This window comes from Phragmites australis, chromosome 11 (genome assembly GCF_958298935.1).
Source record: "Phragmites australis chromosome 11, lpPhrAust1.1, whole genome shotgun sequence".
Taxonomy (NCBI): Eukaryota; Viridiplantae; Streptophyta; class Magnoliopsida; order Poales; family Poaceae; genus Phragmites; species Phragmites australis.
In genome coordinates this window covers 6,571,450-6,715,628 of record NC_084931.1, presented here as the reverse complement: position 1 = coordinate 6,715,628, position 144,179 = coordinate 6,571,450, and the positions used below count along the sequence as shown (strand labels likewise).

General features: G+C 41.8%; 3 protein-coding genes and 2 pseudogenes across 4 annotated transcripts; 3 read left to right on the top strand and 2 right to left on the bottom strand.

The window, feature by feature from the left end:
• The first annotated feature begins 88,140 nt into the window (after positions 1-88,140).
• LOC133883985 (L-type lectin-domain containing receptor kinase IV.1-like) lies at positions 88,141-88,886 on the top strand (annotated as a pseudogene).
• A 7,261-nt stretch (positions 88,887-96,147) lies between these two features.
• Positions 96,148-97,101, bottom strand: LOC133884284 (uncharacterized). The gene is made up of 3 exons (XM_062323639.1): positions 96,702-97,101; positions 96,393-96,586; positions 96,148-96,306 (listed from the first exon to the last, which is right to left on the bottom strand). Exons 1-3 carry the CDS (start codon positions 96,746-96,748, stop codon positions 96,233-96,235), a joined length of 315 nt encoding a protein of 104 aa, XP_062179623.1. The 5' UTR covers positions 96,749-97,101; the 3' UTR covers positions 96,148-96,232.
• Positions 97,102-108,283: 11,182 nt separating this feature from the next.
• LOC133883983 (uncharacterized) lies at positions 108,284-109,595 on the top strand (annotated as a pseudogene).
• A 742-nt stretch (positions 109,596-110,337) lies between these two features.
• LOC133885330 (aquaporin NIP1-3-like) lies at positions 110,338-123,018 on the top strand. Of its 2 annotated transcripts, none has more exons than XM_062325031.1 (5): positions 110,338-110,575; positions 110,850-111,074; positions 118,803-119,000; positions 122,350-122,411; positions 122,611-123,018. In XM_062325031.1, exons 1-5 carry the CDS (start codon positions 110,417-110,419, stop codon positions 122,729-122,731), a joined length of 765 nt encoding a protein of 254 aa, XP_062181015.1. In that variant the 5' UTR covers positions 110,338-110,416; the 3' UTR covers positions 122,732-123,018. The 2 variants fall into 2 exon arrangements, with proteins under 2 accessions (XP_062181015.1, XP_062181014.1); XM_062325030.1 differs by having other exon boundaries at positions 110,349-110,575; positions 122,600-123,018.
• An 8,253-nt stretch (positions 123,019-131,271) lies between these two features.
• Positions 131,272-132,161, bottom strand: LOC133883982 (uncharacterized). The gene is made up of 3 exons (XM_062323398.1): positions 131,986-132,161; positions 131,719-131,842; positions 131,272-131,628 (listed from the first exon to the last, which is right to left on the bottom strand). The coding sequence occupies exons 1-3, from the start codon at positions 132,159-132,161 to the stop codon at positions 131,272-131,274; spliced, it is 657 nt and encodes a 218-aa protein (XP_062179382.1).
• Positions 132,162-144,179: the final 12,018 nt, after the last annotated feature.

The window sequence follows — 144,179 nt, the reverse complement described above, 5'->3', positions numbered from 1 at the left end:
CACCATATCTTATTATTTTTTTAAACTATGTTATATAGCTCTAGGTATTGGTCTCTTAACAGCAAATTGCCAATCCAATTACTGTCCTCCCAAACACTGATTTCCGATACATCTTTAATATGAAGGAGCCATACCGGAACAGGGTATGTTTTACTTTCATTAAGCCAGACCAAAAGTGTGAATCATATGGTTTTTCCTCTACTTGAATAAGTGGTCTAGATCCCAAATATTTATTTCGCAGAGGTCTTACCACCCCTCCTCTTCAGTGTGTAGTTTGTATAACCATTTGCAGAGGAAAGCAATGTTTTGAATTAGGATCCCTAAATATCGGAGGGTAATTCACCCTTAACGCAACCAAAGATATCCATATACTAATCAGCATGATCCTTTGCCTCGCCAAAGAAGAACAATTCACTTTTTTGACAGTTCATTTTTATAATAGAAAGTTGTTCAAAGGCACATAGCAAAACCTTTAAGTTTTTCGCTTTTTCAGGGTCATGGTCCATGAATAAGATCGTGTCATCGGCATATTGAATGATTGAAAGCCCATATCTATGTGTGGGGCACAATACCTACAATTTTCTCGGCGTTTTTTTGGCTCTCACAAAGTCAAAATTAAGACTGCTAACATGTGTGTGACAATATTAAATTGAATCAGAGAGAATGGGTCTCCTTGTTGTAAACCTTTTTTTTGGAAGTACTGAACGGTTTCTTCATTGACCTTAACTGCTTCATTTCCCCTAGTAATATAAGTTTCTTCCCATAAGCACCATTTAGGTGAGAAACCTTTCATACGTAGGGTCTGTAGCAAAAATGGCCACTTCACTTTGTCGTATGCCTTCTCAAAATCCATCTTAAGAAGAACCCCGTTCATCTTTTTCCTATAGAGTTCTTGCATAGTCTCATGCAGAATGACCACTCTTTCTAGAATGATACTGCCCTCATGATCGCAATTTGTGTTGGTCGGATTATTTTGTTGGGACACTATTTACATGCTACCTTTGTGAAGATTTTGAACCTTATGTTCAACAGACATATGGGTCTATATTGATGTATTTTGCAAGCATCTTTTAATTTGGGTATAAGAGTAATTTTCCTGAAGTTTAGGCTATGTAGTGATGAGGTTCTAGAGTGAAATTCATGGAATATTTCCATCACATCATCTTTGATGATGTCCCAGAATGTCTGGTAGAATTCTATTGGGAAGCTGTCAAGCCTGGGGATTTATTATGTTCCATTCGGAAAACTGCGGTCCATACTTCATTTTCTGAGAATGGGGATGTTAGAATTCCATTTTTCTTCTCTGTTACATGAGTGATATTGTCTATCCATGACTCCCTCATGGAGAAGTGATTGTACTCAGGTAGGCCAAATAACTTTGTAGTATTTTGTTACATATTCTTTTATCTGAGGTTCGCCCTCAATTCTTCCTTCGTCTTGACCTGAGCCAAAGATTCGTTGTTTCCGATGTTTGCCATTTGCTACCATCTAGAAAAACGTGCATTGTTGTCTCCTTGGAGGACATTATTAATTTTGGCACGCATGTACCATTTTGTTTCCTCTTCTCGGAGAAGTTTTACCACTCTTTCATTTGAATTGTTCTTAAGGTCAATCTTTGTATCGGTTAAGATACATCTTTTGATATTTTATCCAATTGTCAATAATCACCAGGAATTCTTTCATTTTGTTTTTATAAGTCCCACTAATGTGCTTGCCCAACTTCTAATGTTGTGCCTTAGGGAGCCAAGTTTTTTGTCCATCTTTGTGTGGGAGTCCATCTGTTTGATGGTTGGTTCCAAATTTACCACACTCTGTCTGTGAAGCCCTCCTGATTCAGCATCCTAGTTCGATCTTGAAGTAGTTACGTCCCACTGGTGGAACCGAATCTTTGGTATCCAACAAGAAGTGTGTATGGTCAGATACTTCCGTTCACTCTAGAGCATGGACATTGGCCAAAAGGTACTTTACCTCCCACTCAATAGACATTATGACCCAGTCTAATTTCTCAAAAGTGGGGTTTAAGGAATTGTTAGACCAGGTATATTGATGACCCGAAAAGTCAATCTCCCTTAAGTCCAAAATATCTATGACTACATTGAACAAGAAATGCCACCGGTTGGAAATCCTGTTATTATTTTTCTCCTATCGATATCTTAAAATATTAAAGTCCCCACCAATCATAACGGTATGTGGGTTACAATGACAAATGTTTACCAGCTCTTCAAGGAAGCAGGATTTGAGATCCATTTGTGCTGGTCCATATAGTGCTATGAGGGACCACATAAAAGAGTCCGTTTTATTTTGGAGATGGTATTTCACTGAAAGTTTACCATCCAAAATAGCAGTAATCTCAAATGTGCTTGTATTAACCCCAATGAGTATACCACCCGATCTCCGGGGAGGGGGGGGGGGGGGGTAGGCAATGCCATGATATCTCCAAACCACTAGATAAACGATTAAGAAGGCCAATTTCAACATCCCTTTTTCCAAATTCAAGCAGGGTGTTAAAATCCAATTTTTTATCGTCAACGCATTCAGATATGTATTGGTGAATGCCAGGTCACTGAGACCTCTGCTATTCCAGAAAGCACCTTTCATGAGTCATTAGTTGATTTGTTTTGTGTTATTTCCTTTTTTTAGTGTCGTTTTTTGCTGCCTTTCTTCTTGGATGGATGTCACTTGGATTTTCGAGAGGAATTTTTAAGGTCGCAAATTGAGCTCCCCGACTCTACCTCATTTGCGTCTACCTCGGTTATATAATTCACTAAGTGAGTAAGAAGATGGTTGTCCATCTCATCATCACTGGATTCAAGATTTAGAACATTAGATTTATGTTCACTCCATCCATCACCATGTGTTTTAGGGAATTAACTGATAATTCAACTTCCTTTTCACTATTACACAACAAAATACCATGGGAGCTAACTTTAGAGTAAAAGGAAAATTACTGAATTTTGTGGCATACTTGGTGAGGGATTGAAGGTCGATGTTGGTGTACCAAAAGGAAAGCTTGTAGTTGTAGCCATCGATGTCGTAATTTGATGCTTGTAATTGAAGGCCATCGGCATACTTCACGGGGGGAAATCTAGGTTTTTGGCCATTGTACGCCTCATGGTGTGAGCCAAGGAGTGTTCATCCGATGCTGGTGTTTTGTTAGCCAAGAGTGCCCCTAAAGAGTATGGGCAACGACAAAGTTCCTGCGAGATCTATGCCACCTCCACTGCATGCTCAGTGTTCCTGATGCTCGCCCCATTTGAAGGTAGGCGCGACCTACCATCGATGGCAACTGGTTCTTGATCAGGTCGGTGGGAGTCCCTGTCCTTTTGGCTGAAGACCCTATCGGAACTGCAACATTACTCCCGATCGCTGCTTCGTCCGGCCAAACAACTCATGTCATGTCCAAGGTGTTCACCTCAATAGCCTGGTTGACGCCCAGACCATTGGTCATCCCTGCAGACCAGGTAGGTAATTAGAAATGTGGTCTACTGGCCCCTGCTGGGATGCCACCATGGGCACCTACTGTGCCACACAATCCGACGCATTAGAATGCTAAGCCAGAGCAGTAGTATTGCCCCAGCACATCGCTATCTCCATGGGGTGGGCAACAGTAGGAGGATGTGGTGCGACCATGGGGTGGGTAGCACTACAACCATCCGCAGCTCCGTCCAGCACGATCACGACCCCTGACATCTGCTCATCCACGGAGCCACCAATGGTAGCTGCCACCTTGGCTGTGAGGATGCCACCTAGCGTTCCCTGTCTAATAATAGTAGATGGATGTGGCGTGACCAAGTGGTGAGCAGTGTTGCAATCATCGCAGCATCGCCCAACGCGACTGTGACTCCTAGCCCTAGCTCAACCATGGAGCCATGTGCCAGCCACCACCTTGGCCTTAGGGATGCTAACTAGAGCACCCTGTCTACCCGGAAGATCACTTAGAGCCAAAGAGTTTTGCGTGACACTACTACAAAACACCTTATCAGTGGTAGTTCAAAATCACCATCAATAGTGGGTTTTAAACCGTCACTGATTACTCAGTACTGATAGTTAGTGACTATCAGTGCCGAGTCTGGAACTGGCACAAAAACTAACCATCACTGCCGGTTCGAGCCACAAAATGGAAGTGATGGGTTGACCAAGAGCCAAAAAAAGAAATGAGTCAGCTCGGCTACCGGTACCGCTGCCAACCGCCGCTGGCGTGATCTGCTACTGTAGGATTTCGCCTCCTTGTCACACTGCTCGCCTCCTCACACCCGCTGCTCAGCTGTCCACGCCAGGTGAGCTCTATCACCACCGCGCCCACCCGCCATCGTGCTTGCCCGAAGCCACTTGATGTCGCACTCGCATGCCATCGTGCAAGCTATGTTGCATGCCCACCGTTGTGCTTGCCTGGAGCCATCAATCACTCACTTGTCATCGCACTCGCCAGCGGCCTCTCTCCTACACTCCCATTGTCGTGCTCGCCCGGAGCAGCTCAGCAATCAAGCTTGCCGGCCGCTGCGCAAGCCCCGCTGCACGCCCGCCTGAATGGCAGAGAGAAGTAGAATGCGCGGAGGCATGGGAGAGACAAGAGGAAGAGATAAGGTATGGAGAGAGATAGATAGGTAGAGAGTAAGGTTCTGCTGAGGAATGAGGAGACCGAGCGAGACGAAAATATTAGTGCGTAGATCAGTGGATGTGAATCGGTGAGCAGACCCAAAATTTTAGTTCAATCAGCCTTTGGATCACCGGTATCAGTGTCGGTTCTTAGCGACTCCGTTATGATTCGGGCGTGGGAGTTTAAGAACCGGTAGTAATACATTTGCAATCTCAGTTCTTGCACAACTGACAGTTATGAGCCACTATTTATAGCTGGTTCTGTAGTAGTGCCAGAGTCGCCGATGCACCTCCCCTTTTCCACTAATCAGCAAGCCTATGTCGGTGCTATTGGATAGCGCCCTATCCAGCATAGCTAAAGAAAGGGCCATGGGTTGAGCAGTGACAAACCGTGGTGCCACCCTGCACAACCATGACCCCCAGCCCCTGCGCATCCATAGCTCCACCATCACAAATTGCCGCCTAAGCAGGTTGGAAGATACTCGGAGCTCCCTACCCACGAGGAAGCTCACATGTACCCAAGGAGATTGCAAGCGGAGTAGTGGTAAGTGCCGATCTTCTTGGGCGCCTGCGAAAGGGCATGACTGTGATGAGTCTCACCTAGCATTAGCGCCCCAAAGGCTATTGTTGTCCGAAGTCCCATGTGACCCTAACTACTCTGAAGAGTCCATCTGCATTGCTTCATTATTTTTTGTATTTTTCAAATTGTCCTTAGTAGTGGAGTTTTTTGTTTTCTTGTTGAATTTGTCGTCATGATGACTCTAATTATCATCCTTGTCTAGCAAGTCATCCTGTTCAAAATCATGGCCTAAGCTTGGGGGAATAGAGTGTAACAGCCCAAATTCTTAAAACCAAGAAAATTAAAAACTTTTTCAAAGAAGATAAAAGAGTTTTTCAAAACTAAATAAAAATCCTAAGTGTGTATGTGTGCTTTATATATGTACACATATATGTTATGTGTGCTTTATATATGTACACATATATGTGAGTATGTGTGCTATATGCATAAATACATAAATACCTTGAGGGCTATTTTCCTATAAAAGAGCATTTATGGAGCACTGCCTACAACACCGACTGAGGAAGTTTGCTGCCGTGCGCCGTTGCCAAGCTGGCTAGAGGGTTCCCTGAGCTTCAATAAGTACCTAGGTGAGTTCCCCATTCGTTTGTGTCTCTATTTCACCGCTCGCCGTCAAGTTTTAGTCACCGGAGCGTCATTTTGGTGGAAGTCCGGCAAAGCACCACCACAGGCACCGCCTCCACCGCCGAGCCGCCAGTGTAGATGAGGGCCAAGCACTGACGACCATCCGATCTAGAGCCAACGACCAAGATTAGAAGATCCTCATACCCCTTCACAAACCAATCAGAGAACACCACGTGGCACTCATAAACCTAGTCAGCCGGTTCGTCACCTCACTTGCCAAGTCAGATGCCACGTCAGCGATTTTGTCTGATGTGTCATGCCACCTTAGCCTGAACAGCCCATTTAGCCTGCCTAGTCAGCTTTCTTTTTCATTTATTATTCTATTGACGTCATAATTAGTAAATATTACGTAATACATAAATTTCTAATGTAATAATAATTCTAGAAATAATAATAAATAGGGAGATAATTTCTGATAATGTTAAATAATGTTTTATAGGTATATTTAATTTTGTTTAATGGTGTTATAATTCTATATAGTGTTCCCTTAGTAGAATAATTCCAATAAATATATTCTCTACAATAAAAATAATTCTAAAATTAGGATAAACATATGTAAAATAGTTTTATGATGTTTATAGTGTTTTTGTAATGTTTGTTAATTCTGTTTAATGTTTTTATATATTTTAATAATTAAAGTAAATGATAATAAATACCAGTAATATCTAGGAAATCGTAGAAAATTATCTAGGAAAAAATCTAGAAAATTTTTAGCAACAAAATTTCATCTGTAGTTAATCTTTTTATTTCTGTTTTGATCATTAGAAAATTATAATTTGATAACCGTAGCTCTGTTTTGACCTGTTCTTTCGACGTATTGTCCGAAAAAGCATGATCTTATGTGTGATGATGCTTGTTGTGTGATTTTTGGTTCTTTTTGGATCTTGGTGTTTATTGGTGTATGCCTTTTTGTTTGTTTTCGTGAGTAGACATCAACGTTCTAGAGGAGTTTGAAGGACTTCAAGACAAATACTTCGTAGAAGACCCAACAAAGTCAAGTGAATGCAAGTTGTGTTCTTAGTTTTTTTTATACCAGTTTTTAAAATATTTTGTTTTACAAATATGCATGCTAATAATATGTTGAGAATTCCTAGAGTTTGGTTTTATCCTAGTTTTTCCTTGTCATCCTTGTCACCATAGTATGGTTTTGGGTTATAGAAGGGTAGATGGTGCTTAGTCTTGCTTTGGGATGGTAATCATGATAATTGTTCCACAAACTTGATAATGCTCCTATACAAAAATGATAAAATATGATGGAATAATTTTTGTAACAATATGGTCTAGGGTTTTGAGCAGGTGGTATGATGAGATGTTTGGTTAGAAAAGTGGTAGTCTTGCTCAAATCTAAGGATTGTGTTTATAATACAACCACAAGTCTAGTATGGGACATGCCTAGCCAAGTAATTTGCTTACTCTCAGCATAGTATAGATCAGGCAGAAGAGCGGTGAATGGATGATGTCTTGGGATCCGAAAGGCGCAAGAGGGGGCTTCCGTTGTTGAGGTGGAATCACGCGGCGATAAAACCTTAGCAGGTAGACATGTGCTGAGAGGGGTATTGTAAACACTTTGTAGTGATCTCCTGGCCACACATCTTAGATGTGTGCAAGTGTCCAGCTAACACGGGCAAAATGGAGACTTAGTCACCTGCTTGCGGGTGATAAAATCATGATTTATGGGTAAAGTACAACCTCTGCAGAGTTAAAACTGAATATTCAGCCGTGCTCATGGTCACTAGCGGCATAGAAAATCTACCATGATTATAACTTGATGGATTAGTTAGTGTGGTCAACTGTGGTGTTGGAAACTATAGTTGAGGTGTGGGTCAGTCACGACGGTGGGAATCATGGTTGAGGTAGTTGGTCTATAGTTCAACTTTGGTGATGGGAGTCATGGTTGAGGTGTTTGTTGTTCAACTTTGGTGGTTAGAATCTTGGTTGAGGTAGTCAGTTGGTTAGGTCAAGATGGATGGAATCTTGAGGTGGTTTACTATTCCCTTAATTATTATCACTTTTTAAATTGTTTTACTTAAATATTATTATTCTGCAAAAGAGCTAAATGAGTCTTATCCTTGTTAAAACCTTCAAATGCATATATTTCCTTCATAACTTGCTGAGTGAGACATGTGCTCACACTTGCTATAATCAGACACTCAGATGGGAAAGAGTTGAAAGACTTTAAAAAGGTGAAATCTAGGGAGGTGTTCTATATCAATTTTTCATGTGAAGTTATCAGTGAAGATGTAGACTACACTTAGGATGCGCTGTAAAGTTTTATTTGGTTCCTCAACCTTTGGAGGTCTTTTGTAAGATAATTTGTCGATTAAGATATGGATATTGTAATTATTATCATCAATGAAGTTATTGTGTGCTGAAATTGATTTCTAGCTCAGCATATAGATAAGATTGATCAGTTTCAATAGACCAGTCTCGACATTAGGGTCTGGTCCATCGCCCACCTAAAATAGGTCTCTTCAAGCATAAATGTGATGCCATACCCCGCTATACCAAAATCAACATCAGATCTGAGAGGCAGGACTTTAGTGTCCATCATCGCAACTTGAAGACTCATATTCCCAAATAGTGACGAAGTGTCGATGGGATACTGAAATATGCACCCACACTTTATCCAAATAAAAGGTGGGGATAAGTTCATCCGAAGGTAACTCCAGTAGCTCGAGAACCGAAGCCGCCATGCTTGATTGCTCCAGCCGCATGGGGGCCAGAATCCGAGGAGAAAGTGGTGCCGGCGTGACGGCAGACACCACCTGATCTTGTACCCGGCCTGGTGCCTTGAGCATCATCCCTAGAGGTTGGATCTCCCGAGCTGCCGCCCAACATAAGTGCATCAACGTATGAGCGCCGAACAGTAGACGACATCTTGCAACGTTTGTTGCGGAGAGAGCCGATTTCACCGCCAGTATGAAGGGAAGAATCGTGCTCCTGGATGGACCAAAACCTGCCAAAAATATCCCTCCAACTCTTTCCAAACCAGTGTTTGTTTCCATTCAGAGAAGCATCGGTAGACACAGTAATCGGGAATGAAATGCTACCTTATTTGCATCCTTGATTGCAGGAGGAGCTGGAAAGGAGATCACCGGCTGATGCAAAGGCAAGTGTGCCGTTGTTTGGCAATTATAATCCTCAGCTACCAGGACCCCTGAGCAGGATACCGCCTTTGATGATATTGACGCCGGGCAGCATCTGCTTCCCGGCCAGAAGGACTACCCTCGGTCCCTGGACCATCAATCATGGACGTTTGCATTGCCCAGCGTGATCGTAGGCGAGATCCTAGGCTTTGGCAAGGGGCCCTTCCATGGATTTCGCCGGATCCTTGTGGCCCGGCAGGACCTGTCCACAGACGCAGCCGTGTCGCCGGTGGAGGTGTTGAGCTATTTAGCAACAACCTCAACAATTCATTTGGCCAACTAGCAGACAACATGAACATCCTCTTCGGCACGGAAGATCTCATGGACCGTGAACCTCGCGTCGCGGGCTACTCGGATAAACTCGCTCGTTGACGGGGAGAATCACCAGGCTCGCTGACGACTGACAACCCCACGGCCAGAGATCCATCAGACATCAGGAGCCTCCCACTGGAAAGATTTGGCAACTGGCAAGGAACAGTAGATCATCATGCAGGAAGATGATGCGAAAGATGCAGCTCCAGCGAGGCACGTCTGGATCGGGAACGCGATGAGGCCAGAGAGACGGACGGAATCGCCTAGGGAGTCACCTCTTTCTGCAACTAGAAAATGAGAATATGACGTCTACAAACTCAGGTAATTTTGGTAGGACACAGCGTGTTCAGCACCAACGGTCAAGCGATCTTACCTTTCTACCACACCCAATTCAGCCCCAAATTACTTCTCCACATCAGTTCATTTTTCATCCGATACCAAATCGATCTCCGCCACACCTCAATTCAATTCCAAATCGCTTGAGCGACGGAGACCGGGGACGGCTAGATCTGACCGGAGCGGCGAGCGACAGCAGGCTCGATGACATCGAACTCTCCGGGGCATTGTGCTCAGGGCGGTGGCAAGGGGGCATGAATTAGGCTCGGGGATGGCGCGCTCGGGGCTGCGAGGTTTGGGGCCCCGCTCTTTGGCATGGCGACAAGCTTGTGTGTTGCTGCGCACCTGGACTAGCTAGCAGCTCGCGCATAGTGGCCATGGCTTCCGTGCATGTCTTCTTCATTTTTTTAGTCTTGTAGACGGTTCTACCTCAACACACCATCTACTTTTGGATTGTTTTCATGCTGACCGATACCTGCTGAACTGTGTTTGTTCTTTTTTTTTTTAAAGAAAAGCTTTATAAACTCTCATAGTGACATTAAGAAGGCATAACGCACAAGAGTTCACCTCAGATTCTGTATAAGAATGCACACAGTCAAACAAATGGAAAAAAAAAAACAAGAACAAAGCTAAAATAGAAGAGAATGTCTTCAAATAGTCGCTTGTGGTGGTGGAGCTTCAACGCGAAGATTAGAGCACTACCCAAATCGGATAAAGATCTCCTTGCCCGCTTGCTCTAAGTATGCACATCCAGATGTAATAAGCTGAGGATGTTCTTATGGTTGCAACACCGACCACATACTGAGAAAATGAGTACAATTAAAAGAGAAGCATGTTTTCTTTTATTAGAGACATTATTGTTCTTGCATAACCATAACGACTAACAAAAGGAGGCCGCTGCCACTAGGATATTAGCTTTCAAATTTTTATTAAGACCACATAGCCAAGTTCTAAACAAATTTGGTGCATTTCGTGGCTGATAAAGATTTTTTACTACCTATACTATAAACCATGCAGAACGAGTGAAGCGACACTTTAAGAAGAGATGCTTAATTGTCTCTGGTTTGTGAAAAACACAACATTTCTAATTGCTTTGCGGTTGTCTTTTAGTTAGGTTATCCATTGTTAGAAGTACGCCTTTCAATAAGTACCAAGGAAGATCTTAATTTTGAATGGAATTCTTAGTTTCTACAGCTGTTTGTACTGCAAAGGTTGATCGATATAAACGAGGGTTCTATAGAGTGAGTTCACAGAGTATCTTCCTTGTAGGGATCGGTGACGTCCTAAGAGTGAGGTGAATTAGGACGCTTAGAATCTATCGGCTCCAAAAATTACACAAGATAAACCTATATCAATTTCTATCTAAATGTGCTCCAGGTTTATCTAGTGTGTCTACTCTACTGATCAAAAGACCTTGCAACCTATTTAGGAAGGTAAATTGCAAGTATGTAAATGCTAAAACGTAAATAAGGTAGAGAAAGAAAACTTGACATAATGATTTTTATCTCGTGGTAACAATGGCATGAATGCCACCCCTAACCTACATTGGAGCTCTACCAAGGATATGCTCTGGTCGTCAAGACTCTTCCTGTCACAATTCTTGAGCTACCAAGTCACAAAGACAAGGTCTCAACATGGATGAGCCACCAAACCACAAAGGCAAGGTCTCACCACTAGTCTTTCTTCCGGTTACTTGTCACCGTATTGTTCGGAGCTTGAGCCACCAAGTCAAGGGTCTTCGTGTCCCTGTATAAGCGTCTTGTCGTCGCTCCATACTAAGTCGAAAGGTCAACAAGCTTGAGCAACTCCAACTCAACTTACCAGCGAGTTACCTAGACTGCAAGGTGCCGATGTCCACCCAGTATAAGCTAGCATTACTCTTTGATCCACTCTTTAGGCAGCAATCACCTAGCAACACTCTCTCTAGGCCTATAAGCACTAATCACTCACTAATCATGTGTTTAATTGACTTGCATGATCACAGTGAGCACTATGGTGGCTTGGAGGTCTTCTCAAGTGTCACTAAGTCTACTTAAATGATTGAGTGGAGGGATATTTATAGCCCTAACCTTGCCAACTAGCTATTTTTCCAACAGCTCAGAAAAGCTGGTAACACCGGATGATCCGGTAACAACAGTAGTACTAACACCGGATTATCTGGTGAGTATAAACTTAGAAACTAGCTGTTGGAACTCCACTCAAAGTCACTACGAACACCGGACATTCCGGTGTACCTTCAGTTCCATCGTCGGACCACCCGACGTGTTATCTTTAGCTTGACTGAGCCACTTCATGCTTCTCTATGTAAAATACTCTGGTTCACACAACATTGATCACCGGACATTTGGTGCCTTGATATTCACTCTTCAACTCTAGAAATGCCTCTATAGGAAATACTCCGGTGTAGACCGCCGGTGCACACAACATTGATCACTGGACCATCTGGTGTATGGCTTCTTGTCTTCCTTCCTTTAAAAATGCTTCGATGTGTACTACAGATTGAGCACTAGACTATCCGATGAGGTGATCCTCGTCCACTGTCAGAAATGCTCCGGTGAGCACACTTCCTAAGCACCGGACCATTCTATGGGGTCTTGTACTTTCTCTTTGTACTGTTCATTATCCGGTGTGTTGAACTTGCTTAACATCGGACTATCCGATGCGTTCATTTTCTCTAGGTCTTCTCCAATTCAACCAAACTTTGTCCTGACTTCAATGGCTTCCTTATGTATTGCATCTATAAGACATACTAAAGCATATACTTGAGACACATGTTAGTCTCATTGACTATGTTATCATTAATCACCAAAATCACATATATGTTCTAAAGTAAAAGCTACAATCTCTCTAAGGGCATGTTTCCTACAATCTCCTTCTTTTTGGTGATTGATGACAACACAACCAAAGTAATTGGTAAATAATAAATGGTCCTAAATGTAAAGAGCACAAAGACTTAGTATATTGCTTGAATGCATGTTCTTACCACTTAGTCCCCTTTTATTGTGGCTCTCCCTTTCTCCAGCGCCACTATCTCCCTTGATCGACCTATGCAAGAGCTTCTTCCCTTTTATCAACCTTTATGTATCTTGCACTTGCTTTGGTCATCACAATTCGTTCCCTTTGTCAACAGTCTCCCAAAAAGGCTAGAAACATATGTTGAACTGAAAGGAAAACAATTAGAGCACATGGGAGAGGGCTTCATAAATTGTGATCTAATAAAATGATACCAACTGTAGGAATACCACTTGAAGGGATTCAATTTAAAAGATATGTTGATATCAGTTGAGATGAAAGTACATGGATCATAGTTCATGAAACTCATATAATATAGTATAAACTCCCCCTATATGTGTGTATACATATGATGAGAAGTAAACATATGCATAACTGGACAATATGTGACGAACCAAGTTGAGATGTGCCTTGGTCTATGCTTTGTGATGAGTGTTTGATAATATGTGGCTTTGGTTGAGTGCTTGTTTGATTGCCAATGCATAGATATGTATTGCAATGATACTCTTGACTAACCAAAGTTGCAACAAATTGGAGTTAGTTCAGTGCAGAAGGTTTTCACTCAACGGACAATCCGGCATGTGGGTTTCAAATCTCACCGGATAGTTTGGTGTATGACAGATATGAGCATCGGACTAAATTCTACAGAGAAGGTCTTCTGGCATCAGAATTTGAATTAAGCGCCGAATGGTCAGGTGTGTGCATGGGTAAGCATCGGACTAATTCTTTCAAAGAGGTTGAAATATGTGCCTAGAGTAGAATAACTCACCGGATCCTCTGGTAAGTGGTATGTGATCACCAGAGGACAACACCAAACTAATTCTTGAAGAGAAGGTTTTTGGCACCAAATTTGAAGTGAGCACTGGATTGTCTGGTGTAGGAAAAAGGTGATCACCAGACTAATATATCCATAGAGTTTGCAAAACTTGGTTCCAGTGGGGATGTACCCACTGGATGGTCCGATGTGTGCTCAAGTGATCACTGGAGTATATTTTCCAGAGAGGGGTGCAAATGCAAAGCATGGAAGAGTTGAACTCACAAAATTGTCCGGTGATGAGCAAGAAGGCACACCAGACAGAGTTTTCCAGAGAGGGAATTTTCTCGGTGCAAAATTGATATGTACTCACCGGATGCTCCGATTTTCACAGGATGAACACACCGGAACATCCAGTGTTCACATTTTGTGTCACATCTGTTCTTCTCAATTGGGATTTGATTTGGACTAACATGTGATGTTATTACTTGGCTTTGGAGATACATGTTTGCTTGTCTATTGATGTGTAGGTGCTGGATGCAACTTGACGGTCGACGGCAGGTGATCAGGGACAAGTGGGGTGCTTGGTGCTGGACGATCAAGGACCCTGGACGGAGTCAAGAGTGATCCTAGCTGCACACATAAAGATCAAGCAAGGTATGAGAAGGTTGATGAAGACGGTGTGTTGACAAAGTTAAGCGAAAGGGATGCCGATGCAAGTGACAAGGTGACCTGAGGGATCAGGAGTAGGAGAGACTTGCTGACGGTCAAAATCGCCAGATGGAGGACACGCATCAACATCGGGATGCTTGCTTGAGGGCAAGTCAAGCAGTGACAAGTCATGCTTTGAAAAGTGTGCGAGGCGGTTTCGCGGTTTGGCCTCAAAACTGTAGAAGGATGGAGTGCACGTGGTATTATTGCAAAGCTAGTGTCGAGGCAAAGCTAAGTCGTGAAGGTGTCACGGCCGTTTGCTAGACGGAGTAGAATTCAAACCAAAATGCCCCTTTGGTAGGTGGGAGATCATTGTTAGCAAGGGGTAATTTGGGGATAATGATGCTTAAGGGTTAAGCAACTCCTTTAGACCTATAAATAGAAGGGGTTGGCTGGTGGTAACCCTTGAGCCAACCATTTGAGATCCAAGAGACAGGCTTTAGGGGAGAGCAGAGGATAGGCTTAACCTTGTGATAGGTTAGAGTTTTTGGAGAGAAAAAATTTCTTGTAATTCGCCTAAAATAAGCCTGACCTCTGAGATTAATGAAGTGCAAGTTTCTCCATTCGCTCGTGCTCACCTCCTTCTAGTCTCTCTCTTTTGGCTCCGTGTTTCTTTGCGAGTTTGTCTTTTAGCTTGTGATTTTCGTTTTTCCTTTTGAGCTAAAATTTTCAGCACCATGCAAGGTTGATCTTCTTGTTGCTAGTGGCATAAAACGCACGTACAATAGTACAAATTTGGGTATTGCACTCCCTTGCCTCTAAGTCATCAACTTTGAGATCTTTCTTGCCCAGTGCCCATCTTTTAGTCTTATTTGTAAAGTTTTAAGCTTTTTGTGACAAGGATCATAGATTGACCTTATTGAACCTCGTGTTCATACTTTATCCATAGAGTCACAAGGTTGCGAGTTTCTCTTATTTTTCTCTCATTTTGCTTCCGCTTTCTTTTTCGTTGAGAATCGTTGGGTGATCAAGTAGGAGGAGGTCATCAAGTTTCGCAAGAAATTTTGTGAGGTGCCTATTCACCCCCTCTTGTTGCTGTGTTCGGTCCTACAATATGTCAAGATATGAAGTTTAAGCCATATTATGTATGGAGGTAACTTAATTGAACAAAAGATATGACAAAGATACCAATTGAAGCCTTTAAGCATTGCATGTCTCCGATGACTTATCGGTTATTCCTTGAGTCTACAAAAGATATCACTTAAAACATATGTTAGTCTCAAAATCACAACCTATAGGATATATTCCCCCTAAATGTGTGCATACAAGTGTTGAGTACTTGTGAGATATATGCACTTGTTATTGATAATAATGGGATTTATCCTATAGATTAGTCTCATAGGACATAAAATATATCAAACGAGAGATATGCCATGTAAAAAACATATGTAGGTTACTCATGAGTTAGAGAGAAACACAAGTAACCTACCATATGAAAACCTACACTAGTCATTGCAATAAATTAAAATATGCATATGCAATCCTAGACAAGACAAATGAACTAGATACAAGACAAAATTCATGAACAAGAATCTAGCTACCATTACCTCCTTTATCTTTAGATGGAAATTTAAGTATATGATGATCATGATCTTCATCAATATGCTCAATCTTATACATTTGGCTTCTTTGCTTGAAATTTCACTCCATTTTGTGAGCCAAGTCTCCAAATTTCTATAGCTGCCTCGGGCTTTAAGTCTTCTTTGGAACCTAAACCAATTGGGATCCCTTCATATTGGTAATGACTTCCTTAGGTACCCAAATAGGTTGGTTCCACCTCTGATTCTTTCTCTCAACCATGTGTGGAATCATCTTGCCATTGTCCTTCTTGTTGAGATTCTAATGGTTACTTTTGGTCTTGATCTTGTAGTTGAGATTCTTCACCATGTTAGCACGATTATCTTGAGGAGATTAGACATATTCTTTGCCCTTTAATCTTGCCAAATCTATCTTGAGCTTCTCTACTTCTTGCTTAAGCTCATTATTTTCTTGTGTAATGAGATCGTTAGGTAGTTCTACAACAACATTCTCAACACAAATATCATTGCAAAGGGGTGAGCTAGAAAAATTAATTAAATTATCACAAGAAGTGGAAGCATCTACTTTAAAATTTAAATTAAATAAAGAGGTAGATTGCTTCAAAGGAATCTTAGTTTCAGATTCAATGCACTTAAATTTAGCCTGAAGATCTTTATGCTCCTTGTTTAGCAAATTCAATTTGCTTACTAATTGTTCATAATTTGAAACAAAGGTAGTATGAATTTCATTAAGGGCATTGAATTTCTTAAGCTCTTTAGATTATTTCTTAAGAGCCCTTTGTTGCTCATTGATCAAATGAAGGAGTTCTTCTTAAGAAGGAGAATCCACATCGGATTCATCATCACTGATATCATTATCCATACCTTTAGCCATAATGCATTTGTAAGATGGCTTGTGTGGTGACTTGTGTGATGATAATCTTAAGGAAGAGCTTTTTTTGGAGAAGTGGATGGTGAGGTTTTCATCACGTGATCTTGACACTTTATTATCACTCACCCATCTTTCTATGCTTGTAAATACTTTGGCTCTTCCCCTTGTCTCCCTCTTGTTCTTGTCTTCTTCTCCTTGTTTATATGATCAATTTTTTTGACCAAGTCTTCAATTGAGATTGGATGATCAATCTTGGTATTGATCCTATTCATATTATTTTCTAACTTTGAGAAGGGCTTGGTGATCTTAGGATCAATTTCTTCATTACTTGATGTGCTTTGATCATCCTCTTCATTGCTCTCTTTATCTTGATCAGCATCATCTTCACTTGATCTTGACTCTTACTCTTGTCTCCTCATCCTTTCCTTCATGTGTTGGCAATAAAATTGCTTGCTTGTGAGAGCAAGGTTTTTGGTGTCGGATAAGAAAGAAGCTTCCACCTCCATATTCATGGTCATCTCATGGACGGTGATCTTGCTGAGCACTTGACTTGAGTCATCTTTTTGATGTCATTGTTATCGTAGATTAGGGAGACTATCAACTTGTATTTTGGAAGAAGAGCTTCAAGTATTATTCTCATCATTAGATCATCTTCAATTGGCATCAAACCTAGCCCATTGATTACATTGACAAGAATATTCAAACGTGAGTACATATCATTTACATTTTCATGGGATAGTTGTTTGATGCCATTGAGCTTAGTTACTAGCACATGCTATTTTTCATTACACACATCTGTTGTGCTTTCATTTTTTCAATTAGACTAGTCCAAATATCATGTGTATTGGTGAGAGAATAAACATGATTAAAAACATCGATGCCTAGAGATGATAAAAGGATACTCTTCGCTATAGCATCGGATTGCTCCTCCTTGTTTGTGAGGCGAGGTCTTATCCCTTCCTCGGTGACTCTCCAAACATTTGAATATCAAGCTTGCAAATAACAAGTCATTAGAACTTTCCAACATGAAAAATTTGTGCCATCGAAAAGTGGAACACTATAGGAATTCATCTTGATCCTAAACGTCACAACTTGCTAGGCTATGAAACCTAACCGATCACAATGAGACTAAGGCTCAAATGCTACTTGAATTGGTAAAATCTTGTGAAAGGTGTAAGGCTCTAACACAAATTGTAGAGCTAAATGTGAGACCTAGCTCTGATACCACTTGTAAGGATCAGTTACGTCCTAAGAGGAAGGTGAACTAGGACACTTAGAATCTATTCGTCGTCAAAAACTGCACAAGATAAATCTTTATCAATTTCTATCTAAATGTACTCTAGGTTTATCTAGTGTGTCTACTCTACCGATCAAACGAGCTTGCAACCTATTTAGGAAGGTAAATTACAAGTATTTAAATACGGAAACATAAATAAAGTAGAGAGGGCAAACTCAGCATAAGGATTTTTTGGTATTGATGGCATGAATGTCACCCTAGTCCATGTTGGAGCTCCACCAAGGATATGCTCCCGGTCATCAAGACTCTTCCGGTCATGACTCTTGAGCCACCAAGTCATAAAGATGAGGCCTCAACCTGGATGTGCCACTAAGCCACAAAGGCAAATTCTCACCACAAGTCTCTCTTCTGGTCACTTGTCGCCGTCATCACTTTTGAGCTTAAGCTAGCAAGGCAAGGGTCTCCGTGTCCTCGTACAAGCATCTTGCTGCTGCTCCCCAACAAGTTGAAGGGTCGACAAACTTGAGCAACTTTGACTTAAGTTGCTAGCGAGTCACCAAGACTGCAAGGCACCGGTGTATCACCCAGTATAAGCTAGGATCACTCCTTGATCCACTTGCTAGGTAGCAATCACCTAGCAACATTCTCTCTAGGCCTATAAGCTCTAATCACTCACTAATCGTGTGCTTAATTGTCTTAGATGATCACGTTAAGCACTATGGTGGCTTGGATATCTTCTCAAATGTCTCTAAATTTCTCTGGACTCGGGCCTACTCAAATGATCAAGTGGAGGGCTATTTATAGCCTTAAACTTGCCCACAAGCCATTTTCCCAATGACTCAGAAAAGATGTTAACACTGGATGATCCGGTGATAATAATAGTACTAACATCGGATCATTCGGTAAGTACAACCTTATAAACTAGCCATTCGAACTCCACTCGAAGTCTCTGTGAACACCAGACATTTCGATGTACCTTTAATTCCATCGTCGGACCATCCGACGTGTTGTCTTGAGCCTGACCGAGCCACCTCATGCTTCTCCGTGTAAAATACTCCGGTGCACACAACATTAGTGCACACAACACTGGACCATCCGGTGTCTTGATATTCACTCTTCAGCTTTAGAAACGCCTCTGTAGGAAATACTCCGGTGTAGGCCTCCGGTGCACACACCATTGATCATCGAACCATCCCGCGTATGGCTTATTCTCTTCCTTCCTTTGGAAATGCTCCGGTGTGTACTACACATTGAGCACCGGACCATTTGGTGAGGTGATCCTCATCCACTGTCAGAAATGCTCTGGTGAGCACACTTCCTAAGCACCGAACCATCCGGTGGGGTCTTGTGCTTTCTCTTTGCACTATTCATTGTCTAGTGTGTTGAACTTGCTTAATACCAGACTATCTGGTGAGGTCATTTTCTCTGGGTCTTCTCCAATTCAACCAAACTTTATCTTGGCTTCGGTGGCTTCTTCATGTATTTCATCCATTAGACCTATTAAAGCATATACTTGACAAACATATTAGTTTCATTGACTATGTTGTCATTAATCACCAAAATCACATACATACCCTAAAGTAAATGCTACAATCACTCTAAGGGTATGTTTCCTACATTCCTGATTGGTTTAAGTTCCATCGAAACTCATCTCATTGATCGGTCAAGTTAATGTTTGTAAGGCAAGAATGGAGACCATTCCACAAAATTTATTTTGTGCTAATTAGGCCCCTTCTGAAGGCAACTCTTGGTGGGAAAGGCTATAAAATGGTAGCCACCATGTTTTTTTTTGTTTCGAACTACATTATATAGCTCTAGGTATTGGTCTCTTAACGTCAAATTGCCCAACCAACCATCTTCCCAAAATCTCATTTCCAACCCATCTTTAATATGAAAGGAGCCATACCGGAGTGGGGTATGTTTTACTCTCTTTAAGCCGGACCAAAAGTGTGAATCACCTGGTTTCGCCTCCACTAGAATAAATCTTTAGGTCCCAGATATTTGTTTCTAAGGAGGTATTGCCACACCCTCTCTTCAATTAGAAGTTTGCACGACCATTTGTTGAGGCGAGCAGTGTTTTGAATGTCTAGGTCCAGAATCCCTAAGCCCCCTTGTTTTTTGAGTTGGCACATGACTTTCCATTTAGCCAAGCGGTATTTCTTTTTTATGACTATTACTTTACCAGCAAAACCTAGATCGGAAGTAGTCAAGTTATTTTAGAACTACTCTTGGAATTAAGAAAAATGACAATATGTATGTGGGAAGACTACTCAGAATTGAGTTAAGAAGGATGAGTCTAACCCCCATTGTTAAGTATTTCCCCTTCCAACTGCTTAGTCTTTTTCCAAAACATTCTTCTGCTGCTTTCCAGTCTATATTTATTAACCTATGATAATGTATCAGGGATCCCTAGATAGCACAGAGGTAGCTCACCCTTAACGTATGCAAAGATATCCATATACTAATCAACATGATCTTTTGCCTCACCAAAGAAGAACAATTCACTTTTATGAATATTTATTTTTAGGCCAGAAAGTTGTTCAAAGGCACATAGCAAAGCTTTAACTTTTTCGCTTTTTAGGGGTCATGGACCATGAAAAGGATTGTGTTATCAGCGTATTGAAGGATTGAAAGCCCATTATCTACGAGGTAGGCACAATACCTACAATTTGCTCGATGCTTTTAGATCTCTCAATTAGGACTACTAACATGTCTATGACAATATTAAAAAGAATCAGACAGAGTGTGTCTCATTATCTTAAACATTTTTTGTTTGGAAGTACCTACTAGTTTCTTCATTGATCTTAACGGCTACACTTCCCTCGTTAATATAAGTTTCTACCCATGAACACCATTTAGATAAAAAAACCTTTTATACGTAGGGTCTGTAGCAAAAATGACCATTTCACTTTACCGTATGCCTTCTCAAAATCTATCTGAAGAAGAACCCCGTTCATCTTTTTCTATGGAGTTCGTGCATAGTCTCATGCAGAATGACCACTCCTTCTAGGATGTTACATCCCTACATGAACACAATTTGTGTTGGTCGGATTATTTTATCGGGAACACTGAATGGATCGGTGATGTTCTAAGAGGGGGTGAATTAGGACACTTAAAACTATTCGGCTCTAAAAACTTCACAAGATAAACCTATATCAATTTATATCTAAGTTTTCTCTATGTTTATTTAGTGTGTCTGCTCTACCATTTAAAAGGTTTGCGACCTATAACCAATCCTAGCAAACTACTCTATGAAGTTAAACATGCAAGGATAGATCGCAAGTATGTAAATGCAAAAAATGTAAAGATGGTAGAGAGCAAACTCAGCACAATGGATTTTTGTCCTGTAGTATCGATGGCATAAACACCACCCCTCGTCCATGTTGGAGCAGCCACCTAGGCTATAGCTCCCGGATGGCACCTGGTCACGGCGCTTGAGCCACCTAGGTCTCAAGTAGGTCGAGCCCCTAAGCCACCAAGGTAAGGTCGCAGCACAAGTCTCTCTTGTGGTCACTGGCCATTGTCTTCACTTCAGTGCTTAAGCCACCAAAACAAGGGTCTCTGCGTCCAAGTACAAGAGTCTTACCGCCGCTCCACACCAAGTCGGAGGGTTAACAAGCTTGAGCCACCAAAGTCCAAGGTCCCGGTGAGTCACCAAGACTCTAAGGTGCTGACGTACCACTTGATACAACCTATGATCACACCTTGATCCTCTCTCTTGGCACAACACCTAGCGAAAACTCTCTCTAAGCCTATTCACACTAATCACTTTCTAATCAAGTACTTGATTACCTTAGATAATCACTTTAAGCACTTTGGTGGCTTGGATGTCTTCTCAAGTGTCTATGAGCTTTCCTGTACTCTAGCACACTCAAATGGTCAAGTGAGGGGTATTTATAGCCTTAAACCCGCCCACTAGGCGTTGCTCCAATGGTCACAAAAGACTGTAAACATCGGATGATCCGGTGTCAAGAGCAGTACAAACACTAGACCATCCGATGTGTATGACAGTACAAACTAGCCATTGGAACCCAACTCAAACTCATCTATGAACACTGGATATTTTGGTGTAACCTTCAACTTCATCATTGAACCATCCAGTGTGTAGAATTGAGCATGGCCGAGCCACTTCTCATTGTGCATTAGTCCAGTGTTTATAACTCCTCTGATCATCGGACCACCCGGTGTGTACAACTTGTCACACCTCTGAAAACCTTCTATAAAATCTTGTGGTGAAGCCTCCGATTTATTCTTCTTTTCATCGTCGGACCATCCGGTGAGTTCAAAGCTCTTCTGCACTGAAAAACTCGTTCCTAGAAAAATGCTCCGGTGTGCACTTCTCCCTAACACCAAATCATCTGGTGTGTTGAACTGTAGAACCTTTTCTGAGATAAAATGCTCCGGTGTGTGCACCAATCAGAGCACTGGACCATCCGGTGAGGTCACTTTTCCTGAGTTTTCTCCATTCAATCAATCTTTATCCCGACTATGGTGGCTTCTTTTTGTATTGCATCTATGAGACCTACTAAGGTATACACTTGACAAATATGTTAGTCCATTTGACTATGTTATCATTAATCACCAAAATCACATACATGCCCTAAAAGACCATGTTTGCTACAAACACTGTTTACGTGGTTCGTGGCCACCTTTGTGAAGAGTTTGTAGCTTACGTTCAGTAGACATGTGGGTCTATATTGTTGTATTCTGTAAGCATCTTTTAATTTTGGTATGAGAGTAACTTCCCCCCAAGTTTAGGCCATGTAGTGATAAGTTTCCAGAGTGAAATTCATAGAGAATTGCCATCGGTTCATATTTGATGACGTCTAGGAATGTCTGGTATAATTTTACTAGGAAGCTGTCAAGGCCTGGGAATTTATTATGTTTCATTTGGAAAACTACATTCCATACCTCATTTTCTCATAATGAGGATGTTAGAATTTCATTTTCGTTCTCTGTTACCCGAGTGATGTTGTCTGTCAATGACTCCCTCATGGAGAAGTGATCGTAATCAGGTGGGCCAAATAACTTATTGTAGTAATTTGTCACATATTCTTTTATCTGAGGTTCTCCCTCAATTATTTCTGTCTTGATCCAAGCCAAAGATTCGTTGTTTCCTATGTTTGTGATTTGCATCAGTATGGAAAACCATGTGTGTTGTTGTCTCCTTGGAGGGTGGCATTAATTTTGGTACATTGGTACCATTTTATTTGCTCTTCTCCGAGAAGTTGTACCAGTCTTTCATTTGATTTATTCTTAAGATCAATCTCAGTATCGGATAAGACTCGTGTTTCCGATATCTTATCCAAATTATCGATAATCGTGATGAGTTCATTTTTTCTTTTTTATAAGTCCCGCTAGTGTGCTTGGCCCAACCTCTAAGGTAGTACCTTAGGGAGCTAAGTTTCTTTTGTCCGTCTTTGAATCGTTTATTTCCGCAGGCCTTTGATCAGAGACGAGTGACTAAACACCCGTAAAAATGGGTTACTACCCACCTCTAAAAACTGTTTTTTAGTAGTGACTGTTACTTTGATAATTTCGTATCTATTACCTTCTGAGATCGTTGTTCATGTTTCGATGGTACTCCCAGGTTTTCCTTGTATGTAGTTATTTAGCTTTCAAATGGTCACAAAGATGATGCTTGTTTCTGATCACAATATTTTATATAACATGCAACCAATTAAAGCTCACGGGTGTATGAGATACAAGCTTATAGACAATCTAGCGTTGCACTAGTCTCTTAGTTTGTCTTTACGTGACGTGGAACAGGCTTATAGACAAGCTTTTTGAACATGCTCTAAGGTCAACCCTGATGGCTCAATTATGCGGTTTCTTTGGGTGCACTGGCTGTCCTTCCCTACAACTTGTTGCTAGAGATGCCCCACTACTAGGGAAGGGTACCCAAGGACGGCTTATAAATTTGATGACCGACTTGCTGAATTGCAAAGTCAACATTTGTTAGGACATGGTCGGTTATCTATGATTACGCCAATATGAATCTGGTTCCAGACTTAGTTTATCTCATATTCGAATTAGGCGACCTAGAACTCAAGGACGATGACAGTATTAATGCCCTAATCAGCTCATATATGAAAAAATAGTCTACATTTTTTCATTAAAATTATGCTAACTTTGCATGATATACATCCATAAAAATACAAAATTTCAAAATTCTTAAATTACATTGCCGTTATATGAAAAAGATATTGTAGGTTGATTTTTCTTGTTCTTAAATTGTATTTGTGTTACATATAAATTCAAAAGGTTTAAATAACATTATATAAGTAGTAAAGTTACATTTGCATTTATATGAAAAAGGATAAAGTTGTAGACTGATCATCAATTACTTACATATATGCATGTATACATAAGTGATGGTTCTTGTGCTAGCTAGGCTTAGGCAAACTCCAATTAAAATTTTCTGGAACTTTTCTGTTGATTTGATTACCTTATTTGAAAGGCAACAGAAAGGTCCCTTTTCATAACCGACCTAGCAACACAGCAAATCAGAAGAAAATGTCAAGTGCATTCATACTGATACAATAATTGAATTATTACTACCTTTTGATCCAGCATTATTCAGTGGACTTTAATCTGAAAACAAAACAATTATTAGTGAAGCTGGTTTATTTGCTTGTTGTTTAAAAATGACACTACACGTGTCAGCCTTGTTGCGGTTCATGAACACATAAATGTAACCAGAAAGTTTGACACAGTACACGCGTGTCGACATTGTCAAATGGAATATTATTGTAATAATTCTCTGAGAAGACACCTTTTAATCATCAGCTACAAAAGCACGCCGACTAGAGACCACAAAGGCCCACCTCCGACGGTTAGCAGCGTACCACAAAATCACAGATATATATATAAATAAAACTGAGTAGCGAATGCTTAATGCTTAAATTAGTTAAAGGGAGATGATCTAATGTGAAATGGGCGATCAGTATCTGATGTCGGCTAAAGCTTGGATGTGAGGCATGCACTTCATGGAATAGTGAGGAACATGTATGCATGGGAGGCCGAAACATGGCAATGGGTTGCCAATTTGGACGGCCTGAGGTTGGCTACTATGATTGGGAGACAGCGATATCGATCGAACTGGTGCGTTGGCAAGTGCTTGCATCGAATCAGTTAACTCTTGTAGCACTTTGTGGTACCACTTTTGACCATGCATAATTTGCCACTTGTTTCAGAACCAGAATTTGCCACTGTGGACACACAATAATTGGCTTTATTCTAACAGAGATAACTATTAAATTCGGCAATACAATGCTAATATCGAAATAAAAATAATTATCTATAAAATTTATGTACATCCATACATGCGATAACTCAGCGCATGTTAAATTGATTTTCTCGCCAATATATTTGCATTAATTATTAATATGCTATGAGCATTTTTTGCGAGAGATACTGTGAGCATCTCTATAGCCTAGCTAGTACTACCTCTGTTCTCAAATAAATGTTGTTTTAGAATATGTGAGGTCGAATTTTAAAAACTTTGATCATTAATATACACAAAATTATTAGGATTAAACACATGCAAATGATACAAGCAGATTTCATAATGAAAAATACTTTTATATGATTATATGTTTAACAAATTTCACTAAGAAATAATTATAAAATGTAATGTTAAAATATGTGTATTAGAGATCGTATCAATATACTAAACGACAAGTAAAAAAGAATGGGGTAGTAGTTGAAGTCTAAACAAGAATTTGATTGAAAAGAGAAAAGTAGAACTACTAGGATGGATCAATAGATCTTTAAATGGGAAAAGAAAAACCACCGACAAAGTTACTACATGCATTTTAATGTTTACTTGAATCAAATGTTTAATTTTAAAAGAAAACAATGTTGTTTCTAGTCCAAGATGGTTGTAAGTTTAAATTGATCGGTGTTGCATAAATTAAATTACATGCATGTAGTGTTTGCATAATATATGTTGGATAAAATTAGAATTCATCACTACACTTCAGAACAGTGGCCACCATATAAAGCACTAATTTTTTCATACTTTTGAGATTCATTATAATACTGAGTAATTTGGAATTAAATTACATAATACCACTCTCTGACAATGGCAAGTGGGACCAGAGCCCACATGCAAGTGACACACCAATTGATATATATTTCTTATTTATTGAAGTCTCCGCAGAGGTACAGTATAGATGGGAAATGTGACATGATCAAACGATATGCCACGCACACAATCTTTGTAGTTAGTAGAAGTCAAACATATATATATATCGATCATATTCCCAACATGTAGCACGCGTGCAGTTGATTACGCTAGAAATTTATAACCAGTATATTGTCGCCCAAAGTAGCGGCCGGCCACCCAATGAATAGTTATTTGGTCTCAAAGAAGAAACGAGGCTTGTCTTTTAGTCAGGCTCGGCATAGACGTCATCACGTTGTTACCGCCAGCTCACGCACTCGATCACACCAAGGATCTGAACACAACAAACTAACTAAGATCTATGGGCGCAAACTATTACAGAATAGACCATAAATAGCGGCACATCAGTGCCGATTGTGCAAGAATTATCACTGAAAATGTATCACTGCCGATTTTTAACCCCGTACACCCGAAAAATAATTGAGCCGTTAAGAACTGGCACTGAAACTGACTATAAATGCCGGTTCATGTTATAGGGTTTGATAGTCGGTTTCAGTGCCCACGACACTGATAGTCGATTTCAGTGCAGGTTCGTACCACGAACTGCCACTAATGTGGATAGGGTCTGAAATTTCCCTTCGATGGCGTTTTGGCTCACCTCGCGTCCGTTCAGCTCTAACTGTCTACTCCTTATCTCTTATTCTCCTCTCTCTCTCTCTCTCCACCTTCTCTCTTCCTCTCTCTCCCTCGCTCACTCCTGCCTCCAAGCTATTGCCCCTCCTCTGATCATTCCTCCGACATGCCGCGAGGGTGCCCCATGTGCTACACCTCCCCTTCACCGCCGCCAAGGCTGAGCACGGCTGCTTCCACTTGCAAGGGGAGTGGCGACAGTCCCAGGAGAGGACAACTAGGAGAGTGGTGGCAACGGCGGCGAGGGGAGCGACGGCTTTGGCAGCGGACGGTGAGGGAAGCGGGTCCAAGGGCGGCAACAGCGATGGCCCCAGGAGTTGATGGAGAGGGGAGCGGCGATAGCGGTGGCCCTAGGAGTAGACGGTTAGTGGAGCGGGTCCAAGTGCGGCAACGATGGTGGCCCCGAGAGCGAACGACAAGGGGAGCGGCGGCTGCAGGAGTGGACGACGAGGGGAGCGACGGCCCTAAGAGCGGACAACCCTTCTGTTGTGTGCTGTGGTGGTGGCCTTCGTGCCACCACGTGTTTTCTTATGCAGGGCTGAGCTATGGCACGACAGCTATGACGTAGCACTCTAACGGTGGTGGCAGGTGAGGCTCGATTTCGAGCTGGCTCATTTCTTTTTTTTGCTCCCCACAACACCTATCACTGCCGATAGTGATAGGTACCGATTAACAGTGCTGAGAAAAGATTGTCGGTTCTCAAACCGGTAGTGATAGGATTTTAGAATCAACAATGATCACCCTTTTGTGGTAAATAAGCCATGGCGAGCAAATTGATGCAAGTTAAATTAAGTAACTTGCTAAATCTAAATTAGGGAATGTTTTTCTTGGCGCCACAAGCCAATCAGGTGTTTACTCACACTCATTCTCACAAAGGACCCCAAAGGGGGAAAAAAAAAACAAATGGTGAAACATTCCAACCACATCAAAATCAGACCCATCAGAAGCTTGTTTGTATATATGAGTGAGATTAGGTTCAATTAATCCCTTTGAATTGAAGGACAACACAAAGCAATTTCCCTGCCAATTCCAAGTGATTGGTGTCATCCCTTTACTCTGACTATACAAGCATCAGATGATATACTGAATATAGATTCATTTATTCGTTCGTCATGTATGTATGCATACATACACACATACATACATAATTGTGTAAAAACTTTTATCAGATACACATCAAGTACGTACAACAGAGGAAATAATCGCATCGATTTCCTATGTATACATGCATCATATTACATGTGTGTAGCTAGCTAGAAAGCTACCTTGCATGTCATTTATGTATGAGACGTGTACATATCATACTGTATATAAATAATCTATATGCGTCGAAGAAGAGGCTCGCTAATGGTGGCCGACGCCGGGGCTCGGCACAGACCCCTGGACCTCTATGATCCGCCTACGCTCGGCAGCGGCCATCTCCGGCTTGCCGGTCAGTGCCGGCGGTGTCGGAGGTGCCGTGAACACTTGATGCGGCAAATTTTGAGAGGCTGGCAATCGAGTAGCTCCGGTTTCCCGGCCGATTTGCACTTGTAGATGATCACTTGGCATCACCCTCGCATGCACGATAGATTGTGATGATGCCAACAGAAGCAAGGAGACGATCACAATTGCAGCGTGTGAGGCAGCCATGGGCAAGGTTGCAAGCTAAAGTGAGTTAAGATGGCTGAAGCTACAAGAGAGTTTTGGCTGCTTGTGAGAGATGAACTGATGAAGGAACTAAGAGCTGAGACTTCTGGCTGCTTGAATGCAATGAGAATGTGAGCAACCCGGGCATGTATTTATAGGTGAGGAGAGGGGGGTGGCCAGCAAGTGTATGTGTGTTGCGTGACGGTGACAACAAATTTCGCGTGGCGTGGTCAAAGTTAGTGGAGCACACATCACATCACATTTTCCACATAAAGTTGTCCTAGATAAGGGTACTATTTTGAGCACTACCTTATTACTCCTACTTCATGTCTTTAATTTTGAGCCAAAGATTTTTGTGAAAACGTTGCTGGCTCGGGCTATCAGAACGTGCCGCATGGATGCTTCGTGCGCCGTTGCAAACCCTGCCATTGCCGCGTGTACATCCAACTCGTGGTACCTCTACTTTTGGTGCATAATCATAGGCCTCGTGTTGGAAAATTCTAACATAGTTTATTGATGAACAAGACAAATATAGATAAATAGTATCTGCTAGAAATTTGCTTCAGCAAATATCTGGTAGAACTTTGCCTCCAAAAGAAATTTGATAGATAATTATTTTAATTTTGACATTAGCATTGTATTGCCGAATTTAATAGTTATCTCTGTTAGAATAAAGCCAATTATTGTATGTCCACTGAATTAGTTATCTCTGTTAGAATAAAGCCAATTATTGTATGTCCACTAGTGACATACAATAATTGGCTTTATTCTAACAGAGATAACTATTAAATTCGGCAATACAATGCTAATGTCGAAATTAAAATAATTATCTATCAAATTTCTGTACATCCGTACATATGATTATTCAGTGCATGTTAAATTGATTTTCTCGCCAATATATCTGCATTAAATATTAATATGCAATGAGCATTTTTTGCGAGGGATACTGTGAGCATCTCTATAGCCTAGCTAGTACTACCTCCATTCTCAAATAAATATTATTTTAGAATGTGTAAAGTTAAACTTTAAAAACTTTGATCATTAATATACATAAAATTGTTAGGATTGAACACATGCAAATGATACGATCAGATTTCACAATGAAAAATACATTTATATGATTATATGTTTAACAAATTTCACTAAGAAATAATTACAAAATGTAATGTTAAAATATGTGTACTAGAGACTGTGTCAATATACTAAACGACAAGTAAAAAAGAATGGAGGTAGTAGTTGAAGTCTAAACAAGAATTTTAAAAGAAATCAATGTTGTTTCTAGTCCAAGATAGTTGTAAGTTTGAATTGGTCGGTCTCGCAGAAATTAAATTACATGCATGTAGTGTTTGAATAATATATGTTGGATAAAATTAAAATTAATCACTACACTTCAGAACAGTGGCCACCATATAAAGCACTATTTTTTCATACTTTTGAGATTCATTATAATGCTGAGTAATTTGGAATTAAATTACATAATACCACTCTGATAATGGCAAGTGGGGCCAGAGCCCACATGCAAGTGACACACCAGTTGATATATATTTCTTATTTATTGAAGTCTTCGCAGAGGTACAGTATAGATTGGAAATGTGACATGATCAGACGATATGCCACGCACACAATCTTTGTTGCAGTTTGTAGACGTCCAACATATATATATATCGATCATATTCCCAACATGTAGCACGCGTGCAGTTGATTACGCTAGAAATTTATAACCAGTATATTGTCGCCCAAAGTAGCGGCCGGCCACCCAATGAATAGTTATTTGGTCTCAAAGAAGAAACGAGGCTTGTCTTTTAGTCAGGCTCGGCATAGACGTCATCACGTTGTTACCGCCAGCTCACGCACTCGATCACACCAACGATCTGAACACAACAAACTAACTAAGATCTATGGACGCAAACTATTACAGAATAGGTCATAAATAGCGGCACATCAGTGACAGTTGTGTAAGAATCATCATTGAAAATGTATCACTCCGGTTTTTAACCCCGCACACCCGAAAAATAATTGAGCCGTTAAGAACTGGCACTGAAACCGACTATCAGTGCCGGTTTATGTTATAGGGTTTGATAGTTGGTTTCAGTGCCCACGACACTGATAGTCGATTTCAGTACCGGTTTGTGCCACGAACTGCCACTAATGCGAACCGGGTCTCAAATTTCCCTTCGATGACGTTTTGGCTCACCTCGCGTCCGTTCAGCTCTAATTGTCTACTCCTTATCTCTTATTCTCCTCCCTCTCTCTCTCTCTCTCCACCTTCTCTCTTCCTCTCTCTCCCTCGCTCACTCCTGCCTCCAAGCTGTTGCTCCTGCTCTGATCACTCCTCCGACATGCCGCGAGGGTGCCCCATGTGCTACACCTCCCCTTCACCGCCGCCGAGGCTGAGCACGGCCGCTTCCACTTGCGAGGGGAGTGGCGGCAGTGGCGACAGCCCCAAGAGCGGACAACGAGGAGAGTGGTGGCAACGGCGACGAGGGGAGCGGCGGCTCTGGCAGCGGACGGTGAGGGAAGCGGGTCCAAGGGCGGCAACAGCGATGGCCCCAGGAGTTGATGGAGAGGGGAGCGATGATAGCGGCGGCCCTTGGAGTAGACGGTGAGTGGAGTGGGTCCAAGGGCGGTAACGATGGTGGCCCCGGGAGCGAACGACAAGGGGAGCGACGGCCCTAGGAGCGGACAACCCTTCTGTTGTGTGCTGTGGTAGTGGCCTTCGTGCCACCACATGTTTTCTTATGCAGGGCCAAGCTATGGCACGGCAGCTACGACGTAGCACTCCAACGGTGGTGGCAGGCGAGGCTCGATTTCGAGTTGGCTCATTTCTTTTTTTTTCTCCCCACAACACCTATCACTGCTGGCAGTGATAGGTACCGATCAATAGTGCTGAGTAAAGATTGTCGGTTTCCAAACCGGTAGTGATAGGGTTTTAGAATCAGCAATGATCACCCTTTTGTGGTAAATAAGCCATGGCAAGCAAGTTGATGCAAGTTAAATTAAGTAACTTGCTAAATCTAAATTAGGGAATGTTTTTCTTGGCGCCACAAGCCAATGAGGTGTTTACTCACACTCATTCTCACAAAGGACCCCAAAGGAAAAAAAAACAAACGGTGAAACATTCCAACCACATCAAAATCAGACCCATCAGAAGCTTGTTTGTATATATGAGTGAGATTAGGTTCAATTAATCCCTTTGAATTGAAGGACAACACAAAGCAATTTCCCTGCCAATTCCAAGTGATTGGTGTCATCCCTTTACTCTGACTATACAAGCATCAGATGATATACTGAATATAGATTCATTTATTCGTTCGTCATGTATGTATGCATACATACACATATACATACATAATTGTGTAAAAACTTTTATCAGATACACATCAAGTACGTACAACAGAGGAAATAATCGCATCGATTTCCTATGTATACATGCATCAGATTACATGTGTGTAGCTAGCTAGAAAGCTACCTTGCATGTCATTTATGTATGAGACGTGTACATATCATATACTGTATATAAATAATCTATATGCGTAGAAGAAGAGGCTCGCTAATGGTGGCCGACGCCGGGGCTCGGCACAGACCCCTGGACCTCTATGATCCGCCTACGCTCGGCCAGGGGCGGAGCTAGGTTAGGAGGTGTGGGTGCATATGCACCCCCTCTCATATTCAAAAATACTATTAAAACTAGTTTTGATAAACAGCAAATTACTGTAGCTCCGATGAACAGTAAAGAGCAACGCACCCCCCTCTCTCCGACGCTAGCTTCGCCGCTGCGCTCGGCAGCGGCCATCTCCGGCTTGCCGGTCAGTGCCGGCGGTGTCGGAGGTGTCGTGAACACTTGATGCGGCAAATTTTGAGAGGCTGGCAATCGAGTAGCTCCGGTTTCCCGGCCGATTTGCACTTGTAGATGATCACTTGGCATCACCCTCGCATGCACGATAGATTGTGATGATGCCAACAGAAGCAAGGAGACGATCACAATTGCAGCGTGTGAGGCAGCCATGGGCAAGGTTGCAAGCTAAAGTGAGTTAAGATGGCTGAGGCTACAAGAGAGTTTTGGCTGCTTGTGAGAGATGAACTGTTGAAGGAACTAAGAGCTGAGACTTCTGGCTGCTTGAATGCAATGAGAATGTGAGCAACCCGGGCATGTATTTATAGGTGAGGAGAGGGGGGTGGCCAGCAAGTGTACGTGTGTTGCGTGGCGGTGACAACAAGTTTCGCGTGGCGTAGTCAAAGTTAGTGGACCACACATCACATCACATTTTCCACATAAAGTTGTCCTAGATAAGGGTACTATTTTGAGCGCTACCTTATTACTCCTACTTCATGTCTTTAATTTTGAGCCAAAGATTTTTGTGAGAACGTTGCTGGCTCGGGCTATCAGAACGTGCCGCATGGATGCTTCGTGCGCCGTTGCAAACCCTGCCATTGCCGCGTGTGCATCCAACTCGTGGTACCTCTACTTTTGGTGCATAATCATAGGCCTCGTGTAGGAAAACTCTAACGTAGTTTATTGATGAACAAGACAAATATAGATAAATAGTATCTGCTAGAAATTTGCTTCAGCATATATCTGGTAGAACTTGCCTCCAAAAGATATTTCTAAGAAATTAACGCAAGAGAGGAAGTCTTAGATCTCAATGTAATGGGCCTAATCTTCAATGATCCTTTTTTTTTCATGCTCTAGAACTGAAGGGAATTTGAAAAAAATAGAAAAAGTCTATTTTACCACCTTTAATTATTACCTGAGTCCAAATCTTCTCTCTCTGAAGTTGAAAACCAGACATAGATGCTCCCTTAACTATAGAAACCAAACATATACCTTCACAACCCGATTCAACCTGGTGTTATCCAAGGTGGACAAACGTCAGCGTGTCCTCACGAGCAGCCATGCGATGACTAAAGAAGCCGATCCAAACCAGCGAGGACGTGCTGAGGTTTGTCCACCTCTGATTGGTTCAGCTTCTTTAGTCATTGCGCGCGTCTACCAGTGAGGATGCGCTGACATTTGTCCACTTCGGATAAAACCTAGATGGAATCGGGTCGGGAGGTATATTGTCTTGATTCTAAAGTTGGGGGACACTTATGTGTGGATTTTGAGTACAGGGAGGAAACTTGGACTCAAGCAATAGTTTAAGAGCTAAAATGAACTTTTTCCTAAAAACAACTAAACTTAGTATTGCGCCTCAGACATAGGCCCGTTATGCTGGCCCCCTCAAACCAATTGTCTGGCTGAGCCATGTTTGGGCCTACCCATTTCTCTACCTAGGAGAGACTTAATACATTTTCATGCACCACCCACTGGCCCTTAGTTTTCTTTTATCCTTCCACCCCACTATTTCAATATGGTGCAAACTCCTAGTCGATTTTGACAGGGAAATGTAGCTAGGTAGATGCGTTAAGTGGTTCAATTAGACCATGTCAGCACCAGCGAGTTCAAGGAAGTTGTATGAGGAGTTTGCACCCAACTTGAAACTAGATGTTGACGACAAAAAAAAAGAAGCAATGAGAAAGTCAAACTCTAGTTCATTTCTAGGATTTTCTTTTATTTGCAATTTTGTCACAAGAAAAAAAGAAAGTTGTATGTTTTATTTTTTTAGAAAAGGAAATAGTTTTTATTCCAGCCTCTGCACAGCAGGGTACATATGGCCAAACAGCACCATAACATGTGTCCGGAAGGAACACAAAACAATCAGCGTCTGAGAACCTGACAAAGCAGGTATGAAAGGGAATGAAAAAAAAGGACCAAGCCATGTCTAAAAAATTAAACACAAATCATATTACTGAACTGCCACCAATGGTTGGCATAAACCTCCATAACAGTAGTTTCTAGACATCAGCACATGTCTTGAATTATAGGACGATCCTCCTCGCTCTGCAGCAGCAATCAGAATCAAAACCAATGTGTACCTTTGAAGATGACTTGCATAGCAGAAGAAATTCATGCATTGTCAAACAACACTTCATTACGACTCAACCATATGGCCCAACAAAGAGTGCTTGCCCCAACCAATAAAAGATCCATGAGTCTACGGTTAATCCTCAAGCCAATTTCCAAACATATGAGAAATACTTGAAGGAGGATTAATACCACTAGAAATATGTACCACACGCCAAATAAACTTAGTGAAATGACAATCAAAGAATAAATGTTGTATTGTTTCATCCATACTACAAAAATAACATTTGGTACTACCATTCCATTGTCTCTTTGCTAGATTATCCTTGGTTAAGGTTACTCCGGTGTATAGAAACTATATGAAAATCTTAACTTTTAGAGGAATCTTAAGTTTCCATAAGTAGCAATTAGTTGGAATTATCATGCCATTAATCAATGCTCTATACATTGAATGGACAGAAAATTTACCATGCTAATGTAAACACCATCCAAAGGTATATTGGCCATCAATTATTGAATGGAAGCTAACCTTAGTACCAAGTCATTCCACGCAACTAACTTAACACCAACTAAATCTCTACGGAAGGAAATTTGAAGAGGTGTAGAAACTAAAACCTCCTCTACAGTTGAATGCTTTCTATAGATGATATTATATAAAGAAGGATATTGTTGACTCAACTTAGTTTGTCCCGACCAAGTTTCTTCCCAAAATCTTATTTGAGAACCATTATGCAAAGTGAAAGAGCCAAATCTCATAAATTCAGGCTTAACCTTCATAAGTCCGGCCCAAAACTGAGAGTCACCTAGTTTATATTCCACTTGTGTAATTGTTTTATTTCTCAAATATTTATTTCGAAGCAGTTGTTGCCAAACTCCATCCTCATTAATTAGTCTGTATAGTCACTTGCTAAGTAAGCACTTATTCTACAATTCTAGATTCAGTATACCCATGCCACCTGATCTTTAGGAGTGCAGAGAATGCTCCACGTAGTAAGTCTATACTTTTTCTTATATCCATCACCTTGCCAAAAAAAACAAGAGTGATAGTATCCAATTTTCTAAGAATTCCTTTGGCACTTCGAAAAAAGAGAGCATGAACATGGCTAAACTACTAAGGATAGAATTAATACAAACAAGTCTACCCCCAAAAGATAAAAGTTTTCCCTTCCAATAACTTAGTTCCTTTTGAAATCTCTCTTCAACTACATGCCAATCCTTACTTAATTACTTCTTGTGATGCATTGGAATACCTAGGTAACTAAAAGGCTGAGTACCTCTTCCACAACTAAAAATATGTCAATATGAGTTTGCCAAATCCTTAACTTTACCATAACAAAATAATTCACTCTTATGAAAATTTATTTTTAACCCAGAAAGTTGCTCAAACGCAAAGCAAGAGCTTTATATTCTTAGCTTGTTCTAAATTATGATCGATAAAAAAAATTGTATCATCAGCATATTGTAAGATTGACAAACCATCATCAACTAAAAGAGGGACAACTCCTTTAAATTTCCCATCATCTTTGGCCTATTGCATAAGGATGGCCAGCATATCTACAATAATATTAAATAAAATAAGGGATAGAGGGTCTCCTCGTCTAAAACCTTTCTTAGTTTGCAAAAAATGGCTGATGTCATCATTTACTTTAATACCTACACTACCTCTTGTTACTACCTGATCTATCTAATCACACCACAATGGAGAAAAACCTTTCATCTTAAGGGTCTACTGCAAAAAGGACCAATTCACCTTATCATACGCCTTCTCAAAATCCAACTTTAAATGACCCCATCTACCTTTTTTCTATGCATCTCATGAATCGATTCATGTAAAACTACAACCCCCTCCATAATATAATGTCCTGACAAAAATGCAGATTGAGACAGTCTAATCACATTTTGAGCTACTACATATATTCTGTTAGTAAGAACATTAGTGAAGACCTCAAAACTCATGTTTAACAAACAAATAGGCCTACACTATTGAATTTGAATAGCTTCAATTTTTTAGTATTAAAGTAATGATCCCAAAATTTAGAATGTAAAGAGGCAATGTCTTATTATGGAAGTCATTAAACAAACTCATTAAGTTATTTCTAATGATCTCTTAGAAAGTTTGATAGAACTCAGCTGGGAAACCATCAGGGTCAGATGACTTGTTTAATTCCATTTGAAAGATCGCCTCTTTCATCTCCTTTTATGAGAAACATGTCATTAACAACTCATTTTTAGCATTGAAAACTTGAGGAATATCATTCTGACGAGATTCGTCCATTGAAAAATGAATCTCCTTAGGTGGCCTAAAAAGGCCTTTATAATATTTAGTGATATATCATTTAAGGTTGTCGCTACCCTCTATCACGCCATCCTCTTGTTCCAATTTAAAAATACATGTCTTACAATGTCTCCCATTACCAACCAAATGAAAAAATATAGTATTATCAGCACCCTTGAGCAGATTAGTTGTTTTGGAACGTTGGAGCCATTTAATCTCCTCTTCCCTTAGCAACTTGGTCAGCCGATCTTTAAGATGATGCTTTAAATCTAATTCATGAGGTTGTAAAAAATGAAAATCCGCTTTTTTTCTAAGTCATCTAACAAGGATAACCACTCTTTCTTCTCTTTCGTAAAAGCACCTAAATAATCCTTTGCCCAACCTCTCAGTTGTTGCCTTAGCCTGCTAATCTTAGCCTACCAATTTTCTAAAGGAGAATCTCCACTAGTTTCATTTCTCCATACACTAGCCACCATGTTGTAAAAACCCTCAATTGTAAGCCAACTTAATTTAAATCTGAACAATGGTTGGTTTGTACTAGGAGAGCTCGCATCCGCACTAAGTAACAAAGGTGTATGATCTAAAATATCTCTAGATAAAGCTTGCACTATAGATAAAGGAATATGTTGTTCCCACTTAGTACTCATCAAATACGATCAAGCTTTTCGAAGGTAGGAATAACATTAGAATTTGCCCAAGTGAATTGGCAACCTGTTAAATCTAACTCTCTCAAATTCGAACTGTTAATAATGTCATTGAATAAGAAAGGGTATCGATTATCAAACTTATAGTTATTCTTTTCTTTGGGACTCCTAATGATATTAAAATCACCACCAACTAGAAGAGGTAAATGTTCCATACTACAAGAATAAACCGATTCAGACAAAAAGCTCTCCTTGTATTCTGGGTGCGCAGCACCATAGACCGCAATCAAAACCCATCGAAAGCCATCATCTTTATTCCTTAGTGTAAACTTGATATAAAAATCCCCTTCTACAACACTCCATATAGTCTGATGAATAGGATATGAACACATCGGAGTATTTCCTACAGAGAAAAATGCAAGTACAGAAGACTGAAGATCAACCCATCGAATGGTACGGTGCCTGGTTTGTGCACACCGAAGTATAGCACCAGAGCATTTTTTGCAGGGGCGACTGCAAGTGTTGAAGAATGAAGATCAACTCGCTGGATGGTCTGGTGATCACAAAGATAGTTGCACCGGAGCATTTTAAGGGAAAAGAAGAGAAGGTTTAACTCACCGGATAGTCCGATATGAATGGAATGAACACCAGATGAATGCATCAGAGAATTTTACATATAGAGACTGCAAAGGCTCGGATGACTCACTCAACGGAAGGTTTGGTGATGGATTTGAAGGCACACCAGAGTGTACGGTGTTCACAGAGGCATTAAGTGGAGTTTCAACAGCTAGTTTCTGAGTTTGTACTCACCGGATGATCCGGTGTTAATATTACTGTTCTCACCAGATCATCCGGTGTTAACAACTTTTTTGAGCTGCTGGAAAAATAGCTAGTTGATGGATTTGAGGCTATAAATACCCCTCCACTCAGTCAATTGAAGGTATGGCATGCTGTTGGAGTCTAGAGGAAGCTCATATACACTTGAGAAGACATCTAAGCCACCAAAGTGCTTAAAGTGATTATCCAAGGTAATTAAACACAAGATTAGAGAGTGTTTAGTGTTTATAGGCCTAGAGTGAGTTGTAGCTAGGTGCTATAGCTTGAAGAATGGATCAAGGAGTGATCCTAACTTGTACCGAGTGGTACGTCGGTGCCTTGGAGTCTTGGTGCCTCGCTAGCATCTTGAGCCTTGGTGGCTCAAGATTGTTAACCCTCTGACTTGGTGTGGAGCGGTGATAAGATACGTGTACGGGGACGTGAAGACCCTTGTCTTGGTGGCTCAAGCTCGAAAGTAATCACGATAACAAGTAAACAAAAGAGAGGCTAGTGGTGAGACCTTGCCTTGGTGGCTCATCGTACTTGAGACATTGTCTTGGTGTCTTGGTAGCTCAAGAGTCATGATCGAAAGAGACTTGGCGACTGAGAGCATATCCTTTATGGAGATCCAACATGGACTAGGGTGGCATTCATGCCATTGATACCACGGGATAAAAATCCCTTGTGCTGATTTTGTGTCTCTACCTTATTTATGTTTTCGCATTTACATACTTATAATTTACCTTGCTAGAGTAGGTTCCAATCCTCTTGAGTGGTAGAGTAGACACACTAGATAAATCTAGAGTAAATTTAGATAGAAATTGAGATAGGTTTATCTTGTGAAGTTTTTGGAGCCAATTTGGTTTAGGTTTTTAAGTGTCCTAATTAACCTCCCTCTTAGAACATCACCGAGTCTCACAACATCCCCTAGGGTTAAAGATTGCGGACCACGCTGAGGTGGTAGAGGTCCGTTCCATGGTGCTTGCTACCTTTGATTGATGATGCTTGGCCGCTACCAAAACAATTTTCTTTGCAAGAGCGACGTTCAAATTGAGTATCTTCGGTGATGCCATGGCACATGCAAATGCACACACGTCAGAGCTATCTAGAGAAGCTTCTACCTGCAAAACCTCCTCTACTGTAAAGCTTGCCCCCAGAGCAGATCGTAGAAAACTCTCAAGAGAAAGAGACCGGATGTCTACTCTCAGAAACTCCTTGTTTGAATCAGAGTCCTTAGATAAAGCCCAGAACTACGATCCGGATCCGCTAGCTCTCCGATCATGTAGGCGATCGGGATTACAGTTGCATGCATAGTCAGTAGATATTGGAGCCAACGACTAGCCTCTCATCTAATTTCAGGACAAAGTAGCAGCTCCGGAGACCAACCATCGTCCTTGACGTCCACCTTCGATCCTTGAGGCTGGAGAAGTAGCTTTTGCGGATCTGACAAAAGCAAGGGTTTCAAGTTGGCCTGCATAAACTCTGAAAATTGTCACAAATTTTCTCTACCTTTCCGTCTCCGCTCCTCATCTCTCTCTTGATGATCTTTCACCTCTTCCTTTGACACCACTTGCTTTCTCTGGCGAACTACAAGCGCCAGAGTTAACCGCCACCCTTGCCCTCTCATTGCCTTCGCCTTCATATCCCGTCGACGTTAGACAGAGCTGCACCCAGGCTGCCAGGGAGGGGCGCGATTACGCTTGGGAGGGGCGCGACCAGGCCGGGGAGTAGCCCTTTGGCTTAATCTTTCTGAGCACCGAGCGGCGTTGCCACCATATAGATCTAGGTGAATGTAATGCAGACCTTCACTTCGTCAATGAAGTTAAATTCATATTTTGCCTATGTTTCTTTCTTCACATTGCAAATGTTCTCCCTTTTAGCTGCTCGTCAGAAACTTGCATATACACGAACAACTGCTTCATACTTTCTTGGTATCCTATCAGTACGTGTTTGGCAGATTAAGCTAATTTTAACCCACCCCTTAACCCCGAATCAAACGCATCTCCTTTCCTCTAGGAGTCCAACGCAAAGAGGGCATGTAGTTCACGGCTGTTCGCCAGGTCCTTATCTTGCGGTCACAATCAATCCTCTTCTGTTCCCTATACCATTCTCCACTTCATTCTTTCCTTCCTCCTCCTCCCTTCACCCCCTCTTCATTTAAAAAAAAAAACTGAAAGAAAAATAGTTTCAACTCAGATAAAATGGATTCAACTATGAGGTTAGAAGTTAATTTCCACTCGGAAAATCCAAAAAACGTTTCAAGTTACAAATTTCAAGTCAAACTCTCAAACTCAGAAATTTCAAGTTGAAAAAATTCAAAAAAGAGAGAAAAAAACCTATAAAGCCATGCCATCTATGCCCTGGTTATCAGCTACCTTCTACCTTCTCACGTTGGCACAAAACCAGCACGCCACACAGGCAGCTACACATTGACTAGTGTTTGGATCTCTCATGAACCACGTAACAAGTTTAGGGAATTGAAACTGCGTTGTACCGTAGTCCATGGAACTAGATGATGCAAGTTTAGAACAACCTGTTTATTTTACTCTTTATTCTTCAAGATTTTCTCTGTTGTTACGATTCATTTTTCTTTCCACTAAAATATTATTGCGCAAATGAATGGATCATATTTGGATTTCTTTATCTTTTGTGATAATGAAAAGGCTCCTGAGACCTTCGGATGCAGGAGCGTGAGATCTTGGGTTTATGCCTACCCACGCAGGAGCCAAAAGCATCCTGTGAGAAAAGGGAAATGAAAAAGACCAAAAAGCTCAAGTGTTCTTTCTTTAAAGCAATTAAGTGACAAAAGTCTCTTATATGTTGACTAGTAGGATAAAAGAAGAGTTTTTGTTTCTGAAAGAATTACGGACAAAGATTACGAATGTAAATCCTCCAGCAGTACAAACATCTACGGAATTCAACACATGCAACATTGTCACACACTGACACACATCACATATTCTCGTGAGCTATGCTATGAGAACCTATGTCAGGACCAGCTAATCCATGCCATGCATGCTTTTTTCTTGACTACACATGTATATACCGCCCACATATAGCTAGCTATATCTAGCGTTGCTGTATACATATGCGTCTGGGCGTAGCTTTGTATCAACTCTTAATTAATGGCCTACGCCTGGGCTCGGTACCGACCCATCGGCGACCTGGGCCACCCCCCAACGCTTGGCGACGGCGATCTCCGGCGGCGGGGGCGGTGCCACGAGTGCCACTCCCCGTGGCAGTTCTTGAGAGGGCGGAGCAGTAGCAATTCTACAGCTTGGGCTCTCCTCGGCCTGTGCATGTGCTCGTGCATGATCACTTGGCGCCATTCTAGCCTGTACCATGGTCGACGGCGATGATGCCAACAAGAGAAGCAATATGAACAAGCCGATCATGACTGTGTGTGACGAAGCCATGAGATCGAACTCTACAAGAGAGTAGTGTAGCGTTAGCAAGTAAGCTATCGAGAGATTTGTTACTCTTGTTAGTACTACTTGAGAACAATATACTTCTGTGTTTTTCGCTATGAGAATGTGTGCAGCTTGGCCATGTATTTATAGGTGATGCGAGAGGCAAAAGAGTTGGCGAGCAAGCGCGTGCATTCTTGTGTGAGACAGCTAGCTCGGAGCTTGGGAGTGATCTGTTTGTGACCAGGTCAAATTTGTGAGGCACATCACCATCACATTTTCCGTAAGCTTCAAATCTTCATGATTAAAAGTGCTCTCCATGTAAGTGTGCTGATGTGGTGCACTTTCCGTCGGTTCCTGCAGTTCCTCATGTTTTCTGCTCTGGTTCAAAGAACCAGCGTGATTTGCTGAGACAACAGACAGAAGAATATATTGAGTTGGCTTAGGCCGCTGAGGCCACAAGAAATAGACACGTGGAAGCATGCACAGATCGACCAGGAGGGTTGCATGACCCACCGCGGCGTAAGCGTGCAACTCATGGGGCTCTCTGGCCACCTTCTACTTTTGGGCAAACGTAGGACCCCTTCGCACGATGCCACGATCCCGGCCCCTCGATCGATCGTTTTGGTGAACAAGTTGTGGATTTCCTTCTTTTCAAAACGATCGATGAACACTGGACGGTGCTGATTGCTAGCTAGCTGGTGCATGGTTGACAGTGCTAGCTGGAGCTAGAATTTGATCACTGGGTGTGTTCGTTGAAATTTTTGAATCCCATATACAAGTATAAAATTTACTAAAAGTACAATATAAATAAATTAAAAGTTGTCAACATCATAAAGTTAACAAATAAGTTTGAAATTTACGAAACTACAACATAAATAGTCTAAACATGAAATAAAGTAGAAGATTGCAATACATACTTATAACCAAACTTTACACTTTCTAATATCCATGAAAGTTTCGATTATGTCATATTTACTCAATTAGTTAACTTTTTACGACAGAATCCCACCACTTCAAATTTCTCTCTTTCTCTCTGATTTTTCTAATTAAGGATCATTGAGATCTCCTGAATTCCACCAGATGTTTTATGTTTATATACAAATAAATAAGTCCTTATACCCATAGTTCATAGACATCATTTTAGCTACCTCTTAATAAGCAGCTTTAGTTATTGGCTTAATGTTGTTTAGCTAAACCACATACAACATCAGCTCATCACAAATGAACAAAGTGGAAAGAAACAAAGATGATTACCAGAATTGCTGATTGCAACAGTAAACACCCCATAGACAGGACACAAGTGAGTAAAGTGACCACCAGCCGGCAGCCGCCACACATAGCCACGCCCGACTGTCATTCCACGCCACCCATGTGCGCACGTGCTTGCCACCATCTGCCATGCGTGTGTGTGCGCTCCCCGGTCGCCCGCTGCCTCACTGCCACCTCACTATGTGAAAAACAGACAAATGAGACACAAAATTAGTGACGGATCGTAACATGACCCGTCACTTATGTCAAGTCATAAGTGACGGGTCATAACTTGACCCGTCACTTATGAGTGCAAGGTGACCCGTCACTGATGACAAGTAATAAGTGACGGGTCACAATTTGACTCGTCACTTATGACTGGCCTAAGGTGACCCGTCACTTATGATTTGATATCAATAACAGGTCATGTTGTGACCTGTCACTAATGATAATAGTCATAGATACTTAGTTCACTAATATTTTTTATTTTTTTTCTTATTTTTTATCACTTAGCAGCATTAGAATAGGAAATATATATAATTTGTGCTCAAATTTGATGTAAGGGGTGGCGACTATGGACACAAACGCGTGCTCCGAAAACGGTGCAGAAACTTACTGAGCGAGAACTCAATCTTCCAAGCCTTTTTTGGCCTCGAAGAATTCGCCGAACCCGACAAAACGGGGAAGAAAATGATGTAACCTTTTATGTAGATGTTCATAGAGTAAAAAAATTCAAAATCAGAGTTCGTATGCAAAAGTTATGCCCGTTTTACCCGAGGCACTCCGAGACACCTATCAAATTACGATCGTTTGCATGAGATATTCAGAAATTCATAAAATATTAATACAATTTTAGAAGTAAATTATAACCAGTCACTTATTAAATTTTATATGTAAATATTAATATATATTTTATATGTAAATATTAATACAAATTTTATATGTAAAATAAAAAATCAGTCATTAGTGACAGGTCAAGATTACGACCCGTCACCTATAACCTTCATAAGTGATGGTTCACGGTTATGACCCGTCACTTATGAACTTCGGTAAAGAAGGTAAAATGATAAAATATCCGATATCCATCACAAACACGCGATAGCTGAGGTGGTAACGTGCGTGCGCGAGAGGAGGTGGCGGGTTCGATTCCCGCTTAATGTAATGGTTGAAAATAGTGCTGAAAACACAGAAGTGAGCCATGGCAGTGGTGATAGGCATGTGTTGGGATGGCTTCGGTGAAAAAAATATATTTTTTGACTTGTTTCTATCAAAAAATGTGAAAAACGTAAATCAGTTATAAGTGACAGGTTATAACTATGATCCGTCACTTATGACTTATAATAAGTGACGAGTCATAGTTATGATCCGTCACTTATGACCTTAATAAGTGACGGATCAAGTTTTGACCCGTTACCAATAATTTTATTGGTGACGGGTTTTTACCAATCACTTATGACTAGTCATCAATGACGTGTTCGGAGTGATGGATGCGGTACTCATCATTCATAGAGATTATGAACCGGTCCGTCACTTTTAAGCTTTATTCATGTAGTGCCTATCACTAGAGGCCAGAAGGTCAAGCTGTGGAGGGTTGAGGGTTAGATGTCACTTGATTGCAATGGCTAATTGGCTAACTTGGTCCGTTGAATTTGAACTTCAAGTCTTATCGATTATAATGGGCTTAGATGGGCTATATACTTATGGTTTTGTGTTAAAATCCACGGTAGTCCTGGGTCTTCCTGACTACCGATCTGCCCATGCATGGTGGTGGAGGGTATTAAGACCAAGTATAATACTCTAACTTACAAAACAAGATCAATTTATGTTACGATGTTTGCACGGAAACCCCTTCTGATTAAGGCCTTGCAATGTTGGAAGGAGATAGTCTATTTTCACGTTACTACAGCACTAAGCGGGTTATTGTTTATAGGAAATCTTACCAACGTTCAAAACATTATCTTTAATTGTATCCAAGACATAATATGGAAACTACTCCATCAAAGTTTTGTATTGTTTCAATAAAAATGGGAAAAGCTTTGCATACAACCGTTTGTACAAGTAATTAGTTACAACGGTGTATTATGCCATTTGGCTCGTAAGTGATCTGATCCCTCTGACCTTCTGGTTGTACAAATGGGTCCGTATACCAACAGTAAATAATTTTTCAATACTATGAGAAGTATAAGCGAGACCCGTGATACAATTTTCACATGGAGATCATCATGTTGACAAAGTTTGACTTTAGGATCTTAAATCATTTAGAAAATTGAAAAAAGTTAGTAGTTTATCAATAAAATCTATATCTAAGAAAAATGTAACTTCTCGTTTAGGTGAGGTAGAGAAATTGGATTTCTTCCATTGCCTCCCCCATCAATATCTATTCGCTCTATTCTACACTGCTTTTAGGTACTGTCCATTAATTGAACCTTCTAGGTCGTGAGCTCAGCTACGCTGACTAAAGCAGTGAAAAAAAGCTCAAGGCTCACGCGCCTGAGTAATCGAACTTGGCTTGTCACAGAAATCGAGCTTGCAATCTGAGTGCAAGCCCCCTTCAAAGCTCGGGTGGTCAAACCAGCTAAGCTCGAGCTATTCGTCAAGGCTCTCTAATTCTTAAGAGGCCACCATAATACTCCCCTGGCCCAACTCGAGCATGGGAATAGCCCAATAAAACCTCATTTGGATAGGCCACGAATGTTCGGGAATGGCCGGGATCAGGCCCAAACCACATGTAGAAAACCAGCTGCGGATTGTTTCGTGGTGTAGCACAAATGAGGGAGTATTTTTATTTTTATATTTTTTCATTAAAAATTTAAATAATAGATTCCTCGTGAAAAAAATTGTAAAACTAGGCGCCTGCAGCCCCCTGAGAGGGCTGCAGCCCACTGAGAGGGCGGTTAGGCCTGCTAACTGCCCTCTGAGAGGGCGGGTGGCCTAACTGCCCCCTCAGAGGGCGGCAAGGGTGCTAACCGCCCTCTCAAGGGGCGGGTAGGGCCTGGGAGGGCGGTTAGCAGCCTAGCCGCCTTCTGAGGGGGCGGTAATGGTATTTTTTTTTCTGAAAATTGTAAATTTTTGTGTTTTTCATCAAAATTTAAAATAGGGCATTTACAAAATTTAGAATTAAAAAGATTGAAGAGGAGTGAAAACGATATACTGAGGAAGCGAGAATTTGGAGTAGGTTACGTAATTATCGGAGAATAAAAAATAAGTAATTGTGAACAAATTGTATATGTGAAGCACTCGCAGCATATTACGCGGGTATGAGGTGCGAACGGTAACAAACATAATATTAAACATAGGGTGAAAACATTATATGAGACTGTAACCACAACGACACGATGAGAAAAAGAAGGTGGCATGTATGGTTCGTACTAAGACCTACTTATTAGTGCGTCGCTTCTAATCATAACATGCCTTAGGGAGTGGAAGTATGTCGGGTTATATTAGATACTCTCTACTGAGTGCATCTAGGCTATTTTCCCTTTCGGAGGGCATCGGGACTTGCCGCCTTAGTATGGCGGGCTCTCTCTCCCGCTTCCTTGCCCTCTCAGCCTCGCGAGCCTGATCCACGGTATGGTCGTGCGCCTCCTTCCTCATGCGCTCTTCTTCCTCCTGCTTTAGGCGAAGTTCCTCTTGCTGTTGCTCGTACTTCCGACATGCGTATACAAGGGATAGCTCCCGATAACCACTTCTCTCCACGACACACTGGGTCGCCGTCGCCTTGAAGATATCCCTCTCCTCAGCCATCTCCTTGAAGAAGTCTACCCCCCCCCCCCCCCCCCAGCCATTGCCTCAAAGAAGTCCACCACTAAAGAAGTTAACATCATCAAGAAGCCAACCATTAGCTCGGAAAACACGATCAGGTTTCGCACCATCCAAGCAGACAACATAATCAAAGAAGTCGGTGCCATCTATGAGGGTTTTGGAACCCAAGCATGTCTATTCACTCATTACTGAGGAAACCAAATAGATTGTGGACACCAGTGTAACTAGACATTTCCATCCTCCACCACCTCCATCGAAGTCTGTTGTGCCTGAAGATATCATAAAAAATTTCATGAATATGGCCAAAGCTAAAAATACGGGGACCGCTTCAAGTAAGCCACTAAGTGACTATGAATGTATCAGTAAGAAGCAAGCCAATAGCAAATCAGGTCAAATTGTTCAGGATGCTTCAAGCATTGGGGACTTCCTGGCTTCTTTTAGATTAACAGCAGAACAACTAGCATGGCTTACTATAGGAGCGGATATTACACAGTTAGATGTTACATGTCTATTTGAGTTGGGAAAACCTTTGGTCAAACCAGATATAGAAAGAAATCTTACAACTCAAATGTGATGATTACATCAATGGTACTTGGAGAAGTCTAGGTAGGGTTTTCAGGCGTTCCCTATAAGATACACAGATGAATATTTCCTCAACAAGGATGGCTCCTTCTGAGTGCAATTCTTGTACCTGTATGAACTGTATAAGGAAGATGCCTTCGATATGGCTATATTTAGAGCATGGACTCTGTAAGTGACTTATGCATGTAATTCACATTATATGATCTTGTGCCTTGAAATTGCATGGGTAACTTCTCTCTTTCGTAGAATGGAGTTATGCGCATGTAGACGAGAATTAGATAATAAAGTAGGATTTATTGATCCTGGGCTTGTGAACGAGGAACTTGTAAGGGAGTGTCCAGACTTTACCGAGGACTATTTATTGAAGTGTCTGCTTCACTGTTGGGGGTCGTTGTTAAGGACCCCCAACGGCCCCTTGGCTTAACCAACCCGGCCTCCCGAAGCCTCGACCTCCCGAAGCTTCGGCCTTCAGGAGTCCTGCCTCCCGAAGGCTCAGCCTCCCAAAGGCTCGGTCTCTCGAAGCCTCGGCCTCCCGAAGCCCCGGACTTCCAGAGTCCTGCCTCCCGAAGGCTCAACATCCTAAAGGCTTGGTCTTCCGAAGCCTAGGCCTCCTGAAGCTCTGGCCTTCTGGAGTCCTACCTGTCGAAGGCTCAGCCTCCCAAAGGCTCGATCTTCCGAAGCCTCAATCTCCCGAAGCCTCGGCCTCCTGCTACTCGGGCCGGCTTCCCTGAGGCTACTAGGTGAGTCATCAGGTTTTAGGAAAGATCTACCAGAAGGGGAGCACCGGTCATACTTTGCCTGCAAGAAAGTGATCGGCATTAAATGCTTAGGCTAGTGGACGCTGCTCTGACACCCTGGCATAATGGAGGCTATCCTGACACCCTTGACAGTGCGGCGTTGAGCCGCAGTTGGCGACCAGCTCGGCCCCTTCAGGGGGCAGGCACCACAATAATTACTATGGTAGATATTTATCTCCCAGATAGGGTAGAAAACAGTTATCTGGGATAAGGCCCAGTAAATCGGTCAGATCCCAGATATTTGTACATTATGATAACTTGTACACCAAGCTACGCACGACCCTATAAATAGGAGTCATGGTCGCCTGGGCTAAAACACGGGCTAGACAGCGAAAAAGACATAGTGGTGAAAACACACCAAGTCACGTTGTGATACTCTTCCCAGATCGATCCATTTTTTCTACCATGAATACATTCGTGGTGTTCCTTCCTCTTAAACTTCATCGCCAAGCTTGAGTCTCCTCCTTAGAAGAAACTCTCGTCGTACTTACTGGGGCAAGACGAACTCTTGCTCCAACATTCACCACCAATACAAGAAATTTGTACTATTACCGTATAGCTTTGAGTACATGTTTGCTTGCTATGGCGTTATCCTTTTATGGGCAACTTGATTCTAGATCTAATTTGCTATGGTGACATAATATTGCTACAGTTTTCATTGGATCCTCCTTGTCATCCACCCGAACTTGAGCAAGATTATTGTCTTGCACTCGCAAAAGAGAGATAGATGACTTACCAAGACCCCATTGACATAATAAACATGTAAACTAGATCATTTAATCTGCTCAACGATTGCATCTAAGTTTAATTGGTATTCATATTCACGTACAGGGCATACACAAGATACCACAAAAAGGGTATTATCCACTTTCCATTTAAGAAGCAGTATGATGTAAAAACGGACTTTTCGGTACTTAGGGAATATTCATGACTTGCATTTTCTACTGAATAAAAAGGTTTAATTCATTCCACTGACGAATCTTTTCCTCTTGAAGTGTATGAGGCAGCCACACGACAACAATCTTTGTGGGTCTTATGTTCTTACTTTCATGTAGGCATTCGACACAGATGGAGATGCTATGAGATACAATGATCTTGAGGTATGCAATTACATATCGATGACTTCTTTTCAATTTCTATACATGCTAAAGGACTAATTCTTTCTATTCTACAAACATAGCGTTCCAAACTATACACAGGTGCGTTACAACCTCCAGAAATACATGTCCTCTAAGAACAGATCATCGGGTTCTTCCTGAAACATGTTATGAACCCAAACAACGAATTTCATGAACCGATTGTGCCATCGATGTAGGACAAACCTTCAGATGACACCATTCCTTCTAGTAGAGAGTATGCAACAAGGAGGAAGTCTACCAGGGGTTAGACTGCTTATATATCGCCAAATGACACCATATTAATGCATGACATTAATTACTATATATTAATGAAGGATATAAATTACTATGTATTAATAATGTATCTTATTATTGATTTACATTAAATGTGTCTTATTGTATGCATGTATTGAGAGGGAGAGAGAGTTGGAGAGATCAAGGAGAGAGAGAGGGAGGATAGAGAGGAGAAAGATAGAGATATTGAGAGGGAGAGAGACAAAGGGAGGAGAGAGACATGGATGACAGAGAGGAGAGGGAGGAGAGGCAAAACACCGCTGGTTGAAAGCTTTAGCCGGTAGTGATGCTCTGGACATCACTGCAGGCCAAAACCACCAGCTGGTAGTGATGCTTGTGGCATCGCTACTGGCTGGTGGTTTTGGCCGGCAGTAATAATCCCTTCCACTGCCAATCCGCCGAGCCAGCAATGATAGTTGGGGACTATCAGTGCCCGTTACCCACTGTCAGCTCCAAAACCGGCAGTGAATGGGGTTTTAGAGCCAGCAGTGATGTATTGTTCAATTGTAGTGTTGTTTGTTATGCGTGTGTCATGGTCATGCATATAGTTGAGGGCCCATGCTTGTCCAAGATGTGTGTGTGAATGCAGGTATGTGCGCAAGATAATGAAGTAGTATTTGTCATCCTGAATAGAGTGTGTGCAGGATGACAAAATAATGTTCATCGTCCTAAATCAGGTGAGTGCAGGGTGGAAGAGGTGTGCTTGCCATCATGAACTAAGTGCAAGTGAGTCCAGGGTGATGAAGAAGTGTATGTTATCTACATCAAGCGTGAGATCGACAAGTTGTAGATAAGCCTAGCTTGGTCGACAAGTGCGAGATAAGTTAGAAGATTAGAGAATGTTAAGAAAACAAGATTAAGGGGGGTGTTTGGTAGAGTAAATCTTATGTTTTGGTAGGATTATTTTTGGCATGCACAAGAGTCCATGCCAAAGTCAAAGTGATGTCCTAATAGGGGTTTAATATGTATAGAGAGTTTGCATAGGAATAGAATTATATCGGAATATGATTCAAAGTCTAGTATTCGACTCCTATATAAGAATGGGTGGGTGACGTCCCACAATGTGTCGTGAGAAAAGATTCATATTCATTAAATAAAATGTGTTGAAAAAAATTATCTTTTGTTTACTGTTTAGTTTAAGTGCCCAGTAGTGACACTCGCTCAATTGCCAACAAATGCCAATAATAGTGCTGCGACATGCATGGACATGACTACAATACAGCAATCAAATCCAAAATGCAATTTGTTGAGGTCGCTGTCAACTCTCGCAGCATGCATATATTGGCTCCAATTCATCACACAACAGAAAACTCAAGTGGATTGCGAATAGAATACATCAAATAATTGTCATATAAATTCATAGCTACGTATTCCTACTTTGAGTACTTCTTAATTAATTGTGTCAACTTGTATATGTATGCAAGCGCAGGCATATGCCCAAATCAACAAGAAGAAATACAGAACAACAAAGAACATAATATGCACCTCTTGATAAAAAAAAGACATACATATATATACCACCTACCTTTTAGTTAGATATAAGCTAGCCAGATTCGCATGCTATGTACCGTCATTACGTGAAAAATGAATAAATGAGACACAATTTAGTGACGGGTCATTACATGACTCGTCACTTATGTTGTCTCGGGTCGCGACAGGATATAGACCCGTCACATATCACGTAAAAAGTGAAGGGTCATAATATTACCCGTTACCTATGATATGAGTGACGGGTAATGACTACACCCGTCACTTATAACATGATCATAAGTGATGGACCTCCCTGTACCAGCCATAAGTGACGGGTTGTGTTATGACCCGTGTTGGGGGGAAAATAAACCAGCCTGAGGATAATGGTTGAAGATTACCATCCAGGCCCCTCCGGAGCCTTGATCTCCGGACCCTCTGTTAAAAGCTCGATCTCCGATGTCATCTGATCCCTTCATGGTACCCCTTTGTACCTGTGAAGCCTTCCCTTGGCTCTGCCGACTCGATCTGCCGAAGCCTACCAAAAACCCGACCTCCCGAAGCCTCAATCCTCCGAAGCTTTAGCCTCCCGAAGCCCCGGCCCTCTAGGGTCCTGCTTCCCAAAGCCTTCACCTCCTGGTTCCATGCCTCCTGAGGCCCCCGCCTCGGGCTGCTCGGGTCGCTTTCTGAAGATAGCAGGGTGAGTCAGCAGGCCTTAGGAAAGATCTACCAGAAGGGGAGCACCGGTCGTGCTTTGCCTGCAAGAAAGTGACCAGCATTAAAGGCCTAGGCTAATGGACGCCGCTCTGACGCCCTGGCGCGATGGAGGCTATCCTGACACCCCTGACAGTGCGGCGCCGGGCTGCAATTGGTGACCGGCACCACGATAATTACCATGGTGGATATTTATCTCCCTGATAGGGTAGAAGGTTAAGGCCCAGTAATTTGGTCAGATCTCGGATATTTGTACATTATAATAATTTGTACGCCAAGCTACGCACGGCCCTTTGGGTAGAGGGGACAACGAGCAAGATAGCAAAAAAAAAAGACACAAAGGTGAAAATACACCAAGTCACGCTGTGATACTCCTCCCACAGTGATCCATTTTTCTACCATCAATACATTCATGGTGTTCCTTCCTCTTAAACTTCGTCTCCAAGCTTGAGTCTCCTCCTTAGAAGAAACTCTCACCGTACTTGCTGGGACAAGACAAACTCTTGCTCCACACAGTGCTGGGGATTTTCTTCAGCTCTACTAGAGATTTTCTAATATCCTGTTGATTTGAAGGTTTGCATCTCCCCCTTTCCTCGTCCACTAATCCCTATCTAGTAGATTTGTTGCGCTTTGAGTTGTAATTGGTTATTTTGTATCTTTATGCAAAATCTTAGTACAAGTGAGCTGTATTTATGTTAGATTTGATACTAGGTTTGTCCAATCTACCGTGAGATGCCACAGATCTAGTGTATTTGTATGGAATTTTTAATCGAATGCTTAACAACAAAATTAATGTAATTGTTAATGAAGAATAAATATTTTTACATTAATTGTAGATGACGGACAAAAGGTGGATGTACCTCTAGACTCAGACTTGTCCAGAGTACCTGAGCAAGGTGAATCATTTCATGATTGCTTCCTTGGCGGATCTGAAAGATCATGGTAAAATGGCAATGTATTATCCATGTCATGACTACAAGAATGATAAGAAGTTCCCGAAACTAGACAATATCCATGGACACTTGGTCATGCGTGGATTTATAGAGAATTATACATGTTGGAACAAACATGGTGAGGAAGGCCTTAACGAGGGAGAGATGGATCAGGCCCTCCATGCCAATAGTATGGATCAAGGACTTACACCCAGTGAAATAGACCATGATCTTAGGGATGAGGACATATTAGGTTTCAATGATAATGATCTTGAGTATTTTGTGGAGAATGTGAACCATATGGTGCGGGATGTCGAGTGGCACGACGAGTATAACAATGGTGAGTTTGCTAAATTCCAGAAATTTGTGCAGGATTCCAAGACACCACTTTATCCCAACTGTAAGTACACGCAGATATTTGGGAACCTAAAGCTTCTATAGCTGAAGTTAACCCATGGTTGGACTGACAAGAGTTTCGAAGCATTGCTGGATCTGCCAAGGGACATGCTACCGGAGGGGAACTTGGTGCCTGAGGGCATCTACGACGCGAAGAAGATAATTTGTCATTTAGTACTAGAAATAAAAAAAAATACATGCATATAAGCAGGATTGTATCTGGTTTCGTGGAAAGTATGCAGAGCTGGATCAATACCCTGTTTGTGGAACCCATCGATATAAGCGTAGAAATGACGATGGTAATGGGGATGGAGGCAAGAAAATTAAAGGGCCTCCTAGGAAGGTGGTGCGGTATTTTTCTATAATTTCCCATCTAAAGTGTTTGTTTGCTAACAGAAATAAGGCCCAATTGGTGCATTGGCATAAGGAGGGTCGTAAGAACGACACAATGATATGGCACCTGGTGGATTCCGCTCAGTGGTGAATCATTAATTCCACATTTGGTTGGTTTGCTGAAGAATTGAGAAATATTAGGTTTGCTATGAGCACAGATGGCATGAATCCATTTGGTAACATGAGTACCTCATATAGAATTTAGCCTATTGTATTGTCGATCTACAACCTTCCACCCTGGCTTTGTAATAAGCGGAAATACATTATGTCGTGGATTTTGATATCAGGATCTAAACAACCTAGCAATGATATCGATGTGTACCTCAGTCCTTTAGTCGATGATCTTAAGAAACTCTAGTCGGAAAACGTTGAGGTTTGGGATCAGTACAAACAAGATTACTTTACCTTGCACGCCATGATGTTCGTCACCATCAACGATCTGCCAACACTTCATAACTCGTGAGGTTATAGCAAAAGAAAAGGTGGAGCTTGCCTCCATTGCTTAGATGACATATGCAGTTTGAGGTTGAACAACTCAAAGAAAATAGTGTACATGCGGCATTGACGTTTTCTTCGTAGGAAGCACCCGTACCGAAACATGGAAAAGTAGTTCGATAGCACAAGGGAAAAAACGTTAACTCCAAGGCATTTCAGTGGGAAGATGTCCACAATCAGGTTAAGAATATCAATGTTGTCATTGGCAAGCGAAAACAATCCTCTAATGATGATGAACAGTTATGAATGTAGAACAAGAAATCAATATTATTCGAGCTAGAGTATTGGGAAAAATTAGATGTTCGCCACTCTATCGACAACATGCTTGTAAAGAAGAATATATGCGAGAGTCTGATCGGTACAGTGCTCCAAATGAAGGGAAAAGGAAAGGATGATGAGAATGCATGAGATGACCTTGAAGAAATGGGCTTAAGGCCGGAGCTTCATGCACATGATACGGATAAAGAAAAACACCTACCCTCAGCAGCTATGACTCTCCAAGAAGGAGAAAAAAGAATTCTACGAGTTCTTGCATAGTGTGAAAGTTCCCTCTGGTTACTCATCAAACATTCCAAGACTTGTTTCGGTGAAAGAGCTTAAAATGAATTTTGCCTTGATGAAGTCTCATGTTTGCCATGTGATGATGATATTACTGTTTGCGGTAGCTATTAGGAACACCCTGCCAATTAACGTTCACGAGGTTATCCTGAGCCTGTACTTTTTCTTCAATGCAATTGAACAAAAGGTGATCAATCCAGACTACCTGGAGGAGCTAGAAAAAAGGCACTTTGAGACTCTATGTATTCTTGATGTATATTTCCCACCATCCTTTTTCGATATCATAGTACATCTCACGGCTCACCTTGTGAAGAAAATACACTACCTTAGCCTTGTGTTCCTCCATCACATGTTTCCATACGAGAGATATATGGGAGTTCTCAAGTCGTAGGTAAGGAATCGAGCCTTTCCTGAGGGATGCATCATGCAGGATTACGTGACGAAGGAGGCATTGGAGTGGTCTGTTAATTATATTGACCCAAATAACCCAATTGGCGTGCCTAAGTCTCACCAGGAGGGGAGACTCATAGGTGTAGGGGTCCACAGGAAGATGGCAATAACTCCTAATCAGAAGACATATGACCAAGCTCATTTCCTCGTGCTACAACAAATGAGCGAAGTGTTCCCATATGTCGATGAGCACAAGTAGTTGCTACTTGAAGAGAATCTGAGGCAGACCAAAGCTTGGGTTGTGAGGCAACATATGCGAAGGTTCACGGCTTGGTTCTGAGATCGAATCAGCTAATCAAGTACTCCTACAAGTGCTCTAATAAAAAAACCAGCATCGGGCCCTATATACACAATTATAACATATCAAGGGTACGATATAAATGTATACACATTTTACATGGTATCCTAACATGAGAAGAGCATATACCAGAATAGTGGTGTCCGTATAGATGCTTATGACAACGACATGCAAAGGGGCACATACTATTGTCAGCTAGAGGAGATCTGGGAGCTGAACTACTTGGGATTCAAGGTAGTTCTGTTTTGGTGCCATTGGGTAAATGGGGCAAAGGGCGTCACTAATGACAAGTATGGATTCACTAGCATTGATCTCAAACATGTTGGATACAAGTTCGAACCCTTCGTACTCACTAAAGATGTTCACCAAGTATTTTATGTGATTGACACAACAAAGAAGAAACATCATGTGGTTCTTGCTAGGAAAAGACACATTGTTGGAGTTACAAACGTCGTTGATGAGGAGGAGTTCAACCAGTTCGATGAAATCCCCCCTTTTTGCTACTACAATTGTGCCATGGCTTTCACCAAACGAGAAAACTCCATACCTACGCTCTGACCATAGCGAAGTGATCTACGTCAAGAAAGCACGAAAATGATGAATTTGAATTTGAGTGTCAAATTTGTAATATTAATATCAAATTTGAATTTAAATATATTAAATTTGTAATATTAATGTCAAATATGTTATATTAATATGTCAAATTTCAATTTTAGGTTTCAAGTTATTTGAATTTGTAATATTAATTTCAAATTTGTAATACGAAGTGTTTGCTTCCACATAACAATTTTGAACTTCAGTAAAAGGTGATGGGTGAAGAATGTCACCCGTCACCTATTATAAGTCATAGGTGACAGGTGACGATTGTGTACAATATTTTAGTTCTCTAATTTCTGATTGGCATAGGCAGTAGCTAATTATTGTGCTCTATTTCTCTCTGATAAGTTCATGTATAATGATTTTGAAAATTTGTGGTTCTCAGTTTACTGCTTGTTGCTTAGGTCCCTAGACATGTGCTGTTGTAATGTTTGGTCTAGCTCATTCTATTTTCTTGGTGTAAGAAAGAGTAGTAAGTCTGATTAGTTCAGTGCTTTAGCGCCTGTACAACAGCTCTATCTAGGAGGAGTAGCCAATTCAGAGAACTTCTTTTTTTATCCACATCTAGGTGTATCTCAATATCTTTTCTAGTTTTTGATATGATTAAAGTACAGTTAGGGAGAAGAACATTCTTTGTTCTGGGGCCAGCTGTAGAGAACCATCTGAGAGCAATTTATGATATATGTTCTTGGTGTTTAGCTCTTTACATGATGAATGATGTTTGTGCTTCACAACATAGTGTGCAATGGATTTACAACTCATGTCTTTTGCAACAAATATTTTCCAAACTCCTTTATGCAGCTATGCATACTCATAAATATATTTATATGACCTCGTTTCGTGCTTGTGTGCTAATGCCCAAGGCAAGGCGAGGCCTAGAACACATTCCCCGTCTCACAACTGATGCAATCATATCACGTCATGACCTTCTGTTTCCTCTAATTTTCTCATATAACTGAAGTGATCTGTGTACATGAGCTTTCAAGAACTAATTAGTTTTGTTCAAGCTAAGGTCCTACATGTGCCCAATGGTTGCAATCTTTCTAGTTTGCTTAGAGCAGTCCACTTTGGTTAGCTAGTTAATTATATTGTTGGTAGAGTACTCTAGCTAGATATATGGTTTAAATCCAATTACAATATGACATATGTGTATGTCTGCATGTAATCCATAGACGATCAATCAATATGTTTTTTGCTCAAATTGTGTAGTCATCATTGCAATACCTAAGTGTAACATGATCTGATCATAATATCTCTAGTTCTTGATTAGAAAAATGGGCAACTAGAATCGATAGAACCAGAACATAACTTAAACACATGTTTTCTTGTTCTTAATCTTGATTCATTTTCTTTCCACTAAGAAACCATACGGCAGAAGAGGATTGTCACCCCTGAGAAACCAAAAGCACAAAGGATGCTAGCACTAGAGGCCACCCCAGCACAAGATGGGGATGATAGGAGCCCAAGCCCGCACTAGACGTCCTCCTTCGGTAACAACGAAACCAGTATCACAGCCCGAGCCCTAACCAGTCACCGATGCGGGAGAGCTGACGTCAGGCAAGTGACAAAGAATACAATCCCACCGAAGAGTTATTGATATTAGTCAATGCATTTTGAACTTGTTGAATGGAGGAATATTTTTAGTTTATGTCAACTTCCTTTGTTTTCTCTCTAGATGGATGAAGCACAGTCTCCAAGCCAGATAGCTAGTAGTGGCGCACGAGCCCGAAAGGCAAGGTCACAAACACAGTGGCCGACAGATAAGGTTACCATCACGGGAATCGATGCTGACGGGCTGTCTACGAAATGAAAAGGTCCTGAATAGATTCCGGAGGGTCACAGGGCTCATTGCTCAGGAGAGGGTGCCGATAACAACTAAGTTCGATGACCTCAGTGACAAAGCGGAAAGGAACTTGCTTGATAATGTTGTCAATGAGTATCTGGAGTACCCTGACAACATGAGCGAGTATCAAACGATCATCATAGTCAATGCAACAATGAAAGTAATCGCAAAACTTCATCTAAGCTTTAAGAGCAAGCTTGTGAATCAATACTTGGCTAAAGGGATGGCACCCTTCGAGAGCTACAAGCACTTTAAAGAGGAAGATTGGGATGCTTTTGTGTAGATGAAGAACTGTCATGGCCCAGAGTTTCTAAACACATAATTAAGCGCTAATTAGCATCATTAGCATCATTTGTTTTTGTTTTGAGCAGTATAGACATGCAATGTGGATAAAACCGAATTTGGTTAAACCAGGTTTAACTGATGCGTTGTAAAGCATCTCCCAAAACTTCTATGGAACATAGGGCTGGTGAAAATTTTAGAAATTAGTAGATGCCAGGAGAAGAATATAAATGAATTTTCCCAAATTTTTGGGAAATATTTAGAAGGCATAAAAATTATCACAAGTTGGAAAAGATAGCATCTTTGAACAATTTTTATTCAAAATTGGCTCAAGCATTCTGGGTAAAACAAGTTCAAATGGGTTCCTTATGAATTTTAGTTTGAAACAAAATTTGTTTTACCAATTTTGGACCTTGGGAAGGCATTCAAATGGATGGCTAAAGTAGTGGGGATATTTTGCCGGCTGGTTACTATTTCTCGGGCCCGCTTGTCATCCCCCCCCCCCCCGGCTTCTTTGCTCTCTCTGTCGTCCCCTCTCACAGAGCAAGCGACGGCCGCCCTTGTTGACTGCGGTGGCCAGGCCACGTCGCCGGAAAACCGGGACACAGCACCGTGCCCTTATCCTCCCTTCCCTGCCCTTTGCTTTCCTCTCTCTCTCTCTGCTCCTCCTCTCGCACAGCCGGTGCAGGCAGAGCGCAGAGCACACACACAAGCACCGGCCGCCGGCCAAAATCACTGTGCTACCGACGGCCTCCACCGAGCCTGGGCCAGGAGAAGCGCAGAGGAGGGTCGCCGAAGCTCTTCCCCGCCGTTTTCCCTCCTTTCCCGGCGTTTCCCGCGCAGTTTGAGCTCGGTCGAGCCTTCTCCCTCGATGCCGGCAGCCTCCTCTTTGCCCCTCTCCGTCGCCCCGCTGTTCTACAGCCTCACCGGCCCAACCCCGCTGCACGGTGAGCTTCCCCGTGCTCCTGTACACCTTATGCGCGCGCCGTTCTACCTCCGTCCCGTCGCCGGCGCGGTGGTCCGCGATGGTCAAACCGCCGCCGCCTCCCCGCGCATGCTGCCGGCCGTGCCGCCGTCGAGCTCGTCGGCCAGGAAGCATGCCGTTAGGTCCACGTGCTCGCGTAGAACGTGTAGGTGTGCTCGGCCGGGCTTATTACGCCGCCGTCTAGCCGCTGGCGGTCTAAACCGAGCCGCCGCCGTGCCTGTTCCGTTGTGCGCCACCGCTCGCTGTGCTCCGGCCATCGCCGGCGTCAACGTGTGCCCCCACCAGGTCCATGTGCCTCCCCTGGTGGTGTTTCTGCCCTCCCCGCCTGCCGGCGTGGCGCCGCTCGCCGCCGGCGGGCACAACACGGGCCGCCGGCCGTTTTGGCGCCACGCGCCTTTGGCGCCTGGCTGTTTTGACCCGTGGTCAAACAGCCGGCCCCACTGGTCAGTCCCTGGGTTAGCCGGCCTGGGGTAGAAAAAGTTTTAGGGATTTTAATATCCGGTAAATGGGGTTTTGAATTGTTTTCCAATGTATAAATTCGGCTGAAATATTGTAAATTGCGTAGAAAATTGTAGATAGCTCCAAAAATTGTGAAACCAATTTTGTTGGCTTTGTTATGGCATGCTCTACCCATTAAAAATACCAGTGGGCATGAAATATGTGCTGTAATTTATTGAATAAATGAAGCATGTTTAGGATTTGATAATTCATAATTAAATCTTGGTAGCTCCAAAATTGATGAATCCAATTTTGTGAATCTTGCTAAATTGTGCCCTATTCAGTAAAAATATACACCCTCATGTTAAGCATAATTAAATTTCCAGTTTGGTTTAAGCTTTGGTTTATGCTTTAAAGTGTTTCGGGAAATGTTTAAATGGTTAACGCTAATTGCAATTAGGAAATATTTGATGTTTTAAGCGCAGGGCATAATGCATGTCACCTTCATTGTTGTATGGCTTTCATACTCATCATTTCACGCGTTTATTCTTATAGAGAACGTCGATTTGACGACAGAGGCGAGCGAGGCTATTCCCGGAGGTTCTAACGGTGGTGATCGTGGTTCGGGTAGCTGTGAGCAGCAGCTAGGGCAGCAAGGCAAGCATCATTCATATTGCACCGTGTCTACTTGAAAAATCTAATATGTTATCTATGCTTATGTATGCATTGCATGTGTCGGGTACCGAGTTGGGTAGAACCTATGCCGATGCTTTCTCCTATTTCGGTCATGTGTCAAGTGTTATTCCTTAGAGCCTAGTGGTGTTGTCGCGGTCTAATTATAGTGCGCTATGCTTAGTGGTACTTAGGCTTTCCGGTAGAAGTCGACGACGGCGTCCACCGTTGTCGCGAGCCTAGGGCTTATTACCTGTTCACACTTGTGGTTGTGTTGATGATGAGTCTGTTTGGTGAGTGGTGAGTTGAGACGAGGTGTGGGCGGTGTTAGGGGTGTCATCTGCTCACAAGGAGTCCTCAGGCAGTTCGGGGAGGAAACCCGGACACCGTAGACCGCTTGCACCGGTTAAGCACCGACCGTCGGTGTAGTCGGCTTTAGCACTTACCTTACTCACCACATGCTGATATAATGGTAGGCGAGCTGATTACCTTCGCAGACGTGGTCATGTGGGCCTCGTCATAGACGGTGTGAGTCCGGTTTGAGTCCGGGCTTTTAGCGGTATTGGTTTGCTCGTGGAGTAGTTCTAATATCGCCGCGCCGAGCTATGGTTGATCCACATGGTTGGGCCTGGTTGGGAAAGGTTGTCACGGGTACCCCCTTGTGTGCATCTTAGCGGGTGGCACAAGCCGTATGGTCCCTGTGTCGTGTGGGTCCAGGAGTATCCTCCTGTAGGGTGTATAATCAGTTCGAACTGCTGCGCTCTCGGTCATGAGCATTGCTATCGGTTATCTCCACCGAGCGACCATGTTTTGGTCGTAGAGTTTCGATGTGGGTTGTGGCATGGTTGGTTTGGGTTTGGTCGGTATGTGGTCGGTGGTTTGGTGGTAATGGTTTACTTTTATACACTTGTTGTTTATATATCTGTTCTGATTAGTTGGTTGGCAGGGTTTGAGTCGGTGGTTGGTTAAGTCAGTTGCTTATACCTAGAGTCTATGTTGCTTACAGCTTAATGAACTTAAACATGTCTTAATCCTTGCTATAGCTTTAAATGCATGATCCTTGGAGTCAAGAATATATATACTCATATTGTGTAAGACTTGCTAGTACCTTCGTACTAAGGGTACTGCCTTTAAGTTTTCAGGTTCACAGGTTGGCGAGGAAGAGGCAGTGTTCGGCTACTTTGTGCCTGCTAATCAGGGTGGCGGGCAGGAGTAGCACCTTCTACTCCAAACTCCGGCACTTTTGGTATGGAGCCTAAGGGCATACGGCTCCATACTCTTTTGTTGTATAGGTTTATCTTCTGCTGCGTAGTTGTTGTTGTTCCTCTTTTGTTGTAAAGTGTGGAAGCAGTTGCATGTTTAAGTATTGTAATACAGCTTAATTACTTGCTCTCTATTAAACTGTGTTGTGATTTTTGAGTTGGAAGGCATGTGTTCCGATCCTGGACACAAAACACGTGCCGGGACTACCGGAATGATATTCTGGTTAATCGTCGAGGTTGTGATTATGAATAATGATCCTCCTGATGATTAATTAGAATACTATTTGGACGGTTCCTCACAAGAACGCAGAGCAGTTCAAAAAAGAGAGTGAGGAGAAGAAGCAGCTTCGGGCTAGGTACAAGCACAACAATAGGACCGGCACAATCGGGCTGGCTGGGAGAAGGCCGAAATAGCAGACAGAGGATGAAAAGTTAGCTAAAAAAGGCCACAATAATCCTTGGTTGCAATTCCCAGAACGATCGTGGTCATATTTGTGTGCAAGGGTGAGCTGTCCGAAAGTGGGGAAATCACATTCAGAAACAGCGAAACTCAGGCAGTGGCAGAGAAAGTTAAAGAAAAGGTAGCCGAAGCCAGCCAAGGTTCTTTCACCGGGGTCAGGGAACATGATGTTATCTCAACGGTGCTAGAAAACCCAGAGCATCTAGGTCGAGTGCGAGATGTATCAAGTTTCCAAGGCTGAAAATACGGCTTTCCTGAAGACCTCAGGGTGTACAAGAAAAGGAAGAGGTATATAGTGGACGTGGATGTATTGACACAGGCATTGACACAGGACATCACCTGGAAAGTTTACGCAAACGTCATGGAGTAGCTTGCATCATAGGGAATACATATTTCCATGCCAGTGGAAGCTAGCCCCGAAACTACAGGGAAGAGTAGCTGCGCATCCAAGGAGGTCGAGCAACAAGTAGCTGCTGCCGTGATTGAGCCAGATACGATTGACCTACTAGAAGGGCCCACTCCCTGTAGCCTTATAATCAAGCCTGACGGGCATCACATTGAGGTTGCAAGGGGCCAGGTGCTTCTAGGCATCTGTATCTTACATACGGTCCCGATACGTGCAATCTATGCCATGGTTATGGTGGACATGGTACATAGCAATGCTACCGATCATGTGTTGGAGCTCCCCTCCCCCCCCCCCCCCCCGTAATGATGAAGTCACAACTCTGGGTGAAGTTTTTCGTCAAAAGATCCAATGGAAAAGGGGCGACATCGTGGTCTCTACTGCATCCCAGTTTGACGAGCAACAAGTGCACTGCTGCCACGCCCCCAACTTCCAGAGAAGGTGTTGCCTTCTCCTCCTCTAGAGAAGCTGGCTCCACTACCTTCTCCTCCTCATCTGGTAGCCTCACTTCTAGATCTAATTCCGTCTCCCCTAGCGAGTCCAAAGAAGAAGGAAAAGGAGACCAATAAGAAAGGCTATAAGAAGCACCTGCCAAAGATGTCGAAGGCCATTGTACCGGCAAAGAAGCCTATGAACATTGGAACAGCATGGACTAGTGCCAACAAGAAATTCCAATATGGGAAGCCTATGATGACGGTAGATGGCCTAGCAAGAGCGGGAAAAGAATGTGTCAACCTGCATAATTACCACATGCAGGCTTCTAGAGATAGCAATGCCACATCCATAGTCATACAGTACAAAAGACTACACATCTTAAGTAATGAAGACATCTACTTCCTTGTGAGTTTCAATGACTTATATGACCTCTTCAACCTTGATGACCTGGATGTTTTGTTATTATAGATCTTCACATTGTAAGTCCCTTGAAATTGAATATTCATGAACAAATACCACTAAGTATCGAATCTATCTATGTTCTTATCTGTAGACACTTGATGAAAGAAACAAAGAAAAACAAGGATTCCATCGCATGTGTTGACCCTAAGGCCATTATAGTATCGGCCATCCAACTTCACCCCGACTACGCTATGGACCATGTGGCTAGGGCAATGCAACAACATTCATAATTTAGTACCTAATGGGCGCCGATAACACTGGTGACTATTGGATCTTACTGGTTATTTGCCTCAAGTGGGACTTGATGTTCTACCTCGACTCGTCAAGACCAGTAGGACCAAAACGCAAACTTAAACAATGTGATCACAACGCTGTAAAAGGACTCCTCAATGCGGAAATTCTGTCTGACTTAGTTTACATATTTAACTTTTCTAACATTCAAATGCTCCCCAATCGATCCATCTTTATGCAGAGCTTTTGACAAGTACCTTCGAGCTCAACCTAACTACAACGAGAAAGACGGCCATAGACTAACACACAAGACCGACTTCACGATAAGTACTACCAAACAGATTACCAAATACTCTTTGCTGTTGTTTTTTCCTTTTGATCTAACACTAAATTTTCTTTCCAGCAGTGCCACCAAGAACCACCGGACAACGCTTGTGGATTCTATGTTGCGTGGAACATGCTCCTATGTAAGTTCAATACTAGACTATTCGTAACTAATTTCAGTAATTAGTTTAATTTCATGATAACATGACATTGGTTACGTGTAAAATTTTACAGGATTTTTCAGCTTCTTTTTCCAACGATGGTGCACTCCCGGAGATTCGACGATAGATCTCCGAGTTCTTGGTGTCTGAAGTCATAAACCCACATGGCGAGTTCTACTATAAAACCCCTAGGTTGTGAGGTCTTATGTAATATGAGTTGATCAGAATTTTATCACATTTGTGATTCTATAATCAATTGATTGGAACTTTGTAACCTTTGCAAATCTATGATCAATACTATTCGAGGTAGTGTTTGTCGATATGGATTTGGGCATTGCTGTTGTTTGCAGGGAGAAGACGGCTGCCAAATCCTGGCTACGCTCTAGAATGCAGCTAGGAAGCAGATCAATCCAGCATGATAACCTACACATAAGTGATGGGCAACCCGTCACTTATGTCAGGACATAAGTGACCGGTGAATAGGATACCCATCACTTATGTCTGCCACCAATACATGGAAGATGCTTATAGGTGATGGGTCATGGACATAAGTGACGGATGAATAAGTTATCCGTCACTTATGTCTGCTACCCCAACACATAGGAGATGCTTATAGGTGATGGGTTATAGTGACCCATTACTAATGACCTCAATAGTGATAAGTCTTTACCTGTCACTAATAACTAGTTATCAGTGACACGTTTGAGTTGACAGGTGTGGGACTTATCACCCATGTCCCTTATAACTCGTCGCACTTGACGTTTTTTTTATGTAATGCGTAGCTATACATGCATATGGGACATGCCATCTATGCATGGTGGCCGATTCCGGGGCTCGGCACTGATCCCTGCGGTATCCAGCCATTGCTCTCAGGATAGTTGATCTCGGTTGCTGGCGCCACCGGCGGGGATGGCGCTGCCACTTCTTGTACCAACTGCTGAGGTGAGGTGACGACCGCGGTGGTGGTAGTTGTCGAAGCGGCCGTAGAGTTTGTTCTTCTACTCCTGCCGTTCACTAATTGCGCATGGTGATGACTTGGCATCATCCTAGCTCGAGCAAGAAGGGGTGACGATGATGCCAAGAGGGCAACGAAGAAGATCACCGTTGTGGTTCGTGGAGAAGCCATTGCTGATTAGGTTGACCCGGCAGCTAGCTAGAATGCAAATGTGGGTTTGTTGGGATGTGTGTTAGTGTGTATGTATGCGGCCTTTGTTGATGGGAGAATTAGAGCAACTCGGACATATTTATAGGAGTGAACTTGTGGAGCTTTGCAAGCAGCATGCGGTGACTAGTGACAAAGTAGTAGTGACTAGTGAGCTAGTGGAGCATTTTGAGGGTTTTGAGACACTAATGTGCTGACTAGTCAAATTGGTTGAATGCGTGTGTTTATTCTTGCCAAACGTACATACTATACATCGAGAACTACTGTTCGAATATGGTACTAAAATTGGTTCAAAATATTTCCTTTTCAAACGTTGCGTGTAAAATATCTGAAAATTTGAGACTAGTAATGAAAAACTCTACGGAAAAATAACTTATAAAAGCAAACTTTTTTGATATTTTCCAGCTGGTCAATGATTAGTTCGAACGAATCTGAATTCATTCCGGTTCTGAAAGAAAAGGTTCATACATGAAATTTGCCAACTCAGTTGAAACAAATAGTGCTCGATGTAAAGAGAAACAATAAATTAAGAGGGAGATATGATATTTCTATAGCATATAGTGGACTAACCTTTTTCTAAGAATCGACTGTAAGCATAACATCACATTCTGTCGTGCTCATACAATTTCAGAATGAAGTTATGCAATCATACCTGGAGCGGGCGGTCTAGACTTCGCATCTAATAAGCCTAAATATAATAACCTCAGTTCAGAGATGTGTTTCATCTTATTAATTCTTTCTTTATTCAGTGTCTCACGTAACATTCTGATTCCTTAGATAGTTGTTGTGTGCATCTTAGTAATATAGAGATCAGGATAAACTCTTTTATAATTGTATCAGCTTGATGTAACGATACAATTAATTAATAAAGCTCTCTTGTTTAAAATAATATTTTCGAAATTACTTTTGTTAATTTTAGTTGCATTGGATTATGTGACGAAATAATTCAGATTGGTATATAAATTTGGACTCTTTCATTAGCTAGATGCCTTAATTAAGTAGTACGTCCACAACAGCGAGAGCCAGTGGCTAACTCCAGATGCCTCGTTGTTTTCCCATCCCGTCACATCTACAACTTTTGATGCCTTTTTTCCCACTAAGCCGAAAGCACTTAGTCAGTGTAGAGTTGAAATGTATCTTAGTTTATATATAATGAGTAATTGATAAAGTTGTTAATTTAATTTGTCAAGTTTTGAATTGTTTGAGTTTGATTTGAACATTTTGAATATGGAATAACTGGAGTTGAAGTTGTAGAAATATTTTTGCTTGTTTCATGGTGTATAAGTGACGGATGTAACTTGACGGTCGACGGTGGGAGATCGGGACTAAGCGGGTGTTTAGTGCTGGACGATCAATGAGGCCGGACGGAGTCAAGAGTGATTCTAGCTGTACATGTGGAGCTCAAGCAAAATATAAAATAAAGGATGAAGACGGTATGTTGACAAAGTCAAACGAAAATGGTGCCGGTGCAAATAACAAGTTGACCCGAGAGATCAGGAGCGGGAGAGACTTACCGGTGGTCAGGATCGCAAGATGTAGTATATGTGTCGATATCAGAGCGTTTTCTTAAGGTGTAAGCAAGTAACGAGTCATGCTTTGAGAAGCGTGCAGAGGGTTTCACGGTTGAGCCTTAAAACCGTAGGAAAGTTAGAGGAGTATGTGATACTATCGTGAAGCTTGCGTCGAGACAAAACTAAGTTATAAAGGCGCTACGATCGTTCAATGGATGAAGCAAGCAATTGACCAAAATACACTCAGTGGTAAATAGGAGTGTATTATAAGAGAGAGATATTTTGGTAACAAGTTAGGAAACTTAGGGGTCAAGTTTACTAGACCTATAAATAGAGAGGTATGGCTATGAAAGAGGGTGAACTAGCTACTTGAGCCCCTTGCAACCTATTTGAGAGCCTAGTGCTAGGGTTTTAGAAAAGAGCAAGGATAAGTGCTTAGCTTATGTAATAGGTGTGAGTTTTGAGAGGAAAAATTTTATAATTTTTCTAAAATATAGCTGTTCTCTTTAAGTAATGAAGTTTATATTCTTGCATATACTTGAATTCTCCTACTTCTAATTTTGCTCTACTGGTTCCAATCTTCGTTGTGATTATTGTTTTTGTGCTTGAGCTGAATTTTTCTACCTTGTTAGAGTTAATATTTTAGTTGCTAGAGGCATAAAATTTGCGTACAAAATTACACAATTAAGTGTTGAATTTCTTTCGCTCTAATCCATCAACTTTGAGGTTTTCTTCACCCGGTGATCATCTTCTTGAGTTTTTGGTGTTTTTCCTAAAGACCTAATTTTTGTGTAGGATTGAGTTATGGATTAGTTTGTTGTGAAAGCTAAGGTTCGATTCTAACCATGAGACTCACATTTGGTTGGATTTTCAATTTTAGTTTTTGAATTTGACCTTTCGGGTTGAGCTTAAATTTTTGTTGCGTTGCTTTTTAGGTGATTCATTCTTGAGATGTGTTGAGTAAAAATAGGAAATTGTCATCTGTTTCGAAACAAATTTATTGAGGCGTGTATTAAACATCTTCTAATCATCATTCTCCATCCTATGTTCGGTACTGATTTAAGTCATTGCGAGTGCACGCTTGCTTCCAAGGCAGAACTTCATTTCTTCCCATGAAGATCCTGAAACTGGCGTTGACTTGTAGTTCTATCATATCTGTATATATGCCTCTGGACTCGTACTTCTGGATCAGAGAGATTAATGGCTAGCTTATGTTGTCCGATTTAACTGTTTGTTCTGAGGTTCATTTTAATTATACATGTTTCCCAATAAACTTATTACGCATGATCCTAAAGCAGTGCGGTTAAACATTAGCTAGTAGACACTTAATCAGGAATTGGGATATTTCGACGGAATGTTTTGCAATTGACTGAGCTAGAAAGGGTTACAAATGTCTTACAGTAAATGAAATAGCGTTTCTTAATTGGATGCAACCTAGATGATTGCACTGTTAAATTATCATCTGTTAGAGAGTGTGATCATTCTCAATAGAGCATTGAACTGGTCCTGGAAAGAAACTTTCAACTGATCGAACAGCTTTGCCATGATGATTGATGCAGTGGATGCACGATCGACGAAGGAAGAAAGGAGAGTTGAAAGCTGTGCAATTTGTCTATCGCATGTCTTTAATGAGGACTTGATGCTCTCGCATGCATGCATAAGATTTGATGTGACGCTGTCATAAAAAGATGATCACGACACGTTTCAAAACCCTATCACTACCGATTTTAGAACCGACAGTTCTTACTCAACAATAAAAATCGATACCTAACACTACTGGGTCTAGAACCGACAGTAATAGATATTATTGAGAGAAAAAAATAAAATAGTCGGCTCGATATCGAGCCAGTCGAGCCAGAGCCAACACCATTGCCATGGTAGTCAACGAGTTCGTCGTCCATTGCAGGTGCGCTCTGCTACTGTTGCCGCGCCAACTGAGCTTGTTCCACCCTGCACAATAAAACGCGGTGGCAAGAAGGCTGACGCCACAGCACACACAATCTTCTCCCCACCATGCCTCTCATCTACTAGAGCCAAGGACCTGCCACCATGTCCCTTGCCAGGATCCGCCGCACGCCCCTCGTCGAGATCTCATGCACCGCCGTGTAGTACTTAGCTGTTTTGGATCCGCACACCACTGCGTGGATCTTGCTACCATCGTGTGGAGGTCGTCTGGATCCCACCATCCCCGTGCTTCGTCATGACACATGCTCGCCCCCCACCCCTATCAGTGTGCTCCAGCTGCCGCATTCGCTCGCCCTTCCCTTCCCCTGCTGTGCTACACCGAGATGATCGAGAGAGAGATAAGAGAGAGGGACTTGGGCATTGATGAGAGAGAAAAGATATACAGAGAGAAAAACCGGGCCGGATGTGAAGAGATAAGACTAGCCGAACGTGAGGCTACCGGCCAAAACTACAATGCATCAAAAATTCGGGTCCATTCACCAGTTCACTACCAGTTTGTATTAAAAATCGGTAGTGTTAGTATCTACAAATTTTTGTTAAAAATTGACAGTGATGATTACTAAAAACCGGCAGTGATACACTGATGATGCTTGTTTGGTATGAACTGGCACTGATGATGCATCAATGATCATTTTAGCTGAACCGACACTGATGAGCTACCATTTATGATGAACTCTGTAGTAGTGTCACTGGCACACATTGAGTTAGGTCACAACGATAAATCATGCAAGCGATTCACTTTACAATACAATAATTAATGGAAGACAAGCACTCGTCGTTACAACTTGCAAATTCCAATATTAAGTGGATATTATCGTATGCATGTACCTAGTGAGGAAAAGTGATACTTAAGAACATCTTTTCGTACTAGTAAGTGGCCTTAATTTTCACCAATCACAAGCAAGTTAATTACATGCTCTGCACTTTCTGAAATGCTGAACAGAACCTTGACAAATAACATAATATATGACAAGATAAGTTCCTAACAAAGAGAAAGAGCCCCTTGTGCAAATTCAGTGGATTGTTTAACAAAACGTGCCACTTTCAAAAGTCCAATCAGCAAAAGGGAACTGTGTATTGGGGCTCTAATAACTTTCTGTGATACAATCATCGAATCTTCTCGTCCTTTTTGACTCTTTGTGTACTCTCCACTTAATTTCACACTTCTCCTGTTTATCTATTTGGCATGCATATTGTTTTTGCATAATGCATGTTAACTGTTCAATTTTGTCCCCTTTCACTGGTTTATGACCTAGTGCTAATTTTTTCGAACGCACAAAAGCTCTCTGTGCCTATTTTTACAGAAGAAGTGCAAATATATGCACGAATGACTTAGTGCGAAAGTGGAAATATATGTGTTCTTTATAAGTGGAACATGCAAGCATGTACAAACAAACTAGTGCATGCATGTATTTCCCATTCACTACTATAGAATTAGTAAAAATAGATGGAGTGTTATAGACGGTATCTTATGACTCGTCACCGATAAAATACTTACATGTGGTTTCTAAGACAGACATACCTAAAACATGACCACCGTCTAGATGTGCTAGAACTCACATATGTTTTTTACAAATCCATCGGTTTCTATCATATAAACACACAGAGTTTCTTCTTAACTTTGTCTGTGCCTGTATGATACATATAGACGAATTTTCTAAAAAACCATCTATAGTTAAAGCTCCTGGTTCTATTTAAATTTTGACCCCTCGATCTTTGCTTCCCACTACCCCCTAGGTGCAAACTGCTTGTCTCCCTCATTAATGTGACAAGAAGTTCATCTCCCTCACTCTCTCATTTCCATCCAATCCCTTTCCATAACAATTTTTTAGGGTTTGTTTTCGAGAGGGAGGTTCGAGATTTGGTCTCCAAATCTTCTTCCATGCATTGAGATGAGTAGGGTTTGCATCGTAATTTTGTTAGGGTTTAGTTCGATCTATGTATACTAAGTATAATATTTCTATTGTTCGTCCTAGATCTACATAGAAAATATCTTTGTTCACTATTATCAAGCATTAGGAGGATGGGGTTGTTCAAATGGCTGCTTCCATGGTCCGGAAGCTTGGTGTCGATTTCAGTCCTGTGGAACATGTCTTCTGCTGTGAATGGCACCATTGTGGACCAAATTTATATTGGGAATCATGTTCTATTGTCTTTTATTCTTAATGAAAATTTCTCTATTGGTGTTTGTCACAATGGAGATATTTTTGTGAACTGCAAGACTGATTTTAACTATCTCTTACTTAACAAGGGCAACAGACTTTGAAGCAATATAGTTTGGTTCTAGCACATGACTGAGTTAGTTAGGATGGAGCCTGATCCGAATGAAAATGAGATGATGTATGAAGACAATACTTTTGTTGAGATTATGGTGAAATGTAGGCATGTTGTTGAAGCTCAATCCTCGAAGACCAAACGATATAATTAGGGATTGTGTATAGGTCTATGTTCTGAACAATGTATGCTACTGAGATTGTGTATAGAACAATATGTTCTTATGTGTTATATATCTATAATCTTATATATTATATATCTATGTTCTTATATAGTATATATCTGCGTGACATTCTTATGTATATGCCTATGATGTTCATACTTGTGTGATGTATATTTCTGTGTGATGTATGCCATATCATGAGGGTAGCTAGGAAACAAAATGGTTTCTTAAGGTGGAAAGGGTCACACAAACATTTTTTTCAAAAAAATCAATATGTGACACTTTATACAGATGGTTTTCAACAAAAACAGGCTTTGACCCTTAATATGTATAGACGGTTTTTCAGAAAAATCCATCTGTGTGTATTGCAAAACTAACATGTGTAGCTATATTACTGATGAAGGTTTTATTTAGGTATGTCCATGTGTCGCTTTGTTATAGATGGAGTTGTAACTATCTGTAACAAGCTCGAGATCACAGACACTCTTGCAGAGACAGAACTCATAACCGTTTGTGATAGGGTTTAAAATCCGTCTATGATAACCTGTTCTGAGGTAATGATTAAAAGATCAATGACCTTAGCATAGGGTTACTATGTTTTTGTGATTAATGTCAACATAGTCAATGGTACTTATATGGTTTGCTAGGGTGCAAAGATTTGGTCTCATGGATTCTATGTGATGTATTCATGAAGATTAAAGCACATTTAGGCAAGTTATCATGATGTTAAAAGTATCACTTGTGTAGATAAATTTGTTTTCTTTGATTGTACTATAAAGAGTTGTTTAGGTTTAGCAGCTTGATCGAGTGTCTTTATGTTAGTTACCAAGTAGTGATGCGCACTAGGCTTAGCTAGTCCTAATAGACTAGAGGAAGACCCAAGGCATCAAGGAAGAAAAGCCATTCAAAGATGGGACAAAATAGAATTGAATTGGACAAAGTCCCTATCACATACACTCAGCAGATGATCTGATGTGAGCACTGGAAGGTTCATCGAAAGTGCTGATGTGCACCACAAGGTTACATCGAAACAAGTTTCCAAAGAGGGATGAAGTGAAGAAGTCCAGGTGCCAACACTCATCAAATGATCCACTATTCTCAGTAGAATATGAACAATACACTCATTGAATATTCCAATGAGCACAACGGAGGATTCAACAAAAGGTTTATGCATAGAGGTTGCTCGGCTTGGAGTTGGCGAGATACACTCACTAAATGTTACGATGATGAAAATTGAAGACCATCAGATGATCTAATGATGTGGCAGTAGACTCTAAATGCTCGTTTCTATTGCACTCATCGGATGTTCTGGTGCTTAGAAAAATATACTCACCGGATCATTCGGTGTTAACAGGTTTCTAGGCCTAAGAGGCAACAACTAGCTTTGGGAGTTTGGGCTATAAATAGACCCCCCACTTGGCCATTTAAGGATGCTAGAGCTCATGAGCATATACATACACTTGAGAGCAGTCATTGCTACTAAAGTTGAGCACATTGAAAATCAAAGTAGTTAGTACAAGATTAGGGACTTTATTAGTGCTAATTTAGGTCTAGTGTGCATCTAGCTAAGTGATTAGACTAGGATTGGATCAAATGAGTGATCAACACTAGTTACTCTTGGTGTTTACCGCCACTTATATGGCTTGGCAGTGTTCTTCTCTTGTGAGACCCTCCGAGATGGTTGTGGAGCTGCTGCAAGCTTTGTGAGTGGGTGGAGTGGCCCGCGCTGGAGTGGCAAAGCACTACCATGTGAGCATCCGGTAGAGGCCTAGTAGGAGATCCATTTGCGAGTGGGGAGCTCTAACGGCTTTCCATGGAGTTATCCGACTTGGGAGCTTGGCTCTTGCGAGTGGCTTCAACGTGGACTAGGGTGAACGGTAGTCCACCGACACAATGGGAAAAGTCCTCGTGCCGAGTGTTTGCATTCCTTCTACCCTTTATATTATGTACTTATTTCTTGGACTTACTATTCCATATTTTCCTTTTCTAAAATTGACATATGTAGTGGGTAGAATTATTTCCTAGGGTGTAAAACATTGTTTTAGTAGAATAGAAACACTAGATAAACCTAGAACACATTTAGATAGAAATTGAGATAGATTTATTTTGTAGTTTTGAGGCTTAGTTTTAAGTGATACTAATTCATACCCTCCTTTGGGCATCAACGCCTTATAGCCATCCAAAACTTAAAATCGTTGAAGCGTGTTTTGAGATGAAACCTCAGGGAATGTTGTTTTCCAAACACTACTACAGAAATAACCTTCAATGCTGGCTCCAAAATCACCTTTACTACCGGTTTAAGAGCCAGCAATGGGTAGCTACTGATGATAGTCAGATGACTATCACTGTCGGTTCCCAAGCCAGCAATGTTTCCCCTTCCAGAAAACAAAAAATAAATAAAATGAGTCGGCTCAATTCCAAGCCAATTTGGCTGGTGCTCCCACCATTGCTCCAGTTGCCGCTTGACGCGGTGCTCCTGTTGCCACCGCCACCGGGCACCGCCACCACTGGAGAGGAAGCCGGCGTCATGCCTGTTCTCTAGCCCTGGCCGCCTCACCCTGCGGCCGCCACCACACCGAGCAGCTGCCCTCACCACCCCCACCGAAGAGCCCTCATGGAGTACCTCATCGAGCTCAAGCCACCCTCACCGCCGCCTGCCACCTCACCCTACGGCCGCCACAACACTAAGGAGAGGCACTCACCGCCCCTATCAAGGAACCATCCTCACCGTCGCCACGCGTAATCACAATGCCCTAGATAGAAAAATGCGGTTGCACGAAGGCCACCGCCACAACAAATAGCACATAGATCCACATCACACAACACCGAAGGTTGTCACACCACAGCACACAGATCGACAACACACAAATCCTTGTTGCCGACCATTGCGGTCCATCAAGCTCACCCATGGCCTGAGCTCCTTCCTCTTCCCGAGCTCTCTCCTTCTTCATCACGCATGGCCGAGTGTTGCCATCAACCCCATCTCCGCCTCATCTCCTCCCTCTTCACCTGGGGATGAGGGAGAGAGGTGAGGAGGAGGAGGACGGTGGCCAGGTACCATAGTGCCCCCACATAATGAATCTCGATCGAGATCGAGTTTCAGAGAGAGAGAGAGAGAGAGAGAGAGAGGATGGGATAAAGTGGAGAGATTGAGTGGATTTGAGGGGATCGAGCCGAATGTGTATTATCACTGCCCCGAGCGTGAGCGGATGTGAGGCTGGGTGAGCCAAAACCGGATTGAATGAGAATTTTTTATCTAGACACCTTATCACTGCTAGTTCAAATTAAAAAACAGGCTGTGATACTATCAATGCCCTTTTTAATATGAGCCGATATTGATAAGTTATTTTCACTTCCAGCTAGTTTCTAGAACCGGTAGTGATACACATTTTTTTGCGAGCCGACAATGATAGTATTATCACTGTCGGTTTAGCAATCTGACAGTGATGGGCTGGCATATAAAACCTATTTTGTAATAGTGAAATGACGATTGGGCTGCAGTGGTATACAGTGACGACCAACTTTATAAAACATGGAAGGACCATTAGTTAGTGTTGCTCAGTTAGTATACGTGCAACTGGAGTGTGACTTACTATAATTGAAGATGCAGTTTGTAGTAGCACACATGCATGCATGCATGCACTGATGACAAAGCAAAGAATCATACTTAGAGCTTTTTCAAAAAAAAGTTTGCTTTTGGCAGCAAGATGTTGCTTGCACTGCACCATAGTGTTATTCTAATGAATTGTTAACTACATTACCTAAAATGGTCTGCGAGCTTGCATGGTCTAAGTGCAACGGTAAATTTGTAACCACTGCAAAATTGGGTTCCCCCGGTTTTGGTATATATCTACAAAAGCCATCTGATCCTTACAATGGGCGATGACGTTTATCTGATTATTTTATCGTTGTCACAGGGGATAATGTTATCTAACAAAATTGTTATTGAGTAGCTGGCTATGTTCTTCCTATCGTTACAATAGGTGATAATATTTCCAAATACTAACACTGCTTTATCTAGGGAAGTTGTCTTTATGCCTCAATGAAAACTTTGCAATCCTCAATATTTGCAAAAGACATATTTTCTAAATTAATCGATCATATTTTGATTTCTTAGCCGATTAGTCTCAAGCCTTTCAGTTTTGGAATATAACTTTATTTTAGTTCTCTCACGCATACCTGCTTCATGAGTATCGCCCGTCTTTATCCTATGTTTCTTAATTTGCAACATGTTATATTTGGTTAGAAGAGTTCTCCACGATTCTAAGTTGTAATGTATAAGTTTGGCTACCACATTAATTAGTAACGATGTACAAGATATTGTGATGGTCCATTAGCTCAATTACAACTAATATATACCTAATTGAAATGAGTTTTATTAAAGGAGTCGAACCTAATATATAAATTGATGTCGGACTCAATTAGTGAAGATGTGAAAGAAATAGGAACATTCATGAATATTTATTTATCTTTCCTTCCTGATAAATAATCCTAACCAATTGTCATTCTCATTTGTATTTCCAATGGCTTGATAGCATGTCAGCTAGCCGTGTAATTAAGCCATTTTTGATAATCACAGTGGCTTTAGAAATGATTTGTTTCTGGAAGCAAAATGTCGGCTAACCATATCAATTCATAACAAAGAGGATAAACCCAATGCGGGCTGCTACTTATCTCGTCAGTCCATCTCAAAAGATAGATGGTGATGAAATTCCAATGAAATTGATTATTAGGTTGGCCATATATACTGTTTCATATTGCTACAGATTGTATCCATACACTACCCCAGAACCACTTTTTTCTGACAGGAAAAACCATCAGCAAAGGTCCACAAACCACATTGGAAGACCTTCCCGTCAGGGATGACCCGCCAGGGTTCAAACATCAGGGATAGGCAGGCATCCGTGACGGAAAACCATCACAGGTGATGTCTTACGTCGGTTTTCGCCTTACTCTCAGAGATGATTTCCTGTCGGTTCTAATACAATCACAGAAGGTCTTTCCCGTCGGTTCCAGCACCGTCATGAATGACCTTTTCCGTAGGCTCTGACACCATCACAGAAAGTGTTTCTGTTGGTTCTAATTATACCATCACGGAAAGCATTTCCTGTCGGTTCTAATACTGTCATGGAAAGCCTTTCTTGACGGTTACGTTGCAATCCGCCTACTGTTGCCCAAATGTCAGGAAATAGAAATGATTTGTCCATAACAATAATTATGAATATAATTCATGAACCCACACAGGTCAACATGTGATGAAAGCTACATTCAAAGGTCCTCATACATCATATCATTAAAATAGCAATGGTATGTTCATACATCAAGTCTGAAAGCTACATTAGAGGTTTGGCAAAACAACGTCTCCCATATAGTTGATACATAAGACAACCAATGCACAAGGGCAGTCATACAAGTGATAGAGCAATGCGCAAATGGCACTTCTAGTCATGAACTATATGCACAGTACCAAGAACAAAATATTTTCCACACCACAAAATACTTGCTGTCATCATGCCAATCTCAAGACCTGCAACAAGGTCCTAGGTTATTCAATGACCATCACTATTGTTGTCCACATTATTGGTTGAAGCGTGAGAGGATCCATGTCCACATTATATGGAACCCTGGATACAAGCCATTAAGAATAAGGGGCCGCACTCAAGCTATATGGTGTAAAACTATAAGTTGCAAAGCCGAACTTTACATTCCTTACCTCTTGTGCAAAGTATGCAAAATCTGCATCAAATTGCTTCCATGCCTCTCCATGACATGGATGCAACATTTTCCTAGAGCTTCAGAGGCAAGTTTCTTTGTGTGAATGCATTAGCTTTGCTATTTCCTCTTGTAGGGCTCGACTCAGCTTGCCCGAGCTCAAGCCAGGCCCAGCTCAACTACTTGACTGAGCTAGAAAAGTGCTCAGCTCAAGCTCATAGCTGGCTTGAGCCAGCTCGGTATGGATTGTGAGCCAATCTGCTGGAGCCTAAAGCTAGTGCTTCATCTTCTCTTTGCATCAGCTTCATGCCTTCACCATCTTCCAGATGCGCACCTCCACGGGAGCTGCGGCCTTGCTATCGACACTGCCGGAGCTGGTGTCGAGCAGAAGTGACACGACGAGCATGAGCAGTTATGAGTCCATCACGACGACTAATGTGCAGCGCTACCTTGGTAACAGTGGTGGCCTTTCCTTTAGGGAACCAGAGTGGGGGCGACAGTGGCATGGCCACAAGTGGGATGACGACTTGCGAGCAGGCACAGCCGAGGAGGGCAGTGGCACATCTATGAGTGAGGAGGAGGAGGCGTTGACCTGGCTTTTCCTCTTTGCTGATGGGGCACCGAGGCGAGGTGGGGGTGGTGGCGTGGACGCTTGGCCGCGAGCGGGCGATAGTTGAGGAGCGCGGTGGCACATGCGCATCTGTGTTAGCGAATGCAGGAAGCGTCACCGTGTGGACCTGGCCTTTCCTCTTGGCAACCGAGGCAAGAGCGAAGGTGGCATGGCCATGCCCCACGGGTGGGTGAGCAGACAGCACATGCGCGAGAGCGCAGGATGACGACCGGTGGACTACCAATAGTGGTCCAGCAGTAACCGAGGAGGATAGTGGACGGTGGCACATATGTGGCCATGTGGCAGCTGGCCTCAAGGATTTCGGAATTTCGTTACTCTGTGGTGGGCACACGTGGGCTAGCCCGTTGGAGCTTGGGGGCGGCTAAGCACTGAGCTCTTTGGGCTGGGCTGACAATAGTGCCAACGAGCTGCTCACGAGCTAACTCGGGCTCAGCTTATTTTTGTGCCGAGCTCAGGAGGCGGCTTGGGCTCAACTCGGTTGGCCTCTAAGCCGAGCATTTTCGAGCCTGAGCTAGCTCACGAGCCTGGAGCTTTATTTCAGCCATATCCTCATGTGCAACAACCTTTGTAACCTATCTGTATTGGGCAAGTAGTGCAACACTTTATGAGGGATACTATTTGAACCATCCTTGTAGTGGGAGAAACCACATATGTCACATTTATCCTTGTCACTATTTTCTTTATAGAATAGCATGCAGTTATTATAACAAGGATCAATTTTATGATATGGCATACCAAGGCCCTCCAATAGTTTTTTAGAATGGTAGAAGTCCTTGGGAAACATGGAATTAGGAGGGAGGAGTGCATGCATGAGGTCAACAAAATCATCGTAACATGCCACTGACTGATTCTATTGAGATTTAATGGCCAGTAGACGAGCAACAACAAAAAGTCTAGAGTTCAAGGTTTTCTCATGTACGAGCTCATCAGCACTATCAACCATCCTATAAAAAGCTTAGGCATAGACCACTGGATTCTCATCAATTGACGGTAGGTGATCACCAGCTAAGTCAGCTATCATATCGTCCATCTAGTCTGTCTCACTAAATCCCTCAAGTTCTACCTCAGACCAAATGTCATGGTTCTGGTTTATGGGCCTCTCACCATGCGCTGTCCAAGTTTGGTAATTTTCCCTAAACCCATTTTGACATAAATGCAACTCTATTTTTGACCTTTTGTGCTTAAAATAAATTCTGGCACATGGAACAAGGACGCTAGATTGTATTAGACTCAACTAAATGACGTATTGAGAAAGCATGATACAAGAACTCATTTGTTTTCTCAACCCATTCATTTTATGGCCTACCAAGGATGAAGCTTCAGAATGGCATAATATCACAATAATTGCAGACAGCGAGCAGCACATCCAGCCTACAAACTGAAGCGAAGATGCACTCTAACGGCCAGCATAGCCCTCAAACATAGGTGCTCATAAATGAACATACAGCAAGATGTCACATGGAAGACCAATAAGAAACCCACCAAAAGAAAATGGCACATGCCTCTCAGTCACCAAATAATGCAGGCTATAGCTACACCCCAACAGTTAAGAGCTCTAGAGAACACAAGCAGGAGCAAGCAGCCGAGGAAGAGCCTTGCAAAGGTAGAATGAACCACAATAAGATTCAAGCAACCATGCCAACTATCTACGGTACCAAGAAACCTAAACACACAGCAAGAGAGCACAATTCAACCATCGTTACTGAAACAAAATAGCCAATCCAAGCAACAACATAGGCTAGTGGGAAACACAAGTAGTAGGAACCAAATTGACAGATTAACAATTTATCTTTTTAGAGCATTTTACAAAATGTTTCTCCTATCCCAACTATGTTTCTTTATGCAAATAAATTAGCATCAGAGAAATGATTAAAAATTTTCATGAGGGAAACAACATATATTATCACAGTTTTGAGTGATGGTTACACAGGATGGCAAGAAAATTGAGAGAGGAAGAACTTACAACCAATGGTTCACGATGTTTAGGATTTGAGGGTTGTAGGGGGCAAGTTGGCAGCAGCACTGGGGCAAAGCTGATGCCAACGGTGGAAATTCAAGAAAATATATGTCAGGCAAAGGTTTCCCCTCTCCTAGCTTGTGTATAGGCAGCACAATTTGCCTCAGACCAAAAGCAAAACATTCTCCATACAAGAAAGAACACAACGCATGGATCTTACCCTCAATGTTGCAGAAGCTTGGAGTGGCGGACGGCAATGGCAAACAGCAAACCTGGCAGCCACCGCAAATGGCACAAACACCAATGCCCTACACACTCATGGCTCATGGATCTGAAAGCTTTTTGGGTTCTAGGTGGCGAAGGTGTGGTGGCGGCCGATTGGTGGGTGGAGGTGTGGCAGTGGCCCATTGGTGTGGTGGCAGTGCTGGTGGTGGCAGATTTGATGGGGCAGTGGTGAGGAGCGAACGGGAAGGAACGAACAGGAAGGAGACAGAGGAGCACGATGATTTGGGGGAAGAAGTCACGGGCAATAATGTTGGGTCAGATCACTGGATCACGTGCGTGACCACTCCGGATTCCTCGACCACTTGAGCGACCAAAGTATGGAAGCACGCCAACTCACGACCACCAGTCACGACTAGCTTGAGCAACCAGTCGTACGTGCTCGACCACGACTAGTTTGGCTATCCACCGTGTCCGTGCTGCTCTCGATCACACCGATCGACCAGCGACGTCCAGCTACTCCTGAGTCACGTACTACTCGGCGAGAATGAACTCGCGTATCTCAATGAGAACAATAAAACAAGGCAAAAACTCACTGGAGGAAATTTTAGACTCTATTCAACTAGTGACTTGCACGACTCTTTATCTTGCTTACAAATTAGAGATTACAACTCATATTTATAGAGACCTGCTAACTCCAAATCCTAACACGAATCATGCCATCCCACGAACCGATTCCAACTCGAACTCTGATACTCCCGTGCATACCACATGATCGAACTTTGCAAGTTACGACCAGGATTCTAGACTTCAATCGAGTCCCCGAGGCCCACGACAAGGATTAAGTCCAGCAGACAAGAAGTGGGCGGGATTGCTAGTGGCGACAGAGGTGCTCGGGTGGTGGCTTACTGTGGTGGTGGAGGAGCTCGTGGTGAGGACTGGTTGCAGCGGTGGTGAGGACTGCTGTGAATGGGAACAAGGGATTTTAACCTTCACGCGCCTGATGCCTCTAGGCCATGCTCTTTCATTTTTCATCTGCATGTCAGGTCTTTCTGCCACATGGGCCAGTCAGAAGGGTTGAGCGCCCATCCCGTGCCAAGCTTCTTTCGAGCACGCGCAAGGGGGTGCCCCTGACAGCAGAACAGCATCCCGGTCGTTGTTCTATGCAGGTTAGGGTATGTTTCATGCTTCATGATGTGATGCCACTAATCGTAGGGTAGCCCGTAGCGTCACGGAAAAATTGATTTGGGGTAGTGATATGTAAATGAACAATTTACAAAATGTGGAAGGACCATTAGTTAGTATACATTATATGTGGAAATGGACCATGACTACTATACAAACTAAGATGCATCATCGCATATATAATGCATGCACTGATGACAAATGAAAGAATCTTACTTAGAGCTTTTTGAAAAAGGCTTGCTTATGGCAGAAAGATGTTTCTTGCCTATAGTAATCCAATGAGTTTTTAACTACATTACCTAAAATGGTCTTCTTGTGACCAAGGTCAGAATTTTTTAATTCATATTATTTTAATGAAAAATTGCAAAAATATTATTCAAACTCAAAAAATCCTAGATTTAGACGTTTGTCAGCACACAGAGTGCCGACTAGGGATCCATTGGTACTTCGAGTGCTGACATCCCACGTGGCAAGTGGGTCGGGGACTGGTTAGCACATGTGCCCGATAGGTCCCCTGGATCATGTGGACAGGTGTGCCGGCAACATGAGGTTGGCTGACAGGCCTGTCAGTAGTCGGTGTGCCAATAGGTTTATAGGCACGCCGATTGCTGACAAGTTATTTTTAATGGAAAAATACATCATTTTCCCAAAAATAATATTTTAATGAAAAATTGCAGTGGAATCATCTGACCAAAATAGTGGAATATGACATTTTTAGTCTTGCAAACAGCCGACACAATGGCATGTACGGTACAATTTCAAACTAACCTAGCCATGTGCTAACTCTAAACCTAACATGATTTAGGGAATTTAAACATGCCGATTACTACCGATATTCTACTGAGTGCATCAGGGGTATTCCCTTCCTCGTAGCATTTGGTCTTGCTTCACACACCCTACGTATCGTCTCACGCTTCCTCTCCCTCTCCACCTCACAGGTCTCCTATGTCTAGCAGGTCTACTCCTCTCTCAACTTCCGCTGCTCTTGAACACATTTACTAGACTCTGCTCAGTATCCAATCATTGTACGAAGTCACAGAGTGGTGGTGGAGACTAACGATGGAGAACAAAATGATCAGTGCTAAATGATAGATAGTTGACGAGTTTCATCTAGGTTTAATCCATCTAAAACCTTGCTAGAATATCTAGTGTTTGATATAAGAAAATTTCAAGTGGCTTTGGTTTGATCTCGAGTAGTTTTTTGGTCAACTCGACTAGGTTTTGATCTACTTGATTCTAGTTGATACAATCTGGTTTGACTAAGAATAATTCTTGATTCACATATCCGATTGAGTCAATTCTTAATGGAATTGTTTTGTATTTGAATTTAGTTTGTGCTATCCAAATTTGAGGGCAATCGGACCAACGGATTTTTCTCTATATCATTTTTACTAGAGCGTGCACAATTAGTTTAGAGTGGAAAACTGAGTTTAAATCGATTTTTGATTTGGTGAGTTAATCTTCGAATTTGGTTTCCACAATCATTCATCCCCTCTGATTGGGTGTTTAGCGCATATTCGATCCTACAATTGGTATCAGAGCCCTAACCCTTTCCAATTGATCTTAATCAATAATTAGTAACATGACTCCAATTGATCGTTTCGATGGAGTTGATTTTCAGTTCGAGAGGTGAAGATGGAGGCCTATATCTATGCATAGGGTTCTGCAATTTGGGAAAAAGGTCTACAAGCCATATGTTGTTCTGAAGAATAATGAAGTGACGACACATAACATGTCAGCCATCGAGGCAAATAGCAAGGCAAGAAACTTGATCATCCAAGGCTTGGGAAGGAGCGACTTCGACCGAGTGATACATCTCAAATCAGCGTACGAGATATGGAAAGCACTCTGTGATTACAATAAAAGTTCATCTACCATTAAAGAGGTACGTCAAGATTTATATAAGAAGGAACACATGATATTTGAGATGAAGACCGTTGAGTCTCTCGATGATTTCTTTGCTCACTTTAATAAGATCCTTAGCAATTTGCATGATGTTAATGTTGCATATACTAATGCTGAAAATGCAAGACAACTGCTAGGAGCTTTAGACATATCAGTATGGGAGATGAAGGTGACATCTATTAAAGAATTTACTGTCATGAGTACACTTACATTAGATGTTCTTTATTCTAAATTGAAAACTTATGAGCAAGATATCTTTCTAGGAAAAATGCTAATAAATCAATTGCTTTGGTCTCTCAACCTTACATGTCTCATATTGAATCTTCTTCATCAAGCTTTTTTTTATCTTCTATATCTTTACTAACCGATGATCAGCTTGAGTTGATACCTGAAGAAAATTTAGCAGTACTCTACTCGTTTCTCTAAAGCATTGCAGAATGTGCGTATGAGAAAGAGAGGAAGTGGGGGTCCTCAAAGATGCTACGAATATGGTGATATCAATCATATTCGTTTCAATTGTTGTAAGCTTGCAGAGAAGGCATCGAAAGAGGAGAAGTAGAAAAAGAAGTGCTCGTTCAATAACAAGAAGAAGAATAGCTTTCTCAACTGTAAGGTTGTGCATTGAGTTCTTTCAGCACTTGAACAAGTCAACTTGAGTGACGTCGATTCAGAGAGCAACGAGGATGACAAAACATCCAAGAGCAAGATATTGTGTGATTTTATTGGATTTTGTCTAATGGCAAGCAACAAAGAAAGCTCAACCGAGGATGAACTTGACAGCGACGCTAATGAGGCTTCTCGAGCAAGGAAGGAGAACATTTAGCTAGTCGATTCTGAATGCTCATGCCATATGTCCGGTGGTAAGAATTGATTCTCCTCCTTTGTACGTGCATCTCGTGCTGCAAGTGTTACTTTTGGAGATGCTTTTTCTATATCAGTTGTTGCAAAAGGTACAGTGCAAGTAAATGGCAAGTTCGTGTTCAAGGATATTGCTCTAGTTGAGAACTTGAAATTTAACTTGCTTTCTGTCTCATAAATGATTGATGAAGATATTGAGGTGTGCTTTAAGAAAAATGAATGTAAAGTCTTAGATACTTCAGGTGATTTGGTTTTTGGAATCTCGCATTTTGGAAGAGTTTTTAAAGCTGATTTTGATGCATCACCTTCATCTAAGCTTAGATATCTTGTTGCTAATGTTTCTAAATATTTATTCTTTTGGTATCATAGACTTGGTCATATTGGTCTAGATCATCTCACTCGAGTTAGTGGTTTAGATCTTATTTGTGTCCTGCCTAAACTTAAGGGTGATAGCAAGTTGGTTTGCTCTTATTGTAGACATGGTAAAATGTATCTAGGTTTACATCCACCTACTACCATAGTTATGACAAATGCGCCGGGTCAACTTTTACACCTGATACTGTTGGACCTTCTAAGGTTCAATCTTTTGGAGGTAAATGGTATGTGCTTGTTATTGTCGATGACTACTCTAGATATTATTGGGTTTACTTCATGGTATCTAAGGATGAAGCTTTTGGTTATTTTAGAAGTTTATTTCTTAGATTGTCTATTGATCTCCCAAGATCTTTGAGAGAGATTAGAAGTGATAATGGAACTGAATTTATGAATCCTCTTTTGATCACTTTTGTGCTGCAAAAGGAATTAAACATCAATTTATCACCTAGAGTATCTCAACAAAATGGTGTATTTGAAAGGAAGAATAGAACTCTGGTTGAGATGGCTAGAATAATGTTAGATGAATTTTCTACTTCTAGAAAATTTTGGGTTGAAGCTATATCTACTGCTTGTTATGTTTCAAATTGTGCTTTCTTGAGATCTAAATTGGGTAAAACTTCATATGAGTTGCGGTTCAGACATAGGCCTAGTGTATCTCACTTTAGAGTTTTTTTGTTGTAAGTGCTTTCTGCTGAAATCTGGAAATTTGGATAAGTTTGAGTCCAGATCAACTGATGGTATTTTTCTTGGATCATACTCATGGCTATCGTGTGCTTGTTTTGGATACTAACAAAATTGTTGAAACCTGTGAGGTTACTTTCGATGAGGCTAGTCTCGGAACTAGATCAAATGATACAAGTATAGGAACACATATTCAGAGGGAGTCCGAGAGCATATTTATCGATGATGAGGATGAGGATGACGATGAAATTTTACTTCTGATGATACAATCATCTATAGATCCCTTGACACCTTCGATTACTTTAGCTACAATTAGACATCCTCAAGCTACTACATTATCTGTGCATGTTGAAAGAGAACAAGAGATTGCTTCTGGAGTCAATGCCCCTTTGCACCTTCAACGGAGTCATCCACCTGACCAAATGATTAGAGATTTGCATGAACAAGTCACATGGTCTAGGTTTATTAATTCTAATTATCATTCTCACTCAACTTTTGTTGCTTCGTTTGAATCTAAAGATGTTTCACATGCATTAACTGACAAATCTTGGATCAATGTCATACATAAGGAACTTGAAAATTTTGAACGCAACAAAGTCTGGAAGATAGTCGCATCTCCTCCAGCTCATACCCTGTTGATACTAGATGGGTTTCAAAAATAAACAAAGTGAGGATGGTGTTGCTTTTAGAAACAAAGCTAAACTTGTAGCTCAAGGTTTTACACGAGTAGAATGGCTAGATTTTGAGGAAACTTTTGCTCAAGTTGCTAGACTAGAAGCCATTAGAATTCTTTTAGACTTTACTGCATCTAAAAGCTTTAGATTATGTCAAATGGATGTCAAAAGCATTTTTCGGAATGGCTACATTAATGAAGATATTTATGTTAATCAACCACTTCATTTTGAAAATCCTAAATATCCAGACCATGTATATAAGCTATCTAAAACTTTGTATGGTTTAAAACAAGCACAGAGCATAGTAAGATAGGTTAAAAACTTTCTTGCATGAAAAATGTTTTGTAAAGGGAAAAGTGGACAAGACATTATTTGTACTCAAGCATTGTAATGATCAACTGTTTGTTCAGATTTACGTAGATGATATCATCTTTGGTTGTTCTTCTCATGCTTTGGTATCCAGGTTTTCAAAAATGATGAGTGGGGAATTTGAGATGGGTATGATGGGTGAACTAATGTACTTTTTAGGTCTTCAAGTCAAACAAACCAAAGAAGATACTTTTGTTCATCAAGGTAAGTATACACGAGACCTCCTACGACATTTTGAGATAGAAAATAGCAAGCCAATCGTGACACCCATTGGAGCGACAACAACACTTTATCTTGATGAAGATGGTGAGCCGGTTGATCAAAAAGAGTATAGATGTATGATTGGGTCAGTTTTGTATCTCACTGCTTCAAGTACAATTTGATGTATGTTGTGTGCACGATTTCAAGTTTCTCCATGTGCTTCACATTGATAAGCTATCATACGGATTCTCAGGTATCATCATGGCACTCAAGATTTTGGCATTTGTCTTTCTACTTCTTTATCTATTAGCTTAAGAGCTTTTTCTAATGCTGATTTTGAAGCTTGTAGAATTGATAGAAAAAGTACATCTAGTACATGTCATTTCTTGGGTAATCCTCTTGTTGCATGGTCATCTAGGAAACAGTCCTATGTTGCACAATCTACTGCTAAATTTGAATATATAGCTGCTGCTAGTTACTGTTCATAAACTCTTTGGATAGTTACTACACTTAAAGATTATGGAGTTAATTTAAAGAGTGTTCCACTTTTCTGTTATAACAGTAGTGCTACAAGTATTGCTAAAAACCTTGTGCAACATTCTCGGACTAAACAAATTGACATTAGATTTCATTTTCTTAGACACAATGTAGAAAAAGGGAGCATTGAACTTCTCTGTGTGCATATTGAACGCCAATTGGTACACATTTTCACAAACACTTTGGATTCTTCTCATTTCTCTTTTCATCCGGGAGAACTTGATATTATTCATCCTATAGGATTGTTTTAAAGGGGAGTTTTTATATCTTGAAGCTTGTCAGAGTTTAAAAATGAGAAAATAATGAAATATGATAAACATCATATCTAATACATATATAACTTTTAAAGCCAATGCTTATGTTATATGGGAGTTTTTGCAGCTTCATATCTATATATGTAGGATGTAGTTTTTGTCATGACTTTCTAAATCGAATGACAACTTGAATTAAATCTTGTCATTGTTAAACTCTCTTGATTTCTTTGATCTTTGATAAAATGTTATATGTGAAAGAATTAAATAAATGAAGAAGTGCTGAATAATAGTTGATAGGAAAAAGATCAAGGAAGTAAGTATTGACGCACTTATTCTTTACGAGACTACTTATCATTGCACATTGATATGAACTTGGAAGAAGTCGTGTATGACCATAACCATTGTCTTAAGCTTCTAATTGTCTTTATGACATAGGCTTGGCATGGTTGGATAGAATAAGGCTGATGGTGCATATATTTCCTTGCAAAAGAATATGAGACGTTCTTGACAGCACAATTGGTATCTTGTTACATGTGATTTTAATCAAAACAATGATATACTTTTAGTATCCATTTTTTATAGCATATAAATTGAGGATTCGAGTAGTTGAGATTGTGAGTGACCTTGCCTTGCAAATAAATCATTAATTATACTTGATAAGTTGCGCTCACACTATATTTTTATATTTGTAGACGTGTTGGTGTAAATATTCTTGATAGTGTGGCTTGATTGAGTATCTGTTATATATGTGGCTGATCTACGATACTCATTGTGATAAAACACAAAAATTGATTTTCTCCAAAGGCAAAGAGAGGAGTCAAAAGACTAAAGGCTGGTGTTTCATTGTCCAGACCAAAGTGAGCTGTTTATTGGAAGTACTTCAAGGTGATCAATGTTCCATCTAAGAAGGAGAGAGGGTTATGGTGACCAAGGCAAAGTGCAAGTTCTGTCATAGAAGTTATGTTTATAACTTGGGGGGGGGGGGACTTCACAGCTTAACCATCACACATCACATCAAGAAGTGGCCACAATATCTGAACAAAGTGGCAAAGGCTAAAGCTCAAGGTATGCTCAACTTTGATCCAGATGAGGAAGGATCACTTGTTGTCAATCCTACTGAATATGATCATGAGCACATATGAAATTGATTGCTAAGATGATTATTATCCATGAGTATCCATTTAGGATGATAGAGCATATATGGTTTAACATATTAATGAAGTGGATGAATTCTAACTATGAATGGATTGGTAGAAAGAGTATAGGGAAAGATCGAGGAGCAATAGGTAGATGAAGGAGAAGTCCTTAATTATGTATGTGTCTCCTATTTAGAATTTAAATCTAAAATCATATTATCGTTGTTTTTTGTCTATATCCACAAGACTTGTGTGAGTCATGAGTGTGATTGTGTGAACTACTGAACTGAACTGCTACTTTTTTCTGAATTGTTGGTGCTGCTAAACAAAACTGCTAAAGCTGAACTGAACTGTTGTTTTCTGAACTACTGAATTGAACTGTTGCTGTTATTCGACAGTTAATTTTCGTATTCACAGGCTCCTTTTTTCTGAACTGCTGCTACTGTGATGCCGCTTGCCACTTGCCAGATTGCATTCCCCCCAATGTGATGTTATATTGAGATAGATCAGTATAAATTGATGCATCTAGCTTGCGAGCCAAACAAGCTAGCTCGAGCTTTTAACGAGTCGAGCCGAGCTGGAGTTTTTACTCGTTTCGCTAATGAGTCGAGCCGAGCTAACTCGTTTCACTAACGAGCTGGACCGAGCCGAGCCGAGTCAAGCCAAGTGGCTCGTTGGCCAGCCCTACGTGCGAAGCCAGACTTTGCTTAGCTGAGAAGCTGAAACTGGGTTAGAGAAAGCTCTTATACTTAAGCAAACCTTCTTGTTGCATATAACAATCATAAAAACGATACTAGCCGCATTCACCCTTTCCGAACGGTGCTATTTAACTCAGGTATATCTCTTGAGCTACTGCGGTTGCTAGCTTGTAAATATAACACTATGTAGTCCGTAAATAAAATTTCATGGTTAAGCTGAAATTATGCCGCCGAAGGAAACATTAACTAGCCATTGACACTCCAGGATTTTGAACCGGTAATCAATCCGCACCACTCTCTAGTAACTAGTTCAAGTGTAACTAACGGAGTGGGGAGAAGCAGTCTTACGATGAAAAATAATACTCCAGTTTAAGGTATTATAGATTAAATCTAACCGTTTATTGTGCAGCTCATGTGCTACTGCCGGCAACAGGGCAAGTTGGTGCTCGTCTACGACTACATGGTCAAGGGTAGCCTCGACAAGCACATGTTCACTGCCGGCCAGCCAGCGCTGAGCTGGGAGCAGCATGCCAAGATCGTCCAGGGCACCGCTTCTAGGCTACTGTACAAGCACGAGGGGTTGGAGCAGGTGGTGGTGCATCGCTACATCAAGGCCGGTAATGTGCTCCATGACGCCGAGATGAACGGCAAGCTTAGCGACTTCGGCCTCGAGCTGCTATACGACCACGACAGCAACCCACAGATGACGCGCATTGTCTGGACGATTGGGTACCTCGTGCCGGAGATGAGCAAGACTGGCAAGGCCACCACGAGCACCGATATGTTGTCCTTCGGCACCTTCATCCTCAAGGTGGCCTGCGACAATGCAAACTCACCGTGGCTCGTCGACCTCGTCCAATCCTTGAGTCCTGGAAGGGCGGGAGGATCAAATATGCGAGGGACCCAAGGATCGAAAAGTCTGACGAGGATGATCTCGAGCTGGTGTTCAAGCTCAGGCTACTCTGCTCGCAGATGTTGGAAGGCGCTGCACTGGTGCCAAAGATGTTGCAGATAGATCTAGGCAGCAGCAGTAGGATCTTCGGGTACAACAAGTCATTTGATGAGTTTGTCACCATGTTCCCAACGACGTCCGAGACCACCACCGTCACGACACAGCCGTCTTCTTCAAACTCCGACGAGCAGTAGCAGCTGATCTCCAGCTGAGTAGTGAGTAGTGCCACCTTCTAGTGTCACCAAATTACCGAGTTTCAGTGTTGTGTATAGTTTGACTGGGTTGGAAATGAAATAGGTACAGGATTAGGTTTTGTGTAAATTTTTTAAAAAGTAAGCTTAGGATATCATCGGCCATTTTTGGGGATGATGTAGTGAAAATGGCCCTATTAGGTCATGATTGTGATTTTTGTGATTAATGATAACATAGTCAATGGAACTAACATGTTTGTCAAGAATATATGTTAGTAGGTCTCATGAATGCAATACATGAAGAAGCCACTGAAGCCGGGACAAAGTTTGGTTGAATTGGAAAAAGTCCCAGGAAAAATGACTACATCGAATGGTCTGGTGTTTACATAGTTGAACACGTTGGAGCATTGTGTCCAGAGGCATTTGACCTCACCGGAAATTCCGGTGCCAAGTGTTTGCTAAACAACGGAGTACTTCTTAGTGACACGTGGCCAAAATGGACACAAGTGTTACGCCGGATGCTCCAGTGCTATGGAAGTGCACACACTGGATAATGAACAGTGCAAAGACGAAGAAGAAATAGAAGACCCTACTGGATAGTCTGATTATTTATTTGAACACATCAGAGGAAAGCACTGGTGCATTGTTCACAAAGGGGCGAATAGAGTGACCTCACCGGAAGGTCCGGTGCTCTGAAGATGTGGACACTGGAGCATATTTTCCAGAGAGGGTTGCATTGGCTCGGCTGGCTGAGGATAACTCACCGAATGGTCCGTGGTGAAGTGATGTCCACTGGGAATACACCAGAGCAATTTACACAAAGAAGAAGTTGGCTCGGATGATTAAGGTATATTCACTGCAATGTCCGGTGATGATGTTGCAGTATACACCAGAGTATACGGTGTTCACAGAGGCTTGAGTGGGGTTCCAACGGCTAGATTGTGAGAGTGTACTGACTGGATAATCCGGTGTTAGTACTACTGTTCTCACCGCATCATCCGGTGTTAACAGCTTTTTAGAGCCGTTGGGTTAACGGCTAGTGCGCGAGTTTGAGACTATGAATACCCTTCCACTCAGTCATTTGTGTGTGCTGAAGTCCAGAGAAGTTCATATACACCTGAGAAGACATCCGAGCCACCAAATTGCTTAAAGTGATCATCCAAGGTGATTAAGCACAGGATTAGTGAGTGATTAGTGATTATAGGCCTAGAGAGTGAGTTGCCAGGTGATTGCTGCCTAGAGATTGGATTAAGGAGTGATCTAACAGTGTACCCCTTGATACGTCAGCACTTTAGAGTCTTGGTGACTCGCCGGCAAGTTTATTGACCCTTCGACTTGGTGTGGAGCGGTGGCAAGGCAATTGTGCGGGGACACGGAGACCCTTGCCTTTGTGGCTCAAACTCCGAAGTGATCACGGCGACGAGGAAGTGGAAGAGAGGCTTGTGGTGAGACCTTGCCTTGGTGGTTTGGTGGCTTATTTGGGTGGAGGACTTGTCTTTGTGACTTGGTAGCTTAAAGGTCGTAACCGGGTGCCGACCGGGAGCATATCCTTTGTGAAGCTCTGACGTGGACTAGGGGTAGCATTCATGTTATCGATACCACGGGAAAATATTCTTGTGCCAAATTTGCTCTCTCTACCTTATTTACATTTTCGCATTTACTTACTTGCAATGTACCTTCTTAGATAGGTTGCAAACACTTTGATCGGTAGAGTAGACTCACTAGATAAACCTAGAGCATATTTAGATAGAAATTGATATAGATTTATCTTGTATTGTTTTTTGAGCCAAAATAGTTTTAAGTATCCTAATTCACTCCCCTCTTAGGACATCACCAATCCCTACAATTGGTATCAGAGCCTCGTGCTCTTGATAGGCTTAAAATCCTAGAGTTGTGACATCCGGGGTTAAGATGGATTCCCATAATGCTCTACTTTTCGATGCCACAAATTTCCCGTATTGGAAAATTCTAATGTCTTGTTATTTGCAAGCTAGAGTCTTAGATGTTTGAAGAGTCACCGAGGAAGGGATGAAACCTTGCATCACCAACAAGGAGAGGCAATTAGATGCATTGGCAAAGAGTATCCTTTTATCATCTATATGTATTGATGCATTCAATCATATTTATTCTCTCACCAATGCACATGATATTTGGAATAGTCTCATTAAAAATACATGAACACACAAAGGATGTACGCAATGAGAAATATTATTTACTTGTTACCAAGCTTAATGGTATCAAGCAACTACCCCATGAAAGTGCTAATGATATGTACTCACATTGGAATATTCTTGTCAATGAGATCAATGGGTTAGGTTTGACGCAAATTGAAGATGATCAAGTGGTGAGAAGAATACTTCAAGCTCTTCTTTCAAAGTACAAGTTGATCGTCTCCATCATCTATGACAACAATAACATCAAGAAAATGACTCCAAGTCAAGTGTCGGCAAGATCACCGCCTAAGAGATGACAATGAACATGGAGGTGGAAGCTCATACCTCATCCGACACTAAGAACCTTGATCTCACAAGCAAGCAAGCTCAATGTCAACATATGAAGGCAAGGATGAGAAGACAAGAGCAAGAGTCAAGATCAAGTGAAGATGATGAAGATGAAGATGAAGAGAGCTATGAATAAGATGAGCAAAGCACCTCAAGCGATGAAGAGATAGATCCCAAAGTCACCAAGCTCATCTCACAAGTGGAGAATAATATCAAGAAGATTAATGCCAAGATTGATCACCCAATCTCCATGAAGGACTTGGTCAAAATAATTGATCATATTAACAAGGAGAAGAAAAAGACCAAAAACAAGAGGGAGACAAGGGGAAGTGCCAAAGCATTCGCAAGCATAGAAAAATGGGTGAGTGATGATGAAAATTCAAGCTCAAGTGATGAGAGCATCACAATCCACTCCTCTAAGAGAAGCTCTTCCTTAAGGTCATCATCACACAAGTCGTCTCGCAAGCCATCCCACAAGTGCCTTATGGCCAAAGGTATAAATAGTGATGTAAGTGATGATGAATCCGATGAGGATTCCTCCTTCCTATGATGAACTCCTTCATTTGATCAATGAGCAATAAAGGGCCCTTAAAAAACAATCAAAAGAGCTTAAGAAATTCAATGCACTTAATAGCATTCATGCTACTTTCGTTTCTAATTATGAACAATTATTATGCAAATTCAATTTACTAAACAAGGAGCATGAAGAGCTTAAAGCTAAATTTTAGTGCATTGAATCTCAAACTAAGGTCCCTTTGAAGCAATCTACCTCTCTTTTTAATTATAATCATAAGGTAGATATTTCTACTTCTTGTGATGATTTATATGTTTTATCTAGCTCACCCCTTTGCAATGATATTTGTGTTGAGAATATTGTTGTAGAACAATCTAATGAACACATTGCACAAAAAAAAGATGAGTTCAAGCAAGAAGTGGAGAAGCTCAAGGATGACTTGGCGAGATTGAAGGGCAAAGGACATGTCCAACCTCCTCAAGATAACCATATTTTCATGGTGAAGAAGCTTGCGGAGGGGTCAATCGCGACATGCTTCATATGCCATCAAGAAGACCACAAGTCATTCCAATGCAAGCAAGTCAAGAAGGAGACCAAGGAGAAGAAGAAAATGGCAAACCTCTCCAACAAGACCTCGAACCTCTACACCAAGCCCAACTACAAGAACAAGATCAAGAGCAACCACTACAAGCTCAAGAAGAAAGAAAATGGTAAAGTGGTTGCACACATGGTTGGGAAGAAGGATCAGATGTGGAACCAACCCATTTGGGTGCCCAGAGAAGTCATCACCAACATGAAGGGGCCTCAATCGGTTTGGGTTCTAAAGAAGACTTGAAGCCCAATGTGGCTATGGAGATTTGGAGGCTTAGCCTAAAAGATGAAGTGAAGATTCAAGCAAAGAACCAAGCATACAAGATGGACAAATTGATGAAGATGATAATCATCATATACCCAAATCCCCATCCAAAGGTAAAAAGAGGTAATAGAGCTAGATGCAAAATCCTTTCATTTGTGTAGCTCATTTGGCTTATCTAGGATTGCATAGGTTTATTTTTTATTCATTGCAATGCCTAGTGTAGATTTTCATATGGTAGGTTGCTTGTATTTATCTCTAACCCATGAGAAACCTACATGGTTCATTAGTTGTAGGTTATTTACATGTCACTTATCTTTCATTTGGTATCTTTTATGTGCCATAATTCAATGTATAGGATAAGTCCCCATTGTTATCAATAACAAATGCATATATCTCACAAGTATTCAACACTTGTATGCACACATTTAGGGGGAGTATATCCTATAGGTTGTGATTTTGAGACTAACATGTGTTGCAAGTTGTATCTCTTGTAGTGTCATTGAGCAATCAACATGTCCCTGAAGGTATGCAATGCTTAAACGTTTCAATTGGTATCATTGTCAAAACTTTTGTTCATTTAAGCTACCTCCATGCATAATATAGCTTAAACTTCCTATCGTGACATATTATCTAGTTGTGCATATGCTTGTTTCTCATCATATGTATGCACACATATAGAGGGAGTCTAGACTATATTATGTGAGTTTTATGAATTATGATCAATGTGCTTTCATAGCTTTCAATTGGTATCATTACAATTGGTATCATTTTTAATTGGATCATGATTTGTGAAGCTCTCTCCCAAGTGTTCTAATGTTTTTCCCTTTAAGTTCAACATGTGCATATAGTTCTTTTTGGAAGATTGTTGATAAAGGGGGAGAAGTTTGACAACCAAAGCAAGGAATGCAAGATGAACGATGTGAGGAGATTGTAGAAAAGTGCAAGATACATAAAGGTTAACAAAGAGGGAGAAGCTCTTGCTTAGGTCAATCAATGGAGATAGTGGCAATAGGAGAAAGGGGGAGCCACAACATAAGGGCGACAAAGTGGTAAGAACATGCATCCCAGCAAAGAGGTATAGTTTTGAAAACTTCTTGAATTCATGTAGATCTCAATTGGTATCATTTGCCTCTTGCTTTGGTTGTGTTTTCATCAATCACCAAAAAAGGGGGGATTGTAGCGAAAATAGCCCTATTAGGCCATGGTTGTGATTTTGGTGATTAATGACAACATAGTCAATGGGACTAACATGTTTGTTAAAAATATATGTTAGTAGATCTCATGGATGCAATACATGAAGAAGCCAATGAAGCCGGGACAAAGTTAGGTTGAATTGGAAAAAGTCCCAGGAAAAATGAGTACACCGAATGGTCCGGTGTTTACATAGCTGAACACACTGTAGCATTGTGTCTAGAGGTATTTTACCTCACCAGAAAGTCTGGTGCCAAGTGTTTGCTAAACACCGGAGTATTTCTTAGTGACACGTGGGCAAAATGGACACAAGTGTTACACCAGATGGTCCGGTGCTACGGAAGTGCACACACCGGATAATGAACAGTGCAAAGACGAAAAAAACAGAGGACTCCACCATATAGTCCTGTGATTTATTTGAACACATCGGAGGAAAGCATCGGAGCATTGTTGACAAAGGGGAGAATGCAGTGGCCTGACCGAAAGGTCCGGTGCTCTGAAGATGTATACACCGGAGCATATTTTGCAGAGAGGGTTGCATTGGCTCGACTGGCTGAGGATAACTCACCGGATGGTCCGGTGATGAAGTGATGTGCACCGGGCATACACCGGAGCAATTTAAACAGAGAAGAAGTTGGTTCGGATGGTTAAGGTATATTCACCGGAATGTCCGGTGATGATGTTGCAGTATACACTGGAGTATACGGTGTTCACAGAGGCTTGAGTGGGGTTCCAACGGCTAGTTTGTGAGAGCGTACTCACCGGATGATCCGGTGTTAGTACTACTGTTCTCACCGGATCATCATGTGTTAATAGATTTTTAGAGCCGTTGAGTTAACAGCAAGTGCGTGAGTTTGAGGCTATAAATACCCATCCACTCAGTCATTTGTGTGTGCTAAAGTCCAAAGAAGTTCATATACACCTGAGAAGACATCCAACCACCCAAGTGCTTAAAGTGATCATCCAAGATGATTAGGCACAAGATTTATGAGTGATTAGTGCTTATAGGCCTAGAGAGTGAGTTGCTAGGTAATTGCTGCCTAGAGAGTGGATCAAGGAGTGATCCAATAGTGTACCTCTTGGTACGCCAGCACCTTGGAGTCTTAGTGTGGAGCGGCGGCAAGCTTGTTGACCCTCCGACTTGGTGTGGAGCGGCGGCAAGGCAATTATGCGGGGACGCAGAGTTCCTTACCTTTGTGGCTCAAACTCAGAAGTGATCATGGCGGTGAGGAACCGGAAGAGAGGCTAGTGGTGAGACTTTGCATTGGTGGTTTGCTGGCTCATCTGGGTAGAGACCTTGTCTTTGTGATTTGGTGGCTCAAAGGTCGTAACCGAGTCCCGACCGGGAGCATATCCTTTATAGAGCTCCAACGTGGACTAGGGGTGGCATTCATGCCATCAATATCACGGAAAAAAATCCTTGTGCCAAGTTTGCTCTCTCTACGTTATTTACATTTTCGCATTACTTACTTATAATTTACCTTCTTAGATAGGTTGTAAGTACTTTGATCGGTAGAGTAAACTCACTAGATAAACCTATAGTATATTTAGATAGAAATTGATATAGATTTATCTTGTATTATTTTTTAAGCTGAAATAGTTTAAGTGTCTTAATTTAAATAGAAATTGATATCGATTTATCTTGTATTATTTTTAAGCTGAAATAGTTTTAAGTGTCTTAATTCACCTTTCTCTTAGAACGTCACCGATCCCTATAGATAACTAAAGATAATGTTTGATGTTCAAGTCCTAACAGCTGAGGAAGTAATACACCAATCAGCTTTAATTATTCCTCGCATATTTATCATATTAGCCTGGTGCGTTTTCAGTAGAACTGACTCTGCAAATGACAAATGCATGACAATAAAAGGTGAACACATGAATGTTAACAGATTGAAGGTGAATTTCTTCAGATTTGCAGTTGATCGGCCTCGAAAGAACTAAGAATACGGTAACATGATTTCTGTGAAAAAGCAGAAGTGAAGCATCACCTTCGCTCAAAAGGAACTGAAAGATACTGCAACCTGCTTATCATGAGAAAAAGATCACGAGAACCTAAAACTTTACGATAAAGCCTGCTTTTTGACCAGTGATGGACTTGACCAAAGATACGGAAGATATCTGAACTCTAAATATCTTAAGGACCAAAACAGACAGTAAGTATAAGTTAACAGAATTAGAAGCGTAGACTTGTTCTGCTACTTGGAAAATTATGACAGGTAACGCCAGATTTTGTCCATACAACATCAGCTTACAGGTTAGCCGACTAGTTCATCTATAGCTAGCCTCAGCCACAAGCAGGGTCATCGTCATCTTCCTGGATGCCCTGCGCTACACCTTGGATCATTTCGTCATCAACTCCTGGAAGGAAGTTTAGAGATTTTGATATTCAGCTTTTATCATTACATGGTGATAAAGTGGAAGAAAGGAAATATATATGGATGTACCTTCAATGAAGGATTCGAATTCTTCTTCATTTGGTTCCCTGGACGTGATTCTGATGACTGGTTGATTAATCTCCATCCAGTTTGGCTGCTCGGCTGGGCTGGGGAACAGTGCAGGTCTATCCACTACCCAGTCATCAACTATGTCTATGTAGTCCACTGAGGCAGCATCAAATGCTTTCGCCTTGCGTTGTTGACTATGAGCAATTATTAATCAAATCACTCAATCCAGCCATGTTTTATTACCAATCAGAAGATGTTCTCTTCTAATAATCAATGGTAAAATTATATGGAACAAGATGATTTAGTTACCGTTGCTGTAGCCGAAGGTTGTATTGAACAAAAGTGAGATGATGCATTGGTTGACGCTCGAAACTATTCAGTCGTTCGTCATGAATTTGTTCGAAAGGAATGAATGTCCGGTCACATCCTCTAGCACAGCAGGTTTGACTAAGAATACGGATTGCTAGACGTGTCAAATTTGGGCAAGCTCCTCCATATGTATACCACCGCTCAGCTGCAAGATCAATTAACAATAGTAAAGATGAAACCTATCAACAAGCATCGTCAAACAAAGTTCATCTTGTAACAACCTAGATCAGAGGATAGACAAGGTTAACAAGGTTCCTATTCTTGAAACTAGGTTAACAAGGACTGCCAGTAAAGTAATACAGATATAGAGTTCTCATTTGGCTGATTGAAAACTGACAAATTTAACTCATATTTTAAGGATGTCATAATTGGCAAATCAGGTAGACTAGTTCGTAAGAAATTTGTAATATTAACCAGGAGGTAAGGTAAGCCTAGAACGGATAGCCATTTGCCTGCGAAAATCCCCTGCTGCCTCAGTCCGGTACATGTTGAGCTCTCTCTGGATTTTGTCTTGGATTTTCACATCAGAAACCAGCCTTTCTATGCAGTTTAGCATTCCTGAGAAGATTCTATTTGATATGTCACCTCGAATTCCATCAAAAAATAGTGGGTTCAGGAAAAACCAGCTGAATGAAGTGGCCGTGGTGTGTGGTTATCCCATCTCCAGTCAATAATATTCCAGTAAGCAATGGCTTCGAGCATTGGCTGGAAGTATACATAATTCACTGCCTCCAATGGCACACCGGCGTCATACAAGAACCTGCCGATTGCCATACAAACCTGCTCTTGTCCAAGGCAGCAGAACTGAAAGGCCCAGACGTGGGCGTAACTGCGTCGACTGCCATCACAACCTGATGAAGATGATTCGTGATTTATTGCTAAAATATCGGTATTAAGCCTGAAACTCGAATGGCCAGTGAGCTAAGAAAACGAAAGAATGGGTTACATTTTTCACATGCTCTCCTCTTATAGATAGGACAAAAAAAGAAAGTTTTTCGATCACTTACTTTGCTCGCCCTTTTTTAATCAGTTTTTTTAATGCAATTTTTTTAATGCAAATAGATTCAATCTAATAATTTCTGAGGAGTAGGCTGAAGAGGCTGCTGCTGAGTTTGAGGAGCAAGTGAGGGAGTAGAGGTATGACTCACTCCCCCTTGTCCCCATCTCCATGCTCTCCGGAGGCCTCTCCCATCACCGTTTTCCTCTTTTTCTTACTAACACTCCCCCTCATCCTCGTCTCTGTGCTCTCTGGCCTCTCTTCAAAGGCAAAAACCTAAAAATAGGCAACTAACGTCACCATATTTATCAAAATAGATAACATATTAGTGTATTTGCAAATCTAACACCTGTATTCCGCATCTCAAACACTGAAAAATTGATTACATGCACCGAAAACTCTTGTATTCGGTACCGAAAATGATACTGTTCACCGTATTCGCCACTTTAGGTGCTGAAAACTCCCTGTATTCGGCATTTGAGTGCCGAAAACTCCCTGTATTCCTCTCACGCTCCTCCTCTTGACGCTTGAGCCATAGTTTCTCCTGCTGTTGCTTGTACTCGTAGTGTTCGTATGCTTTCCTCCTCCACCGTATGCTTATGTCGGCCTACCGCTTCTAGTGCATATTTTGCTCCATATTCATCCATTCCATGAAGTCACATATAGGTGGAGGAGACTGGACAAATGAAACAAGAGGGTAGATTAGTAAGGCAGTGCATGAAATCGTACGAAGTGTCACATTAGTGATATATGTCACTATACCGGTGGGTACTCATATAGTCCATATCGAGGCTTATCGTACTATTAGTTGGCACACATGAAGAAGCATATGCTATAGATGTAAGAGATATCCTAGGACTCGCAAAGCCAACAAACGTTGCTACAGAAGCATATCGGTGGTTAGACCTCGAGGGGGATGAAAATCCCCCAATATTTCTTGGGTGGGCTTAGTGTAGCTAAGGAACACATTACAGTTGAGAGAGCTGAGGAGTGAGTGGTCTATCCATGTTTGAGGATGGGGTTATTTATGATGGTTGGAGGTTGGTGCATGGACTAAGTGCATGAGCTTGGCTGGGGGCTGGAGCATAGGATTCTCTGTGAAAGCTGGTAAAGTTGCGGTATTCATGTTTGATAGAGATTCCCTGTGAAAGCTGTTGCTTGGTGTGGTTATTTCGTTCTACAAAATTTCAGCAATGAGTTATTTTTGCCTTTGCATGGAGTTATAGAATCCTATGAAAGTATTCCCCGTGAAAGCTATTGATTTTGAGTGGGTGTAAAAGTAACATCTATCCCTTTGATCTTAATCCAAAGTCAAAGCCTGCTTTAAGCATTCATCCTAAAGCAATTACAGTCCGAGGTTGAACTGTTCATCAATTACATTGTTGATTATAGAGTTGCAATTAACGTTAGTCCCTGAGGTGCTGGTGATACATTAGCGTGTCTAAAGCCTTAGTTCACAAATAACTTTCATATGCCAGAAAGAATTATGCTTGGATAGAATGTTAATATAATAAACTAACCATCACATTGATTAGATAAATAGTTCAAAAAAAGTTCGCAAACAAAATAAATAGTCCTGCCTGCAATTTGCATAGTTCGTAGTGCATAGATGTTGAATACCTAGATCATCTTAAGATGGCAGAGAAAAATGGCAACACAAATTAGAGAAAGAATGCTAGCTGTGCCAGCCAATGTTATTACAGTAAGATGGTTGTCGTCTCTGATGTAGTAATGGAAAGTTGTAAGGAAGAGTACCAGCAAATCTACCATTATTTTCAGGGTCATCAATATCCTCCGGAGATGGAGGCCTTGGAAGGAGGGGTTGTTGTGGTATGAAATTGTTGTCATCATCATCATCTTTAGATATCACGGTAGTGGTACATCTTATTTCCTCGTCGGTTGTACGCTATCTTGATATGGTGCATGAACGTCCTCTTGCAGTGATCATTGAACCTTCTCCTGTATTGATGTTGGAACGTCGAGGTATTGGGGGCATGAAATCATCATCCTCATCATCCTTGTCATTTTCTGGATGAGTAGTAGAGGGCGCCCCTGTACCCCTTAGGTTCGTTGACCGTCATCATCTTCTACCCAAACCAGGTATGACACCCCCGTCGAAGACCCTATACATCACCAAGAAGTTTGTGATGTCTTTGTTGATCGAATGTGCATCAATTTAAAAGATATGTGGATATCAATTGAGATGAAAGCATAAGGGTCGCAATTTATGAAACTCACATAATATAGTCTAAACTCCCCTATATGTGTGCACATATATGATGAGAAAGAAACATATGCACAACTAGATAATATGTAAAAATAGAAAGTTTAAGTTATATTATGTATGGAGGTAGCTTAAATGAACAAAAGACTTGACAATGATATCAATTGAATTCTTTAAGCATTGCATACCTCCGAAGACATATCGGTTACTCCACGAGACTACAAAAGATATCACTTGAAACACATGTTAGTCTTAAAATTACAACCTACAGGATATACTTCCCCTAAATATGTGTATACAAGTGTTGAATACTTATGAGATATATCCACTTGTTATTGATAATAATGGGGAGGGTACTCTATAGATTGAACTTATGGCACAGAAGGAATACCAATTGTACAACTAGTATTATATAAGGAATCTACAACTAATAAACCATATAGATTGCTCATAAGATAGAGAGAAACACAAACAACCTACCATATAAAAACCTACACTAGGTATTGCAATCAATTAAAATATGCACATCCAATTCTAGACAAGACAAAGGTACTAATTGATTAAAAAGAATTTGCATCTAGTATCATTACCTCTTTTTATATTTGGATGGGAATTTAGTTTTATGATAATCATAATTTTCATCTATACGTCCAACCTTATATATTTGACTTCTTTACTGAATGTTTCACTTCATTTTACCAGCCAAAGTCTGAAATCTCCGTAGCCCCCACCACAAAAACACAAACACTTCCCAGTTCCCAACCATCGCTCCCCCATAGCTCCCCTCCTCCAGTGCCCAGGAAACTCACGAGCAGAAACAGCCAATGCAAGCGCGTGCGTGATGGTGTCAAGGATGCCCACGAAGTCGCCGTCGCCTAGGTCCGGTGCCGGCAACGTTACACCATCGAAGCCATCTCCTTCGCTGCACTACTACAAAAGCTATTTTTTGAGACACCTAGGATTCATTTGTACAAGCGGTTCAAATGACAAACCGCCTGAGTAGTAGGCTGGGGCCCGTGCGATTTCGGACCACCTGTGAAAACTTATTTCCACATGCGGTTCTTTGTGTGAACTGCCTGTGCAAATTATTTTCCATAGGCGGTTCATTATATGAACCGCATGTGATAATATCTCCATGAATAGTTCCAGTCCGCGAGGAGCTCCATTCAGGCCGAGCCCATTGTTGTTCAAACAGTAGACTCAAAAGGCAGCCGCGAAATTTGAAAACAAAGGGGAAGGTTTTGTTTTTCAATTCCTTGGAGGAGACATCTAAGGTAAGAGTGTCTTATCCATAGCTAGCATCTTTTTGAAGTCTAAATTTAGATTTATAGCTTATTTAGGGTTTGAATAGGTTCTAGAGATGCTCATGATTTTAGCCATTTAGATCCTCGAATTAGCTTAAATTTGTGGCAATGTTGATTCAATTGTGTAGATTCACATTATTCTAGAATTATATATATAAAAATGTAGCTTCAATTTGATCATTTTTTAGCCTCTAGGAGGTTTTATCATGAATGGGGATTTTTTAGATCTAGATCTAGATGTAGAGAGATACAGTAATGAATTCACATTGTTTTGAGCTATAAATTTGTGCCAATGTAGATTCAACTGCGTAGACATATTATAATCATAACATGCCCAATTTTTCCAATTTTTTTAACTTTTTAATTATGATTTTCTTATTAATTAATTAATTTATGTACCTAATTTTCTGATTGAAGTTAAAGATGGACAGAGCATGGATGTACGATCTGCCAAGATATGAAGAAATATACATCAAAGGACTCTCTGTTTTTATTGAAGCCACCGAGACGAACGTTTTGACTAAGAAGACAAAGGAAATATATTGTCCATGTTCTGACTGCAAGAACCAGAAATTATGGGACAAATCAAGCATAATCAAATCACACTTGATCTTGAGAGGTTTTATCGAGGATTACACATGTTGGTCCAATCACGACGAACAACGTGCAAGCGAACCAAATGACGACATCGCTGCTGATCAAAGGGATGGTGATGATGAGGTAGTCGAAGGAGACACTGATGTTATGATGGATGATTATACTGATTTTGATCTGGAAGAAATATTGCACCATGCAGAACCGCATGTTTTAAGGGACATGAGAGATTTAGATAATTTCGAGGTGTTATAGAAGGCATCGAATTATCTTTTGTATGAGGAATTGAAGGGTTGTGATAAGGAGTTTACGGTGTTGCATTCGATGCTTGAACTTCTAAGGTTGTAGGCCAGTAATGGATGGTCTGACAAGAGTTTCTTGGATCTATTGAGTCTCTTGGCAAACATGCTTCTGAAACCTAACTCCTTGCCCACCGCCACTTATCAGGCAAAGAAGCTTATCTGCCTATTATCATTGGATGTGCAAAAAACACATGCGTGTTTGAACCACTGTATCTTCTACTGTAAGGAGTACGAAGCCTTGGATAGATGGCCAGTGTGCAATGCGAGCTGACATAAGAGGAATGATGATTGTGAGGACAAAGATGCTTCTACCAACGTGAAGAAGAAGAAGAGTAATGCTGGTCATGATGAAGAAGACACTTCTTCCAACACGGAGAAGAAGTCCTGCTATAGTGATGTGGTACCTGCCAGTGATCTTCCGCTTGCAGTGTTTGTACTCGAACCCTAGGGACTTTGAACTAATGCGTTGGCATTTCGATAAGCACAAGAAGGATGGAACTAGGCTTCGACATTCCATTGATGCTAACCAATGGAGAAAGTTCGATGCCATGTATCTAGATTTCGCTGAAGAACCAAGGAATGTAAGGTTTGCATTGAGTGCCGATAGAATGAATCCTTTCGGTGACATGAGCACCTCACATAGCACTTGGCCAGTGGTTCTAGCAATCTACAACCTTCCTCCATGGTTGTGCATGAAGCCAAAGTACCTTATACTGTCCATTCTTATCCAAGGACCGAAACAACCTGGCAATGATATAGATGTGTTTCTGGAACCATTGATGGAAGATATGGCGAAACTGTGGAATGATGGGGTCCGGGTGTGGGATGAGTTTTGACGGGAGTACTTCACGCTAAAATCCATGATTTTTATTACCATCAGTGATTATCCCACCCTTTTTTCCCTATTAGGACAGGTTAAAGGGAAGCAAGGATATGTCGTGTGCTTGGATGAAACCACTCTATGTACCTCCTGTACCCACAAAAGGTAGTGTACACGCAACAGCGATGGTTCTTACTCAAAACTCACAAGTACTGCAAGATGAAGAAATATTTTGACAACACGATTGAGCAAGGTACTACCCCAAAACCTCGCAGCGGGGCACTAGTGTTTGAAATGGTCAAGAGCATCAGGGTTCTTTTTGGGAAGCCGTCGAAGGATAAAAAGAGGAAGAAAAGTGAGACACCGACCAGCATGCTGTGGAAGAAGATGCCAATTTTCTTGAAGTATTTGCCCTACTAGAAGAACTTGGAGTTTCTCCACAGCATCGATGTCATGCACGTTGAGACAAATGTGTGCGATAGCATACTTGGCCTCTTACTAGACATACCAGGCAAGACAAAGGATGTAATCAAGTCATGTAAGGACTTGGTGCATTTGAAAATCAGGCTAAAGCTACACCCTGAAGATAGACCAAATGGGAAACATTATTTTCCCCTGGATAGCTACTCTCTAACACGTGAGGAAAAAAAGGCACTATGAAAGTTCTTACGTGGGGTGAGAGTCCCAACTGGTTACTCATCCAACATTAAGAAACTAGTCTCGATGAAAGATTTGAAGCTAATCGGCATGAAATCTCATGATTGTCATGTCATGATGACGTAGATGCTCCCTATTGCAATCAGAGGTATCAAGCCAGGATACATAAAGGTGGTCGTCAAACGGTTGTGTCACTTTTTTAATGTAATTGCTCAGAAGGTGATCGATGCTGAAAAACTGGGTGCTCTACATAGTTACTTGGTAGAGACTCTGTGCCAACTTGAGATGTGCTTCCCTCCATCTTTCTTCAGTGTCATGGTACACCTCTTGGTTCACATCGTGAATGAGATAATTGCATTGGACCCTATATTCTTACATCAGATATATGTGTTTGAGGTACATGGGCATTCTCAAGGGCTATGTACAGAATCATGCTCACCCAGAGGGTTCCATGATACAGGGCTACAGTACCGAGGAAGTCATTCAGTGTTTCATCGATTACATAAAAGATGCTAAACTGATTGATGTACTTGTATCTCAACATGAGGGGAGGTTGTCTGGGAGAGGGACCAAAGGAAAGAAAAGATTCATCGATCATAATTACAAATCAGTTGAAGAAGCACATTTCACCGTCTTGCAGTAGCTCCAGATAGTGGTACCGTACGTCGAGCAACACCTGAATGAGCTTCACACAGAAAACCAAGGCCACTCATATGATTGGATCTTGAAAGAGCACAAGCATCGCTTCACCACATGGTTTAAGAAACAAAACCTTCCAGATGGTGAAATCGTAGATAAAAAAAATATGAAAATGTTGGCACAAGATGGGACAGATGCAAGCAGGAGGTCGGATAGGAGGCCAAGCCGCACCAACCGTCCTCCTTCGACAGCAGCAAAAGCTCGGGCTCGTATCATAGCCCGAGCCCTGTTCCGTGTGAATGAGAGAGTCGACGTCGGGAAAGTTACAATGACTACAATCTCGTCGAAGAGGTATTTAGTTGAGTTAATGTATTTATACTTCTTAAATGGAGGAATAATTCTATGATTTATGTCAACTCTCCTTTTTTTTCTCTCTAGAGGGTGAGGGTGCAAAGATCTTCGCGTCGATCATCTGCGCCACAACCTTCCGCTCCCTCTATGCCCGAAACTTTGGGTCCCTCTGGGGGTACGCTGAAACGAAGACGGGGCGAGCGAAGAAGAAACAAGTTGTCGTCCAGCACATATGCAATAACTCAAGGCGGCGTTGAAAGGGAGCTTGTTGCACCTCATGAGTTCTGCGCCAAATTCCGTAACAGTTGCGGATTTCTAGTCAAGGAGTACGTCCCAATCACTATAATTGATTGGCGGTTGCTGCTGGATGAGACGAAGGAGTTCCTGTGGGCAACATTGCAGAGAACCATCCGATTGCCCTCGGGAACAGAGGAAGCCGAGAACATAAAGCATTGAAAACCATGGGAAAGATCTTTCGGGGCTGGAAGAGTGAGCTGAATAAGAACTTTGTGAAGGAGAACTTGATACCCTTTAATAAATACAATAAGATTATGCCAGACCAATGGGCAGAGTTTGTCCGACAGAACACCACACCCGAGGCCATCAAACTGGGTGAATCGTTCAAGCACCTTGCGAGGAAGAACAAGTACCACCATCACTTGGGCTCGTCTGGGTATGCCCCCAAAATTTATGAATGGAGGAGGCAAGAAGAAAAGGCTGCTCGGGCTGGGAAACCCAACCCTTTGGAAAACTGTGATGAGCGAAGCAGAAACTGGGTACGCTTGGTTAGAATGAACCGAGTCTGGGGACTTATCCTTCAAAAGCCCCCAGGCCGTGGAAGTGACCCAGACCATTTAAGGGATTGCTAACGAAGGGTCTCTAGACCCTGACAGGGAGAATGACCTACTTACCAAGGCCCTAGGGAACAAGGAACACCCAGGTCACACTCAAGGCATTGGATCAAAAGCTGGTTGGAAGTGGATTCCCAGACGCCGTGGGCCAGTACAAGATCCATAATAGATATAAGAAGACCCTGGCGGAAGAGATAAAAGGACAAGTTAAGGTCTAGTTTATGAAAATGTGGAATGAAAATGAGAAGGAAAGGGCGGTATTAATGCTGATAGATCAACTGACTAGCCCAGGCTTTCGGAGCAGCGTCGGATCCATGCAAGCCGATAACCAGAGATATCATGTGGATGGTATCACAGAGGCTACCCCCTTTCATGCTACATGTTCCGATCGGTAAGGGATACTTCACTGTTGAGGCTACCACGAGCTATGTCATTCCAGGCTGTACATTTCACAAACAAGACATTCCGACCAGTTACGCCAAGGTACTGAGGGTATCAAGATTCTCAAGGAGGTTGCTGCAACTTCATTCTGTGGCCTAGACGGGATAATCTTCAGTCATCATTAGTCACAATTGCCAGCGTCATGGTCACCCCCACGCCCAGCATCTATGCCTCAGGCACCTCCACTCCAGAGCCAACCCTTTTCGTCTCAAGGACCTCTGACCCAAAGCTAAGCCTCTCCACCTCAGGCACCTTCTCCCCCACGTCCAGTATCTCCGCCTTAGGCATCTTCGCATCGTACTTCACTGTTTGCGACTTCGGCACCTCTGCCTCCAGCGTCTGCACCTCTAGCATATTCACCTGAGCATCGGAGAGTCCCTATCATGGTTACCCCATACGAAAAGACTCTAACATCACCGGTGAAGGTGGTTTCTGTCCTCAAAAGCAAAGTCATCATCCGCTCTGGAATCTCCAACGAATGGCAATCTCGCAAAAGAGACTAGCAAAACACAAAGTACCCCTCAGATTGATTTCTTGCCTACACTGGATGTTCCTGAGAGATATGAGAATGGCAAGCTATTTCTGCCATTGTTTCAACTCCAAGAAGGTCCATGGGAGATGAGATTCCACGAATGGTACATGAGAGTATGTCACGCAGGGTTCTTCATAATCACTGCATATGTCCCCGCTAATGTTTATATAAGCGGAAACTCCTGTCTCATGGTGGATTTTAAGGACATGCACGTTTTGTTCCATTGCGATAAACTCGACATCAATCTCATAAGCGTGTGGTGCCTGTAAGTGCCTACAATCTATCCCTATGTTCATATATCTATCAATGTATGCTATAGAAGCTAATGACTAGTTACTTGTTTTGTAGGATACAATTTAACGATACAGAAAAGTTAAAGTTACCGATCGGATTTATTAATCCGCAACGAATTTCCAACCCAACTTGGTTGTAAAGTTGAGGACTAATGACCCTCAGATTAAGAGGAAGAGTAACAATGAGAAAGCAAGAGTCATAAGAAAAATGATCAAAACACGCAAGCTTGAAATGTCAACCTACGTAGAAAGGACTATACTAGAAATACAAGACAATGACTACATCATGGCTCTCTACAACTTTAAGTAAGTGTGATACGTCAAGAACCTAACATAAGTATTCAACTTAATTGGTCGATCAAGAACCTAATATAAAGATTCATGTAATGATCACTTTATTTGTATAATGCTGATGCCGAAGTCGAGTAGACTTACGGTCCTTGACTCAGCTGATTTCCCCCAAAAATCCTACCAAGATCTTATTGACGTTATACAGAGGTAAAGACAATCTCCATACATAAAATTCTTAAAAATTATTTATTAATTGATAATTACTTATTGGCATTCGAATAGGGCCTACTAGTGGTACGTAATGAAAGGTGGAATACACGATACGGACAAGTGGATGCGATGGCCGTCCGTACACATTTTCCGCTAATAACACATCTCTAATGCTTGTATCTCATTATTTATGACAAATTATCTTATTGAACTAACGAATACGTTGCATTTTTAAGTGCCACAAGCAAGGTTTCGATACCGTTCTTTGTGAATATTATATTTATGACTTTCTTCAGGTAAACGGGAGGTACAAAACGAACCCTAAAGATGTAAGTCATCATTGCAGTTGCACATTCTAATTTGGTTCTTTTTCCGTTATCAGTAGTCTTTTAACTCTTTTAGTTGTGTTTTTATTTCAGGCATGGACGATCGAACATACTAAAACCTGTCTCACAGACGAAGATATTCAAGACGTGCAACGTGATATGTGCCGATTCATTATGTATGAAGTCATCTACAAGAGTGGCAGATTCTTTGATCTTGAAGGCAAATTAGCTAGCCATCTGAGGCTTTGTGAGTGGGAGAGTACAGACTCTTAGAAATGTTGGCTAGTGATGTAAATTTACTTTTAATGTAAAAATAATGTACTTATGAATATTATTGTACTTATGTTAAATATTTAACTTGTGTTAGATTCAAATGGCGTTGAAATCTGTGGTGTTTGAAATGTGTCTTCAAAATATATTGAAATCTGGAGGGAATAAAAATATATGCTAATTATTTTGTAAAATAAAATCTATTTTTACATGTGGTTACTTAAAATAACCCGTCTATAAAAATATATCTATCTATAGATTGATGTTAAAATATACTACTGTAAAAACCATTTTCTTAAATGATTCACTTAAAAAACTATCTGCAAAAATCATTTTCAACAGACGACTTCTTAATAGAACTATCTGTAGAATTTTTTTTTCATAAATAATCTATTTTACGGTTGCGCTAAACCTATGTAAAAATCTGTGAAAATCGGTTATTTCAGAAATAGTTTATGTAGTATTACCGGCGGCGCGGCGGCGCCGGTCCCTACGCCGCCGGTCCGCTACGAAAGCGGCGCGGCAGCCCGCTCAAGTCCCTCGCCTCCGCGCCCGCAGCCGTCGCGGCCTCCTTCGACCGCTCCCTACGCTCCTGCCGCCGCCGCATCCTTAAGCTCTTCACCCGTCTCGCCGTCCTCGGCTCCACGTGGAAGCATCGCGCCTCCACCGCGGGGTTCCAACGCCTCCGATCCTTCTCTCCCCCTCCCTCCTCCACAGCCTCACCAGCCTCGGGTCCGCGCGCAGAGCGCCGCGCTCCCGCCGCCGCCGTTGCCGGGGAGGCGGACACAGTACCTGGACCTGGACGAGACGCCCATGCACTCCCAGACCGACCCGCCGCCCGCGGGGTAGGACTTCACCGTGCGCCCCGTCATCGGCTGCCAGGCCGTCACCTTCTACATCGCCAAGCGGCCGGGCGTCGAGGCGTTCCTCCGCGCGGCGGCGGAGAGCTTCGAGGTCGTCGTCTTCACCGCGGGGCTCCAGGAGTACGCCTCCCTCGTGCTCGACCTCCTCGACCCCGACGGCGAGGTGTTCGCGCACCGTCTGTACCGCGGCGCGTGCCACGACGGGGGACGGGAGGCTCGTCAAGGACCTCGCCGCTACAGGCAGGCCGCTGGACCGCGCCGTCATCGTCGACGACAACCCGAACGCCTACGCCCTGCAGCCGGAGAACGCCGTCCCGGTGGCGCCGTTCGTCGACGATGACAACGACCAGAAGCTGCAGAGGGTGATGGCGTTCTTGGACGTCGCTGCGGGGTTCGACGACACCCGGGAGGCTATCAGATACTACAACGATCTCGTCACAGCGTGCTGAGCCGCCGATTCGACGCTGAGGAGGTGGCCATATGCCAATCACTTGAAGCAGTTTCAGGTTAAAAATTGAATCTTTTTTGTCAGATTGGTGTACTGGTTGGTGGGGAAGTGAGATTTCAGGAGAATAAGAGATGTGGTAAGCATGATGACGAAACTCGGTTTTGAGTAAACATCCGCTGAGGGGAAGGTGCCATCACTTTCTCCTACCATTTCTTGAAGCAGTTTCAGGTTGACAGTTTCCCCATTTTTGTCATATTGATGTATTTGACTGGTTGGGGAGTCAGATTGAAGAACAATCTTTCAGGATCTTCCTGGATTAGCATGGGAGGTGGTAACATATTTATGTAGCTGAAACCAAATTGAAATTGAAATTGTAACTGTAGAATGTGGAGGAAGCCCCTGAAACAATGGAATTATAAGAACGATGTAACTCGGTTTTGAGTAACTTCCAATGGGTAATGTTTTCGTGTATTTTCGACTAACTCATATCCTTTTGTTTATTTTTCTCTCCCAAAATTTTAGAGAACTCATGGCTTGTTTATGTATTCCAATGGGTAATGTTTTCGTGTAGCAATTTAGTATATATGCAAATAAACTCGTATGGCAAATAGACAAACAAATGTGAGCTTGATACAATTGTTTGAAATTATTCTGTTACTTTGTGCATTGTCTTATTGTGCAGACTTTGTAATCGTACATCACCAATGAGCTAAGCCAAATTGTTTTTCTTTGTACCGCGTACATCCTGATAATGTGTAGAATGTCAAACATTTTATAATACCTGGTACCATGATGACAGGATATTCGGGAATCATAAAATGCTCCTAGCTTCACCATAGAGTCATGGCAATTCTTTAACAGATTGAAAATGGCAACCTTCCGATTACTTGAATATGAATAATGGTTTCTGTTGCTTTAGCTTAACTGGTTACAATTCTCCAACTGTCAACAGAAACGTTGGTGTTGAAGTTGCCGAGGGGGTCAAAAAGTCAACCCTTGCGTTAATTCATAAGAAATCAACCAACATGGACTCGTGGAAATTCTTTTCCCGATTATATCGTCAAAAAATTATATTACAATCTAAAGCCAATTTTGAAAGAAGATAGAGAAAACTGAAGTCAAATAACACAAGGTATTGCCATATAGCTGGGTACCGGACACCACAGATAGTAGACCAAGCTGCACCTCTTATAGATAGAGAATTCAGGTCAGAACAAGGAAAGGCTGCTGAGACAGATAGAAATGGCAGAGCATGAAAATGTCTTGCAAGAAAGCTCCGGGGATCTGGAGGAAGGCAGAGGAGGAGGAGGAGGAGGCGGCGGCGGCCAAGCAAGGCGTGAGAATTCAGAGCTAGATGGAACCGGCAACCGTTCAATGTTCTCCGTCCAGTTCGCGCAGAAGGTATGATTCTTGAGTGTCCACCAAATTAAGTTTTCCCGCTTCTCGCAAAGCATAGCTGATAGGTTCGTCAGAGAATCATATGGTTATTGCAAGTTGTGCCCTCCAATCCTTGATGAGGAATCCTCATGCGATTGAAGCACGAGTGACCGCGGCTAAAGAAGCTAAAAGCCCAAAGAGTTTCTTCCAAGTCCACATCTTAGTCGTCTTCATCACTTGATGCTACGCAGCTACAGCCAGTCTTCTGATGGCAGCATTTGGTCATCACCTGCAACAGATCCTCGCCGAGTTCTTCGGAACTTACTTCCTCATGTTCGCTGGCTGCGCCGTGGTTGTGGTGAACCAGAGAACGGGCGGAGCAGTGACGCTCGTCGGCATCGGCATCACCTGGGGCTTCACCGTCATGGTGATGGTCTACTCCGTCGGCCACATCTCCGGTGCGCACCTCAATCCCGCCGTCACCATCGCCTTCGCCACCTGTGGCCGCTTGTCGTGGAAACAGGTACGTAGCTGCCCGCCTGCCACCAAGGCTGTCAAAGTTTCAATTCAAGTCTTAAAAATGTTAACTTTACAATGCTTGACTGAGTATAACTGTACATACTTTACAAAGTTTCAATTCGATCCAAAGTAAAATTTTAAATGGGTAAACTTGTCACCCTTAGGCTAGTTTGATCAGTGGAGGTAATTTTGATACGTAAGAGATCAAGCACGACAGGATCAAACATAAGAAACAATTTTTATGTGGAAAATTTTTACGGGAAAAAATCACTGGCGCCAATCGGTGATCTTCACTATATCAAGGATATGTACAATGCAGGGGATTACAATGAGCGTCTCAACTCTCCTTGCAGCTTACAAGATATATTTATAGAGATGGACACATACGACTCGAGTGTAATACGGACTGTTCCGGAACTTAGGCCGAAGACGTCCCTTTATGACCCAACAAAAATTCGGATCACAATCCAACAAATTTCACCTTGAGATGAATTCCATCTTGTAGCAAATAAAGAATCATCAATGAACTTCCTTCAATAATAAATATCACTAACGCCAAAAGTCTCTAGGACTCAAACTATAACACCGACTAAACTTGAGCATGGCTCAAATTTAGTAGCAGAAACTGGCTTTGTCATCATATTAGCAGGATTATCATAAGTGGTTATCTTGCATATTTTAATATCACCTTGAGCAATAACATCTCGAATATAATGATACCTCACATCAATGTGCTTTGTTTTTTCATGAAACATCTGATCTTTTGTAAAGCAAATAGCATTTTGACTATCACAGAAAATATTAATACAAGAATTATCTCCACAAAGCTCAGTGTACAAACCTCTTAGCCGAACAACTTCTTTGCATGCTGCAGAAATAGCCATATATTCAGCTTCAGTAGTTGATAAAGCAACAGTAGGTTGCAAACATGCTTACAACTAACAGCACAATCATCAATGGTTAAAACATAACCTGTGAGAGATCTGCTCTTGTCCAAATCACCAGCATAATCTGAGTCAATGTAACCAACAAGTCCATCTCCAGATTTCTCAAACTGCAAACAAGCATTAGAAGTACCACGCAGATATCTGAAAATCCACTGAACAACTTTCCAATGCTCTTTGCCAAGATTAGCTATGAATCTACTAACAACACTTAGTGCATGAGATAAATCAGGATGAGAACAGACCATGGTATACATAAGTGAACCAACTGCACTTGAATATGAAACTCTAGACATGTACTCAACATCATAATTTGACTCGGGACATAACGCTGAAAATAATTTGAAATATGCAGCTAACGGAGTACTCACTGGTTTTGCATCATGCATATTAAAACAACGAAGGACCTTCTCAATATAGCTTTGTTGACTAAGATATAACTTGCCAACTTTCCTATCTCTAATGATCTCCATACCAAGAATTTTCTTTACTACACCTAAATCCTTCATCTCAAATTCACTACACAATTGTGATTTTAATTTGGCTATTTCTGATTTATCCTTTGCAGCAATCAACATATCATCGACATAGAGAAGCAAATAAGTAGCTGAACCATTAACATTCTTCAAATAGACACAGCTATCATAATCAGAACGCTTACAATCATTAGAGAGCATAAAAGAATCAAACCTCTTGTACCACTGTCTAGGGGATTGTTTCAAACCATAAAGAGATTTCTTTAATTTACAGACACGGTCTTCTTTTCCAGGAATAACAAAACCTTCGGGTTGATCTATATAAATATCTTCATCTAACTCCCCATGTAAAAATGCAGTTTTAACATCTAATTGCTCAAGTTCATAATCACGCATAGCAATAATACTGAGTAAAGTGCGAATAGAACTATGCTTCATAATAGGGGAGAAGATATCATTATACTCAATACCTGGAATCTGGCTATAACCTTTAGCATCCAACCTTGCTTTATACCTTCCTGCTTCATTAGGAGAAATACCCTCCCATCTCTTGAAAACCCACTTGCAACGAACATGTTTCTTCTCTTTTGGCAATTTGACTAAATCTCAAGTATCATTCTTTTCAAGTGACTCCATTTCATCTTGCATTGCAGTCATCCAATTATTGCAATTAGAAGAAGTAATAGCCTTATTATAATTAGAAGGTTCTGCATTACCTTCAACTTCTTCTGCACAACTCAAAGCATAGACAACAATATTACACTCCTCAACTAACCTCTTGGGTGGATTAATTTGTCTTTTAGGCCTATCAACTGCAATAGAATATTATGTAGGCTGCACAACATTAGAAGAAGATGGAACACTAGACGAATCATGGTCAATAAATAAATTTTCAGCAATAAGTGCATCTTGGACAGCAGCATCTGGTGTACTTTCTGCATTAATAAAATGCTCCACCTGCACGCTAGGACTCTGCTGACTTTGAACAGGAGCATTAGGCAATATAGCATATTCATTAAAGATAACATTCCTGCTAATCACCACCTCTTGTGTTGCAGAATTCCACAATTTATAACATTTAACACCAGATTTATAACAAGAAAGATGCACTTAATAGCTCTAGGCTCTAATTTACCATTATCAACATGAGCATAAGCAAGACAACCGAAAACTCTCAATTCTGAATAATCAGCTGGAGAACCAGACCATACCTCAATTGGAGTTTTTTTTTATCAATGGCAATATTTAGTGATCGTTAATAAGATAGCACGCAGTGGAAACAGCTTCAGTCCAAAAACGTCTATGCATACCTGCATTAGACAACATGCAACAGGCCCTCGAGATGATAGTTTTGTTCATACGCTCAGCAACACCGTTTTGTTGTGGAGTACCAGGAACAGTGTAGTGCCTCACAATACCTTCAGACTTACAATATGAATCAAATTCACCAGAACAAAATTTCATCCCATTATCAGTGCAAAGTTTATTTACCTTCTTTTTAGTTTACCTTTCAACCATAACATTCCACTCTTTAAATGCTTTTGATTTATGCTTCAAAAAATAAGGCCAAACTCTCCTAGAGTAATCATCAATAATATTTAACATACAACGAGAACCACCTAGCGAAAGCCTACGAGATGGTCCCCATAAATCAGAATGCACATAACCAAGACTACCTTCTATTGTATGAACCGAAGTGTTGAATTTCACCCTCTTATGCTTGCCAAAAATACAATGCTCACAAAATTTCAGCTTGTTGATGCTATGTCCATCAAGAAGAGCTCTCTTGCTCAATTCTGCCAAACCAAGTTCACTCATATTCCCAAGAAGCATATGTCATAGATTAGTATCATCATAATCTGACAATGAATGTGAACTTATAGCAGCATCACCTGTGATTGTAGTGCCTCGGAGATGATATAAATTGGCAGACTTTAAATCACCTTTGATTACAATAAGGGAACTTTTTTTTCACCTTTAAAATATCATCTCCACCTGACCAATCATACCCTTTATTATCAAGAGTACTCAAAGATATAAGATTCCTTTTCATACCTCGAATGTGCCTCACATCTGTCAAGGTTCTAACAATGCCAGCATTCATCTTTATCATAATTGATCCAATTCCAACAATTGGACATAGGTTGTCATCACCCATCCTAACAGAACCAGCATCTTGAACAAAATTATAAGTGGTGAACCAATCTCTATGTATACATATATGGAAAGACGCAACAGAGTCAATAATCCATTCATCACCACTACTAGCACATCTAGCAAAAACAACGAGAGTCTCTCCATCAGAACTATTATTGGAAGTAGCAACAAAAGCTTTACCTTCTTCATTAGATTTACCTTTCCTCTTTTCTTTATTCTTCAACTTGTAACATTTAGATATATCATGATTATCTTTCTTGCAATACCTGCAGAATTTTTCCTTGCCTCTGGACTTCGAACAACCCCTATAACTGTTCGAACTTCTACCTCTTTGGCTATTATGCCAATTCTTTTCCTTTGTCCTGCCACGCACAATCAAACATTCTCCATTGGAAGTCGAGCTATCAGTAGACATCATCTGTTTCATCTTTTGCTTGGCATGCAAGGCCTCATAGACTTCTTTCAAAGTTAGTGTATCATGACTGTATAATATGGTACCTCTAAAGTTTGCAAAAGAACTGGGCAATGAGTACAAAAGAATAAGACTCAAATCCTCATCGTCATATTTTACCTCCATAGACTATAGATCAACAATGATCTCCTTAAAGACCGAAAGATGATTCAACACAGAACCACCCTCTTGTAATTTATGCGTGAACAACTTCATCTTCAGATGCATTTTGCTGGTCAGATCCTTTGACATGCAGATTGATTCTAGCTTTAACCATAGAGTAGCAGCGGTTTTCTCCTGCAAAACCTCCTACAAAATATTATTTGATAAATGAAGATGAATTTGTGACAAACCTTTACAATCCTTTCTCTTTTCTTCATTGGACCAAGACTTTCGTTATTTGTTTCCAAAATTATCAAGCGCATCATCCAAATCAGTATGCGCAAGAACAGCTTGAATCTTGACTTGCCATAGAGAAAACCTTGTATCTAGGTCTAGTAATGGAATATCATACTTCAAAGAAGTCATAGCGAAGAATAATCAGCAACAAAATAGGCTGCAACCCTCTGGTACAGACCTGTGTGCACGAAGCAATAAAATACAGAAATCCTGGTACACTTTGTGTACGTGTAGCATTCAAACAAGAAACCAATCTCCTGGTAACTTTCCTCGCGCCCGGTGGAGTACGGTGGATTAAAAAAAAATCAATGATCTGACCCGACGGACGGCGACGGCTTCAGTCTACTTCGGTCTACTCGCCGGACCCGAGTGCTCTGCGAATTCTTTTCCTTTGTCGTCGAGTAGACCCGGGTGCTCTACAGAATTCTTTTTCCTTTGTCGTCGAGTAGACCCGGGTGCTCTACAGCCACGAAAAAAAAGAAACCGATCTATTTTTTTAATGTTTCTCGTGTAGATCTAATCCGGCTCTAGTACCACTTGAAAGAGATCAAGCACGACAGGATCAAACACGAGACACGATTTTTACGTGAAAAACCCTTGCGGGAAAAAACCACAGGTGCCAATTGGCGATCTTCACTATATCATGGATATGTACAATGCAGGGGATTACAATAAGCGTCTCAACTCTTCTTGCAGCTTACAAGATATATTTATAGGGGTAGACACATATGACTCGAGTCTAATACGGACTGTTCCAAAACATGGGCCGAAGGCGTCTCTTTATAGCCCAACAATCAGATCACAATCCAACATGATATGTGCAAGTTGACATGACAATCTAATCAGTAATGTTGAGGATTTTATCTATGTGTACACATGGTTCTATCTGATTTTATCGATCTAGAATGTTATTACTAAAACTGTTTAGCATAGTATCTTCTAATTATTAGATTTATTTGTATATTCATATATATTTTGTTTGCACTATATTCTTTTACACAATCTTTGAAAGTTTAATTTTTGAAAATCATATGTTAATATGTATTGGCATTATTTGACCATTATGTTAACTGTTAGAGCAAATTTAGAGAATTATACTTATGTGACAAAAACTATCGCAAAAATACACTTTTTAGAAGTCATTTAACAAAACTGCACAAATTTTACCCATATTATCACAATCCTACACTATTTAACTGATGCCGCTTGTTTTGCTGTCAACTGACATCCTAGGCCCATGTGTAGATATTGTAATTTGTATGTGATCACAAAACTACACAAAAGTTTACCCATTCATGAATTGAGCTTCAACTGTGCTTTAGGAGCCGTTTGGTAGCGCTCTGGGAGCTGATTCCGCCCCAGAATCGGCGGGAGCGCTACCAAATGCCCTGCCGGTGAATTAGTTCCACGCCAGAATCAGAGATAATCACTTCCACATTTTGTACTGCAAGGTGGAAGCTGAAAAATCTAGCTTCCACCAATTCCCGGCTGATTCTCTTCAATTTCAACACAATCTTCTCTCAGGAATCACTTCCACTACTAGCATACCAAACGATTTTACATACAGAATCACTTTCACCACAGAATCAGAAAGTTAGAGAGCTCTACCAAACAAATACTTACTTGTTGGCCTGAGATGTCAGTCGACATCAAAACTAATGGTCTTAGTTGAAAAATGTAGTTTTTGTGGTAATTTGTGCAATGTTTATGTAGGTTTATGCAATTGGTTCTGAAAAGTGTAGTTTTGAGATAATTTGGACCATATAAGTGTGGTCCTTCAAAATTTACTCTAATTGTTATATATTCATCATATGTTTGCAAACGGAATTGAGAATTAGAATTCTTGGGACATCTAGAACCCGGATATATATACAATGGCAGCCAAACCATCGGATGTTCTGCCCAATGTTTCAAAACTGCATTTGTAACAAATAGAAGCAAGAGGTGTAAAAAAGGGTACAATTTGATGAAATTATCTGACAAGAAAATTTATCTCCCAAAAAACTAAACAAAACTTTGATATTTTGTTCACACACAAGATATTATGTTTGGAAACATGTACGGAAATCCAAGGATAAACAAATTTATTAGTATATATAAGGCGCAACAACCATAGTTGCAATAAGGCACAACAACCATAGTTGCAACAATTACACATTCATAACAAATAAGAATAAGAGAGGATTCATAGTTAAAAGAATATATTGCAATAACCAAAGCTTAAAAGCAGTGACAACAGGCGACAACACATGAAACACTTAAGAATAAATTTTTCCAGAAGGTATACAGTAACAATAGCACTTGATGTGCTATTGTTGTTGCAAGGTTCAAAAAAGATTCTTACTACATTTCAATTGCCTAGTGAAGCATCCGTTGCTCCCAAAAAAAGGGATTTCCATCTCCCATCAAATCTTTTTCTTCTTCTAAAGCTCCAACTTTAAATTATTCCCCATATCCATACTTACTATTGGGCGGCGGCCTAGTCGAAGGATCGGAGTACCATAGTATCTCCTGCTTTCACCTTTGTTATACTTTTTTAATATTTTCTTTTCTCTTTTTTTGGTTGTGTGCATCTTGATTATGCAAAGGTCGGGAGTACTCTCAGTACAATTGTATCACCTTGATGTAATTGTCTGAGTTCAATAAGAACTTACTTTATCGAAAATCCATACTTCCTTTACAATATCAAGTTTACATGGCAAAGAGTCCAATGAAGGAGTCATGTGGTAGAGTTGTAGCTGTGGCGTGGACGAGTATGGACAATAGAGGGGAAGGTACTGAAGAAGAGCGAGCTGGGTAGGCATAGGAGATTAAGTGGGTGGTGATAGAAGAAGAATGCTGGATGGGGGCTGGGAGGAGAGAGGCTAGAGAAGAGGTGCACGTGGCTCATGGTCAATCCTGCCAAAACACATGCAAGTCTCTTACTATTGGCTGTGCTATTGCTTTGGTTATAGGCACTCTCTAGGTGTGGATGAAATGAGAATAATTAAGTTGCCAGTAAAGATGGGCACAAGCTGTGAAGGATTAGACCGTGTGTGTACAATACATAGACGGTGTTTGAACGGAACAGTGGTAGCGGATTCATTAGAGTACATAAATGCTAATATGACTACTGATAACGTATGGTAGAACCTTATAATCCATGATTAAATCAATTCAAGATCTTGATTCTGACAAACTTGGCTACCACAAAGAACTTTTTTTGCTCCTTGTTCTTCTCTACATTTGTTTGGATACTTTTGGAGCAAGACAATGTCTGTTGTAGGCCTTCCTGTTGTTGATATATTGTGTTAATGGTGGTGCAGGTGCCGGCGTATGTGGCAGTGCAGATGACCGGGTCGCTAGCGGCGAGCCTGGTGCTGCGACTGCTGTTTGGAAGCACACGGGAGCACTTCTTTGGGACAGTGCCAACGGGTTCGGATGCGCAGTCGTTGGTGCTCGAGTTCATCATCTCCTTTTACCTCATGTTCGTCATCTCCGGAGTCGCCACGGACAATAGAGCTGTAAGTATTATTTATCCCTACTAAACTTTGACCCCATTATCTTTCTATGTATAAGACCGCATCAAAAAAACGTGGACACATTTGTATATATTCTTTAATATGTGATAATAAAAATAGTTAACCAATTACGTCTTTTCGACGCAAAGTAGCATATAATACACTCAGCGTGATACAACATGCATGAGCCTGCCTGCGATCCTCGAAGGACGTGGGCACTTGATGGTGGAATTTTTAGATTTTGGTCTTTTTTTAAAAAAAAAATCTACGATGGATCTACGAGAAAACAATGTAAAAAAATGTTCTGTTTTATGGCACCGTGATATTTGCTGCTAGTGCAGCGGCAAATGATACAGCAATGTGCTATTCAACTATGGCATCAAATATCATAGCGATGTGCAAAAAGATATATTTTTTGAAATTGTTTTCTCAGAAGTCTATTGTAGAATATAAAAATCAAAATATAAAAAATTCCATGCACTTGTCTTTGACCTCTGTTTGGGACCAGACCATTCTACTGCATCGTTTGGTCTATACCTATACACTATAGATTGTAGATGAGTGAGGTGGGTGCAAACGACATGGTAAAGCTGACAACGTGCACCTTAGGTAATGAGATTGTTCGTGCTAGTTATGAGTGAAAGAAGATTAAAATCAAAGTACAAGTGAGATGCAGCTCCACATTTTTGTCTGAGAGATAGAACTTCGAGGCAAAAATATGAGAAATCAAACTTTCATTGATCAAGCTAAGAGCACCGACAATGCTCTCTCTCCACCGATATGCTTGAAGAGAAAGAAAGCGTCGAGGCATCGATCGCTCCACACACTGCGATGATGCTAGAGCCGAGATTCCTTACCCCGACACCGCTGCTTTCAAGCAGGCCTACCTCTCGAGGTGGCGAGCTTCCTCATGTCATTGGCAAATCCGGTGATTTCCTTTCAGGCAGTCGAGGGCAGACATATGTGGTTAAGGGCGGCCGGATTTAGTGGAGGAGTAGTAGTGGCCAGGACGATTGGATTTCTGAGAGGCATGGGATTTTGGTGGCTAGGGACAAAACTAAAAACATGACCCATTAAATTGAAATATTAAAAATAAATTAATATATAAATTATAAAGATATATTTCTTGCATTAAATATGTTTTCATGACCACTTGCATTGCTACTATTCTCATGGATGTTTATATTGTCTTTTATAGGGTCCTAGTCTTCTGAATTCTCATTAGTTTGTTCTTATTCAGCAACTATTGTCAACTCATTCGGGTTTCTTGAACCGCTCGTAATACTCTTAAAAAATTGTCAATGGCTCCCTTAGGTGTATTTTATTAACTCATCTACTCGTTTTCTTTTTTCGCTGTCAGATGCATGATAGCAAGGACCACTAAAAATTAAACATAAATACATTAGCGATTGAAAATTAGTGCAAAACTATAAAAACATTGAATCAACTTAAAAAATATCTTACCAATTATCATGTGGAACTCGTAAGAATTTGTATCCCCAATCCAATGGTTGTTAAACGCAGCAGTCAAGACTGCACGAGAGAAAGCAATCTCATTGACTTCTCTATGCATAAAAGGATTGCTAATTTAGGCTACTGCTAACATACTGTGAAGGAACTAAAACAACAAAGTTGCTTCTTTTGGGCTGGCCAAAGGTCAAAGCCCATGTATAGTAATATAACTGTGGCTGCCAATCAATTGGAATTTAGATTGATATACTTTATTGTGTTACAAGTAGTATATATGTATACCTATATGTGAGAGCTCACTAGTGGGTTTTGATGGCCTAGGGCGGCCGCCTGGTTTGCCCCCCTCCAAGCCCAGCCCAGGTGAGAGGCCCCCCTCCAAGCCCAGCCCAGGTGAGAGGAGGTAGGGGCTAAGTGCAGCTTGATTTGTTGGAGAAGAAGCCTGCCAAGGGCACATGCTCGTGGCACCCGACAACAGGGCGAAGCTACAATAGCCCACCCGAGTGCACTAGCATTAGGAAATAAAATAAAATATTAGTTATTAGCAATTTAATTTGACCTCTTATGCACCATCTAATTCTAAACATATGCGCCGTCTAGATCTACATATATTAAAGTGTAGACTCGATTTTTGAAGCTCTAACTTTGCCCTGCCCGGCACAATATATTTGAATATAAAGAAAAAACTCCCGGGTAACACTTACCATTACGCATCGCTGCATCGGCGAATGTCGTGCCTTGTGTGGCGGCATGGAACTGACGATTAGTTCAGGGTCATGTGGCGGTAACACTTAACCATTATGCGGAAGGGGAGGTAGCTAAGCTGAGATGAGAGAGATTTTTCTAGCACCTGTGTCATGTGGTGAATTGAATATATATAGTATCGCCTACACTATGGGTGCACTAATATCTAATTTAAAACAAAAGGACAGGCTGATCACTTGCTTATGTGTGCCAACTTGAGTTCTATCATGATCATGCCCGCCTCAATCCTTGAAAGACAGTCGCTTCCTCACTTCGTGTGTTGAACTTGGCTACCCATGTTGGTCTAGCTCGGTATAGCCTTTTCCTTTGGTTTTTGCAAAGTAGTGTACTCGACCACTTAGTCATGTGGTGAACCGTTTCCTTTTTAGGTTGGAAGGTGGAGATGTGAGTATGTTTTAAGATTCAGATGCATTTATCTTTCAAACCAAGTGTCCAAATTAAAAAGTATTTGAATTATAGTGTTGTTTATGACTAAGTGAACAAAATATGATACATATTGCATATATTTTGATTTGTATTTTTTTCCTAAAAATTCAACCATTCAAATATAATATCTCAACGAATAAAATATTTTATGGAAAAAATCTCATAATTTTTTTATTATGTTTTGCAAATTGTTGGATTATTTGCATTTTTTTCAGATATGTTGAGCCGAGGGTGTTCACTACTTTCGTAGGTAGTGAAAGTTCACTAAAAAAAAATCTTTTAGTTGGCGCTACTGACCTACTGTGATGTATAACGTGCAATTATACAAAAGCCCTCATTTTAGAGGATGGGTCATCTCATACTTCAACGGTTATAGTTAGGTTAAAACATATAACTTAAGAACAAGAAATCGTGGTGCTCAACATCACAAGAATAATTGGATGACTTCGCTTACCATTGCCATTCTGCATAGTGATTACTAGTTGAATACTGATTGCTTTTCACTTACAACACACCAAGCATTAATGTTGGAACTGGAAGCTGGAGGATACATTCCACTTGTGACATTAAAATCAACGCAAGGTCACCTGTAACTGTAATGCAGAAATTGAACTTGATAAGAAATTGTGCTGCATTTTTCTCAAAACAAAATTATGCTCCATTTTCCTGAAAAGAAACTTGCCTGTTGGTGCAGATTGGTGAAGTAGGTGGCCTTGCCATTGGAGCCACCGTCCTGCTAAACGTCCTCTTTGCCGGGTACAGCACAAACCATTCCCATTATATATGCATTTACCTCTCCCAGTAGCAGAAAAAAATAAATTTTGACAAACTATAAATCACAATGTCTAAATGGTTGCTTTCTTTTTAAATGGGAGCACACTGTGGTTTATAAAAGAACAATGTCTAAATGACAATATTTGAAAATCAACGGACCTGATGCACAGGCCTATATCAGGAGCATCCATGAACCCGGCGAGGACTATTGGCCCGGCAATCATTGCCAACCGCTATGCCAGCATCTGGGTGTACATTGTCGGCCCGAGCTGCGGTACAGTGGCCGGCGCATGGGCCTATAATCTTCTCCGCTTCACTGATAAGCCTCTACAAGGGATCATCAAGACTCCGTTTTCCCTGAGAAGTGCAAGAAGAAATGCTGTTTAATCTATGGCGAACAAGACGAGAGCACTGGCCGGCCGTCTTACCGTCCTAGTGCAAATCCAAAAGCTTAGTAGGAACTTCAATTCTTTTGATTTAATATTTGTAAAACGTGATGCTAATATGGCAGCTCATGTAACCACTAAACAAGCGTCATCTGCTTTCTTTATAGGTCTTATTTGTTTCAATTCAGAATTATAATAAGCGGTTTATAAGTGGTGAATTATAATAAGTTGGATTATGATAAATTAGAGGGAAATAAGCTATGAGCTGTTTAGCAACCTAGATTATTGAAGTCTGAATTATTAGCAAAAGTCTGCAATACCCTCAATAGGGGGCGGAGGATTCGGGTGTAGGGTGGGGAGAGTGGTATTAGCAGGTAATTTCTCCTAAATTTAATGGATAGTATAGTAAAAGACCAAAATAAACTGAAATAAGTTTATTTTCACAGCTTATGGGATTATTATAATCTGAACTTCAGTTTATAATAATCTGGACAAATAAGTTAGCTATTTGTTTCAGCTCAGAACAAATAAACTAGTTTATTATAATCTTGAGCTGAAACAATAAGTGTCTTATTATAATCCACCATCTATAAACCGTTTATTATAATCCTGAGCTGAAACAAACAGAACTTTAATAAGGTGTACCTGCTAAATCAGTGCCACCTTTTCTTGTAGGGTGCATCCAACACGATTACTATCCTGCTGATTGATAAAGCTCAAAGTCTTGGATCTAAAAAGAAAGTAATGTTGAACGGTTTTACCATATCCTTTGCTTTTGTAGTTAATCTATTTATTTTAGGATTATAATTCTGTTTTTTCTTTTATTAGGCAAATGTTAGCTGTGTTTCACTAGTTAATACTACTCCATTCTAGATTAAAGGGCATGTAGTATTTTTCGCTGACACCAAGGTTGTGGCGCGCGGGAGAGATTATTCCTAATTTACCCCTAATTAAACAGAGATCAATTAAGCCGGTACGCTTCAGATGAAGCGCTGTGTCGCCTCGCATGTCGTGCACTCCAGCATCTGGTTGCGCCCGCGCTTTGCTCCAGCCCCGTGACCCCGCGTTTCCTTTGGCGCTTTGCTCCAGCCCCATGCCCCCACGTTTCCTTTGGCCCTTTGCTCCATAGTTCCGCCACTGCCTGCATGGCCCATGCATGGCTAGTCGCAGTGAAGTTTAGAGCCTGCTGTCTGTGTGGCCCATGCATGGCCAGTCGCAGTGTAGCAATTGAATTTTTGAAAGGTTGAGTGAGATAAGGAGGCATGGAAAATTTGAAAGAGTCATTGAAATTTCAGAATCTAGCTACGCCCCCTCTGCTCTCCTCTCTTCGTATAAATACCCGATGAACACCAAAGATGTACATGGTCCAAATAAATGGCTAGGTTAGATCTTAATGCTCCTACTATCCTGATCAATTGGGAAGAGGTTGACTTGAACTATGATCTTGAGTTGGAAGACGATGCGAAGGGAGTCGACGAAGGAGGTGGTGCCGGGGATGGTGCGCGCGACTATGTGCACTGAGACGGAGAAGGAAGTGGTGATGTTTCCGGCGAGGAGCACACCGGCCATGCGCAAGGAGAGGAGGAAGGTCGAACACCAACAATAGTCACGGCGGCCACAGGGCACGCCTACCATAGACTCGGGCTTGCTGGCCGTGGGCACGGTCACGCCAGGCGCTGGTAGGACAGGCATGGTCACGCTCACACCATCCACAACCATGACATGATCAGACTCACTGGGTGAGGTCACGCCGGGTGCTAGCACGCCGAGGATGGTCACACCATCTGCGGCCACGACAAGCTTGGGCTCGTTAACCGCAGGCATGCCATGTGTGGGCTCGGGCTCACCGGCCATGGTGCCAAGGACCACGATGATGAGCACAATCATGAACATGGTGTCAAGGACCATGGTAATGAGCACAGCCATGGACACGGTGCCAAAGACCACGGTGACAGCACAACCACGGACACAAGCATGCTCATGAAACGAGTAAGTCTATTCCTCTCACTATTTTTTGTTTTGGTACGCGATTGAGTAAAGTGCTTGTTCTTAAACATGAGACTAATTATGTTTTCCCATACATTATTAGATCAAGATGGCAATGTCATAAGGGGTAAGCAATACACCGATGATGAACAATGAGCCATATATGCTATGATTCTAGAGAGATCTTGGTTTGACATTTTGAAGTGTGGAGTGACTAAGGACATTTCTAATGAAATGGGCGTGCCTCTGAGAGTTGTGCAGTGGATATGGCACAATGGCCAGCAGGGTGGTGGGATACACATAGTCATGAGCAAGAAGCCAAAGAATTGTGGCCGCAAGAGAATAACCTTCTATCATGAAGCTATTGAAGAAGTGTCGTTGTGTAAGAGAATCACACTCCAAGATCTAGCCGAAGAACTGCATATGTCAAAGATTACATTGTTTATGTGGTTGAAAGAAGGCAAGTTTAGGCGGCACACGAATGCCATCAAATTTACATTGACCGAAGGGAACAAGAGAAAAAAGATTTGTTTCTACCTCTCAATGCTAGACAACATTAGCTTGCTGCAAGAACCAACTTTTCATGGAATGTACAATATCATGTACATAAATGAGAAGTGGTTCTATCGCACGAGGAAGACTAAAAATTACTACTTGGCGCTAGACTAGGAGGATCTAGAAAGAAACACATAGAGCACGAATTTAATAGAGAAGGTGATGTTGCTCATGGCAGTTGCAAGGTCTAGGTTTCACGGTGATGGTAATGTGACATTCTTAGGAAAGATAGGCATATTTCCTTTCACTTTTGTAGAGGCGGCAAAAAGAAGTAGCGCGAATAGGCCTGCCGTTACCTTAGTAATGAAGGTGATGCAGTAGTACCTTGTTAACAAGGTTTTGCCCGCAATCAAGCAGAAATGGCCAGCGAAGGAACATGGCACCCCCATATACATCCAGTAGGACAATGCTAGGATGCATATTGCAGTCGATGATATCAAGTTTTATCATGCGGCGGCTGCTGATGGTTTTGACATAAGGATGATTTGCCAGCCGCCTAACTCTCTTGGTCTCAATGTGTTAGACCTAGGTTTTTTTTTTGCAGATCTTGAAGCCATGTTTCAAAAGTCATGTCCGGGTAATGTTGAAGACATCGTCACCAAGGTTCTCCAAGCTTTTGATGAGTATTCGACTGATAGGAGCAACTTTATTTTCTCACTCACCAATCATGCATGAGAGAGATTTTACATCAAAAAGGAGGGCAACACTACCATATTCCACACTTGAAGAAGCAATCACTAGAGAGGAATGGCGTTCTTCCCGTTAGTTTGTAGTGTGATCAAGAAATTGTAAACCAAGCAATTGAGTATCTCAATTATAATGCCATGTCCTAGTTTGTCTTTTTTGTACTATAATGGGAAGATCATCCATGGATTTCCATTTCTTCCCATACAACAACAACAAAACATTCTTAATTTGAACTTCACCATTCACTGAGACAAATAGTACTCAAATTCAACAAAACATCACTTAGATAGGTTTTTTAGCAACAACAAAACAATCTTAATTTGAACTTCACCATTCACTGAAGGTGTATGGGACATAACTATCATCTACTAGGGAGTCTGGGACGGCGTACACGAATTCCGGCACTGAATCATAGAGGTTGATGACTTTGGTGATGGTGCTTTTTTTGTGTCTAGCTAGCCATTCCATGTCGACACGCCAAGCGTGTAGAGAAGCTTCATCGGGTAGGATTACCGTGCAAAAGAATTGGTTGAAGTCATAAATCTTCACAGTCCACGTGTAGTCATCGTGGGGTGCCGCTAGTGAGAGCATGTTGCCATCTTCTTCGCCTTGGGTGGTATGTAGGGAGCACGTGCAGCTCCATGTCTTCATCATCTGCCCTGACCTCCATCACATCCACTACATCAACGACGTGGCAGGAGAGCATGCTGAGGTTCTAGACATTATCTTTGCTGCCATGCTTGGAGTCAAGTAGCATCGAGTTGTCTCCGTCGTCACTACCGGCAAGCGCGCGCTCCGCCTGGGTGTGCTCCTCGTTGAGATGAAGCACTCACTCCATTGAGCTGTCACCCTCGTTGCTGCTGATGAGGGCATGCTTCACCTGGGCATGCTCCTCGTCGAGCGCGCGCTCTTCCTGGACGACTCCGATGAAGTGGACTCGGATGGCCTCACAAAACATATCTAGACTACTACAGAAATAAGCTTATATGCCGTCCTATCACTGTCAGTTCCTAATGGACCAGCAGTGATGGAGCATTACTGCTGGTTCATAAGCTGTGCAAAAAAAATTAGGCACAAAATTCAAGAACTGAGTCATCACTGTCGGCTCGTATTGAGAACTGGCAGTGATACTTATCATTGTCGATTCGTAATACGAGCTGGCAGTAAACGTGGGATCGGACTAAAAAATTCAATGAACTTCCGTTTCCGCTGGCCTCATCGCGTCTGGCTCGCGATCTTTTCACGCCAACCGCACCCCCATCCCTCATTTTTCTAAGTCCCATCCTCACCTCTCTCTCTCTCTCTCCCCCACCGGCAGATCCCAAGAGGAGGAGGCCCGATGGTGGAGGTGGCCGGAGAGGAGGAGGCCTGGTGGAGGAGGAGGCTTGTGGCTAATGGAGGTGGCCGGAGAGGAGGAGGAGCCCCCCATCCTCACCTCTCTCTCTCTCTCCCCCACCATTAGATCCCGAGAGGAGGAGGCCCGTTGGAGGTGGCCGAAAAGGAGGAGACTTGTGGAGGTGGCCCGGTGGAGGTGGCCGGAGAGGAGGAGGAGCCCCTCCCATCCTCATCTCTCTCTCTCTCTCTCTCTCTCTCTCTCTCTCTCTCTCTCTCTCACCCCACCGACAGATTCCGAGCGGAGGAGGCCCAATGGTGGTGGTTGGCCATGGCAGATTTGGCCGACGGCCAAGTCCTGCCGAGCGACAACGGCAGCTGGAGCATGTACGTGATGTCCATCATCGCGCTGTGCATAGAGTACACGATGGGCAGGGCGTCTGCATCGGGGTGAGGTCCCTGAACAACAAGGCGTTCTCGATGGCCGACCGGTAGGCGGCGTGCAGCTGCCTGAAGAGCATGGCAGGCAGGCTCAGGGGTGCCACCATGGGCAACGCCAACATCCCCGACAAGTGCGGCATCAGCGTCGACGTCCTCATCAGCGTGTATTGGTTTGATTCCTCGGCGTATGTGTCGCTGCAGACTTGTTGGTCTGAAGCATATGTGTATTTGTTTGGTTCCTCGGCGTATGTCTAAAGCATAATTTGTGGGAACTTGTTGGTCTCAAGCATATTTGTATTGGTTCGATGTATGTGGCCTCGTCGGCACGTTCTGTGGCGGCGACCATCGTGCCGTCGTGTTTCTTGTGTAGGGCAGAGCAACATCAAGCTGGCGCGGCAACGGCGGCGGAGAGGCTCGTGCGCGGGGTCGAGCAGGGCGGAGCAACGCTAAGTTGGTGCGGCGGAGCACGCCGGCAGTGACAATAGTTGAGCCAGTTTGTTTCTTTTTTTTTTCTTTTAGAACTATTTTTACTGTCGGTTGTACAACCGATAATAAAAATCAGTTTGAAACCGACAATAATGAATGTTCTATAGTAGTGAGAAGAAGCGTCACTAACTAAATGCAGCAGCGCGTGCAGTAGCGCCTTACTAAATGCAGCAACATCTCACCAAGCGTCGCCCACGCGCATCCATGCAGAGGGCGGGGCATTTATGAGAGAACGCGGTGTACCAGGCTTTGACGCCCTGTTTTGTGGCTGTTGAGAAAATACTACATGCCCTTTAATCTGAATGGAGGGAGTATTTATTTGTCAAGAGTAGTGGATCCTAAAACTGTCTTGTGAGGAAGAGCAGGGATCCGATAAGGCTTACCATATTCTTATAATGGCTTTCTTCACGAGGGTGTACAAATATCGATTGTGAATCATATTTCCTTGGTTAAGACATCGAGGATTCTAGTGCTTAGAAGTGATGGGATGAGAAGTCGTAGGGTGACAGACTACAGACGAATATGTTTAACAAATACTCCCTTTGATTGTAAATGTAGGTCGTTTTAGACTTGTACACAAGGATTAAAAAAATAGATCAAATGGTCTTATTACCCTTCATTTATTCTGCATTGGAAAAAATAACTCATTCATCTGTGAGAGTGATAGCATTTATTAAATAAGGGTAAGATGAGAACAAAATAGAAAAAAATGCATAGAAGTTCGAGAATGACTTATATTTAGAGAATAGTTGAGGAGGCTAAAATAACCTATATTTACAATCAGAGGGAGTATATTTAACTTTGCCTTTCCCATATATAGATGTTGTTGATGCCATAAGTGATACGTAGGGCTCTACTAGTTGTGAATCGGTACCTAAAAAATGTTGTCAACATTTAATTATATTTCGTAATTTATATCTTAGTCAATTTACTATTCCGTTACTTCATATTTAATAGCATATATTTGTAGTAATTAATTTCCTTTGGTTTGAAACATGTGCAATTATGAAAACCAGTCAGCCACTCATGGATAGGATACACACACACATTTGAAATCAACTGTTGATAGCGATCACTTGCATTTGTTGGAGTACTAAATCTCTTCTACGTACGGCTCCATTGTCGGGGAGTGTGACACTGTTTGCTTATTATGTATCTAGTTTAATTTTATTCAGGATTTTTATTTTAGTATTCTGAGATTTAAATTATGGCAGCACAAACTTACTATTTACACTGGTTGTCCAAATTAATTCTCGTTGCTATATATGGACAAATAGTATTACATATCCTTCATCAGAAAGGAGTTTTGAAGTCAATCCTGCTACCATCATTGGAATGCTTTAAGATGCACCTTTTTCAGGTTTTGCAACGGAGATTCTTATGATCATGCCAGAAATTGTGAACATATGCATCGCACTTACGATACATGCTTTAGTGCTGTTTCTGAAGCACAACAAATTAAGTTGAAATATATCTTGATTTATATGCGGATGTTGGCATATCTACCGGACCACCCGCGAGTGGCATAGTACCTCCCACTGGCGGCTCAGTGCTAATCACCTCCTCAACATCGAAATCAGATGGCTCTCCGTCACCTGTTCTTGTACACCAGCTCCACTACATGTTTTCATTGAATTTAACAACACGACTTATATGAATTTTCCTGCGCCTTGGATCAAAGAGATGATGTGCCTTGCAGCTGTCTTCAACGCCAAGATACACCATCGGCGACTTCGATCGTTGAGCTTCTTCAAAAGTGGTGTTGTCGCCTTCGCGTGTGCAGTGCAGCCGAACACACATAGGTGTGCCAAATGCGGCTTCCTTCCGTTCCAAGCCTCGAACGGGGTGCGTTCATCCAGTGCCTTCGTTGGTAAGCAGTTCAGCAGGTACACCGCGTGCGGCACCGCCTCCCCCCAAAACCTTACAGGCACGTTCATGCTCTTGAGGAGGGACCTTGCCATCGCCATCATGGTCCTATTCCTCTGCTCCACCATGCCCTTGTTTTGTGGCGTGTATGGCGCAGTGAGGTGCTGTTTGATCCCGGCCTCCTCGCATAACTAGGTGAACTCAGCAGAGAGGAATTCCCCGCCGCGATCAGTCCTCAACGTCTTGAAGCGTTGCCTGCTCGTGTTCTTGGCCTGCAACTTGAACTTTCGGAACATGGAGAAAGCTTAGTCCTTCGACTTGATCACGAACACCCACATCCACCTTGAGTAATCATCAACAATTAACATGAAGTAACTGTTACCGACGAGAGTCGAAGGTGTGATTGGCCCGCAAAGGTCAACATGTAGCACTTCCAGTGGTTTCTCCGCCCTGAAATTTGCCGCTGCCGGGAACGACTGCCTCACCTGCTTTGCCAGCAAACACATGTGACATAACTCATTCGGGTGTGTGATCGGCGGCACTCCTGCCGCCATCCCCTTATCGATGAGCGGCTTCATAGCAATGAAGTTGACATGTCGGAGCCTCGCATGCCAAAGCCACGCCGGTTCTTGAAGGTTGGCTAAGAGATACACTTGCGTCGCTTGATGCAGCTCGATCTTGTAGTGGCGATTTGGAGTTTGCCTCACCTTCATAAGCAACCGTGCAAGACTATTATCATATACACGTAGATGTTTAGCATTCATGATCACATTATGTCTAACTTCGGTAAGTTGTCCAAGGCTGATGATGTTGCTGCACAATCTTGGAATGTAGTAGACCTCCTGCAACAGCCATTGGTCGTTGTTCTTGCAGCTGAACACAATAGACCCTACGCCCATGATCTGTACCGTGGAGCCATCCCCGAACTTCACCTTGCCAGTGACGCCTTTGTCCATCTCTCTGAACTTCTCTTTGTCATCGATCATGTGATTACTGGCCCCATCATCCAGGTACCAGACCTCAGAGATGGAGCCTCCCTCCGTTGTGTCGTGCAGTTCCGAATTCACTTTCTCCTCATTCAATAGCACGACTCCCCGCTGGTGCTACTGTTCTTGTGCTGGCTCTTCTAACACCACGAGTAGTAGGGCCGGCTCAGTGTCGTCAGCACGAGTGAGATGTGTCTCTTCTTCCTTCTTCTTTGGTGCCTTGCACTCGTTCGCGTAGTGCCCCATCTTGTGGCAGTTGAAGCATTTGATGTGGCTCTTGTTGCGGCGATCACTGCCCGAGCCGTTCTCCTTGTCATTGCGTGACATCTCGCCACGACCACCTCTACTACGGCCTCTGCCGCGTCCACGACCACCCTGGTCGCGGTTGCTACTATCTGCAGCAAGGTGGGATTTGCCCTTGTTGCTTGATGACGATTTTCCACCATCCTTCTTCTGTCGCGCCTGCCACTCGGCCTGAGTGAATAGAAGCTAGTTGTCGCCGATGCTATTGCCACCGGATGCACGCGAGCGAGTACGTTCTTCAAACGCCTTAAGCTGCCCCACGGCTTCCTCGAACGGCATCTTGTCGAGGTCGTAGAACTGCTCGATCCCGGTGATCACACTCAGGAATCGATTCGACACCGTGTCGAATAGCTTTTTGACCAATGTAGCGTCGTCGAGCATCTCCCTAGGTTTGCATACCTGATGGACATGCTGTTGAGCCTTCCGGCGTACTAGTCTAAGTTCTCTCCCTCCTGCATGCACATGGCGTTGAAGTCGCTATTCAATGTTAGAAGCCGCATGTTCTTGACGCGATCCGCGCTAACGAACCTTGTCTTGAGACAATCCCAGATCTCCTTTGCAGTTTTCTTCCTTGCCACCTGCATCAGGAGATCCTCCGAGAGCGCTTGGAAGAGATGCGACCTTGCCTTCTTATCCTTCTTCTCGTCAACGGCCTCACCAACTGCTGGCTCGACTACCTCCCAGATGCCTTGATCTTCCATCATCTCCTACATGCGAATCACCCAGCTCCTGTAGTTCATCGTCGTCAACTGCGGGTACAGGAATGGCCCACCACCGCTCTCCCGCGCCACCTCGCCCTGAGGTACGATCGACATCTTCACAAGTTAGTGCTATGCACTTCCAGCTCTGATACCAGATGTTGGGTCCGACCACTGGATCACGTGCCTGACCACTCCGGATTTGCGACAACGCACGCGACCAAGCTTTTCGACCACCCGAGCGACCAAAAGTATGAGAGCACGCCAACTCACGACCACCAGTCATGACCAACTTGAGCGATCAGTCGTACGTGCTCGACTACGACCAGACCGGCTATCCGTCGTGTATGTGCTGCTCTCGATCATGCCGATCCACCAGCAACGTCCAGCTACTCCTGAGTCGCATACTACTCGGTGAGAACGAAGTCGCGTATCTCGACAAGAATAATAAGACAAGGCAAAAACTCTTTGGAGAAACTTTTAGACTCTATTCAACTCGTGACTTGCACGACTCTGTGTCTTGCTTACAAATTAGAGATTACAACTCATATTTATAGCGCTACTAACTCCGAATCCTAACACGAATCATGCCATCCCATGATCCGACTCTGTACTCTACACACATAGCCGTATACGAACTCCTTGCTTCCACACCGTCGTGAAACGAGTCCTCGAGGCTCACGACAAGGATTAATTCCAGCACACCTCCCTTCCTCTCCTCTCCTCCCACCCACCACTCACTCTGTGCGTCGACGTTGCCCGTAGGGAGCCTCCTGTCTCCCGTCCCACACAGCGACACGACGACCTCAATGCCTGGTGAGAGATGGGGTGTGCGCACAGCATGGCGGCACGATGGCAGCAGTCAGCTGCCTGTGGCCACTCCTCGAGCCTGTGTGGGTGCGGTGGTGGTGGTCTTGGCAGCGCGAGATGGAGGAGCGATGGCAGCAGAGCACAAGAAGGCAGAAGACACATGTGAGGGGATTGGACGGACGGCTTGGTCTTTGGGGGGGGGGGGGCGCTCATTTTGCTGCCGAGGATGGCGCCCCTGCACAAGGACTCGCCGCGATAGATGCCGCCAAAGCTAGGTGAGTCAGATGCGGGTGGTGCGGTAGAAATGGGCCGATTGACGGTGGTGGGATGGGGTGACAGGGGGCGTGGGGCAGCAGAAAGAGCCAGCTTGAAGAGGGCCATACGTGGATGCTTAGGAATGGGAATTGCAAGGTCAGGGTCGGGTGGGAGTGAAACTAGAATAGGATGGAGCCAAACGGGAATGACGGAATGAATAAGTCATTGTTCCTTTTTTTAAGTAGGACAGATACTGATTGCTTTTCACTCCCAACATACCAATCTTTAATGTTGGAACTCGAAGCTGGAGGATACGACCCATTTGTGGTACTGAGACCGACACAAAGTTACAGGAGTTCTAATTCACCGTGTGCATATACCAATCTTTTGAAATAAAACGGGCAGCAGACTGCCTAATTATATTAGAAAAAGCAGGAGTAAAGCCCAAACGGATGAAATACATAGGGCATCGAGGCCCACGAAAAACAAAAGGAAGATTATTCTCCATGGATGAGTCGAGCAAATCGCCTGGCTTCTGCTAAGTCCCCATTGTAGCCTCCTCTTTTATCTTGTCCAATGGCAGATGCGCAAACATCTCTTTGTCATACGCTGGCACTACTTCCACAATCCTTGTGTAGCTAGAATTTGAAGGTCAAAAAGATCTTCAATCCGAAGAAGCAGGTGCCTCCCTACTTCTGGTGGTCGTCCGGTGCACAGAGCTCTTTAGACGAAAGCTCCCCAGATACTCTGTTGCCGTTCCTTTCTTGTCGATTGGTACGATCCATGATAGAAAACAAAAGACGCTTACAAACACCTTCAGTCAGCTAGGCCGCTGTTGCAGCAGCCCTCTGTGCAGGCTCAACTTCCAAGTCCATGGCAACTTCTGCACCTCGAGAAGAGTTTTGTCCATATAGGTGGTGTCATCGTCGTTTAGGTTGAAAAGTGCCGCCAGTGCTGAAATCACCTCAACGAGAGCTGACCTATGCTGGAAACAAATTGGTGCTGCATGTTCCTGAAAAGAAAACTGCGCTAACCGATCGATCATTATCCCTGTCCATGCAGATTGGTTAATAACTGTCCTTGCCGCCAGAGCCACCGTCCTGATAAACGTGCAATGACAAATACTATTCCCTGGATCAAACCATACCCAATATTTTCTATAAATAAATTTACCTCTCAAAAGGCAACATTCGGTCGCCTAACGGTGATATTTTTTTCTTTCTGAATAAAACATTGGCTATGCTATTTAATTATGATTTCACATCTTGGCTTTTGATAAGTCATAGACCTGCTGCTGTATAGAGAAGCTGCCTGGAGCTATTTGGGCATATTATCTAAACTATAAAAGCACGAATACGTTTAGTATTGAGCATCCCTTCCAACACCTCTAACACCACCTTGTGCGTTCTGTCTGATATGTGTCCCGTCTTCCTGCCTATTCGCGTATAGAAATAATCTATCCTGATCACGTATGGAAATAATTATTTAGCAACCTTCAATCAATTTAAAAACCTGCAATTAATAGGGGTTATCAACATTATAAACTATTAATACACTATTATTTTTCTTTCTACCTATATACAATAACTAGGATCAATTTATATCTTCTATAATAATTAGATATAGAATGAAAGAGTTTTGCATAAGCTTTTGATATCTACCGTTCACTAGTCTTAATCATATGACCTAAATTCGTTGATCTCCTCCCCCAAGCAATAACCAATCACCTCTTATACCTTGCATGGTCTCATCCAACTCCAAGCCTTTCGACATGCTGTGCGTCGGAAGTTAGCCTGATCTCATGTCATTTCCTTTTCCTTCCTTTCTGTGTCATTTACTTTCCATGTGCAAAGATATGTATATTTTCGCTATCTTAAATTGAGAAGATTTAGGAATGCGTCTTCAAATTTTTGTTTTCAATTATTTTTTTCGTGAAAATTGTTGCCTCATCACAATATTATTGATTTCACGTGTGTAACACGTGTGTGGTTGCTAGTTATACTAATCATCGGGTTTGTTGTAGATGAAGTGCCAAATGTTTAGAATACCCTCATAGGAATGGTTACTTACTCATTAGCTGATTTGCGTATATTTTTTCCCTTATTTTGTTTTGAGTTTTTATTTTTGCAAATTCAACTGAAGATTGAGTTTACGTGAGTACAAGCAAGAGAAGTTGAGTATATATGTTAAATGAGTCCTAATTTGAAAAGGATTTGAATTACTTTTTTTGCACGAGAAGAGAATTCATGGGAGGATATATATGCAGGGTATAAACTATTTTTGAACGAGGAACAAGGTATAGACTATAACAACTGGTATTACAATCAAGGCAGATTGATCAAAGAAGGTCAATACACTAGTAGAAAAAATAATTTGTATAGACAGTTCGAAAACTACGTACGGAATATTTTTTTAACCATATGTGAAAAGAGTCTGTACAAATCAAATTTGTACAAACGATTTTTGAACTGTCCGTACAAATCATTTGTACAGATGACTTATTATTGGAACCGTCTGTACAAATTATTTGTACAGACAGCTCGTTATTGGAACTATCTATACTAAGTTTTCTAAGCTAAAATAAAATCTAAAAAACATTTTTCCTACCCACACCAGCTCCCTATATTATTATGTAGGTGTAGTCGCAAGTCACATGATTTTTCACGCGAAATATACGAGTTCGTCTTTTAGGAGTCGAACCCGTAACATCTAACCTCACACGAAACTTCCTTACCGTCTCACCTATCATTCGTTACCTACCATTGTATAAAAATAATCTATATAAGATATACGTTCAAAATAAGTGAAACACTATTAGTACAGATGATTCTAAACTTAGAATCGTCTATATTAATAGTACAAATCATTCTAGTTTGTAACTATCTGTACTACAGCGTCCCGCTTTTTTGACACTACTTGTCGCTATTGTTTCAGACAGTTCTAGTTTGAAGCCGTCTGCGGTATCCTTTGCATGTACAGTTGGCTCCATAGATCTGTCTGTATAGGGATGTTCTACTAAATGGATTATGTAGTTACGATAAAACATGCACAAAATCAATACAATGTCAATAATGTGGAGTCAAGTAGAGAAATTTGGCGGCAAAGGAAATTTAGCATGTGGAAATGTGTGGTAAAGGATGTCTTTGTCCCCAGTTGCACAGCACCAGCACCCGTCCCAGTCCCATGTCTGCAGTAACAGAATTCTCTAAAATTATGAAATTACTAGAAATATTTCATTTCTTATCACTCATGTTAAAACTTCAGAATGCTCTATACATTGCATGTAGAGTGTTGAGAGTCCACTAAAACTTTGAAACATTGAGAATGCTCAAAAACTCACTTTTGAGTAACTTCCACTGGGCTTGAGGTTTTGCGGTTCGTGCCTTACAGAATATTCGTCAAACTCGTCTTTCTTTTTTTGTCCGAATTGTGAATGGATGAAATTCTGTATAGCAAGTCAGTAAATGCAAACAGAATTGTCGAAGCGGAGGGTATCACAAAAAGGGAGCAAATCCAGACCAGATTTTCCAGCTGATCAAGGAAGACGTTAAACAAAGCAAGTTGACGTTAGTATATCTAATTCTCTAAATTTGAACTATACAATGTTTGCAGTAGTTTTCTTTGCTCTCTTCTATCTTTGATTTATTTCTCGCTTGGAACACTAAGGTAAGGCCACTGTACAGGATTCTTTGCTTGGGCTTAATTGATGAATGGCAACGCTCCTACATTCTTTTCAGGAAAAAGATCCTAGATGGCAAATGGACAATTCAATGTGAACTGATGATGCAACTGCTATAAATTAGTTTTGGTTTTTGTGTGTCCTCAAAATGCGCAGATTATGTGGATTTTGTAATTGTACATCGCCAATCTCCGTGAAAGAAATCAAAAACACCAATGAGCCAAGCAGAATATCCTTTTCCTTTTCCTTTTTCTTTGTTGGATTTACACATGTCACATAACGCTAAATACTTGTGCTTGTAAAACATTTCAGTTTAGCTTCCCATATAACACATTTTCACGGAATGTTTTTAAGCTAAATGAGAAACAAGTTGAAATGTATCTTGGTTTATATATGATAAGTGATTGACAAGGTTATCGATTTGGTTTGTCAAGTTTTGGATTGCTTAAGGTTGGTTTGAGTATTTTGATTATGGACTAACTAGAGTTAGAGTTAAATAAATATGTTTGTTTGTCTCATAGTGTGCATGTGACGGATGCAACTTGGCGGTCGACGGCGGGTGATCTGGGCTAAGCGGGTGCTTGGTGTCGGACGATCAAGGAGGCTGGGCGGAGTTGTAGCGAAAATAACCCTTTTAGGACATGATTATGATCTTGTTGATTAATGAAAACATAGTTAATAGGACTAAATGTTGTCAAGAATATATGTTAGTAGGTCTCATGGATGTAATACATGAAGAAGCCACTATAGCTGGGACAAAATTGGATTGAATTGGAGAAGTCCTAGGCAGATTTGTTTCACCGGATGGTCCGGTGCTGTGGGTGTTGAGTTCACCGGAGCATATTTGACAAAGGAGGAGAGATGTCTGAAGACCTCACCGGAAGGTCCGGTGATTAGCAAGTGTGCTCACCAGAGCAATTCTTCCAGAATTCAGTGCCATGCTGAAGAATGAAGGCTAAACCTCACCGGATAGACCGATGATAAAAGAATGGCAACACTGGAGTGTTTCTATCCAAAAGACAGAATGAAACAATCCACCGGATAATACAGTGATCATAGGAAGATACATACCAGAGCATTTCCATCGGAAAAGGTTGCAACCGTGGAAGATCGAAGATCAACATGACGGAAGGTCCGATGATGAAGCAAGGCTAAACCAAAAAATACACCGGACAATAAATAGTGCAAAGAGGCAGAACGAAGTTCAAGGCATCGGATAATCCGATGATGAAGTGATGTGTACCGGATGCTTAAACCAGAGCATTGTACACAGAGAGGATGCAGTTGGCTCGGATGGAGATGAAGTATACATCGCAGTGTCTGATGTTCACAACGGCTTGAGTGGGGTTCCAACGGCTAGTTTGTGAGAGTGTACTCACCGGATGATCCGGTGTTAGTACTATTGTTCTCACCAGAGCATCCGGTGTTAACAACTATTCTGAGCTGTTGAATTAACGGTTAGTGCGCGAGTTTGATGCTATAAATACCTCTCCACTCAGTTATTTGAAGATGTGGCATGTTGCTGGAGTCTAGAGGAAACTCATACACACTTGAGAAGACATCCAAGCTACCAAAATGCTTAAAGCGATTATTTAAGGTAACTAAGCATAAGATTTGAGAGTGTTTAGTGCTTATAGGCCTAGAGTGAGTTGTAGCTATGTACTGCAGCTTGAAGAAGGGATCAAGGAGTGATCCTAGCTTGTACCGAGTGATACTTCGATGCCTTGGAGTCTTGGTGACTCGCCAACATCTTGGGCCTTAGTGGCTCAAGCTTGTTGACCCTCCAACTTGGTGTGGAGCAGTGGCAAGACACGTGTGTGGGGATGCAGAGACCCTTACCTTGATGGCTCAAGCACCAAGATGATCACATCGACAAGGGTTCGGAAGAGAGGCTAGTGATGAGACCTTTCCTTGGTGGCTTGGTGGCTTATCTAGGTGAAGGTCTTATCTGTGTGACTTTGTGGCTCAAGAGCCATGACCAGGTACTTATCGGGAGCATATCCTTTGTGTTGCTCTAACGTGGACTAGGGGTGACATTCATGTCATCGATACCACGAGATAGACAACCTTGTGCCGAGTTTATTCTCTCTACCTTATTTATGTTTCCGCATTTACATTCTTGCAATTTACCTTCTTAGATAGGTTGCAAGCACTTTGATCGGTAGAGTAGACACACTAGATAAACCTAGAGCACATTTAGATAAAAATTGATACAGATTTATCTTGTGTAGTTTTTAGAGCCGAATAGTTTGTAAGTGTCCTAATTCACCCCCTATCTTAGGAAATCACCGATCCTTTTAGGATTCAAGGATGATCCTAGTTGTACATGTGGAGGTCAAGCAAAACATTAAATAGATGATGGAGACGGCATGTTGACAAAGTCAGGTGAAAGGGATATCGGTGCAAGTGACAAGGCGGCCCGAGGGATCAGGAAGGGGAGAGACTTATCGATGGTTAGGATCACAAGACGAAGTACACACGTTGACATCAGAGCGCTTGCTTAAGATGTAAGCAAGTGGCGAGTCACGCTTTGAGAAGCGTGTAGAGGATTTCACGAATGGGCCTCAAAACAGTGGGAGGACTAGAGGAGTATGTGGCACCACCATAAAGATTGTGTCGAGGCAAAGCTAAGTCATGAAGGTACTAGGGCCGTTCGATGGACGCAACAAGAAATGGATTAAAATACTCTTGGTGATACGTAGGAGTGTAAAACAAAAGAGGGGTATTTTGGTAACAAGGTAGGAAACTTAGGGTTCAAGTTTTCTAGACCTATAAATAGAGGGGTAGTGCTATGAGAGAGTTTGAACCAGCCATTTGAGCCCCTTGTGCCACCCATTTCAGAGCCTAGTGCTAGGGTTTTAGAGTAGAGTGAGATGAGTACTTAGCCTATGTAATAGGTGAGAGTTTTTTTAGAGAAAACTTCTTATAATCTGTTTAAAATAGGATTGACCTCTTTGAATAATGAAGTTTATGTTTTTGCATAGGTTTGAATTCCCCTCCTTTTAGTCTCTCTCTATTGGTTCCCTAGGAAGTTTGTAAGTTTTCCTTTTTTGTTGTGATTTTCTTGTTGATTTTCGTTTTTTGCCTTGGAGCTACAATTTTTCAACCTTGGGAAGTTATTATTCTTGTTACTAGAGGCATAAACGTTCATATACTCATGTATTTGAGAGTTTCTTGAATCCCTTTGTCTCTAGACCATTAACTTGGAGAGTTGCTTCTTTTGGTGACTATCTTTTTCCTTTGTTCTTCGTTCAAATTTCAAGCTTTTCTGCTCAAAGACACATGAAATGGTCTTAAATAGAGCCTATAGTTCATATTCCATCCGCGGAGTCATGTTGTCTTGGAACTTTCTTTCTCACTTTGTCTCTCTAAAGTTTATGCTTCTGTTTGTGTGTTTTTGAGAAGCGTTGGGTGAACAAGGAGTATGCCATCTATTTCGTAAGAGATTTGTAAGAAGCATATTCACCCCCCTCTAGTTGTCGTTCTCGGTCCTACAATTAGTATTAGAGCCAGTTTGATCACTTGTTGACCTTAACCGGCTTTGTGATCCGTAGGCAACATGGAGAGAAGTGGGAAGATTCCGTTGTTCGATAGAAGAGACTTTTCATAATTGAAGGTGCCCATGGAGACTTATCTTTTAAGCCAAGACTGTGCAATATCGGAAGTAGTTAATTCCAACTACGAGATCCCTGCTGCTCGCATGACTTAGGTTCAAATCAAACAGTATGAGGCCAACAATAAGGCCACAAATATTTTGTTCACTAGCCTAAGTCAGAATGAGTTTGATAGTGTTTAGCACCTCTGTACTGCCCGAGAGATCTAGACTACTCTGAGTGTCTTCTATGAAGGCACTAATCAAATTAAAACCAGACAACAAAACACTAACAACGAAGAATACCAAATATTTGTGTAAGGGCCTGGTGAATCTTTGGATGCTATGTTTGCTTATTTTGATAGAATTATAAGCAACCTTAGATCCACTGGTGTTTTACGCTACTTTGACCATAAAAGGGTGATCAAGCTTCTTTGTGCTCTTGACCGTAGCATATGAGAAGTGAAGATCTCAAGCTTTGAAGAGTCACCAAGTTACAACACGTTAACTTGTGATGAACTCTTTAGCAAGCTCAAGTCCATTGCGATAGCCAAGGTGACTTGGATTGGCCTCGGAAACCCTATGTCTTAGAACATAGCGTTGGTTTCTGAACCAAATGGTGGCAATCAGGCTGGAGCTAGTTTTTCTTGTGCTCACACCTCACCTAGTGATTTGGCTTTGTCTTCCTTGATTTCTATCACAGAAGAGTAGGTGGATGCACTAGATGATGAGGACCTTGCTCTCATCGTAAAAAACTTCACCCGCTTCTACAACGATAGGAGAGACCAGAGGAGAGGGAGCTCCTATGCTTGTTTTGAATGTGGTGATATCACTCACTTCAAGGCGGACTGCCCCAAGCTCAAGAAGAGGGAGGACAACGACTATGACTATAACAAGCAAAAGAAGAAGAACAAGAAGCTCTTCTTCAAGAAGAACCATGATAAGATGGCCAAGAAGATGGCCAAGGCAGCTTCTAGGGCGTTCGTGATAGCTCTCAGTGACATCGACACCTTATCAAGTGAGGAGGAGAGCTCAAAGGAGGAGGAACCATAAGTGAAGAACAAGAAAAAGGCTAAGGACTTCAGTAGCTTCTGCTTCATGGCAGATGACAACAACGATAGCGACCCTAAGCTTAATTCCTCTGAGGTATTACCTTCCTATGACTAGCTTTCCATCCAAGTCGATACCTTGAATGATGCTCTAGTTAACCAGGATATGTTACTTAAAAAAGTTATTCGTGAGTTGAAGGAGCTTAGGCCTAAGTATGAGTTTGTTTCTTCTGAGCTTGAGTTTCTTAGATGTAAGTCCAAGGTTGAGGATGAGGATTATGAGAGTTGCTTGGTTGTCATGAGTCAGTTTGTCGAGCTTCAAAATGTGCATGCTCAAATCGCCAGTCGGCTTGAGACTGCTGAGAAGAAGCTCCTTGAGGAGGAGTATAGACCTACTTTCTTAGGAACTTGCAAGAATTATCCTTTGCTTTCAAAGGATGATGAAGTAAAAGATAAGCACATAAAAGAGCTAGAGTCTAGATTGGAGAGTGCTGAGAGTTTTATGAATGTGCAGCCTAAGTGTCCCACTTGCATGATCCTTAAGGACAAACTCAGCTGGGTTAGAGGGCAAGTTGAAAAGCTCATGGCTGAGAATGAGTACCTCATTTCTCTTATGGAGAAGTGCTCATAAGGCAAGGGAAAAATAGATTTGATCTTGGCTAAGACCAAGATGTATACTGATAAGGCTAGGTTAGCTTTGGGTTTAGGTTTTGAGAGAGTTGCCTACACCAATTATGGCAAAACTGTATTCACCTCACCCACTACCCTTGAGTCAGAGAAAGTCAAGATCAATGCCTCACAATCTATGCCAGAAAAGAATAAGCCTACCCTGTAATCTACAAATAATAAACCCATACCTAAGAGAGCTCCACAGCCTAAAATGAGGGTACCTATGAGAGAGGATAAGGTAACTAGCAGTCGAGTTTTTGAGAGACGCTATCACTGCACCTACTGCAAGAGAGAGGATCACCTTGTTGAGTTTTGCTTTCGTCGTAGGAGAGATGAGAGGCGTGAGTGGGAGTGGAGTACTCGGGACATGTACCGCCCCTCTGTTGGTGTACATGAGCCTTTTCCTCGCTCCTACCTATGAGTCTCTAGCGCTTTTCAATCTCTTCCTAGAGGTATTTCCCGGTGTGGATTTTACCATGACTCATATGGTTTTTGTCCACGTGTAAGAGGCTTTGAGTCCCAGCGCTTTGGTGGACTGCGTGTTTCCCATCATGGTACTCATCCCCAGTGTGTTGGTGTTGAGTTGCATGCTCCTATTGTTTCAGCTTCAAGGCGGATCACCCACTACTGGACTCCCAAGAGGTTTTTGACTAACCCCAGTACTGAGCCATCTATCTTCTATTCTTCTTCTATGTAGGTGGCAGGTGGAGACCTGGAGAACAAGTGGCTCATTAACTCCGGTTGTTCATACCACATGACTGGAGATTCATCATGGTTCTCTAGTCTCACCCCAACAAAGCATCACGAGTACATCACTTTCGGGGATGATAAAAAAGGTAGAGTGAAGGCTAAAGGAACAGTAAAGGTAAATGAGAGTGTTACTCTCAAAGATGTGGATTTGGTTGAGCATCTGAGATACAACCTGCTTTATATATCTCAGTTGCTAGATGAGGACTTGAAAGTGCGCTTCAAGTGCGATACTTCTTGAGTTCTTGATTCTTCTGGTGCTTTGATTTGCAGGATTTATCGAGTTGAGAGAGTTTTTGGAGCCGACTTTTCTTAGGTTTCTGGTTCTTCTCGGTGTTTACTTGCTCAACCTTCTTTTGAGCTTTGGATGTGTCATAGGAGATTAGGGCATATGAGCTTTGATTTGTTTACTCATTTGAGTGCCCCAGGCTTGATCCGAGGATTGCCCAAGCTCAAGTTTGAGAAGAACCTTCTTTGTGCTCCTTGTCGGTATGGCAAGGTGGTTGCCGCTCCTCACCCACCAGTCAATCTGGTGATAACTGAACGATCGAGAGAACTTCTCCATATGGATATTGTTGGTCCTTCCTAGGTTCGTTCGGCGGGTTGGAAGTGGTATTTACTTGTTATTGTTAACGATTACTCTCGCTACTCTTGGGTCTTCTTTCTTGTAAGCAAAGATGAAGTGTTCTTACACTTTTAAAGCTTAGCTTTGAGATTGTTCAAAGAACTCCAAGTGCATTGAAAGCAATTCGTAGTGATAATGGTACCGAGTTGAAGAACTATCTCTTTGATGCTTTCTACCTTGAACATGACATTGAGCATCAATAGGGCTCCTAGGAAATTTTGGGCTGAGGCCATTAGCACAGCGTGCTATATCTCAAATCGGATTTTTCTTGTGCTTGATCTTGAATTTGATTTCTTATGAGTTGCGCTTTGGGAGGAAACCAAAGGTTTCACATTTGAGAGTTTTCAGTTGCCGGTGCTTCATCCTAAAGTGTTGCAATCTTAACAAGTCCGAGTCGTGTTCTTCTGATGGTATTATCTTAGGGTATTCTCTTCATAGTCGTACTTACAGGGTTTACAATTTTGACACTAACACCATCATAGAATCCCGTGATGTGACTTTTAATGAATCAACCCCCTGTGCTAGTTCTATCTTTGAGTGTCCAGGTGATCAAAAGAGTGTGTCACTTTTGTATTAAAACACCAGTACCATAAACCTA

What these genes read in the sequence shown, in the direction of transcription:
- LOC133884284 (XM_062323639.1), bottom strand. Translation starts at nt 96,748, where the DNA reads ATGCATCATCTCACTTTTGTTCAATACAACCTTCGGCTACAGCAACG. An exon ending in AACCTTCGGCTACAGCAACG is followed by an intron (nt 96,587 to 96,701) that starts GTAACTAAATCA and finishes AATTGCTCATAG; the next exon opens with TCAACAACGCAAGGCGAAAG. An exon ending in ATTCGAATCCTTCATTGAAG is followed by an intron (nt 96,307 to 96,392) that starts GTACATCCATAT and finishes ACTTCCTTCCAG; the next exon opens with GAGTTGATGACGAAATGATC.
- LOC133885330 (XM_062325030.1), top strand. Translation starts at nt 110,417, where the DNA reads ATGGCAGAGCATGAAAATGTCTTGCAAGAAAGCTCCGGGGATCTGGAG. An exon ending in GCCGCTTGTCGTGGAAACAG is followed by an intron (nt 111,075 to 118,802) that starts GTACGTAGCTGC and finishes ATGGTGGTGCAG; the next exon opens with GTGCCGGCGTATGTGGCAGT. An exon ending in CTAAACGTCCTCTTTGCCGG is followed by an intron (nt 122,412 to 122,599) that starts GTACAGCACAAA and finishes CCTGATGCACAG; the next exon opens with GCCTATATCAGGAGCATCCA.
- LOC133883982 (XM_062323398.1), bottom strand. Translation starts at nt 132,161, where the DNA reads ATGATGGAAGATCAAGGCATCTGGGAGGTAGTCGAGCCAGCAGTTGGT. An exon ending in TGGGATTGTCTCAAGACAAG is followed by an intron (nt 131,843 to 131,985) that starts GTTCGTTAGCGC and finishes ATGCAAACCTAG; the next exon opens with GGAGATGCTCGACGACGCTA. An exon ending in AGATGCCGTTCGAGGAAGCC is followed by an intron (nt 131,629 to 131,718) that starts GTGGGGCAGCTT and finishes CTATTCACTCAG; the next exon opens with GCCGAGTGGCAGGCGCGACA.